At 47.3% G+C, this 119,400-nt stretch overlaps 2 long non-coding RNA genes across 2 annotated transcripts; one reads left to right on the forward strand and one right to left on the reverse strand.

The window, feature by feature from the left end:
• The first annotated feature begins 6,964 nt into the window (after positions 1-6,964).
• On the forward strand, positions 6,965-43,067 carry LOC108177212 (uncharacterized). The gene is made up of 5 exons (XR_001794016.3): positions 6,965-7,145; positions 7,886-7,961; positions 9,048-9,136; positions 36,212-36,488; positions 40,713-43,067. It is a non-coding gene; the product is annotated as an uncharacterized lncRNA (long non-coding RNA).
• Positions 43,068-54,223: 11,156 nt separating this feature from the next.
• On the reverse strand, positions 54,224-73,591 carry LOC138845852 (uncharacterized). The gene is made up of 2 exons (XR_011383070.1): positions 67,671-73,591; positions 54,224-63,834 (listed from the first exon to the last, which is right to left on the reverse strand). It is a non-coding gene; the product is annotated as an uncharacterized lncRNA (long non-coding RNA).
• Between the last annotated feature and the right edge of the window lie 45,809 nt (positions 73,592-119,400).

Genomic DNA, 119,400 nt, shown 5'->3' on the forward strand with positions numbered 1-119,400 from the left:
CACCCCCACCCCCGGGGAACCTGCAGCACCTGAGGACGTACAGGTAGCCAGGACAGACCAAGAGAAATGAGCGCTAGAGCTCAAAGTCCATCTGGTACCTGGATCCTGTCCTTTGGAAGTTTGTTCTTTGGCTCTGTAAATATTCAGATTTTGGGGCCGGTGCTGTGGCACAGTGGGTTAAGGCCCTGACCTCCAGTGTCGGCATCTCATATGGGCGCTGGTTCAAGACCTGGCTGCTCCACTTTCTATCCAGCTCTCTGCTATGGCCTGGGAAAGCAGTGGAAGTTGACCCAAGTCCTTGGGCCCCTGCACCCACCTGGGAGACCCGGAAGAGGCTCCTGGCTATTGCAGTCATGTGGGGAGTGGGCCAGCAATTGGAAGACTTCTCTCTCTCTCTGGCTCTACCTCTCTCTGTGACTGTCTTTCAAATAAATGAAATAAATCTTAAAAGAAAAAATTCAGACTTCAAGGCTATATTACCGGGACTACGGAAGCACCGGCACTCAAATGCAAAGGAAGCATTGGTGGGAAGTATCTACAGAACCTGCTTAAGTCTCTTCTGGAAGCCGGCGCCACTCCAAGACGTGCTCCAAATCTTGGGGACAGATGCGTGCATGGCTGGGAGGCGCTGTTCCCGGCAGACGAGAGTGGATGCAGCCAGCTTGCTCGCCGGGCGCCGCTTGCTAACCAAGAGCGTTTTGCTCGCAGACCCACAGGGCTCTGAGAAATCCCGCGCTGGGGGTCAAACAGCTGCGACCTTCTCAGCCTCTCAAAGCACTTCAAAGGCCTGGAGGAGCCATGTGTCATGGGAAGGCAAAAACCACACTCATGAATATTTTCAGCACATGGGGCTGTCGGAAGGGGGAGGCACGTGACTGAACTTAAAGATGCCGATCCCTAGAGCTTTCCACAGGGCTTGTTTTTATTTTGCTTTGTTTTTAAATTCCTATTTCCTTCAAAGAACAAATATATTCAAGACATAAGCCCTCCAATTGTAAACATCCTTTTCTACATTGGGGATTATTATGGAAGTTTTTCATTTGTTTATTGTCTCCAGAATTCCTAAATTCCTACAGAGCATGCTCTTAGCAAGAATTGCACTTGGCAGGATGTTCTGTGAAGATTCATGAAGATTCAGGCTGGCACCGTGGCTCACTAGGCTAATCCTCCGCCTTGCGGCGCCGGCACACTGGGTTCTAGTCCCAGTCGGGGTTCCGGATTCTGTCCCGGTTGCCCCTCTTCCAGGTCAGCTCTCTGCTGTGGCCAGGGAAGTGCAGTGGAGGATGGCCCAAGTGCTTGGGCCCTGCACCCCATGGGAGACCAGGAGAAGCACCTGGCTCCTGCATGCGGATCAGCGCAGTGCGCTGGCCGCAGCGCGCCGGCTGCGGCGGCCATTGAGGAGGCACATACGGCAAAGGAAGACCTTTCTCTCTGTCTCTCTCTCTCACTGTCCACTCTGCCTGTCAAAAAAAAAAAAAAAAAAAGATTCATGAAGATTCAGAGATGCGGGCCACCAAATCACATAAGAAACTAGAGGCAGAAGGGGGTTAGTGCTGTGGTATAATGGGCTAAGCCTCTGCCTGCGGCGCCAGCATCCCATATGTGCAACAGTTCGTGTCCTGGCTGCTCCTCTTCAGATCCAGCTCTCTGCTATGGCCTGGGAAAGCAATAGAAAATGGGACTTGGGCCACTGCACCTGTTTGGGAGTCCTGGCTCCTGGCTTCAGATTGGCGCAGTTCCAGCTGTTGTGGCCATTTGGTGAGTGACCAATGGATGGAAGACCTTTCTCTCTGTCTCTCCCTCTCTCTGTAACTACCTCTGAAATCAATCATTTTTTTTTAAGAAACCAGAGGCAGTTTTCAATGATTATGAAAGTCCTCTTTATATTTCTTACCTACGGTAGTCAATTGATCTAACCTCTGATCCTTCGCTTTCTTTTTCAAAAGTAATGAGAATCACTTAACTAAGGTGAGACTGATTGCAAACAACCACATCTGATGTATCTGAGGGGTCTTTAAAAGATTCGCAAGTATTTGGAGAAAACTATGCATAGATTTCCAAATTCTTTTATCACCTCCCTCCCACATAATCCACCCTAACTTGTTGGAACGTGTACACACAAGATCCAGTCTGACACTCTAGGAAGGATAAGACATCATGTGAAGAGAACCCTTTCAAAGCAACTTGAGTCCTGCTAAAATTGAACTAACAACAAATATGAACTCATGGTGAAGCTTGGGTGGAAGAGTGGTGACACCACTGATGATACTTTACCAGAAGTGTTTGGGGACAATGCCCCCAAAGAAATCAGCAGTTTACAAATGGACAATGTGTTTTAAGAAGAAACAAGAAATTATTGGTGTCAGACCACCCTCATCAATTTTGGGAGGAAAAAAATTAATTTTGTTCCTGCCCTCCTTGGAGACGACTGTGGGTTCACAGCAGAAATCACAGCCAACAATGTCAATATCGCACCTGCTCGGCTGCACAGTTCCGACTGAAAAACCTAAGTGGAGAAAACTTACTGCTCAGTGGTTACCAGAACCGCCGCACCCAGGTCAGCCCTTGGTGCAAACGTGCAACAAGTAGCATCAAGTCTCCGAAGCATTTCTTCAGGACCTGGGACAAGAGCTGAAACTCGGGTTTGTCAAAGCAAGTCAAAGCAATGGCTAGCAAGGGGCAGACATGATCCCACTCTGCCAAAGCAGAGGAGCCAAGGTCACGGCAACCGTTTTCTGGGCTGTTCAAAGGCATTTTGCTTGGTGACTTTCTGGAAGGTCAAAGAGTGATCACACCTGCTTAGTATGAAAGTGTCTTGAGAAAGCAAGTCTAGGTACTATCAGAAAAAAATGCCCATGAAAGCTTTGCCAGAGAGTCATTCTCCACCATGACAGGGCTCCTGCCCACGCCTCGCTTCAGACAAGGGCAATTTTGTGACGGGAAACCCTTAGGCATCCACCTTCCAGTAACGATTTAGCTCCTTCTGCCTTCTTTGGGTTTTCTCATCTTAAAAAGTCATTTTCTCAGCCATTTTCTCTTCCATTTATGAAGTAAAAAGACTTGCATTGACATGGTTCCATTTCCAGAACCCTCCACGGTGTAGGGATGGACTAAACAGCCACTATCACTGCTTACAGAAGCTATCTTCGACTTGATGGCGTTTATATGGGGAAATATGATTTATGTTTTTATCTTTTAATTCCATTTCCTGTGAACTTTTTGAAGTCCCTCTGTATTGAATGCTTGGTGTGATAAGTGCTTCGCATGCGTTATCTCATTGAATTCTCAAAATAACCTTGTCAGAAAAACTCAATTGTCATTTAGGGAAAACAAACTGTTTTGAACACACTTTTGTGACCAGGTGTGTGGGTTGTTATTTTTTTTTTCTCACATATCTAATTCTCAAGCAGACACCAAATGAGGGTCTCACAACTCAGTTCAATTCTGACACCGTGCCCCGGGAGGAAGCATTAGATCCCATGAGTGAAGGGCCCCCCACTTTAGACGTCAGTCAAAAGTCCCAGGTTGTCACCTGCACTTCTAGGTGATCAGCTATAAGTTGGAGCTCCCACAAGTCCCTCTTCGGGATGGGCCATTTGCAAGGATATCTCACAGAATGCAGGCACTTCCTCATTCACAATTTCCAGCTTATTATGTCATCAGGGACATGACAGAGGGTGCAGAGGAACCGCCCAGTGAGGAGGCACACACGGCAAGGTGCATAAGGGGGTGGGTGTAGGAGCGCCTATCCCTGTGGAACTGGCTGCACCCCTCCCAGCATGCCCATGTGTCCCCCAACATGGACGCTTTCCCCAGGGATTTTCTGGTAGGCTCTCACCTTCCGCAGAGGATGGGGGCTGGGACCACACGTCCCAAGCTTCTAATCGTGGCTTTGTCTTTCTGCTGACCAGGCCCCTTCTAGTTACCTCCTTAGAGCAAAGACACTCCTATCACTCAAGAAATTCCAACAAATTTAGAGGATGTGTTAGGAACTGTGGTCAAACACCAAATATTAGAACAAAGAATCCACGTAGCCCCCTTATTTCTCAAGAAATTAGAAGTGTGTAGGCTCTCCATGCCAGTAACAGGTTGCAGAGACCACATTTTTTTTTTTTTTTTTTTAGTATCTCATAGATATCTCTAAGATACAGCATGTTTAGTGATTGGTAGAGTTTGGATTCAAACCACTGACCAACCAATTGCCAAGCCACTGGCCACGAATCACCGCTGCTATGCTGTCCAAACCTGCCTCCCAGGTCTACAGCACAACAGAGCCTGGGCACAGCAGTGGGTGGCAAGTGCCTAACTTTCTATGGTGCATAAGTTGGACCTGTGTGACGTTGTGATGTTAGCAGGAAATATAATCAGAAATCCATTAGGATAGGAATGTGTATTTAGTCACTGTCTCCATTTCCTGAGACAGAGCTCCTAACAGCCCTGGACTCTCAGAAGGCGCCAGCATCTTTTTGTGGACTATGGGGGCGTTTGATGGGTGGGGTAGTCGCCAGGGCTGTGATGAGGTGACTGGAGCTTCCAGCCTCACCCCCACGACCTTAGAGCAAAGGTCACAGCCCGTGACTGGTGACCGGCGTCTGAAGTGCGTGGGTGGGGGGCAGTCGGGGGACTCAGCCCTTCACCTGTGGAGCCCAGAGAGGGTCAGAACGGGAAGTGTACTGTCCCAGCCAGTGTGTGCTTGGTGCAGCGGCCGGAAGTGACCTGTGAATGTGGCTGTGGAGAGCGCGGCTTTGTGTGTCTCACAGTCACTAGGCTGTGGTACCTCCCCTGCCCCGGCCTCGCTCCTGCCACTTGGGGCACCATTCCTTGCACTTGGCGCCTTGCCAAGCTGCCCACGTCTGCACCGTCTGCCACCCCGGCCCGGGCCCGCCCTCTAGGGGCCGGTAAGGGAACTGGAAAAGCGCCGCTGGGCGCCGGGCACCGTCCCTTGGGTTCCCTTGCACTGGGGATTCTGTGTCCCTGCCCGCCTGAGATGACCGTCTCACCCTGGAGTTCCACCCGCTGGAGCTGCCCGAGGCCGCTCTGCTGGAGAAAATCCCTCTCTGACCGCGGGTCGCCAATCCTGCCAGTGGAAACTGTGCTGAGCTGCGCGGTCGGGATGCAGTGACGTCCAAGTTCCCTGTTTCACTCTTTACTGTACTTATGTAAATAGACCCTCCGTGGACTCTCAACGGCTTCTTAATGCCAGAAACTTAGTCATCGCGGTGCTTAATGGCCCGCTCTGTGAAATGCCCTCCAGGGCAAAGCCGCCCTGCAGCTGTGCCATCCGCCCTAGGTTTCCTGTCTGCCTTCCCAATTTTGCAATTGCCTGGGGCTTATCTCCCACTTCTGTCTGTGCACAGGCAGGCTCTCTACTCTTCACACTTTTCTCTTCCTTACTGTCGGGTGGGCCTTTGCCATGTCCAGCACCCCTCCGCTGAGACTAAAATTTACCCAAGGACAAAAGGAAACATTTCTTTCAAGTTGTGAATATGACGTTCTCTTTCTAAAAAAGAGTTTTTAACCAACAGAGGAAAATCTCTGGGCTTCCACCTAGTAACCTGCATCCTGCTGAACATGCCATTGTCACATAAAATATACAACCCCTAGAGCACTCATGCTTGTACCTGTGCCTTAGAATCACATGGGAGCCTTGTGACAACACCGTGCTGGGCCCCGCCCTCGCGGCTCTGCTGTTCCAGGTCTGGGGGCAGCCAGAGAACTGGCATGGCCACCAGCTGCAGGGGTCGAGGAGGGAAAGTGGGGGGAGGTCTGGGGGGGAGGAGCTGATGCTGCCACTCAAGCCAAGAGCCACATGCTGAGAGCCAGTGACGTCCTAGCAGAGCTCAGCAGAGCCCTGAGGATCAGTTCTGCCTGATTTCATGCTCTGACGGTTGCAATTTGCCAAATCCCACTCAGGCTGGCCCGAGTGCAGAAAAGCACTTATTGGAAACAGCTGGGACGTCTCCGAAGTTCCAAGACTGAAGAGCACAGTGGCTGGAGGGAGGGATCCCCCCCACCCCCACCCCCTCTTCTCTCTCTCTTCCTTGTTCTCACATCCAGGCTGTAGGCTACTCTGTTCAAATAACCAAAGGGAGCCCTGCCAATGACCTGATCGCCCTCAGGGCCTTGTCATCCCTGAAGCAATCAGCCTGGGCCGGGGTGCAGCAGAGTCTGTGGGCCTCACCATGGCGCCATAGGGAGCACCACGAAGGGTGCAGTTCTCAGAGATGGGAGACGGAGGTGTGACACAGACTTCAGACGGCCTCAGCTGGGTCATCTGGGCTCTCGTGTTCCCAAAGAGCGAGATGACTGTGACTTGGGGGACTCTAGAGACTTGCCAAGGAGCACACATCTCCTGGTGATGGAGCCACAGCTGGGAAGAGGCGAGGATAAGTCTGTTTCTTGGCCTGCGTGCCCTGGAGCTGCTGGTACCAGCTCCGGGGGTGACTGTTAGGTAGTCAGCCATTTTTCAAGCAAGTCAACCTTGGGAACTAGAAATCGGCCATAGATGGAATGTTGGCTACTATCACAGACCAGGACCTTGTTGTTTTTCCTTCTCCCTTTCTCCCTCCCTCCTTCCTCCCCCCCATCTGTTTATAGAAAGAGCCAGTTGACAGGTGCACTACCGCCCAATTCCGTGTGGGGAGAATTTGCCCTGCAGGCGCCCCAACCTTGGGGTGCCCTGCCATTAGCTGATTGTCCTAGGGCTGCTAGCTGGACCCCATTTGCATGTCCAGTCTCTCAGGCCTCTGTCCCACACGGGGACACTTTCTCTCTGACACCTGTCCACCAGTAAGTCCATTGTCCTCATGCCCATCTTGTTCCAGATTCAAAGCTGGCTCCTTTGTATTTGTTTAAAAAAAGCAGAACTCCAGTCTTAAAAGAATCAGACAGGCCTGAGCAAGTATACGCCAGGAGGAAGAGAAGTGCCTTTAAGAGACTCAATTGAAAACAAATTAATCAGGCAGCGAATAAACACATTTCTCCCAGGGATGTTGACTCGCTTTGTAGTTATTTAAAGAAAGCAAATTGTTCGTGGGCAAATTGTCCAAGACAGCTTTTTCCAGGCCCCGGGTGTGTGGCTTGGCTGCCTGCAAGCTCATTCCCATCAGCAGACAATGGCTGGAGAGGATGGGAGCTCCGTGACTGTAAGTGATTCCCCAGGCCCCTGGCCTCCGCCACCTGCCGCCGAGCCCGCTGACGCACCTCCACTGTCATGCTGGCGGCACTCCACGTGGCCTCCTGTCCCACATTACTTAAGAAGCCCCCGCTACGTGTGCTTCACTGACCGCAGGCAGCGCTAGGAGCTGGGGACGGGTAGGGGTTGAGCCAAAGAATTTCCACTCCGTAGTGCTCCCCAGGGCCAGAGACCTAGAATAGCTCAAAGCAAAGCTCCAGTCTTTCAGAGGGATGTGGGGAGCGACTGCTCTGTCTCCAGCATGATTTCCTGGACGCCTGTGGCGTCATGAATCACTTGGCGCCCTTGACCCATGGCAGACCCGGCTGTACCGATGCTCTTATTTGCACTACTGAGAAATACGGAGCTGCTATGGACGAAGGAAGCGCTGGCCCTTACGTCTACACAGGGGAAAGTCTTTTAGGAATTTTGATCTTGTGTTTTTCTTCTTCCTCCTCGTCCCCTTTCCCTTCCGCACCCTCACTGCCGTGTCATGCACACTCACTGTTCTTCTGCCAAGCACTTCCACCGACATACTGAGCTAGGTGCTTGGAGAAACAAAAGGTGCACGGAGTTAGAAAGAACAGGGCACAAGGAGCCAGCTACCTCCCTCTCCGAGATCAACCTGCCTCACCTTATTCGTTGGTTTTTCAACCACATGTGTGGTGGGTGTTAGCGATGGTGAGTGTAACAGGCTCCTCCTCCCCCCAGTTCCCTGAAAGGAGTCAATGGAAGCAGTAATGATGTCCCCACTCTGAAGTGATCCATGCAATGTGCCAGGATGGCGGTGAGTTTCATGGGGTTGCCAAGTGCTCTTGAGGGATGAGTATGTTCTATGAAGACTCTCTACTGCAGCCTGCAAGGGTAGCAGGGGACTAAGGGAGCTTGGTCTTGGTCCCTCTGACTCTGAGATCCTCGCAGGTGCAGGAACTGTGGAGAAAGACAACCAGCCCTGCCCCCTCCTATACAGTGGGGCAGACAGGCAGGAAGGCAGCAGGAAGTCATGGGGGAAAGTGAGGAATTCTCCCTGGGCCAGGCCCTAGCTCCTGGCCCTAGGTTAGATGCACAATTCTGTGCGTGAGCTCTGGCCCTCCTCTTCTGAGCCTGGAGTCAGCACCATTGTAGCCGCCCGCCTGATGGGACCATGATGACGCGCAGATGGGTGTGAAAACATGTGATGAGATGTCTAGCTCCCTAACTGACGTGATACCTCTTCGTCATACCCACCCGTCTTGCGGCCTCAGCTGGGGTCTCACTGGGTTTCCCCTGTACCTGTGCAGGTACCGGGGTGTCAGCTCCTTGGAGACAGGAAACAGGTTCCATTGCTGTTTTGTGTTACCACAACCCAGTATGGTACCTGTTATAAAGCTGCTTGGGACAGTTGCTGGGCCATAATCACTGGCGGACGGCTGAACGGAATGCAGGGATGACCCCCCCGAGAGCCACTTGCAGTGTCCCCCTCTGCCTCCGACACAGCGGCCCCTGTGACCAGAATGTGTCGGAAGCACAAACCCCATGCCCCGTCCTGGCAGAAGGCTTGTACTTCCTGCGACAGCGCTGGGCAGGAGAAAGTGCAGGCCTGGCGCTTTCTCCTCCCAAGAGGGCACTTCCTGTTTTTTTTTTTCTTTTGTAAAGTCCACAATGATCATGTAGTGGGTTGACCACAGACCTTAGGCTGGTGACCTGTAGGCAGTGCAGCTGGGATGGACAGACAGTTGTGATGGGCAGGGGTTGGGAGGCAACAAGACCCAACAGAGCCTCTGGGGGCAGACTCCGTTCTGGATCTGCTGTTGGGCTTCTGTGTCGTGCACACACCCACAGATCTGCAGGGTCCCATGAGGTGCTCAGTGGGAACTGTGCTCATCCTCACCAGTTACCTGAAGAACGAATCGAGAGGTGTGTGTCTGTGGAGGAGCTCCCTATCCTGTGCCTGAATCACTGACGTGACAGGTGCGCGCTCAGGTGAGTGGTGGAGCCAGGAGGGGGTGGGGCAGATTGCAGGATTACAGGACACTCAGCACTGGGAAGTGGGGTGAGAAACAGGAACTGGAAATAGGAGGAGAGAGAGGAGAGAAAGAGAGAGAGAGTCAGGCTGGCACTGCGGCTCAATAGGCTAATCCTCCACCTAGCGGCACCGGCACACCGGGTTCTAGTTCCGGTCGGGGCGCCAGATTCTGTCCCGGTTGCCCCTCTTCCAGGCCAGCTCTCTGCTGTGGCCTGGGAAGGCAGTGGAGGATGGCCCAAGTGCTTGGGCCCTGCACCCGCACGGGAGACCAGGACCAGGAGAAGCACCTGGCTCCTGCCTTCGGATCAGCGCGGTGCGCCGGCCGCAGGGCTGTGGTGGCCATTGGAGGGTGAACCAACGGCAAAAGGAAGACCTTTCTCTCTGTCTCTCTCTCTCACTATCCACTCTGCCTGTCAAAAAAAAAAAAAAAAAAAAAAAAAAGAGAGAGAGAGAGTCAGTAAGGAGAGTGAGGTGGGGACACTGGGCAGGTGATACATCATGAGGGAGAAGCCTGGGGTATGGATTTCCAGAGTGGGGGACACCCCTAAGGTGGTTTAGAAGGAGGTGACCCGGGACGAGGACGTGGCTCCCATGAAACAAGAAGGCTGAGGCCTGAGGTCTCACAGGGGAGGAGGAGAAAGACGGGGGGGTGATGGTGATGCAGGAGGGAAGTGGTGGTTTCTGTACGGAGAAGAAAGAACACCTGGAGGTGGCCACGGGCCGACAGGAGGCTATGGTGTCACCGACAAGAAGACCGTGTGGATCCACCGTGTGGCGTCCAGAAGATGAAACACAAACCAAGGCTCCTGCATCTCAGCAGCTGAGACACGGCCTCGTGGAGCGAGGACTTCCTGCCCAACTCCGTTCACTGCTCATCAGAAGAGTGGCCTGGGAGGAGCTGAGGAGTGCCCGGGAAAGGGCCAGCGGATGCATGGAGGGAGGGGACGAGCCCCGGGCTGGCATTAGGACAAACCTGTCTCTGCAAAGCTGGGGGGGCCGCAGAGCACCAGCACCTTGGACAGGGTGAGAGGACAGGGTGGAGAGCCGTGTGTGGAGTTGGACGGGAGCTATGGGGAGAGTCGAGGAGAGCGAAGGATCAGAAAGTGGTTGGCGGCTACACAGCTGCCCACACCTCCAGCATCACCCAGGAGTCTGTGTGCTTTCCTCTCCTTTCCTTTCCCTTTCCTTTTCTCCCTTCTCTTCTCTTCTCTCCCCACCCCTTTAATAATTATTTAACCTTGGGTAGGCCATAAGTTTCTTGGTCCAAATGTCATGATACTCAGAAGGATATAGTCCAAGTCCCCCTCCCACTTCTGTCCCTATTGATCCTGTGCCCACCTCTCCAACAGGCAGCCACAATGAGGTTCTCATGTGACATCCAAGCAATCGAGGCTGTGTGAGTGTAATCTGCACACGCAGGTGCACCTTCTCCCTTCCATCTGTGCAGGGGTGGCATATGGCCCGGGCAGTTGCTGTTGCACAACTCTAGGGGGCACTGTCTGCATAGAGTACACGAGATAGGGACCCCAGAGCTGTTCAGCAAGCAAGAAGCCAACAGTGTGCGCAGTTTGTGCATGGAACCGGATGCCCTACCTATCTTTCCACCGCAGTCCCTGAATATATCCTTCTTTTTAGAACACCACTATGCCAAGGCATGGATGTAACATCATTTATTAAAATGACCTACAAAGGACATTTTGGTTGTTCCCAAGTCTATGCTTTATAAATAATACTGAGCATTCATTTTGTACAATTTCAAGTACATAAAATCATTCCCTCAAAGTGTAGTTACTGGGACCAGGTATTTAGCCTAGCAGGTAAGATGTACATCAGAGTACGGAGGTTGGATTCTTGTCTCTGGCTCCCCAGCAGTGCACACCCTGGGAGGTAGCAGGTGATGGCTCATGGGGTTGGGTTCCTGCCACCCACGTGGGAGAGCTGGATTGTGTTCTTGGCTCCCAGCATTGGTCCTGGCCAAGTCTTGGCTGTTACAGGCATTTGAAGAGGGAATCAGTGGGTGGGAGCTCTGTCTTTGTCTCTCTACCTCTCAAATAAACAAATATTTTTAAAAAGTATAGTTACTAGTCAAAGGTTCTGCTAGCAGTAGACTGGTCCAGATAGTAAATATTTCAGTTTTGCAAGCTGTACGGTCTCTGTCTCAACTCTCAGCTTTGCCATAGCAGTGCGAAAGCAGCCATAGATAATGCATAAATGCATTCCCCTGGCTGTGTTGCAATAAAACTTTATTTATGGGAACTTGAATCTGAAATTCATGTCATTTTCATGTGTTCCAAAAATGTATTTTTCTCTTGATTGGTGTTTCAAGCATTTAAAAATACAAAAACAAAACCAAACCTCACTGTTACTTCATGGGTTGTACAGAAACAGCAGCCCATGAGCTGTAGTTTGCCAACCTCTGGTTTACACAATAGAACCATTAGTAAGTATGACCAAGCTGACCTTTGCTGAGGTTGTATCCCTTCATGCGTCCAACAGCAAAATGCAAGATTCTGTCATTCCCCTCAGCTTTGCCAACAGAGTAATTATTGGCTTTGGGGTTTTTGTTAAACAAATAGTGAAAGCAGTATCATAGAGCAGTTTTTGTTGTTGTTGTTGTTGTTGTTGTTGTGTGACAGGCAGAGTGGACAGTGAGAGAGAGACAGAGAGAAAGGTTTTCCTTTGCCGTTGGTTCACCCTCCAATGGCCGCTGAAGCTAGCGCACTGCGGCCGGCGCACCGCGCTGATCTGAAGCCAGGAGCCAGGTGCTTCTCCTGGTCTCCCATGGGGTGCATGGCCCAAGGACTTGGGCCATCCTCCACTGCACTCCTGGGCCACAGCAGAGAGCTGGACAGGAAGAGGAGCGACCGGGACAGATTCTGGCGCCCGGACCAAGACTAGAACCCCGGGGTGCTGGCGCCACAGGCGGAGGATTAGCCTAGTAAGCAGCGGTGCCCGCCAATAGAGCAGTTTTTTTTATGCATATTCTGTTTTTATTGATGACTTAGAAAAGCCTTAATTCAAATTGTAATTGATATAATTATTAAATTCCATAAAGCAGTTTTAATCTGCATTTCTATGAAAATGAATGGGTCTTCATATGTTAAAAAGCATTTTGTTCCCTTCTGCTAATCATCAGTTCAGATTCTTCAGAAAACTTCCTTTTAAATACCAAGTTTTTTTTTGTGTGTGTGTGTGTGTGTGTGTGTGTGGTAAATCCTTTACTTCTTTTTTTTTTTTTAAATTTATTTATTTATTTTATAGGAAGAGTTGCAAAGAGGCAGAGACAGAGAGAGAAAGAGGTCTTTCATCTGCTGGTTCACTCCCCAAATGGCTTCAATGGCTGCAGCTGGGCCGATCCGAAGCCAGGAGCCAGGAGCTTCTTCCAGGTCTCCCACGTGGGTGCAGGGGCCCAAAGAGTTGAGCCATTCTCTGCTGCTTTCCCAGGCCACAGCAGGGAGCTGGATTGGAAGTGGAGCAGCAGGGACTCCAGCCTGCAGGCCAGTGCTCTAATCTGCTGCACCACAGTGCCTGTCCCCTAATTGGCTTTTTATCAGCTATTCAAGAAGCGAAGAATGGATAGCATCTCATCTAAAGATGTAACTAAGGTGATCCGATGAGCTGAGTGAAGGATGTTGGTTTCACAGGCAGAGGTGGGCCAAAGAAAGCAGAAGCCATGAGCAAAAAATGGATGGGGGGCTGGCGCTGTGGCGTAGTGGGTAAAGCCACTGCCTGCAGTACTGGCATCCCATATGAGTACTGGTTTGAGACCCGGCGACACCACTTCCAATCCAGCTCTCTGCTATGGTCTGGGAAAGCAGTGGAAGATGGCCCAAGTCCTTGGGCCCCTGCACCTGTGTGGGAGACCTGGAAGAAGCTCCTGGCTCCTGGCTCCTGGGGCTTTGGATCAGTACAGCTCTGGTGGTTGTGGTCATCTGGGGAGTGAACCAGCAGATGAAAGACCTCTCTCTCTCTCTCTCTGCCTCTCCTTCTCTCTGTGTAACTGTGCCTTTCAAATAAATAAATAAACCTTTAAAAAAGTGGATGGGTGGTCTCAGAGTTACTGTGTTGACAGTGTTGGAGCAGAGGGGACTTCCTGACTGTGCTGGCTTGGCCAAGCTGGACCCTTCTCGCTCCTTGCTGTGGCTCTCCTGGCCCATTTCAAAGTGCAGTTTGATTAGCATGGCATCCAGCAGGAGGGGCTCCATTCTGTTGGACCCTAGGTCAGGAGTTCACATAATCAACAGGTTGGAGGGGGAAAGCAAAATTAATTTTGATAATACCTTACAAACTAAAAAAATGACTCACTGTTAACTTGAAATCCAAGTCATCCTGAATTTTTATTTGCTGAATCTAGCAACCCTGTTCTGGCTGTTGTAGAGACTTGCTGGGGGCTAGGGGGTGGGAGGAGAACCAGTTTAGGAGATAAGAGTGGTGATTCTAGAAACGGAGGCAAAGGGGAGATCAATGACCCATTTTGGAGGTAAAGAACTCACTGCAGGACCGCTATGAGACAGGGAGGAAGGAGAGGCCCGGGGTGGCGCCTGGTTGGATAACGGCAGAGTAAATGCAACCCTCTCTGCTTGTTTGTTCTACCAAGGCTGCAGACACGTGGATACTGAGTCAATACTAGTATGTGGAAATGCCCTGCAAAGTGGTTTATTTACTGACAGCCAAGAGCACACCAGCCAGACCTCCCTGAATCAAAGAGACCAGTATACTTTCAACCTACTCATTGATTGTCTTTGTTTCTTGAAAAGACCACTTTAAACACTTTAAGCCTAAGATGTTATTCAGTAATTAGAACAAACACTAATTATACTTCGGTTCCCTCTGGTGCCCGATTCCCATTATACTGCAGGGAGTAGATGACAGGGTGGAGAGAGTGAGTGACGAGTAGAGAGATGTTAACGGGAGCAAGAAAGAAAAAAGCAGGAGATTCATTGGGTTGGCTTCTAGGCTGCCAAATGCACCATTTTCTCACAGAACTGGCTAATTCTAAAGTATTTCAGGCACGAGTTCACAGGAATTGACAAGTGGTTTGCCAGTCTGCAGAGTGGGAGGAGAGGCAGCATTGACTGAGCTCCCCACGAGATGCCAAATACAACTTGTGGTGGAGGTGTTGTACATTCCCGTGTTACACAAGGTGCTGACCTGCCCAGGACAGATTCAGTGGTTAGAGCGGAACTTGAAAGCAGACCTGCCATCCACCTGAGTCTGGAGTGTGTGGGTTTTCCATTGTACCATCTTCCTTTACATGGTCTTAGAGTTTCAGTATCTCCATGCTCGGTAAATAGTTCTAAGGCCTTTCCTTGTTGGCTATTTCCCCTTCGGATTCTCCTTTTGCTGTGCCATGGACTGTAAGTAAGGCCATTAGTAGCAGAGAAGCAAATGTTGCACAACGGATTGCATGTGCTGCTTGGTAGTGGTGGCCAGTTCGTCGTTCTGATTGTCGGAGACAAGGCTTGGGCCAAACTGAAATGAGGAAGGGTGTGAGAAGAGGATGTGACCTTCATCTATATAACGAAAAGCAGAGTCTTCCTAAAGCAGAAAATTGTGGCTGGGGTTGGGAAGAATTCTGTGGTGGTCTGCTTTAATGATTGGATGTGCATTTTTTCCTCTGCAGAATCTGGGAGCTGGAAGCTTAGCGGGAGAGCACAGGTGGTTTTGTTGTGGTCCCAGTGAGGAGCCAGCACCCAAGGGGGAAAGCAGGAAAGACGGTGGCATGGAAGAGCCCAAGAGGACCCTGGCGGGTGACAGCCTCCTGCTTTCCTATCCCATGGTGCTGTTCGCTCTCCTGTCCTCATCGTTAGGAAGCTGGCTCACTGGTGCAGCAAGGCCATGTGAGTCGGGCCTTAAACAAAGGAAGAGCTGTGTCTGCTCTTGAAGCAAAGCCAGCAGAGACGCAGAAGGCTTCAGAAGCTGTTAGTAGGGAATAAGAAATCACTTTCCAGAATCTTCTGGAATATTCTGGAAGTGAAGGGATTTTCTGCTGTTGTACAGGATGAGGGCTTGAGTGATTTAATTTGGTTACGAAGGAAGACCGGAGGATGGGCCACGGAGGGTCAGGTTATAGTTTGGGAAAATTCCCATTTTTAGTATTGTGTGTCTCAGGCAGGAAATTAGACACAAGAAGAAACCCAAGAAGGTCCTGTGGATGGGTTTCTCCCACAGAAAAAAATCCCTGTATCCCTTGTTATGCAAATAGTATGCAAACTGGGACCCTTACACGTATTTGCCTAGGAAGTTTTGATGACCTTATTCTGGTTTCAGAGGAGCTGGGTCACTAAGAGGGAATGTTTGCCACCAGCCCAGAGCTATTGGAGTTCTTTCCGGGGAAACAGAAGGGTAAATTCCAGATCAAACAAATGCCCGGGTTTTAAATGCGTTCTTCAAATGCTGTAATGACTGCCACCCACAGAGCAAACCAAAAGAAAATTGTGAAACAGCCAGAATGTGATCCATAATCGAAATGAAGCACCAGTGAAAGCTATGCCCCTGTGTGGCCACAACAGTGTCCTCCTCTTGGCTCAACAGTGTGAAGTCAGGGCTTGAACTCTTCCCCGCAGATTTCTTTTTTAAAGATTTATTTATTTGAAAGAGTTACACAGAGAGAGGAGGAGAGGCAGAGAGAGAGAGAGACAGAGAGAGAGAAAGAGAGAGAGAGGTCTTTTACCCTCTGGTTCACTTCCCAATTGGCTGCAATGGTTGGAACTAAGCCGATCTGAAGGCAGGAGCCAGGAGCTTCCTCCTGGTCTCCCACATGGCTGCAGGGGCCCAGGGACTTGGGCCATCTTCTACTGCTTTCCCAGGCCACAGCAGAGAGCTGGATCGGAAGTGGAGCAGCCAGGGCTAGAACCGGCGCCCATATGGGATGCCGGCGCTTCAGGCCAGGGCGTTAACCCGCTGTGGCACAGTGCCAGCACCCCTGCAGATGGTATTTACAAGTGATGACTCTTCACCATCTCTCCAAGTCTGGCCTTCAATCCATAACTCGGGAGTGAGGCAGAGCGCCTGTCTGATGGTGGCACACATGAGACTGATAGCATCAAACACGGGACCGCTGTTTCCACAGCTGCATCTGTGGCACCTCCCCCGGGGCCCATCAGCAAGAACAGGCGGATGCCACCTTGTGGGCCCTGCAGAGGGAGTGAGAGAACCACTGTCTCTCCAAGGATGGTGGAAAACGTTGGCACATTCCGCCTTGCCTCGAATTTAAAATCTGCCCTGCACGTCAACTGACCTGATTAGGAAGTCGTCACTTCTCGTTCTCTCAACAGACTGAGAATTGTCTCCTAGCAACAGGGGTGTCTTACTAACTTGTAGTGGGACTGTCTCATAGAGGATTTGTTCTGTTGGCTGCAGTTCTGCCAGTAACCAGGAAATGGGCACAGGCAGGATCCACTTAGTCACTGGCCTTGCTATCAACGTATGCATCGAAGAGGTGTCAGTTCCAAGATCTGGGGTTCCTGAGTTAGCACTTCGGGGATTCTTCTTCTTCTCTTTTAATTTGAAAGGAATATATATAAAGAGAATCTTCTATCAGCTGGTCCACTCCCCAAGGGCCCACAGCTGGGGCTGGGCCAGGCTGAACCCAGAAATCTGGAACTCTGTCTGGGTCTCCTGTGTGGTTGGCAAGAACCCAAGAACTTGAGGCATCACCTGCTGCTTTCTGGAGTGCACATTGGCAGGAAACTGGATTAGAAGCAGAGAAGCAGAAAAACTGTGTGTGTGTGTGAGAGAGAGAGAGAGAAAGAGAGAGAGAGAGAGATCTTCTAAACACTGGTTCATTCCCCAAATGGCCACAACAGTGGGGGCTGGGCCAGGTCAAAGCCAGGAGCCAGGAACTCCACACAGGTCTCCCACATAGGTGGCAGGAGCTCAAGTACTTGGGCCATTTGCTGCTGCTTTCCCAGGTACATTGGCAGGGAGCTGGATTGGAAGTAGAGCGTGGGGACTGGAAGCATGCTCATAGTGGTGCAGGCACTGCAGGTGGTGGCTTAATCCACTGTGTCACAGCACCACCAGTCTTGAAAACTGAAAGACACAGTAGTACAGTGCGGGCTCCTGCAGGGGCCCCTGTTGGCTGTTACTTCACAGGAGGTGGTTTCTTGCTGATAGAAGTTCCAAAAGAGCACAGGGCATCACAGAGCAAGAGGAGTGCTCGTGGCTCTCTGTGTCTGGTCTCTAACCTTTGAAGGAAGCCCCCAGGATTCAGTCCTGGAGAACTCCTCCCCCACAATGACCTCCTCTCATCCCATCACTTCCCAAAGGACCCACCTCTGAACACCAGGGTTGGAATGAGTTTCCATCCCTGTAATATCTCGAAATAGGGATTAAATTGCAACACAAAGAGCCTTGGGGGACACTCAGACTGCATTCAAATCACAGCATTACTGTGTGCTATTTTCTTTGGATTAATTTGGATGTCCCTCTACCTTCTAGAGTTGAATATGTAGTCATGTTTATTTCTTTTCTCATGTTTTCTAAAGAGGCATTTTAGTGTGACTTTGGTTGCCTCCCTGTTTTAATATATAGCAGTCTCACTATCAGTTTATCTAAGTAAATCATTTTTAAAAAAGGATTATTTATTTATTTGAAAGTCAGAGTTACATAGAGAAGGAGAGGGAGAGAGAGAGAGAGAGAGAGAGAGAGAGAGAGAGAGAGAGAAGTCTTCCATCTGGTTCACTCCCCAACTGACTGTAATGGCTGGAGCTGCACCGATCTGAAGCCAGGAGCCAGGAGCTTCTTCCAGGTCTCCCTTGCAGGTGCAGGGGCCCAAGGCCTTAGGCCATCTTCCACTGCTATCCCAGGCTATAGCAGAGAGCTGAACAGGAAGTGGAGCAGCCGGGACTAGAACTGGTGCCCAATGGGATGCCGACCTCTCTAAGTAAATCTTAATTTCAGTTTTCTGTCCTTGTAATCCAAGAGTTCTTTTAAATTACAGTTTTAAATTTCCAAGTGCATACATAGTTTGAGAACTGTCATGGCTGAGTTGGAGTCTTCTTTCATTGAGTTTAGAGAATGTGGCTCATACGCTTTCTGTTTTTAAGAAATCTCTGAGTTCCTCTTTGTGTGAGAAGTGATGTTGCTCCCCCACGTGTGTCTGCACGGTGCTGATGAGATGAACTGCAGCCCACTGGGCTGAGGCTGTGCTGCAGTGCAGGGGCTGCTGCTGCAGACAATGCCTCTCCCATCTGGAAGAGGCCCGGGGAGTCAGGGAAACAGGTGTGCTGGCTCCATGCTGGGCACACACCTGCGTCTCATCTCGGGGTGGGCTGCTCAGCTGGAATCACAAGCTCACGCTTCCTGGTCACGTCTGTCAGCTGTGATCCTAGCAAATTCAAGGTCAGCACCAAAGATGAGCACTGGGCCTGAGAGATGCTGGGCAGTTTGAAAGGCAAATGAGAAACTGCTTTTGCTTGTTCTTCAGTTATGACCAACCAGTGGATTTTTTTTTCAGTGGATTCTTTTTAACTAGCAATCATATTCTCAGCCAACGATCCTGCTTTATAATCCAAATACACATGTGGCTGTTTAAAAGGAAATAAATTCGAAAATGCAGCTCCCTGGCTGCAACAGCTACCATGTTCTGTAGCCACATGTGGCCCTGGCTGCTGTACTGGACAATGCTAATATTAAACATTTCCACCACGGAAAAGTTTCCTATTAGGTAGCCCAGCTCTGGAAGTCAACACAGGTAGTAGGATGGACTTGTGAAATCTCAACTTGGCTAGGTTAGAGTCCCCAGGTACTCAGTCCTACACTTTCTGAGTGTTGCTGGGAAGGTATTTAGCAGGGGTGATTAAAGCCCTCAATCAGCTGGTTTTTGGTAACAGAGATTATCCCGGATAGTTTGGGTGGGCCTGATTTGGTCAGGTCGGGGAGGCCCTTACAAACAGAACTGCGGGGCCAGCAACACTGGCAACCATATCTTGGAGCACTGGTTTGAGTCCCAGCTGCTCCACTTCCTCCAGCTTCCTGCCAATGCGCCTGGGAGGCAGCGGAGGATGACTCAAATACTTAGGCCTCTGATCCCCATGTGGGAGACCCAGATGGAGTTCCGGGCTTCTGGCTTCAGTCTGGCCCAGCCATTCCGAACATTTGAGGATTGAACCAGTGGAAGGAAGATCCCTTCCTCTGTCTCTGTCACTCTGCCTTATTAAATGAATAATTTTTTTAAAGAACAGAACTGCAGTATTTCTGAGGAATACATTTTTAATATTTAAAAAAATTATTTTGCTTATGGAAAGGTGGAGAGAGATATATGTACAGAGATTTCCCATCTGTTGTTTTACACCCCAAATGTCCACAGTAGCTGACCTGGGCCAGATGGAAGGCAGGGGCTGGGAACTCAATCTGAGTCCCATATGTAGGTGGCAGGGACCCAAGTACTTTAGCCATCACCTGCTGCCTCCCAGGGTACACATTAGCAGGAAGCAGGAATTGGAGCAGAACTGGATTCAAACTCAGACACCCATATGATACAGCATGCGGGCATACCAAGCGGAATCTTAGCGGCTATGCCACCCCAGGAAAAGGAAATTCTACCTGGGGAAGTTTCAGTTTTTGCCTGAGGTCCCGGCCTGCCCTTCTTCGTGGCCTGGCCTGTGGATTCCAGCGTTCCCTCTATACCCACAAAAGCCAGCTCCTGTGATAAACCTCTCTGTGTGCAGATGAGCTGTCCAGCGGGTTACTCGTCTTGTCAACTGCTTCTCCGATTGAACCCTGGCTACGACACTCAGGAACTCTCACCAGCACAATCCTAAAACTACAGACAGACCTGCCCCGAATTCCTCTCCACCTGCTCTCCTGTCTCACAACCGGGAAAATAGCCTCCTCCTTGGCCAGGCAGTCTCCCCACAGCACTCTGGATCCATTTGCTCTCGCCTCCTCAGAGACCTTGCTCCATTAATCTGCTGTCATCTTTTCCTTTTCCACTGGATCCGTTCAATCACACGCTGGGGGAGTTGCCTGCAGGTGGTGATGTGAGCCCAGGGCAGAGACCAGAGGGGCAGGATGGGGAAGGGAGTGGAGCCCAGGGATGGGTGCGTATATGTGTGTATGCATTATGTGTGACTCTGTGTGTGTATGTATTATGTGTGGCTGTCTGTGCATGTATTATGTGTGACTCTGTGTGTGTGACTGTGTGTGTATGTATTATGTATGACTCTGTGTGTATATATTATGTGTGACTCTGTGTGTGTATTATGTGTGACTGTGTGTATTATGTGTGACTGTGTGTATATATTATGTGTGACTCTGTGTGTGTGACTGTGTGTGTATGGCTGTGTGTGTGTATGTATTATATATGACTGTGTATGTATTATGTGTGACTTTGTGTATGTGTGTGACTTTGTGTGTGTGACTACGTGTTACTGTGTATGCATTATGTGTGACTGTGTGTGTTATGTGTGACTCTGTGTGTATGTATTATGTGTGACTTTGTGTATGTGTGTGACTGTGTGTGTGACTGTGTATGTATTATGTTTGACTCTGTGTATATGTGACTGTGTGTGTATGTATTATGTATGACTCTGTGTGTATGTATTATGTGTGACTGTGTGTGTATATGTATGTTTGAGTGTGTGACTCTGTGTGTGTATATGTATTATGTGTGACTGTGTGTGTGACTCTGTGTGTGTGTATAATGTGTGATTGTGTGTATGTATTATGTGTGACTCTCTGTGTGTGACTCTGTGTGTGTGACTCTGTGTGTGTGTGACTGTGTATGTATTATGTGTGACTGTGTATGTATTTTGTGATTCTGTGTGTTGTGTGTGTGACTCTGTGTGTGTGTGTGTATTTCTTTACCACATTTACAGGCACCTAATGTTCCATCCCATGAACCTCCTGAGCAGACTTAGGAAATGTGTTTCAAAACCATCCACCTGCAGGGTGAGAGGGAAAAAGCGTGTACCTGTCGGATCACATTGCCCTCTGGCCAAGAGTCTTCCCTCTGATGTTAGCTCACCTGGATTCTGGGTTGCACAGTGTGGATACTGAAAAGATACTCAGGAGTTTCCAGCCACAAAGCAGAGAGGCCTCAGAGCAGGAAGAGGTGGAAGGCAGGGCCCAAACCAAGGCGTTGCTCCACCAAACCCACAGGGAGCTCAGCGTTTGGCAACGCAGTGGTGGAAGCAGGAGGATTTGAAGTACAAGAGGTGTCCAGTACAGTCCCCTGCACACACTGACCTCCCTCCCTCGTCCCCTCACAGCCACACTTGCTGGGAGATGAGTCCACATGTCACTTCCACTTCTCACTTCCTATCTGCAATTAATGTGACTGCTGGCTGTGTTCCCAATCCCCCAACTCCTTCATGGCCTAAAGTCTTCTTCTCAAGGTCACTAATGATCTCCCCATGCTGGCCACATCCGGTGTGGCATTCTCAGCTTTAATTTCCTGGGCATCTCAGCGCCATCCGGCAGCAGCTACTTCCTTCCCAAGACGCTCTGCTCACGACCTTCATGGCCCACACTGGCTGGGTTTTCTGTCGTCCTCTCTTCCTCCCACCATGCATTCTCTTGGTTAACTTGTGCTGTCCAGTAACTTTCAACATGCCTCTGGTCTTCACTGCCACACTGATTTATCCAACCTTGATTGCTCTTTGCATGCTACCTGTCCGGCCAATGGCACACGCTGGGCAGGATTCCTAACATGTCCAAAACAGAACTCCTGATCCTTCCCTGAAAACGTGCTCTTTCTCTAGGCCGTCCACTTGGGAAATGGCATCATCACGGGCCTAATGGTTCATGCCAGAATCCTGGGAGTCATCTTTGACTCTGCTACTTTTTTCACATCTGATACAACACCAAGTCCTGAATTGCCTTCCGGTAGACCAGCTTTCAAATCCATTCAACTTCTCATCATCTCTAATACCGTCCCCTTGGTCTGAGCCACTTCTCATCTGAACCGAAAAGCTTCCTAATGGTTCTTCCCACGCCCGTTCTCGTCCCTATTCTGACCTTTCTACTTAGAGCAAAGACATGTTCTTATAATATTCATCAAGTCTAGCGTGAAACTCTTCAACAGATATCCACCCTCTTTGGGTTAATTTCTGACAGTAGAAATGAGACAGGTGCTTTGCTCAGTGGTTAAGCTGCCTCTTGGGGTGCCTGCAACCCATGTCCAAGTGCTCGGGTTTGAGATTCAGATTTACTTAGGATTCCAGGTTCCCGTTAATGTGCACCTTGGGAATTTGGTCCCTGCCACCCACATGGGAGACCCAGATGAAGTTCCTGGCTCTTCTTGGCTTTGGTCTGGCCAAACCCTGGCTGTTGCAGGATTTGCAGAGTGGGCCAGAGGATGGAAGTCCCCCCCCCCAATTCTGTGTGTGTGTGCATGTGTGTGTGTGCATGCGCCTTTTAAACAAATACTAAGTAAATAAATAATTTTTTTTTTTGACAGGCAGAGTGGACAGTGAGAGAGAGAGACAGAGAGAAAGGTCTTCCTTTGCCGTTGGTTCACCCTCCAATGGCCGCCGCGGCCGGCGCGCTGCGGCCGGCGCACCGCGCTGATCCGATGGCAGGAGCCAGGAGCCAGGTGCTTTTCCTGGTCTCCCATGGGGTGCAGGGCCCAAGCACCTGGGCCATCCTCCACTGCACTCCCTGGCCACAGCAGAGAGCTGGCCTGGAAGAGGGGCAACCGGGACAGAATCCGGCGCCCCAACTGGGACTAGAACCCGGTGTGCCGGCGCCGCTAGGCGGAGGATTAGCCCAGTGAGCCGCGGCGCCGGCCAGTAAATAAATAATTTAAAAGCTATCAGGAACAAGACCTAGAGGGCCAGTAGTGGCTGGGCCTCTGCATGTCTCTCCACACTACCTTGTACCCCTCCAGCAGCCTCCTTCCTGTTTCTCACAGACACCGGCCCTCTTCCTCTTGGAGTCTGTCGTGCCTGCCATTTCTGCTGCCTTACAGGTGCTTCTCCCAGCTTCTCCTGGGAAACCCATTATTTAGGTCTCAGCTTGATTGCCACTTCTTCTAAGAGGCCCACCCTTAATCTAGTAATTTGTAATCTACCATAATCTAGCAATTTGTAATTTTCCTCAAGGAGTGTCACGGTGTATAACCAGATAAGCAGGTGTGTGATTATCTGTCGCTGTCTCCTCTTGCTCCATGGAGGGAAAGAAACCCCACTCTGTAGTTCTTTGCAGAGTTCTCTGAGCCTACCAAGGTGCCTGGAACTCAAAACCCAGGAAATGAGTGAGGGAAGAGAAGGAGGGAGGGAAGAAGGAAAGAATAAAGTCTCAGAGGGAGAGTACATCTTATTGTGAGTTTGAAACAGTGTCTTCCCCACTCAAGTGTCTGTGTACTGGGGGCAACTCTACGCTAAGACACCTGCCCCTGCTGCTATCCGGTTGGCTCCTTCCAACTCCTGCGTCTTCCAGTTTCCACCCCGCCCTCCAGCAATGGAGGCTCAGGTTGCCACCTCCTCTCCCTCCCCTTCTCTTACAGGACCCTGGATGTTTACGATGCTACTGTGAACAGCTCTCAGTTTGTTTTTCACAAGCTTGTGTTAGGGTGGGTCATACGCTGCCAAAGAGGATATCTTTCATCATGAATTAAGAACCTAAATGTGGTATTTCCTGCTATCCCCCCAAAATAATATTTCTAGGTCTTTAGCAAAAAAATACAAGCATAAATATATATCTATCCAATATGGTGGATGATGAGAAGCTGAATTAGGCACTGGGCCAACTATAGAAAGGGCACAGCTGAGTGGGCCCCTGCTCCTTGGAGAACCTGCTCTCCAAGAGAAATAAAGAGCTCACACCAACATTCACCCAATTGCTCAAGCCGGAAGTCTGGGAGTTATGGTTGATGCATATTTGACATCACTGTTTCATCATTTGGGGCAAATCCTAGTCGTTGCACATTTCTGTCTTGACGTTATTCTATTCCTGCAACTTCTGAGCTATGCTGACTGGCAGGTTCAAAATGAAAGTAAGCATAAAATGACCAGCCAGCGTTGACTTTCTGCCAGTTCCATGGAGACGTGGACGTTTCCCAAAAGCGTTGCCAGAGCCGGCTCCAGGGGCCTCCTGCTTGGCCCATATCCTCCCTCACTTCTTCCCGCGCCGACTGCATGCAGCCAGGAGGAGCCTTCTAAAACCCGAGTTCCACAGCTTAACCCCCCTCCGTGGTTTCTCAGCCCAACTCACACCGGCTCACAAGGGCCGGCCTTCCTGCCATCCCCTCAGCCCCCACCCTGCTCTTCCAGCTCTACCCTCCAGCTGCAACCCAAGCTCCCAGTTCCTCAAATTCCCAGGGCTCCCTCGGGCATCGGGCCCCACAGGCAGCCTGCCAGCCCCAGTCTGGGCCCTCTGATCTCAGAGCAAGCATCAGTTCCCCAGGGAGACTCCCTGGACTTCCCACTTCTCCTTTGGAGCGAGTAAAACCGTCGTTAGTCATGTGTCTCGCGCATATCATCCCATTCTACGAGGTGCTCCACGTCTTCACGTTTGGGGTTGATCATCCCGCTGGGTCAGAAGAGTCAAGGCCAGTGACTCACTGTGGCCGTGACCAGCCGCCCCACTCCCCGCCCCATCCCCCGTGTGCAGAAACCAACACAGAATTGGTACCCGGGAGATGTTTGAAATGGAGAAACAAGCGAGCAGTGAGGCATTGGAGATGTCTGAGTGTGTGTTCTAGCCGCTGCGATCACAGCCCAGTTCCGTTTGACAAAGCGCTGTGGAGTCTGAGTAATTATCCCCTGAGAATTCTGGTTTTCCTCATTGCTGGGTTCCTTTTTTGCTCACATCCTCGGGTTTGCGTGATTGCTGGGTCGATGTGTAGTGTAGGGTGAAGATGCTGGTGGGGGAGGGGGGGCACCGGTGACCACAGCCAGGCCAGGGGCTGTGGTCTCGGACTGAGTGCATTTCACCGAAGAGCGGTGGTGATTAGAGGGGACACGCAAACCGCAGCCATTCCTGTGGTTCGTCCTCAAAGAGCTGCTGTACAAACACCTAGAAAAGCACGACTGGGTTTGCACTCCCAGGCACAGCATCTAGGATGCTGCCTAGTGTTTGAGCACTGGGAACAGTGCAGTAGACGTGGGCAGAGCAAGACGGTCACCTCTGTGCAATGCAGCCCTGTTCCTCTCTGTCCACGGTGACAGCATCTAGGGTTAGATGCGATTTGGCCACGTTCTCTCTGCCATCAGGAAGAGGGAAGAAAGCGATTCGGAACCACTGGGATTGCGCAGAAGCAGTGGCAGCAAGGGGTGGGGGGGTGGTGTCCCCAGAGCCATTCTGGCCATGCTTATTCAAACCTTTTGATCCTGCCAGCTGTCTCCAAGGCCTTCGGGAAAATTCCCCCTTCTTTTCTGCAGTCAGAGCTGCCTTCTGTTATTAGCAACGCAAAGAGCCCCATGCTTACAAATACAGAGAGGATAGCTCTGGGCAGGTGCGAGCTGAAACTAGCTAGGAAGGTGAGGAGGCCAGTTTGCTAATTACAGGAAGAGGGAGAGGGGAAGAGTGAGAGCGAAAAAAAGAAGCGGGGAGAAAATGTCAGCAAGAGAAGAGGCAGGGGCCAGGCGAGAGCAGAAGCCACAGTGTGAAGAGGCAGAGAGAGCAGAGCACGCAGGCCAGGGCGGGCGGGGGTGGGGGGGGGGGGCACCTGCAGAGGAGAAGGGGAAAAACAGAGGGAGAGAAAAGGGGTTGAGAGATAGGAGGATAAGGGCAAGAGGGGGGTTCTGGGGTTCTGGGGTTCAGACAGCCTGGGTCTGACGTCACAGAAAGGCCCAGACTAGGAGGCTCAGGGAGCGCACAGGAACCGGCGACTGAGCGTGCACAGCCTCCATCCACAAATGGAGGCCCCCAGCCCGCAGCTGTTCGGCGGAGCCCACAGCTGCCCGGGAGGACTGGGCTGTCTTTTTCTCACGGGGTTTGGGATCTTTTTTCCCTACTTTGGCTTAATGTAGCTTAGGATGGCACCTGCTGCGAGCTATGAAATGGACAAGAGCAGCAGCAAAACACATGGGGTGGGGCTGGGGAATCACGTTCGTGAGCACAGACGAGGGCCAATTTGTTAGAAACAGCAGAAGCGTCTCAAAAATCCGGGGGCTACACAAAGTGCCCAAAAACGGGTGGAGACACTCACTCTCAGAGTGGACGTCTGGGCGGTGATTTCCTCACTGGAAGAAATGGCCTGGATTCACAGCAAGAGGTGGCTTTGGTCACGTTTCAAATAGAGACTTCATGGGCCACTTTTGACTTTCCAAGTGAGATAAAGCATGTATGTATGGCACTGTTAAGCAGAGAAAACATGTGTCTTACTTTTGATCTCTTAGGTATCAGAGTACATCAAAAAGTTCATGGAAAATAGGATTAAAAGACAAGTGAAGTTGGCGCAAAGAATTTCTACAGGCATCCATCGCTTGTTGCTTAACACACATTTTCCCAGAACTTTGTGAAGACCCCCCCCCAACACACACACACAACCCTGTATCTTAGAAGTCCACAGGCTGTGCCTGAGGAAACAACTCCTTCCTAGATGAGCGTCTTTTCACGTGGATGTGCAGACAGTGGGCTCTTGCATCCCTCCCAGGCTCCTCAGCCCTCCGCCTTGGTTTCCTTTGCCTCATGTGTTTCCAGGGGAGGGGGTTTGTTTCTTTCACCAGGGAGACTGCTTCACTTTAGCTCTAAGGCTAAAGGCTTTGTGAGGGCAACAGGTGTGTTCTTTTAAGCCACGTGTTCCCAGGTTCTAGCAAAAGGCCCGAGATGTAGCAGGTGTTCTGTAACTGCTTATTAGAAACCGGATGAAGCTGGTGGTCTTCTAACCTTAATATGCTGATTCTGAAAGGACCAGTGGGCGCGTCTTTAATGTGACCTAGGGACAGTCATGACTGTGGGGTCCTCCCTGCTGTGGCCACTCTTCCCCTTCTTCCTGCTCCCCCCACTCAGGGTCCCAGTCCTGTCACTGCTGTCTGGGAAGAGCTTCTCACATCTGTCCCCTCTGCTCCCCTCCCAGGGTCACTATCCCAGGGAACAGCATCGCAGGGACACCGTAGCACCTGTTCCCTTGCTTTCTGGGCTTCTGTTTGTTAGCCCCCCTCCACATGGAATTTCCCTGCCCAAATCCAGCCTGGATTTCCACTGGAAAAGGCCCCAGCCCCTCCCACAGCTGGTTAGAGCCACTGACTGAAATGGTGGTTCCCTCCTGTATGTGTCCTGGCATCAGTGTGGGCTTTGCAGATTTTCCTAATCATTAAGCCATATGTAGGTGGACTGAGAAAAGCCCATCTCATCTACCAACTAAGGGCAGCCTGGCATTCAAGTCTGTCCCTTGGTAGACAGCCGACTCCCAGCCAGCCAGGTGCCCACAAAGAGGTGACACAGCCATCGCCCAGGTGTTACTCTCTGGGGTGCACTTGTCCCCAGCCCATGCTGCCATCTAGCAGATGTGAAAACAACTGGGCCAGGAGTAAAGGTGGGAGGTGTGTCCTGACTTTAGTGAGTTGTTTCCTGAGAAGAGAGAGCTCTCCCCCACCAACCAACCAACCAATCAACCAACACTGTGTGCGTGGATGATGGAGAAAAATGCCATGGTGAGAGTAGGTGCTGGGAAAAGCCTTTGTTCATTGAGCACAATGAGATCCACGCCAAGTAGAGTGTGAAGAAGAGGCCTCCTTGGCTTCTGGGATGGGGTTGGGTGCTGGGGATGCTGACAGCAGCATTATAGAAGGGAGGATGGGGAAGGCAGTGAACGCTCAGCCACGTGGCCTGCAGGCAGAATCACCGGGACTGGTTTTGCCTTATCTGAGGTGAGAAGAAAGAACAAAGTGCATGCAACCCTGAGCACCACAGCAAGAAAATCCAGGGTCTGGTCAACGCAGCGTAGAAAAAAGGAATGGAGGGCATCCTTCTGGAGATGCGGAAGAAAAGCAAGCCTCCAAAGGCAAAACACAGATGAGAAGATCAGGAAACTCTTATGAAATATTACATTGTTGCTGTGGATTTGTTCTGAGAAGAGGAGTGTGGAAAGAGGCGTGGAGTCACCGCACAGACCCCAGGAGTTGGGTGAAAGCAGGCCAGAGGTGAGCAGCCCACAGACTCGTTTATTGCAGTTGGTATAGCAGCTTATATAGCCAAGGCAGCCAATCCGGTCAAGGGGCAGTTTATGCCCTAACCAATCACTGTCTGTTGCCAGGCAGTATCCGAAACCATCCAATCACAGCCTGTTACCAGGCAGGCTCCGTTGCCAGGTAGGTTTCCAAGCCATTCCTGAGTAGCTGATGCTTGCTAGCCGGTGGCCATTTTGGCATCGTCTTCTCATTCCACCACATTACATGACTTGCCCCCTGTCATGAAAATGGGGAAAGCTCTAGGAAGAGGGCAGCTGGCATGAAGAGACTACAGGATATGAGAGGAGACAACAATAAAGGATTTCAAAAAAAAACAGAAAAGGAATCTAAAAATGTAAGAGCAAAATTTTAATCCACATTCTTGGCCAAAAAAAGAGACAAGAACAGGACTATAGGAAATTGAGAGTATCCATGGCAAACTTCAAAATTTTTCACATAAAACAGAAAGAGTGTGCTGATGCCCAAGCCTCACACCCAGAAATTCTGACTTAACTGACCCAGAATAGGGCCTTAGTGATTTACTGGTGTTGTTGTTCACTTTGTTTTTAATTCTGACACCCAGTCCATGTCTCAGACCTCTTGAATCAAAATTGCTGGAGGTGGGATGAGACGTCTGTATTGTTTAAAGTTCCCTGAGTGTCAAATGTGAGGTCAGCGAGAACCACACTCACTGCTCTAGAGTTTTGGGGGCAAACTTGTAACTTGCAGATTTCAAGGTTATTGTTCAGTCATGAAAGACACCAGGGGACATGGTTAGGCAGTCAAGTACTTAGCAAATACCAACATATCTTCTAGAAGAATTAATTGAAGATACCCTTCAACCAAGTAAAACACGAAGCCAAACAAAGAACTAAAAACTAGCACACATATGGTATAAACAGTGTGGTGCTGGCTTAAAATGCAAACACTGTTCTTGAAAAAGGATACCGATGTATAATAAAAAAACATAATCTAATAAAACATCTCTCTGCATTATATTAGCAGTGACTGAATAGGGAAGATTGTCCTAATCTGTTCTCTCTTGCTGTAACTCAACACATAAAGCTGGGGACTTCCTACAAAAGAGAGGCTTATTTATCCCCTAGTTCTGGAGATTCAGAGGCATGGCATCACTGCCTGCTCTTTTGATGAGGATCCTCCGGGTACGTCACACCATGGCGGATGGCTTCCTGGTTGGAGTGAGTGCAGGAGGGACAGATGACACGGGAAGACAGGGAGCAAGAGAGGGTGAGCTGAGTCCCCTGAACTCGGTTTATAACAACTTGCTTTCTTGGTGCTAATCTAGTTCCATGAAAGCCAGAATTCCTGAGATACCTTTCATCTGCTTCCAGGTTGTGTCTCTAGGCTCCATCTCTTGAACGTCACACACCTCTCAGCATCAGCACACTGGGGATACACTCAAACCATATCCAAACCACAGCAAGTATAGAGTAAAAAACATGATACACACATACATGTTAGATTACATATATATACATATGCATATGAAAAAAGACAATATAAGCAAACTAAATGTGTTAATGTATTGATGAAACTTCATATTTAGAGTCTTACAGCTCTGATCAATTTTGTAGCCAATTTCCTGTTTATACCACTCAGAACAGCAGTTTAGTAAATGCGTTTCTTGGGGCCAGTGTTGTGACATAGTGGGTTAAGCTGCCACCTGCAACACTGCAATCCCATGTAAACAAAGGTTCAAGCTCTGGCTGCTCCACTTCTGATCCAGCTCCCTGCTAATGTGCCTGGGAAAGCAGCAGTGGATGATCCAAGTACTTGTGCCCCTGCCATCAGCATGGGAGATCTGGATGGAGTTCCAGCTCCTGGCTTCAGCCTGGCCCAGCTCCAGTCATTGCAGCCATTTGGGGAGTGAACCAGTAAGTGAAAGATCTCTCTCTCTCCCTCTCTCTAACTCAGACTTTCAAATAAATAAATAAATCTTTTAAAAATTGTGTTTATATGTGAAACATACAGTACAAATTTACTTAATTTTCCAAATCATTTTTTGTAGACACTGCCCACAAAAAGGCAGGATTTCTTTCCTGCCTTTGGATCATATGAGAATTTACAGCCAGGTACAAGGGGGTAGGGATAGGGTCTGGATACTTGTCAGTTTTGCCTGCCTCTAATGGTGGTTGTCACCACAATGGCATTTGGTGCTGTCAAAACTGCCGTTCATTCTGGCAGCTTTCTTTCCTACATCAACTTGGCTGGAGCCCCCAAGATTATGCTGCTTACTTGCTCAGGGGCTCCGCAACTGAGGGCCCACATCTGGACCACTCAGGTAATAGAAGTCCTTCCGGAATCCAAGTGCTGGAGGCAGTCCATGGGCCTTTGCAGTCTTTCAAGGCATAATCATGTTAACCCTTAAAATACAAGGATCAGGATAAAATCCTGAATAAAACGTAGTGAGTAAGTCTTGGCAGACTAGAATACTGGAATTCCCACTGTGGCAATTAGGGAGAGCCAGATAAATCACAAAAGTCACATGTCTATGGCTCGCAGAAAATTGAGGAAGCAACGCAGGCTGCGTGAATGACCAGTTGTTTTCTTCCCTGGGGACATTTTACAATTCTGGGCACGGTCTAAGAATTAGACTTGGCTCGTGAAGAAGGACTTTGCTTGGGGAAAAAGAAACCAGAGAGGGTTTTTGCAGGCTCGTGGGGGAGAGAAACTAGAAACTTGAGAAATACTAAGCATGCCGGTTTTCCCCGTGGGACCACTCTGTGTCCATGGACTATTGCAGACAAGATGGGACAGTCAGATGAAGGCTTCCAAAGGCATAAGAGAATCTTTCCTAGTTTCATGATGCTAAGTAGAAAACTTCTAATGAGAGAAAGAAATCCTGCCACTCTAACACATGGGTTTTGAAGTTGCAGTGGAGGCAAGACTGGTGAAGCTAAAGAACCAGGTTCGAAACCTCCCAAGTTCAGCACTAAATTCCCCATGGTCTTTCAGAACTGAGAGGACACAGCTCCTGCAAGCTTGAATCAAAATCCCAGAAGAGCTGTGTTTGAGGAACAGAGAAAAACTAGAAGTGGACCGAGCCTGACCGAAGCTGCCACTTGAGAGCTCAGAGATGAAACTCCTCACTGTTGTCTGCCTCTCCAAAGAGGAGTGTGGAAGCCCTCCCTCGTGGAAGGCACCACATGGAGCCCCTGCAGTGCCTTCATATACAATGTCTGGCATACAAGAGGAAGAGAAGTCAAACAGGTGGGCATGCGAAGGAGCAGGAAGATGTGGCTGATACCCATAGGAGAGAGAAAAGATGCATAGCAGTAGGCCCACGGTTAAGGCAGACATGGAAGCTAGCAGACAAGGTCTTTAAAGGCAGCAGTTAAAAATATCACACGAATTAGAAGAAAAGAGGAGAAAAGTAGATGAAAAGTTAGAGAAGAGCAAAGAGACTTGAAATCTATGTTGGAAACAATCAAGTGAACATTCTCTGACAAACACTGATATCTGAGGTTAAGAACACATCAGGGCCAGCGCCGCGGCTCAACAGGCTAATCCTCCACCTAGCGGCGCCGGCACACCGGGTTCTAGTCCCGGTCGGGACACCGGATTCTGTCCCGGTTGCCCCTCTTCCAGTCCAGCTCTCTGCTGTGGCCAGGGAGTGCAGTGGAGGATGGCCCAAGTCCTTGGGCCCTGCACCCCATGGGAGACCAGGAGAAGCACCTGGCTCCTGGCTTTGGATCAGTGCGATGCGCCGGCTTCAGCGCACCGGCCGCGGCGGCCATTGGAGGGTGAACCAACAGCAAAGGAAGACCTTTCTCTCTGTCTCTCTCTCTGTCACTGTCCACTCTGCTTGTCAAAACACACACACACACACACACACACACACAGCAGATACGTTAAACAGCAGACTGGACTGAGAAGGTGATTAGGCTCTAGGACAGGACAACAGAAAAATGCACAAATCCAAGCACAGATGGAAAAAACATCTGAAACCACAACTGAGTACGAGAGCTATATGGCACAACATTGAAATGTCTACCGTATTTGACAGGAATCCCGGAAGAGGAAGATAAAGGAGTTGGAACAGAAATAATACTTCAAGAAATAATTTTTCTCAGATTCAAGAAGTACAGAAAATCCTATGTTGGATAAATAAAAAGAGACAGTACTTAGACCTGTTTCTTTCAAATTTCTAATAATCAAGGATTAAGAAAAAAACATTAAAAGTCTTGAAAGCATTCAGAGGAAAGACGTCATTAACTTCAGAGGAGCAGCAATACAACTAGTGACTGACTTTTCAACATCAGCTACAGAAGCCAGGAGATAATAGAGTTACACGGACTCAAAAATGCAGACCTGGAATTCTGTGCTTACTTAAGATATCATCAAAGACGTGGGAAAAATAATGACATCTTCAGGAAAATAAGAACTTTTCACCAATACATTCATTACCAAAACAATTAGAAGAAAAATTTAAAACCAAAAGAAAATGACCATAATAAGGCATGAAAGTGAGAAAAGGAATGAAGAGTAAAGGAAATTAACTGTGTGCGTAAGTACAAAATACTACTCCTCATTTCATGTAACAATATTAATCATGTCTTGTGGGAACTGCACATAAATGAAATATGAGGCAACAATAACAAAAGAGGTGGACTATGTCAGTCAAGAATGCATATTACAATCTCCAGGGAAATCCTGAACAAATAATACAATAATGTATAACTAACCACTGAGTCACTAAAGAAGTCTACAATGGGAGAATAAATGAACAAAGAACAGAGTAATAAATTCTGAAATATAGTAAGATGGCGAACTTAACCCCAACCTATATTGGTGATTCCATTTAATATAAATGAGCCCAACAATGAAACAATGCTCAAGATTATTAGACTAAATAAGTTTTTAAAATCTATTATGTTATTAGCAATTATCACTCTACAGGTTGGCAGAAGAAATGAGAATGAAGGAATGGTAAAAGATGTGTCACAGACACTAACCAAGAAAGAGTCGATATCATCATATTAATGGTAGGCATTACCAGAATACAGTCCATGTTGGTCTTACAGGAAGTCTTAAATTCTCTTCAGGGAATTAAAATCATATGGAAAATTCTGTGACTACAGCTGAATTAAAGCATAAATCAATCAGAAACTGATCATTAGAAAATTCCTCAACTATTTGAAATGATGAAACATGATTCTAAATAATTAAGGGTCAAAAAAATAAATAAAATCAGAAAATATTGTGAACTGAATGATAATGAAAGGGTTTATTAAACAATGATGCCTAAAAGGAAACTCACAGCTCTACCAAACACAAATGGAGGAGAGAAAAGAAACACTGAAAAACAACAAACCCAAGTCAGAAAAAATTAAATCCAAAGGAAATATAAGGGAGAAAGCTTGTTTTTAATTGTAACTTCATTTATTTTCATTTTATTTGAAAGGCGGAGAAAGAGAGGGAGAGGGAAAGGGTGAGAGAGGAGAGGGAAAGGGAAAGGGAAAGGGAAAGATTTTTATTCATTGGTTCACTCTCTAAACGCCCACAACAGCCAAGGCTGGGCTAGGCCTAAGCCAGGAGCCAAGAACTCCATTCAGGTCTGCAATGTGGAGCCATCATCTGCTGCCTTCCAGAGTGTGTCACAAAATCTACCCCAAGCGAGTAAATATTAATCAGTAAAATGAAAATATAAGAAGCATACAAGAGGGAAAATAAAACCAAAAAAGTTGGTTCCTTGAAAATGTTATCAATGAGCCCATCATAGAACTGATCAAGAAAAAGAGAAGGAAAACACACATTACCAACATCTGGAATGAAATGGGGGCCAGCACTACTGACACTTAATAGAGAAGAGGTTGTGATGAAGGACACTATGTCATTTTAGTTTTGAAAACTTCGATGAAATGGGTAAGATCTTAAAGTAAGTTACTAAAGTGGACACAAGAATAAATAGAAAATTCCAATAGAACAATCCATTGAAAGAAATTGAGTCTATATATTAATTGTTGCACATCTATGAAATTAAGTAACGGTGCTGGCATCCCATGTTGGTGCCAGTTCCACTTCCAATCTAGCTGTCTGCTATGGCTTGGGAAAGCAGCAGAAGATGCCTCCCCTCTCTCTGTGTAACTTTGACTTTCTCTCTCTCTCTCTTTTTTTTTTTTTTTTTTTTTTTTTACAGGCAGAGTGGACAGTGAGAGAGAGAGAGACAGAGAGAAAGGTCTTCCTTTTCCATTGGTTCACCACCCCCCAATGGCCACTGCGTCTAGCGCACTGTGCCGATCTGAAGCCAGGAGCCAGGTGCTTTTCCTGGTCTCCCATGCGGGTGCAGGGCCCAAGCACTTGGGCCATCTTCCACTGCACTCCCTGGCCACAGCAGAGAGCTGGACTGGAAGAGGGGCAACTGGGACAGAATCCAGCGCCTCGAATGGGACTAGAACCCGGTGTGCCTGTGCCGCGGGTGGAGGATTAGCCTATTGAGCAGCGGTGCCGGCCCATAACTCTGACTTTCAAATAAATAAATAAATCTTGAAAAAAAAGAAATTGAGTAATTCTATATCCACCAAAGACACTGAAAGAAATTAAAAATCTTTTTACTAAGGCTTCAACAATGAATCTTTACAAATATTTAAGGAGTAAGTCACATCAGTCTTATACAGACTCTTCTACCCCACAGTACTGTATTTTTTTTTTTTTATCCTTGGCTACGTAAATCAGGAATTAAGTTTAGAGGATAGAGGGAGGTAGACGATGATCTTAGGGCTATCTCCAAAGTCACTACAACCTGCTGGTGAATTTGCTCTCTTGGTCAGAAATACCATGTTTTAAAAACTGTTTAGCCCCCTGGGTGCCAGGACAATTTTTCTCATAGGAAACTTAATTCCAGTTTTTCTCACTGTGGCTGAGAGAAAGGGATGAAGAGAGGAAACCTCGTTGTTCATTGTAAACCTACAGGGGAAGAGAAAAGGGAGCAAGCGAGCTTTCCATTAACTTCATCAGCTCCGGGGTGACAGGAGGTGCTTAGGCTGGTGCCTGGGGTGTAGCAGTCACTCAGGGCTGCTCTGGCTGCATCCTCACTCCTGTGTTCCAGCACATTCAGGGACAGCTTGTGCTGACACCTGTCTCATGGCCCTTGGCTTCTCCTCTTTCTTCCTGACAATCGCCCTGCAGTTTCCCTACGGAGGGACCAACCCCCTGGCAGCCACAGCCTGTACGCTGAGGCTCTGCGAGTGGACTTCAGCCGAAGAAAGGGCTCCGGGGGCCAGGGAAGTGCAGGGATGCTATAGCGATTAATTCCCCCATCAGTGTGACTGGACCATGGGACACCCATGGCCAAACGAGATTCTGTGTGTTTTGATGACAATAGTTTTGGATGTGAGGAACATTTAAACTGGTAGAGTGAGTAACACGGGCTGTCCTCCCCAAAGTGGGTGGGCCCCATTCCTCAGCGGAATGCCTGCCTAGAATCAGAAGGCTGACCCTCCCCCAGTAACATCTTCCTGTCTGCCTTCCTGCGAGCTGGAATCTCAACTCTGCCTAGATCCTTCAGACTGGAACAACACCATCCGTTCTCTGGGGTCTCCAGATTGTGCTCCCCCTGCAAATCTCAGCAGCTGTCAGCCTCCATCAGCATGCGAGCCAACTCCTTCCGCAAATGCCTGTGCATCTTATAGATGAGGATTCCAGCGGCAGAGCTGAAAGTGGAGCCAGCTCAGAGGACAGAGAACAGGGAAGGGTCCTAAGGAGCTGGGCCAAGCCCTCAGTTAGGCCACACCTGAAGCTCCTTTCAACTTTGCAATATGTACCAGCCAACACATTTCCTTTTTGCTTATGATAATCAGGGCTGGATTTTCCATCGCTTCCAAAAGAATGTTTTCCTTAATGAGCACACAAATGTATACACAAACCCCTGTCTTTTTCCTTTTTATTTTTGTTGTGTCTAATCAAAATCTGCTGTACTCAATAGCAAGAACTTTCATCTTATTCTTTTAGGCCGATGCTGGCCAGCGCTACAGGCATGGAAAGGTACAGTACAGAACTGACATCTGCACCACCCAGTGGAGTCCACGAATTGGATAAAATCTTCTACAAAGAGAGAATGTTGACTGAGATGAGAAGCCAAAGACGGGGTCTGCTGAGGGAGGAAGAGCTGGCAGAAGGGAGTGGTCATTGGCGTAGAAGGAGTCCAGATGGAGGTGTAACGCAGAAACCTGGAGAAGAACACATAGCAGGAAGGCGGAACAGGCCAACCAGGTGGCTGAGAAACTCTGTAAGTGGGTAGACGGCTGTTGATGCTAAGTGTCCATCCAGTGGAGTGGTGGAAATGAAACTCCCCTGGAAAGAGCTGAAGAGGGAATGAGATAAATAAACATAGACCAAGAAGTTAGATGACTTAGATTTCTTTCCAGGAATTTTTCAATGAAGGGAAACAGGACAGTAACTGAAGGGGACATTAGGCCGGCGCCGCGGCTCACTAGGCTAATCCTCCACCTTGCGGCGCCGGCACACCTGGTTCTAGTCCCGGTCGGGGCGCCAGATTCTGTCCCGGTTGCCCCTCTTCCAGGCCAGCCCTCTGCTGTGGCCAGGGAGTGCAGTGGAGGATGGCCCAGGTGCTTGGGCCCTGCACCCCATGGGAGACCAGGAAAAGCACCTGGCTCCTGGCTCCTGCCATCGGATCAGCGCGGTGCGCCGGCCGCAGCGCGCTGGCTGTGGCGGCCATTGGAGGGTGAACCAACGGCAAAGGAAGACCTTTCTCTCTGTCTCTCTCTCTCACTGTCCACTCTGCCTGTCAAAAAAAAAAAAAAAGGTGGGGGGGACATTGGATTGTATTTGGCAGGGGGTGAGGGGTGGGGTGGGGGGTGGTGGTTAGGTGACATTAAGTCATCTTTAGACACTGATGAGAAAGATCCAGGAGAGGGGCACAGGACAATGATCAATGCATGAGGAGACGACTGCAGGATTGACATCCACTGTAGTTTGGGGAATAATCTGGGTGTTCCCCAAGAGCCCATGTGTTAAAGTCTTGATACCCAAAGTTTATGTTAATGGATTAAGGATCAAACTTAGTTGAGTTGTGGTGTTTGAAGGTGAGGCCTTGGAAAGTAACAAGACTGGATTAGGTCACTAGGGTCGAGGCCCATGAGCAAATCCTTGTGACCATATAGAGAAAAAACACTTAGCTATGAGGATGTGCAGGCTCTCTGACCCTCTCTGCTTTCTGGTTCACCACATGACCATCCCTCTGCAGGTGACCCACAACTGCCATCTTCTACCAGATGTCAGACTAATGAGACTGGCAGATCTTGTCCTGTGAATCTCCAAAACTGTGAGCCAGAATCATATTCTTTCCTAAGTAGCGTCTTCCAGATATTTTAGTCAAGTGATGAAAAAGCTGACTAATACCACATCCTTGAGAGGTGAGAGGGGACTGGATCCAAAACATGCACATATCTCTCTGCAAGACAGGCGATTTGCATGAGCGTTCAGTACAGAACTGACTCAGCAGCTCAGCTGAAGCTTGCAAAAGTAAAGACAGAAAGCAGCAGTGTTCTTTCCCATCACAGACCATGAAACCAGTCCTCTCGACGTGCACCTTGCTGCTCCTGCACAAAATCTCCAGGACTTTGTGTGGGCTTTTGTTCAGTTCCTCTCAGATGACAATAACAAAATCCACTGGTCGTGTTTGGCGCTCTGTATGTTATGAAAACCCCAAGACTGACTTAATTTTTCATTTCTCGTCTCTCCCAGCCTACTCCATAGGCAGGGATTGCCCGTGAGGGAGGTGGAAGGAGAAGTGATTTTCCTTTCTTGCTGCTTCACCTCACCCACCAGCTACTCTGACTGGTCCTGTCTCGGCCCTTCTGTGCTCGAGGCCTGGTAGTGAGGAAAGCCGTGGGGCAGGAAGGCCTTGTCTGATTGACGGGTTGACATTTGGCATGGACACCCTTCCCAGGCACAGAATTTCAATGCCAGTTCTGTCGCTTCTGAAGCATTTTTATAGATCCTTGCACGATCTCCTGTGGGTGAGAAGCTCTCGAAGCGCAGCTGGATGCATGCCTCATGACTGCTCACAGTCCACACCCATCTGAGGGGTCAGCCTCCCCCAAGACAGTCCCCTCGGACAGAGTCCATCCTCGGATGACCCAGTCTGCTCCTTTCTACGGGATCCTTATCTGACTGGGGGGACACACAACTCACGACCAACGAAACTCTCTACTCCATGGCTCGTGGGCAGCCAGCTAAAGACTTTTCCTTTCCAGATGTTGTATGCGTTTCTTCATACTCCAGGGGACGCACAATAACGTCTCTGAGAGAGTGGCAGACAGTCCCCTCCCCCACCCACCGCCAGGCTCTCCAAACACAGTCTCAGCGTTGGCATCACTGAGCCCCTCTGAGTCTCCATTGCCTGGAGGCGGCAATGGACTAATGCCAAGACAGGTACCGCTGTCTCTAAGCCTGATCTGCATGGATGACCCCACACCTCTCTTTCAGATCCTGGAATATTTTGCCCCCAGACTTTGGGCCTTTGCCAGAACTCTGTGAGCAAAAGAATCCCACTGAAGTGTCCTGTTACAAGCAGAGATGCTCCTTAACTTAGGATCGAGCTGTATTTACCAAATACACCCTCCCTCCATAAGCTGAAAATGCATTGAATACCTCTAACCCCCTGCATATCACGGTGCTGTGACCCCACCCGCCAGGCAGTCTCAGCTGTCTGTCTCAAGGCCCAGGGCATGACTGCAAGCTGCTACTGCCCAGTATCACCACAGAAGATCAGACTGTGCAGCACCAGCCCAGGAAAACAGCAAACTTCAGAACACGGTTTCTTCTGAGTGCTTAGCATTCTCTCGCCATTGTCCGGTGGTTAAGTTGGGGAAGTCTGAACATGAAGTGCATGCCTAAGAGTCAGTGCAGCCTTGGTGACCACACTTGGCCTGAAGCTGCATCTGAGAAATACAAGTTGTTCCTTCCAGCACCACACACACCCTTTCTTCCTATCTGGTCCTCTGCCTAACATTGCAGAGCAGGTGCAGGAGGAAGCAGGGAGCCCACACACTCACTGCACAGGAGCACCTGGCCAAAGGCATGGATGGTGCATGCAATATCTTTGCTGTGGACCCCAGCTTGGGGTCAATCTTGTCCCCGAGGGGCACCTTTTTATTTATTTGCAGAAGACCTGGAAAGAAACTACAAAATCTGGGGAGTAATCAACAGTCCAAACAATTCTAGTGACTCAGGCCAAGGAGAGAGCAATACAGAGGGAGTCTGACTTTTCATTTTATTCAGGAGTAGGATGTGACCTCCTAGAGAAAACCCCAGACCACACAGCCTGGGAGTGGAGAGACAGGACGGGCAAAGTACACAGCAAAACAAGAAGGAATGAGCAGAATTTGAACTGAGTTAAAAAGTCAATGGGATGAGTTAACTTAATTCAAATGGAGAAGATAACCTATCTCCAATGATTTTCTCACATTTCGAAATATTATTTGGCCTTTCTTTGCAAACATTCAAGTACATTACAGAAATGCTTATGCGCTCCTTCACACTGACCGGATTTCTGGCCCATGGGTTTAGCAAACACCCTTTCCTGGCCTGGAATGTTTGCCCCTTTGAGGTCTAGTCAAAAGGTCTGGCTCAGGAGATGGCTAAGGGATGCCATTTGCCTACGGCTGTGTGGATGGCAGGAGTCACAGTCGTGTGTATCTCCTTTATATTAATACTCAGGAATGACCTATTAATACTCGGGAATGATCTTCCTAAGGGAACTTCTGATGGTGTTGTGATGGTAAACTCCTGGGGTTGCTTTTCTGCTTGAAGCGTACCTGAACTTGGGGGAGAGAGAGAGAGCGAAACAGCCAGGGGTGGGGGTGGAAGAGATTGATGATGGTATTTAATCTTTCCCAAAATGTCCGGGTTGCCTGTTGGCTTCTCTCTGACATAACACAAAATGAATCACTATCTCAAATAAACAGAGAATGTTTGACAATTCCAAAAAAACACTGCAGTGGGCCACCGTCTGAGTTAGAGGGCAAAAGGAGTTCTGAAGGTAGGCACACTCTTCCCCAAGCTCTCGTGGCATGTGGCGTCCACTGTGGCTCCCTTTGGGAAGTTATCCAGTGGTGACACTGACCAAACTGCCACATGGCAATGCCACTGTCCTGGAATGACTAAGCTTCCTGAGGCCCTCTCCTGGCAGTGGGGCAGGGAGGGGGGCTGCCTTGATTCCAACAACATGCGGGGGGTCGTGTTTTCAACTCGAGTTTCATGCTATCCTATGGCCACATGGGATCCTGACCACAGAGGACAGGGCTGGACAGCTCACCAACCACCCACTTCCATGGTGTAGAACCACAGCACCCTGCAGGAGGTGGGGAGACCCTGCTGCTCCCCACCCTGGCCTTGCAGACTCTGCCAGCCCAATACTTGTGGGTGGGCTGCATTCCTTGCCTGGCGTGAGATCTCTGCCACACCTTTGTCACACTGTCATCTACAGGTAGAACTGCTGGACAGAAGGAACGTGTTTTATGACCTCTCCAGGCGCCATCCGATCTGGCTCCAAAAACACTGTGATGACTGACACTCCCAGAAGTAAGATTTTCTGTGCCTCCCATTCTTACCAACACAAGACATTCATGTTGTCTGACGGGTTAATTTTTTCAAATCTGATATACAAAACAGTGTATCTCTGTGTATGTATATATATCCATATAGATAATTTTTCATTTTAAATATTAATGTTACTAATGTTTCTTCTCATTGGATTTTTCTTCTATTATTAAAAATGCAAACCTTTGATCTGCTGTATAAGTTGCGAATTTCCCTTGTCTTTCACTTTTCCTTTAACTTTATTCAGATCCTAGCTTATCATGTCAGATATTTTAAACTTTCATGTGGTCAGATCTATTGCTCTTTTCTTTAAGGACTTCTTGGTTTTATGCTATGCTTAGAAAGACCTTTTCTAGCTAACAAGGACAAACATTTCTTATCTTTCTGGGCTTTTGTTGTCATCTTTTAGTAAATCATTCATCTACCCAACAGGCGAGGCTGAAAACCGGGATCTACATTTTTCTTTCCCGTTATCTCCCACATGCCTTCTCCAATCTGAATGGCTGGCTGGCTGGCTGACTGAATGAAACGCAGTGTTAGCAATCAGTCAAATGGGCTCTGATTTTTGTGCAGCTGCTCCAGATTCAGGACAAGCAGAAGGCACTGAACTCCTACCCTGCGGAGGGAGATTATAACTTTCTCCTTTTTGTGTCATGTCTTCGCCGAGTCACAATAATGGTGACTTAGCACAACTGCCTAACTGGAGGACTCCTTTCCGTGAGACCAGCTGATGCACCCTGAGTGTGGGCTCGCGTCCTGTCACCCTTTTCTTAAGAAGCTGCTCTCTCCCTATTTTGGATTCCAGAACAATGATGAGCAATCTCCCCTGGAAGAACTAAGTGGCATTCCATTCATTCCAGCCCTTTCTGTGAGAGTCTATCCGGTGTGGGTGTATTTGTGTGGGCGGGGGTGGTGAGTGTCAAAAATGAAGACAAATCACATAAAAATTATGCCTGCTTAAAAACGGACATATTTAAATTCCTGTGAAGATTCCCGGCACTGCTTTAGAAAAGCTGAAAAATTACACAGCCATTCTGTCTACATGCCCTGAATACTCTATCACTTAGAGCTCTCTTGCATTTGCACGTACCAAAATACTCAAGGGTCGCTTCTGATAACACTTGAGAATCATCCAGACTCCAAGGAGAACACCGAAGTGATTTGTGACAAGGAAAAAGAGGCACGCGAACTAAAAATATAGTCAATAGTAATTTATCAACTGCAAATAAGTCAATGTCAATACTCAGTTTGGGAAAAACAACCCTGGTAGGAATTTCCCTTCTCTCCCCCAATATACAAATAGCCAGCCTGTGTGTATGGACATCACTGCTTACAGTAAGTGGAAGAGCTTATGTTTCACTCTTAAAAAATAGGTGAGAGACTCTATCAAAGGAAGTAGGTCCCACATCAAGTAGTCCCTTTTTCTTATTAGGAGGGGGATGTACATTTAATGCTTTATTATATAGACATTAATTATTTGTGGGGTTATAAAAACAATAGCTGTATCACTGAACTTCATTGCCATTGATCTAGAGTTAGAACTCAGAACTCTAAAACTCTAATTCATTTGAAAAATGTCAAAGTATCACATCGTTTTTATCTTTGAGAGAATATGATTATATCCTCCACTGTAATGAAAAATTAAAGTACCTGTATTATCTTACCAAAGGAAAAAAACGCTTATCTCAAAATGCATATTGATAAATGTCCCTACTCCCACAGATTTTATTAAATCTTTCACCTGTGACTACATATTTTCTTGGGCTTTTACCTTTATTTCATCCAAATAATTAAATTCATAGTGAGTTTTGTCCTCAGAATTTGTTGAAAAGAAAAAGACAGGAAGACGGTTCTGTTTTTAATGGTCATAGGGGAGGAGAGAGTTAAAGTTTAAAAACAGAAAAGCGGTTCTAGTAAAACCAGCCAAAGCAATAAATTCTGAAAGGCATCCTGTTGCTATCACAGGGAGATTGTGATGTTGAAGGAAAAGGGTTAGGCTCTAATTTTAAAAATCAGCTGGACTTGTCACCAACTAAAAATAGAGTCCAAGCCAAATACTAAAAACCTTCATTCTACAGTTGTTGTTATCCAGTCCAAACATGAGCTGTGATACGCAGAGAGGCACCCTTCCCTAGCTGACTTGTTCCACTTCAGCTACGTGTGCATAAAAGGGGTCTTCAGAAGGTTCATGGGAAATTCAGATCACAAAAAACCTAGGCATGGGTCTCAAACTATTTTTACGGTAAAGTAAACTCAGCCTACTTGTTGCATCTGAATAGGGTCTAGTTTGGGACTCTAAGGAGGAGATGGCAACAGTGTGAAAACAGTCCCTGTCAAAGCAAAGTGCGTTCGGCTGAACAGGAAGCAGGAACACACAGTACATTTACGGGGAAGCCTGGGTGGATGAATGGTAAAACCATTGCTTCTTTACCAAGAGTTTATCAGGACAGCGCCCTAAAGAAGCCAGTAGTAGTTTACAAATGGATAGTTTATTTTAAGAAGGGATAAGACAAGGTTGACAATTAAGCCCACAGTGGAAGACCTGCCACATACATTTGCTAGTAAAAAATTAATCTTGTTTGTGCCCTAATTGAAGAGGACCAGCAATTAGCAACAGGAACAAGAGCCAATGCCGTAGACATTGCGAATGTCCAGCTTTCACAATTCTGACCAAATAATTAAGATGGAGTGAACGGTCTATTCATTGTGTGCTAGCACTCTCATGCCAGATCAGCTTCAGCCGGAAGTGGAGCCAAAATTTCAATGGAAATTTTCAATGGATGAGATAAAGACGCCGAAGCATTTCTTCCAAGAATTAGAACAAGAGATCAAACGTGGCTTAACCAGTCTGAAGTTAAAGACAAAGCACAATCTAAGCAATGGTTACCAAAGGGTGGAAGTGGCCCAGGCAGAGCACAGAGAGACCTGGAGCAAAGGTCAAAGGTCATGGCACAGTTCTTTGGGGCATTCAAGGCACTTTGTTGACTTTCTGGGTGGCCAAAAAAATCTTTTTTTTTTTTTTTTTTTGACAGGCAGAGTGGACAGTGAGAGAGAGAGACAGAGAGAAAGGTCTTCCTTTTCCATTTGTTCACCCTCCAGTGGCCGCCGCGGCCGGCGCCCCGCGCTGATCCGATGGCAGGAGCCAGGTGCTTCTCCTGGTCTCCCATGGGGTGCAGGGCCCAAGTACTTGGGCCATCCTCCACTGCACTCCCTGGCCACAGCAGAGGGCTGGCCTGGAAGAGGGGCAACTGGGACAGAATCTGGCGCCCCGACCGGGACCAGAACCCGGTGTGCCGGCGCCGCAAGGCGGAGGATTAGCCTAGTGAGCCATGGTGCCGGCCCCAAAGACTCTTCACATCTGCTTATTAGGAGAGTGTCCTGAAAAGTCAGCCAGTGCTCTCACACAGGGTTTCAAGGTGGAGACCAGCTCCAGTGCATGGCTTGGTGCTGACTCCAGTCTCTTAATTTTTTGACACTTTTTCCTAACCATCCAATAGCAAAAATAACAAAAACAAAACAAAGCAAAAGGTAAACAACCAGATTTGTTTACTTACAACTGTTTTAGAAACATACACTGCTTGATTTCAAAATGTGCCTCGGGTGCATTTCTGGGGTTGGGAGAGAGAAGCTCAGTGGGTTTCCATCCTGTTTGCTGGTGACAGGACCTTCTGTGGTCTCCCAAGGACAGCGTGGGGACTGCAGGGCTGTTCCGGGAAGTTATTTAAGTAGCAAAGACCACCAGTGGTATCCAGGGCTCGGGCAGGACCCAGGCCCATCAGAGGGAGATGGAGGGCAGCTGTCTGGGGCTGTGGCTTCCAGGATTCTCCCAGGCTCCCAGCTGCTCCTCTGTGCAGGTGCACAGGATCCACAGTCTAGCCTCCTATTGTCCCTTGGTGGTTCTTCCTGAGTTCCCTTGTTGGCCTTGTAGAAAGTGTTGGAACCTGCTAACAACTGCGAACTGGATCCACTGGCATATGAAGTGGGGTCTACTGTACCCACTGGCTTTTGAAAAATAATGACTGGGGCCAGCATTGTGGCAAGTGGGCTAAGCCACTACCTGCGATGCCAGCAGCCCATGTGGGTGCCAGTTCAAATCTACTTCTGATCTAGCTCCCTGGTAATGCACCTGGGAAAGCAGAAAGCAGCAGAAGATGGACAAGTGCCATCTTGAGCCCCTGTACAATGTGGGAGACCCAAAAGAAGCTCCAAGCTTTGGCCTGGCCTACTCTAGGACATTGTAGCCATTCGGGGAGTGAACTAATGGATGGCAGATTTGTCTCTCTTTCACTAAGTTTTTTTTTTTTTTAAAGAAAAACAATCACTTATAAAATGTCTCAAACATACAGAAAATACAAGGAATAGTACAACAGGCATATATGTATCTGATATCTAGATTTAATCATTGTCAGTATTTTACTATGTGTTTGTGTGTGGCAAGCAGAGAGAGATAAGAATTTTTAAATAATTGCAGATGTCACTATAGTTCAGGCCTAAATATCTCAGTATAGACCTCTAAAAATTTTTTTAGTACTTCTCTTATATATCCACAATATCATTCTTACTCCCAACTACATTAACTGGAAACACCCAGTATCATCTCACACCCATTCATATTCAAATTTCCACAACTACCCCAAAATGTAGGCCAGGTACCATAGGCCAGACTCCACTTGGTTGTTCAGCCTGGTGAGTCTCGTCTAATCTTTCTGCAACATTCTCCAAGTCCTGGTCTCTCTTTTTAAAACCTTGACTTTGCGCGGTGTGCTGGCCGCAGCGCACCGGCCACGGCGGTCATTGGAGGGTGAACCAACGGCAAAGGAAGACCTTTCTCTCTGTCTCTCTCTCTCACTGTCCACTCTGTCAAAAAAAAAAAAAAAAAAAAAAACCACAAACAAACAAAAAACCACCTTGACTTTGACTTACTGAAACACATCACGTCTGTTCTGAAAAGCAGCCCACAGTCTGAATGTGTCTGCTTCCTTGGGGTCCACACAATGTTTTTTTAAATTTTTTTGGTTAATTACCAACATTTGTAATTCAGGCAACTGGTGTACGTTGTGTGTGTGTGTGTGTGTGTGTGTCTAAAATTCTTTGTGTATTAGAGGAGGGTGTTATGTCATGGCAGGTAAAGTTGCCACCTGTGATGCCAGTATCCCATATAGGTATGTAGGTATGGGTACTGGTTCTGATCCAGCTCCCTGCTAATGGCCTGGGAAAAGCAGCAGCAGATGACCCAAGTGTCGGGACCCCTGCACCCATGTGGGAGACCTAGATGAAGCTCCTGACTTCTGGCTTCAGCCTGGCCCAGTGCTGGCTGTTGGGGCCAACTGGGGAGTGAAGCAGCACATGGAAGATCTCTCTCTCTTTCTCATCCTCTCTCTCTATAATTCTGACTTTCAAAATAAATTAGTCAATCTTTAAAAAAAACTATGGACTTCTGGCTTTTGAAAAACAGCAAAAGACCTGCCACTGCAGCCTGCATTTGTGGGCACCCAGGACTGACCTGGGTGTCGGATGCCAGTCCTCACTGTCTTCCAGTGAATCTTGTCCCTCTGTGTGGTGTCCAAGGGGAACTGAGTTCATGGCCATTGGTCAAGGTCCTCCAGAGAGCTCAATCACTAGGTTAGTGATGCAGAAATTCCTTTTTAAGGAATTGGATCATATGATTGTGGGGACTGGAAAGTTCAAAGTCCAGAGAGCAGGTTGGAAAACTGGCAACCCAGGCAGGATGTTGGTGTTACAGTTTCTCAGAATTCCTTCTTCTCGGGGAAACCTCAGCGTTTTCTCTCAATATCTTGGTAGAGGCCACCCACTCTAAGGTGGGTGATCTCCCTTGCTGACTGCAGATGTGCAGTGCCTCTTCAAAACACCTCCACAGCCACATCTGGACCAGGCTTTGGCCCGACATGGGCACCACAGCCAGCCAAAGTGGCCCACAAGACTGGCCATCACCATAGCTTTATCGTGGAACCCAGCAGAAGAAGAGGTATTGCCACTTCTTAGCTTTCTTCTCCCAGACACTTTCTCCTTCTTCACATCGATTCTCCATTGTTGCCTAGTAAATTAGCTCAGGCTTCGTGTCTTAAAACACAAACTCATTGTCTCCCATTTCTGTAGCTCAGAAGCCTGGACACACGAGGCTGGGCCCTCTGCTCAGGTCTCACCTGGCTGACGTCAAGGCTCCAGATGCAACTGCATTCCCTTTGAGGGCTTGGATTCTGCTGGCAGAATTCACTTCCTTACAGTCGTGGGTGTGGGGTCTGCCCACTGGGAGCCACTCTCAGCTCTTAGAGGTCACCCTCATTCCTTACCACGTGGCCCCTTCCATTCACAGATGAGCAACAACTCACCCAGGTCAAGTCTCTGCTTCAGGTCTCTGCCTTCCCTGGCTGCCCCAGGGCCAGAAAAAACCTCTCTGATTGGAAAGGGTGAACACGATGGGGTGGGGCTAGCAGCGCTTCCCTCTTCTTCCAAGTGGTAGTGACACAGGACCCAGCCTGGTCACAGGGATAAAACTCACCACATTCATCCTCCTGCTTATTCACTGTGCAGGGCATGGGCACGAGTGTGGGTGCAGAATCTTAAGGATCTGCCTTCCAGTTCTGCCAGCTACACAGTGTTGTGAGCTGTTTGCAAAAGCTATCATCCTCTATATTTGGGGAAAGAGTAGAATTACAGTGAGATGATCAAAAGTCAAAGTTAGCAAAAGGCATATAAGGTGGTAGCTAGTAACTGGGCCGCACCTTTCCATACCGGAGCCAGGAGAACTTTGAAGCAGAGCTTCTCTAAGTCACGTGTTCTCCGCAGCAGGGGTGGGGGCGTCTGGCCCACTGGCTGTATAAGGCCGGCAAAATCATTTGTTCTGGCCCCGCCAGAGCAGCCACAGGTGGGACTCAAAGTTCGATAAACCATAGCAGGCTCACTTGGAAGCTGATCATTTTGTACAGCCCGCAGATGACGTAAATATGACAAATATCCAAATGGCCCTCGGCAGGAAAAAGTTTCCCCGCCCCTGTGACGTAAAGGGCGAAGGGGTTCTCCCTCTCCTCCACTCCACAAACCGTGCCTTCAAACCGAGAGTTTACTCATCTTTCCTCATTCTGAGCTTTCTGGGTAGCTTCTTGTAAAATGAGCCTTGGCTGTGCCCGGCCAAGCAGGCGTGACAGGCCTATGAAAGTGGAACCGGAGCTCAGACGAAGTGCTGCTCACTCTCTTGGTATCGCGCTCTTAGATGATCACAACATGGGCAGTGGGGGAGAAGTTCCAAGCAGAGGCCCACGGCTGTGTGCATTGGTCTTGAAGGGGCAGAGTGGCAATCCAAGGTTCTTAACACTCGATTCTTGTGTAGACAGGGAACGGGGTGGAAGGTGGAAAGTGTACGACATTCCAGATGAACAGAAATGGGCCGTGGGCCACAACATGTGTGCGTGCAGTCACACGTGCAGTTAGCCTTTGCCAACTCCTTCCTGTGGTTCTTCCAGGTTTTTTTTTTTTTTTTTTTTGCCAGGCAGAGTGGACAGTGAGAGAGAGAGAGACAGAGGGAAAGGTCTTCCTTTGCCGTTGGTTCACCCTCCAATGGCCGCTGCGGCCAGCGCACTGCGGCCAGCACACCACGCTGATCCGATGGCAGGAGCCAGGTACTTATCCTGGTCTCCCATGGGGTGCAGGGCCCAAGCACTTGGGCCATCCTCCACTGCACTCCCTGGCCACAGCAGAGAGCTGGCCTGGAAGAGGGGCAACCAGGACAGAATCCGGCGCCCCAACCGGGACCAGAACCCGGTGTGCCAGCGCCGCAAGGCGGAGGATTAGCCTAGTGAGCCGTGGCGCCGGCCTTCCAGGTCGTTTTACACATAGAAGCCATGCATCCCACTGCAGAAAGGGAAGCAGCAAGGAAGCTCCTTTATGAAATCCCCATCACATAGATGAAGGGTCTTCCTAACGTACAAGGAAAATGCACATCATGGGGCCAGTTTTATGGTACAATGGGTTAAGCAACCACTTGTGACACTGGCATCCCATATCCAAGTGCTGGTCCGAGTCCTGGCTGCTCCACTTCCAGTCCAGCTCCTGCTAATGCATCTGGGAAAGCAGGGCGTGATAGCCCAAGTACTCGGACTTCTGCATCCATGTGGGAGACCTAGATGGAGTTGTGGCCCTCTAGCTTCAGCCTGAACCAGCCCCAGCTGTTGTGGGCATTTGGAGAATGAACCAGGGGGTGAAGAATTCTCTCTCTGTCTCTCTCTTTCTTTTTCTCTCGCCCTCTCTCTCTTCTGTCTCTGTCACTCTACTTTTCAAATAACTTTTTATTAAAAAAAAATCGATTCATGGATTCCAAATTGTCTTGCACCAAAATAAATTTATCTCTTCATTCCATCTTCCCCTGAACTCACTGATTTCTGTACTGATCTAAAGTGATACTTTGACAGCAGGGATTCCGTTTTAGAGCACCCGGGACTCCATCTTGAGAAAGCATCCCCCACTGTGAAACTCTGGGCTGAAACTAGGATCTAAAACTCAGATGATGACAGTACAGAGCATCCCACTTGGCAGAGCACAGAAACTCCCTAGCATGATCGCTCAAGCTTAAAATAAGCAGGTTGCACCTGAATTAATGTTAAGGTTGTAATTTGTCTAATGTCAAGATTGTAATTGATATTAACTTTGCATAGGCCTTGGGTCAGATTGATCCTAGTAACCATGAATCCGCCCACCCCGATCCTAGTATCCACATATTCCCCCTCCCCTCCATGAAAATCCCTAAAATCCCCCCGGCCCCACACACCTGTCTGTGCCTTTATAAACCCTCTTGCCTTGAGCCTCGGGGGTCGAGAGTTCTTTAGTGCCCACTCTCCACCACCGGCAATGAAGGACCATCAAATGTTATCAATGTGTGGTGCTCCTCTGTTTGCACTTGCTCAGGTACAACAGATCATACAGCTGCCAGTTCCTGCCTCAGCACATTGTCCCAAAAACCTTTTCAAGATAGATTAAAAAACAAACAAACAAAAAAAGGGCACAGAGGTGTTTTAATTCCCTGATTTTTCTCCTCTGGAAAAGGAACATTGAGAACACATTTTTCTATGGATCCAGAGAGGAATCGGAGAGTTTTTTTTTTTTTTTTTTTTTTTTTTTTTTTTTTTTTTTTTAAAAGCCATCCCTGAATGTGGCTTCTAGACTTATTTCAGCCCCTTTGCAAGACGCTGCACCTGACCGTGGGCCCAGAGCTCTCCTGAAATGAACCGCTGGAAGTCCCCCCACCCAGGGAGAACTTTTCCTCAGTGAAACAACACCTCCCTTCAGGCACGTGTGATTAGAAGAACTAACCGGGAACTGAAATAGTTTCAAGAATCTCAATGTTTAATTTAGGCATTTCTTTCCCCCAAGGAAATCTAAACAGAAACCCTGCCCGACACCTCCGCTTGTCAAGAGAGCTGGCGGAGGGATCTGCCGCCCAGCCTCCGGCGGGGTGGAGGACTAGTCCTTCTCGAGGGGTTTGTACTTGAAGGAGTTTTCCCTTCAAACCCAGCTTTTTGAGCAGTCTCCTGTTTTGTGCAGCTAGGACATTTACTGTATGTATCCGATGACGGACAGCAGCAGGCGTGGGGGCAAAGGAGTAATGAAGTGACTGCCTTGCGCCTTACGACCTAAGGAGAAAGACAGCCAGGACGTGATGGGTGAGAAGGTGGGGAGCCCGGCCAAGGCGGAGGCTGGGAGGAGCCCCTGAGGGCACTTGGTCACCCGTCATGCCCATCCCAGAAAACCCTGCCTGGGGACCTGGAGTCTGTGGGCTTTACGGAGGCCAGAGCTTGGAGCGCATGGAACCAATTTCCTTGCTCCATCCTTAAATGAAAGCCAGACTTTCATCGCCCAGGATTTATTTTAACGGAAGGTAAGAATAAGGACTTTATAAACACAAGAGTTCGTGACAACATAAATTGTAGTTCCCAGAACTTTTCTCATGTGTTCCAGTGTTGTCATTGCCTCTGTTTACCACACTCACAAGGGGTTCCCTTAGAGACATCTGGAAGAAGAGCTATTGAAATCAACACCTCCTACAAAATAATGACTTCTCAGCTCTTGGCTCTTCCACCCAACGGTTCCTTACTCACTGTACTCTCGCTTGACTGAGGCAAGAGCTGTTGTCTCCTCTGACTGAGCTTTTTCATTTTGCATGACTGTTCACTTTCTTTTCTTCCCCGCCCCCGGCCATGACAGATCCGTTTCCAGCAGCATCTCTTCCATGAGCTCAAGCAATCTTTGCCTGAAAGATGAAAGCGCTCAGGGTTTTCAGAGTTTGTTGTCTGGGTAGGTACCACAGTAGAGTCTCTCTATTTTGAGCTGGAAAATCCACTTTTGCAGGGGGCTGATGTATGTGGTAGAGAATGTTTCGCCTCCCTCCCCCAGTTGTGACAACCGAGACCATCTCCAACCACTGTTGAATATCCCCTCCGGAGCAAACCGAGACCCACTAGGCTAGGAGAATTGCAAGAAAGAAGCAAAGGAGGAGCTTCCCGTGGGGAGCTGAGCTTACAAAGAGAGGGGCAGTGAAGATGCCCACGTTCCACCTCGGAGTGCCTGGGTCCAGCTCCCAGCTCCAGCTCCAGCTCCTGAAGCCCACTTCTCGCTAATGCTCACTCTGGGAGGAAGGGGTGATGACCCAAGTCACTGGGTTCCTGCCATCTATGTGAGAGACTTGGGTTGAGTTCTCTGCTCCCAAGTTTCAATCCTGGCCCAGCCCTGGCTGTTGTGGGCGTGTGGGAAGTAAACCAGAGGATGAGAGATCTCTGTCATCTCTCTCTAGCCAATATTTAAAATCTTGGGAAGATAGCGAGTTAGATTTAGAAGCATCCTTAGACAAGGTCTTGAGGAACTCTTCCTTTTTCCAACAGTGAGTAAACTGAGGAAGGTATAAAAACATTAAGTGACTTGCTCAATCAACTGTACAACATAAACATTCCAGAAAAATGGGGTGGGGGGGTGAGCAGGTAATCACCTAGCTTGTGTCTGTAGGGACTCCAGATGTTATGGACGCCTGAGGAAGGGAGAGGATAATAGTCATGAACAGTGGCAGGGGGAGGCAGGCCTGAGCCTTGAAGGATGAGACCGACAGGGAGAACGGGGCAGTGCTGTCGGGCCCGGCTCTGCTGCAACCCAGCCTAGGCAAAGGCTTACAAGTGGGAGGAGAGGGTAACACGGCACAGACTAAGAATGGCAAAGGAAAAGGTGGGAGAGGCTGAGTCCAAATTCCAGGGGCTTCCTGGATTAAGTCCTGGACCTGATTCAGAGCCGTCCAAAAACTGATCTCTGGCATCCTCTTGGAAAAAAACGGTCAAAAACACTGATTGGGCCTTGAGAGACCTGGGTTCCAGTGCAGCAACTCACTCACAGCTACGCAACTTGGACAAGCCCCTTTATTTCCCTGGGTCTCAGTTCCTGCATTTTTAAATGTGGGGGTAGAGACAGATGATCTCTGAGGTCCTTTCCAGCTCCCACATTGTATGATTCAGTGAACACTCGCCCCTAAAATCCCCCCGGCCCCACACACCTGTTGTCGCTTGCACTGCTGGCCAAAGGACTGTTTGCTGCTTGCCCTGATGCATCTTAGCAGGTTCCCTGGGGGCATATGAAGTCAGGGGGTGGGGTGGTGGTGAAGTGACAGAGCTACAACTCCTGGCCCAACCACAGGACATCAAATCCACATGTGCACAGCCTGATAGCAAGCAAATGTTCCTAATTAGCTGCCGTAATTTCTGTTACAGAATGAGGCCTACCATCCCAGGCCCTGGCTTCCACTATACTACCACAGAGCTTACTGGGTTCAGAAAAATACCCATGCAACAGTTGAAGGCCAAGCGAACAGAGACAGGTCATCTAATGTGATGCTGTCATATCACTTAGTGAGTTCCAACAGAACCAATAAAGAAGGCGAGGACAGTTTGGCGTGGGTGAGAGCAATCAAAAAGAAAAGGAAATACATTGAGGACTTCAGCTCAATGGAAGACAATACGGTAAAAATGGAAGCATAGCTGAAAAAAAGATATTTGCAATGTCTACAACCAGTGAGGGATTACAACAGGAAGATACACAGAATTCCTGCAAATCCATAAGAAAGAGAAAGTAGGCCCAAGAGGAATATCCAAAACAGAGAAGGCCTGGCAAGAAGCTAACAAGCGTACCGTGAGATATTCAAAGTAGGAGATAATTGGGGAAATGGAAAATTCGAGGGATGCAGATGTTGCTTTGTAGCTGCAAGGTGGTTAGAAAATGAGGAAGCTTGGCGATGCCGGCTGTTGAGAGAGAGGCAGGAGCAGCTGTGCACTGTTGCTGGGAAGGCAGAGTGGAGTGGTGTGGAAAGGTGGCTGCGGATGCTTTCTTGGTCAAGGTGCACCCATGTCGAGGACCTGCCCTGCGTCTGTTTCTCAGAGCTGCCTTCACCGCATCACAGACCCAACCCCTAAATGCAGACACTAAAGTCCTTCCAAGGCTGGGGCTCCCAGGAAACCAGCTCATGAGCAGGCTTCCCCCCTCTAGGGGAGAAGCCTACTTTGTCTCCTCCAGATGTGAGTTGGGGTGGGGGAGGCTGCAGAGGTTCCTGGGATTGGCTGCATCCATCCCGTCTGGACCACGGCCCTTACCTGCCCATCTCTTTTTCTGCGCCCGCCCCCTTCTTTCTGTTGTCAAAACAGCAGTCTTTGCAGTCAGAGCCTGCCCTGATCTAGCACAATCTCGTCTTGCCTTGACTACCTTTTCAAAGACCCCACTCCCCAAGGTCACAGCCACAGGTTCCAGGTACGCAGGGGACACTTTCCAGCCCTGAATTCTATATTTGGTACCCTGAATACTTGTCCTTCCCGCAGGCAAAATAAATTCAGCCAATCCCAACATCCCCAGAGGTTTTATTCATTTATTTCTCTAACTTGTATTTTGTATAAGGTGACTAAAGCACTAATGATAACATTAACACTCATTGCACATTGATTACATGCCAGACACTGTTCTCAGCACTTGACAAACTACTTCACTCAGCAACTCCACATGAAATAAGGGGAGCTCTCTCTCCCACTAATTTTCCCCACCATTTTCAAAATGAAGAGTAGGGGGTACAGAGAGGTTAAATAACTTGCCCAAAGCCACACAGCTAGAAATGGCAGGGCCAGGGTGGATGCCCAGGCAGTCCAGCTCCAGGGCCCACAGCCAGGATACCACACTGCCTCCTGTCGCTGCACTCTCTCCTCGTGCGACACGAGCCACTGGCTAACTTCCTCTCCATGCCTTGAGACCACCAAACCCTCTCCTGCTTTAGTCCCTTTATTTCGGTTCCCCCCGCCTAAAATACCATCAGTTGGAGGAATAAAATGAATGAGTGAGTGAATGCATTGCTGAATAACACCAAATTCATAATTTCCAAACAGCTCCTCTTCTGCTCCTTTATTTCCCAATCACTCAACTCAGCCTGGATTCCGCTTTCTGCCTCTGCCCAGACGTGATTAGCACCATATTCAGTAGACTCTGTCGTGCGAAGTCTCTCTCTGAGACTCATTGCTTTCTTTGTTTACTCTGGCTCCCACTCATAAAACAGGGTGTCGTATGAAACATTCTCCTAACTGAACTTAAGCCAGCACTCCTTCCACTGAGCCTTTTATTCCACAAACCAAACTGTATCCAGCTTTATTAAAGATCCTCTTCATAAACAATCATGGTATTTCAGACAATCACTCCGCGAAATACAACCACTTTCACAGTGCCTTCTTCAATGGGCTACAACACCAGAGAGCCACTGGAAGGCCCAAGGAAGCTTTCGCTGGATGCTCCAAACAACGAAAGGTCAGAGGGAGGGTGGACGAGTCACATCTGGAATGGTGTTGAGCAGCTTTTTGAAAGCTGACTTTGATATTCAGGAAGCGCAACAAAAACAGGCAGAATTATCAATCAGTCGGAAGATCCACACTCTAGAAAAGGCACCACTGCTGTTTAGATGGACACCACCTCCATGACGTCACGAGGAAGGGGGTTCAGGTCCCAACAGGTTTCTGGGTGTAACAGAGTTAAGTCTAGGGGAAAAGGAAGAGGACAGAAAATAGAATTTAGTTTTTCCAGGGCCACAAGGTTTTGTGCCCTGGTGGCTGGGTGTCAGGAGCAGGGAATTCCTCCTCCTGGGAGCCAAGAGGAAGTCTCAGAACTAGTGGGGGAAGTGTTTCCACCAAATCAATTCAGCTTTGGAGACCTTCTGTTAATGACCTGTGTCTCTGCCCCCCCAAAAATACTGCAGTGTTCTGTGTGCTAACAGCATACCTTAAAAAAAGAGTAAAACAAAATTCTGCTTTCAAAAACTTTGATAAAAAGTAGTTTTCAGGAGTGAGCATTATGGTATACTGGGTAAAACTACTGCCTGTGGTGCCAGCATCCCCTATGGGCACTAGTTTGTGTCCTGGCTGCTCCACTTCTAATCCAGCTGTCTGCTGATGGCCTGGGAAAAGCAGTGGAAGATGACTCAAGTGTTTGGGTCCCTGCTGCCCACGTAGGAGGTGGGATGAAGCCTCTGACTTTGGCTTGGTCCAGCCCGGGCCATTTTAGCTATCTGAGGAGTGAGCCAGTAGATGACAGATCTCTCTTTGTCTCTCCCTCTCTTGCTCTCTCTTTCAAATAAATAAATCTTTAGAAAAATAGTATTTTAAACTGTCTGGTCACCAGAAGTGCAACGTTATCAAAACTGCACACATTTCTCTTGGGGTCTGCGGCACCTGCAACTGTCTCTGCTTGGTCTGTGTTAGTGTCTCCAGTTTCTGCAGGTCCATTCCCACCCTTGCCAGCATCAGCTCTTTCCCTTTTCCCTTTGGGCACCTCTCTCTCTTTTTGGCAGGAGCCTTGTTTAGGCTTGGGTTCTGCCTTTGGAGGAGCAGGTTCAGCAGACAACCTGGCAGATTCTTCTTTGTGGTCTTTCACCACAGGCTGATCTCCTTCAGAATCCCCTTCGTTCTTTTTCTTGGCCGCAGTGGTGGCGGTAGCACTGGCCAGGACCTAGGCACTGGGTACAGGGATGCAGTGGGGTGCAGCTTTGGCCAATCCAAGAGTCATTCTCGCCTCTTATTCTTCATGCTGTTTGGGATCCGGGGCATTGTAAAGGTGTTTTAAATCCTATTTATTCTTTCATTAATCATCTCTATTAATTTGGACCTCATGGTGGACACTGTGCCAGGTGCCTTGGAGACAATGGTGGGTAAGATAGACACAGTACCTGATCTTTTGATGTTTGCTGTCAGCCTATATATTTACCTACTATTGACAGATTGATTACCTTTCTGTACAAGTTGCCACCTCTGTAAAAACTTTCTGTAGCCTCCTTACTGTCCAAAGAAAACCATCGAAAGTTACTAGCCTCAAATGTCCACACCTTCAAATTCATCTCCCATAGTTCACCCACAGAACCCCTCTAGGCCAGCTATTTTGTCTACTTGTAAATGCACCGTACAATTCCTTATTTGGGCTCCTTAGCTTATGCCATTCCTTCTACTTGACATAGCTTCCCCCTAACTTATTTAGGTGTCACATTTTTTCTCTCCAGCTTTACTGAAGTATAATTGACAAGTAAAAATGGTGTATGTTTAAGGTATACAATGTGTTTTGATGCTTGTACACATGGGGAGGTGATTTCCATGATGAAGCTAATCTATATATATAGCCATCACTGCACATAGCTGTCTGCTTATTTTGTTTGTTGGTTGGTGGGTTGGTGATGAGCACTCTCAAGTCCTACCCTTAGCAAGTTTCAAGCATACAACAGATGACTGTTAACTATTGTCACCATGCTGTACATTAGATCTATAGAGCATATTCATCTTATAACTGAAAGTTTATACCCTTTGACCAAAATCCCCCATTTCTCCACTCATAACCCCTCTACCCCCTGGCAAACACCTTTCTATTCTCAGTTTCGATGAATTTGACTTGTTTAGATTCTACGTATAAGTGAGATCATTGTCTTTTTGTGTCTGGCTAATTTCACTTAGTACAGTGTCTGCTGGATTCATCCATGTTGTTTCAAATGACAAGATTTCCTCTTTTTTAAGGTTGAATAATAGTCAATGGCAGATAGCACATTTTTTTAAGCCATTCATTCATCAAAGGACTCCTAGGTTGTTTCCATATCTTGGTTATGGTGAATAATGCTGCAGTAAACGTAAGAACGCATTTGTCTCTTTGAGATACTGATTTCATATCCTTTAAATCTATACCCAGAAGTGAGATTGATGGATCATACAGTAATTATAGTTCTAATGTTCTGAGGAATTTCCATAATGTTTTTTTATAATGGCTGTCCCAATTTATAACCCCACCAAAAGCCTACAAAGATTCTCTTTTCTTCAAATTATCACCAATATTTATCTTTTAAAAATTTTTATGTATTTATTCTTCATTTTATTTGAAAGGCAGACAGAAACATGGAGACAGACCATGGTTCCAACCACTGGTTCACTCCCCAAATGCCTGCAATAGCTAGGGCTAGGTCAGGTCAAAGCCAGAAACTTGGAACTTAATCTGGGTCTCCCACATGGGTGGCAGGGACACAGTACTTGAACTATTACGTGTTGCCTTCCAGGGTATGCATTAGCAGGAAGCTGGATCAGAAGCTGAGGAACCAGGACTCAAAGCAGATGCTTGGAAATGTGATGCAGGTGTCCCAAGTGGTGTCTTAACCACGGCACCAAGTGCTCTCCCCCCAGATTTATCTTTTAATTTTTGAAAATAGCCATTCTGAAAGGTGTGAAGTGATATCTCATTGTGGTTTTGATTTGCATTTTTTCTGATGACTAGTGATGTTGAACACTTTTTCATTTATCCATTGGCCAATATGCAAGTTGGTTTTAGAGAAATGTCTATTCAGGTCTCTTGCCCATTTTTAAATCAGGTTATTTGGATTTTTTTTTCTTTTTTGGCATTGAGTTGTATGAGTACCTTATATACAAGGTTCTTTTAAAAGTTAATGGGAAATTTGTATTATGAAAAACTATGCATGGATTTCAAAAACTTTTTGAGCCAAAGTAAGCTTATAATTTCATTTCATGTTTCCATGAACTTCTTGAGGTCACCTCACATTTTGGATATTAGTCTGCTATCACACATTTAGTTTGCAAATATTTCTCACATTCCATAGGTTATCTTCATTTTGTTGATTGTTTCCTTTGTTGTGCAGAAACTTTTTTCTTTTCTTAGAGTGTCCTGATCTGGCTTTCATGTCAGTGTAATGCTGGCTTCATAAAATGTTTAGAGATGTTCTCTCTAAATTTTTTTTGGAAGAGTCTGAGAAATATTGGTACTAGTTGTTTAAATGTTTGATAGAATTCACCCATGAAGCCACCTCTCCCAGGGCTTTTCCTTATTGGGAGATTTTTGTTACTGATTCAGTCTTAGCACTTGCTATTGGTCTGTTTAGATTTTCTATTTCTTCCATGACTTAGTATTGGTCAGTTGTATATTTCTAAGACTTTTTCCATTTCTTCAAGGTTATCCACTTTGTTAATAGATAATTGTTCATGATAGCCTTTTATGATCTTTCATATGTAAGTGGGATCAGCTATAATGGCCATCTTTCATTTCTGATTTTATGTAAGTTTTCCCCCTTTTTCTTAGTCAACTAAAGGCTTGCCAATTTGGCTTATCTTTTAAGACAAGACACCCAAGGTTTTTTAAAAATGTTTTTTAATTTTTTTCTAGCTTCTATTTTATTTATTTCTGCTGTGATCTTTATTTCTTTCCTGTGCTAACCCTTATATGGGAATAGTTTGCTCTCCTTTTTCTAGTTCCTTGTGGTATAAAATTAGCTTATTCATTGAGACCTTTTCTTCCTCTTAATGCAGGCATTCACTGTTATAAACTTCTTTCTTAGAACTGCTGCATCCCATATGCTTAGGTATGTTGTGGTTCCATTTTGATTTGTCTCAAGTTTTTTTTTTTATGTTTTTGCTTATTTTATTCACTGGAAATGCAAAGAGACAGAGGAAGAGAGGATGAGAGGTAGAGAGACAGGGAGAGATTTGTCATCTGCTGGTTCACTCCCCAATGGCCATAACACCTGGGGCTGAGTTAGGTCAAAGCAAAGTGCCAAGAACTCAGTTGAGGTCTCCCACATGGGTGTCAGGGACTCAAGTACTTGAGCCATTGCCTGCTGCTTCCCAGGGTGTGCATCAGAAGGAAGCTTGAACTGATAATACAGTCTGGGATTCCAACACAGATCCTGTGATAGGAGAAGCAGATATCCCAAACAGTTTCTTAACCATTGTGCCAAATGCTTGTTACATCAAGAGTCCCTGCACCACTTGGTTTTTATCTTTGACCCATTGGTTATTCAGGAGTGTGTTGTTTAATTTCCACATACTTGTGAGTTTTCCAGGTGTCCTACTATTTATCTTTGTTGAATACCAATATGTTTGGAAAAATTAACTTGATATGACTTAAATCTTCAATTTTTAGACTTGTTTCCTGATCTGCATATGAAAAATTCCAGCGAATGCTGTGTGTTCGAGATCATGTATTCTGGAGCTAGCACTGTGGCACATTGAGCTAAGCTACTGCCAGTAACACCAGGATCCCATGTTATTGTGCCAGTTTGAGTCCCAGGTACTCTGCTCCCAATCCAGATCCCTGCCAATGCATCTGGGAAGGCAGTAGAGGATGGCCCAAGAACGTGGGCCCCTGCCAGCCATGTGGGAGACCCAGATAGAGCTCTGGGTTTGGCTCCTGGCTTTGGCCTGGACCAGCCTTAGCTATTGAGGCTATCTGGGGAGTGAACCAGCAGATAAAAGATCCTTCTCTCTCCCTATCACTCTGCTTTCCGAATAAAATAAATCTAAAAAATAAACAATATGTATACTGCTAATGTCAGATTTAAGGTTCTGTGTGTGATTTTTAGGTTTGCTTGGTTTAGAGTATTATTCAATACACTGTTTCCTGATTTTCTTTTTGAATGATCTACCATTGTTGAGAATGCACTATTAAAGTCCCCTAATATTATTGTTATTGTTATTATTAATATTGATGGACTGAGAACCTCTCAATTTAAAGTTTAACAGTTCCTTCATCAAGTTATCTTTCCACTTGCATTTTACTATAAATGGTAAAGAGAAAGCAGACTCCACTCTCAACACCTTGCTTGGAAACGACCAGCTGAATATCCAAGCTCATGGCTTACAGGGTCCACTTTCCATGCGACACAGAAAACACAGGTCAGTCAAGTGTTCTTCCAGTATGTAATAAGTGTTGCCCTTCCTTCAGTTTCCAAAACCATCTTCTTCATATTCTCCAGGACCACAGCAACTGTCTCTACCACGTCCCTCACTTCCTTTTGAGACTTCACCAGAATCTGGACTTCTTCCGGTCTCTGCTCATTTCCCAATCCCACAACCACTCTCACGGTGTAGGTATTTAGGACACCTTGCTTTTGGCTACCAAAATATGCAGGTATTTCCTAGGGCTACCTTAACAAAGTACCACAAAATCAATGGCTTCAAGCAGAAATGTATTCTGTCATAATTCTGCAGGCCAGAAATCTGAAATCAAGGTTTCACTCTGTCTGAAGGCTTTCTGGGGGAATCTTTCCTTATTTCTCCCAGTTTGTGGTGACTCCAGGGGTTTCTCGGCCGTGACAGTCACCCCAACTTCTGCCTCTGCCTCTCCTCTCAGAAGGACACCCATCACCCTCACACAGTTGGGCAGGGCCATTTCAGAGTGCCAGCCCTTATGCTGTGCGTCTGAAGAACGAGAGAGTGAATACGGATTCTCTGTATCCTCTCCTCTCTTACCTCAGCAAAACAGAGAGTCACATGGATGGGGTGCAAGTGGTACTGATCGCTGAGTCGTGGCTACAGGTGATTTTAATGTGCAGCTAGAGATGGAAAGAAGAACTGCTTCCAAGCTATAGAAATAAGTCACTGGAAACTTCCCTTTCTTCTCCTCCCGCCCTCTTTCCTGGAAATGAAGAGAGGGCATAAGAGCAACCTCAGCAGGTCTGCCTCATGCCCGCCCAGACTCAGACCATCCGCTCCCGCTGGATCGCTGCCCAAGAGCGGCAGCTGACTAAGTAGCTGTCTCACTGTTCCCAGGGACCGCTGGAAAAGGAAGGTCTGCTGGGGCAAGCGGCAGGAAGCAGGGTGAGTAGATCAGGCTGCAGGAACAGCAGGACATTTTGCAGTGCCTGCTGAGTCATTCCATTGGCATTTCCCATTCTTCCTCCTGTGCCATGAAGAGAATCAAACCTAGAATACCAGAGCTGTGAGAGGTCTAGGTCACAGCCTCATCAATGAAGCTGTTAATAGCAACGGTGGTAATGGGGGGCTGGGGGAGTTCTGCAGGGCAACCAAGGGGCCAACCGAGGTCACAGGCATTGTCCACTCCTCATACTATCCCCTACTTACTTACCTCCTCCAGACTTTCAGAAGACAAGCTCACAAATGTGCCTAAGAGATGGGTGAGTAATAGAGAATGATCTTCAGCACTCTAGGTAACAGCCAGTAAGGGGTCAAGTCCAGAATTAACTTTGACTTCTTTAGAACAACACATGTATCACAATCCCAGAAGTGAGAAACAGGCTGGCCTTCAATGTCGTGTAGGATGACAACTGGTGGAAAGCACTGCACCCAATCCAAAAACTGTGTCCTTAAAGCCATCTTCTCAGTAACAGGATGCATTCCTGGTCATCCTTCCACCTTCTCCTTAATGGCTCCTTCTCCGCTGCCTGCACATTTCCTCCTCCTTGCACCTGCCTCACACTTCCCTTAAGGGTCCCTGAGGCTTCTCTGTGGTGCTAGAGGGCTCCTCAGGACAGCTAGAAACATGATCCAGCCCTACCTGCTCATGTTACAGGACTGGAAACTGAGGTACGAAGTGGTGGGGGCGGGGTGGGATCTGCGCAGCCTCACAGGCTCATTAGTAGCAGCATGAAGGGTAGAGCTCTGGCCATTAGACCTTGTGCTGCATTCACAGCTTAGTTCACTCGACCACTGTCTCAGACACAGATGGAAACATGCCAAAGGATGCCCTCCCTTTTCAGTCTTTGAAATGCTTGCTTCTCCAAGTGTGGCCTAAAGACATCAACCCAGACATCATCTAAAAGCTCACTGGAAATTCAGATGGTCACTGAGTGAATGGCTCTGTATTTTAACAAGATCCACACCATACAATTTGGGACACATTTTTCTAAATAACCATTTAGATCTATCATGCATCCATGCAAGTATTTAGCATACACTCTGTGAAGTAGGGTAGTAGGCACTGAGAAGCTTAAATGATCAGAAAAAAACATATATAAATAGAATCTATTTTGGTCATTTAAGAAAATTTAGAACTATGGCAAATTAAGGTATTTAGTTGTATACCACTGACACATGGGAACATATTGCCCTGGCTTACATCTCAAAATAATTTTAAGTTTAAATATTATGATAAAAATTGATATCTAATCACCCCCTCATCCTGCTGTCAATACCAAGTACACATGTCCACTTCCAGTGTTCCCAAGGCACCCCTCATGGCTACCCAGAACCTTTGCTTGAATCAAAATTGTGATGCAAGACTGACATGGTTTCCAAGCCAAGGCCCTGAGCACTGATTTCACTCTTGTTCTTGTAAAACTCCTGGCACAAAGTGACTTCATTACACTAGTCATCGTTCACCCTTCCCAATTTTCTTGATCTTCTTGATACTGTTAAAAAAATAATTTCTGGAGTGGATTTAAGCAAACCTAAAGCACATCTGATGTCTGCCAACTTTCCTTCTCCTTTCTCTCATTAACACTGAGTTTCACATCAAAAGCTTTGGCCTTTCCTTGTTTCTTGGCAACAGAGCTTTCAGAGGAAGTGCAAGAGCGAGGGCTCAAGGGCCCGCACAAAGACTGTGGCAGAATAAAGGCAGAGAGGATGGGCGCACTCGCAGGGAAATGCCAATGTGAGGACGTTGGGGGCCCTTCACTCTGAGGGAGGGAGTCTCTGAAGCCCTGAGTGTCACAGCTCCTCTCTCCTGGGTGCCAGTGCTAACAACATGTGCCACATTCTGCCTGATGATTGCAATTGACTGGTGGTTAAGATCAAGGCTGAGCCCAGAGGAGCACAAGTCTTGGAGTCAACAGGAGGATTGTTGGGGGAAAAGGAAACACATGTACAAAACGGCAGTGCTGATACAAGCCAGGGTGAGACAGACTTCACCAAATGAGGAACAAAGACGAGACAGGCAACAGAAGCTCAGAGAGGCCCGGATTAGGGGCATGGAGAGAGATCTCCTTCTCTCTCTGCAGATGGGTCTTTTTCTTATTCATTCTCATGGTGGCCAGAAGATGGCCACTCCAGGGCTCTGAAGTTTATGTCTTACAAATGTGACTCTAGAGAACAGCTGTCTCTAATCGGCACATCTCAAACTTCCTAAAGAGAAGACGGTTGGTCCACTTTGGAGCAAATGTCTAGCCCTATAGCCATCAGCCACGGCCAGGTCTGCCACCAACACCTGTCAGGAGTTCACGGTGGACTACGTGAAGGTGAGACAGGATAGGAATAGAACTCGATAAATCAAGTCCCTCCGGCCTGATGCACATCCATCTCCAGCTCCAAGCCAATCAGGAGCAAGGAGTGTCCAGACCCCAGCCACAAAATTCCCCCATTGGCCCACTAGGGATGCCCCGGACCCGCACGCATGCCCAGAAGAGTGTACCGCCATTTTGATCTTGTCTCCTGCAACAGTATCAACAGTGCCTGTGCAGAACATCGAGTCCAATGCAAACGTAAGTGTCGTGTGCTGAGCTGGCCGAGCTAGAGTTCCAGGTCACATGCAGGTCAGGATGCCATGTGGGCACTTGCCGTTGGGGGCATTGCCACACTGCTCCTACCTTATAACATCCCCTGTCAGCTGCTGTCAGGCAGTTGGTCAGCGGAACGTCTGTCCTCCTAGTACTCGAGCGTGTACCTGGGGAAACTTTGGGTTGCACATCCGGTTCTTGTCAGTTTCCAATTGCAAGTGAGTCAAAGAACCTGGGGTTGGGAACAGAGAAAGGGGATCAGTGCCTCAAACGGCGAATGCGTTGGCTTGTGAGCTGGCCAGGTACACCAGAAGGTGTTCACCTGTGAAGTACAACTCAACCAGCAACTATCCTGAGTCCAGGAGTGCCTGCCAGAGCCAGCCGCCGTACCTGTAACGCATGGTGAGTGCTGTTCCCAGGCCCGGCAGCAACTTGCCCCAGGCATTCAAGGGGAACAGTCACCCAGGGCTAACATACTGGAGTCCTTTCAATCAAACTCACATTCTTTTAAGCCTCCAGTCGGGTGGCTGTTCTGCATCTGGCCATTTCCTGTTGATCTAGTGCCTCCTCTGGAAACTCACTCATCTGGCCATCTCCACCAGGGCTCCTGCTCTTCAGGGGAGGCACCTGGCGTGAAGTACAGGTCCATGCAACCGGGTCAGGTGCAAGAAGCTGTCTCACCTCTGCTCAGTCTTCTATTTCCCTATTAGGGCCCCTGGGGGTTTTCTTTCTAAAAGGTGAATGTATGTGAGATAATTCAAGAGTAAGGACTGAACACTTAAATACAAGTTTCACTGTGGCTCTAGGCTACTGACAACTGGAGTGAGGGTGGGACTCGTTCTGGGCCAAGTCTGATGTTTTGATAAAGACATGCTACAATAAAACTGATTTATGGAAATCATATGCTGATGATAGACAATAAATTATATTGGCGATTCATCCCTTTACACCCTGTGCTTTAACAGCCTTGTCAATCAGCAAGACTGTGGCAGTTCTAATAGTGTGCTTTTGGCTGCAGTCAGTAGGAAAACTGACATAGCTCAAGAGCATGTTTAGAGGCTGGCGCTGTGGCGTAGCAGGTAAAGCCATTGCCTGCAGTGCCAGCATCCCATATGGGCACCGGTTCAAGTCCTAGCTGCTCCACTTCTGACCCAGATTTCTGCTATGACCTGGGAAAGCAGTAGAAGATGGGCCCTTGCACCTGCGTGGGAGACCTGGAAGAAGCTCCTGGCTCCTGGTTTCTGATCGGCACGGCTCCAACCATTGCATCCAATTGAAGAGTGAACCAGCGGGTGGAAGACCTCTCTCTCTCTCTCTCTCCCTCTCTCTCTCTCTCTCTCCTTCTCTCCTTCTCTCTCTCTGTGTAACTCTGACTTTCAAATAAATAAATAGTCTTTTTTTTAAAGAGCGTATATAATATGGTTCTTTTACATGGTTTTGTTTTATAAGGACAGCCCTTTTATCACATAAAAAAGTGGCATGGTGTGCATCCTAAGATGCAGGGGGTCAAAGATGAACCCTTTGTCTTTCCTCCTTCCCCTTCTGCCATCCTCTGTGATCCTGACCCACCAGCTGGCTCCCCTGGGAACCCTAAGATGGTGTGGTAGCCCTGGGAGCAAGCAGAGAGGGCAACCGCAGGACAATCCCTGAGGAGAACTTGTTGTTACCATCGGGGGAAGTATTTCCCATCAGTCTCTGGCAAACTTCCCCTGACCTCACTGGCCAGATATGTGTGTGTGTCTTGGGCCCCATGACTGAACCAACCACTGGCAAGAGAGACCCGAGCTCCGTGTTGGGTTTGGGTCAACTGGAATGCACCCTGGGGCCAAGGAGCAGTGAGTCGTTCGGAGGGCCTGTCTGGTGCGCCAGCGCCAGAGTTGTGTGAGCAGGGATGACAGGCGGCCGCCGTGATGTCTATCGCGGTTTCCCCTTCTCAGAAGGCGTTGCCAGCGAAGAGAAGAAGATGCCTGTTTGCTCAGAGACAGAGCCAGGATGGAAGGGCACTTTCCCTCAGCTGGCTGTGCTGCTCTGCTGTGTGGGACACCCGGCTGTGCTGAACTGAGGAGCAAGACTTAAAGCAAGAACGGCAACAATGATAAGAAGCCATTGCTGAGCACTGAGCATCAGCTCATGTAAGCCAGGGCCTGGGTAAGGCCTTTCCACAGGGGATGCGGTGCAGGTGAGGAGAACAAGGCACAGAGTTGAAGGAGGAGCCCATTCCAAGGACTCTGCCCATGCAAGCTGGCCCCGAGAGTGAGTGTGCCTCCTTCAGTTGCACACCCTGGGCTCTAGCTTGCCTGATTCACGAGACACAGAAATAAAGCACTGGCTCTGCAGTGCTGGGAGTGTGGGGAGCTGAGCGTACTCCGCTAAACAGAGCTGCCTCACCCAAGCTCTCGTGCCCCTCATTGGGCATGACTGTTCCTGCAGGAAGATGAGAGCCTGGCACTGCTGCATCGTCTCAGGTGAACTCAGAAGGGCCGTCTCATTTCGAGAGCAGCCTGTGGGATTGGCCAAGGGCTTTCTTCTCACCTCACTGCAGTTCCTCTTCCCCTGCAGCAGTGTATTTCCCTCATCACAAGAGCACACCTCAGTCACACTCCAGGAAGCAAATCTCCATCTTGGAGCCTGTTTCTCAGGGAAAAGGTTGCACAGTGGTTGGTGCAGGAATGATAAGGCCCAGTGGTGAGACAAAGCACAGTAGACCCTGCCGTGCAATGGCAGCACTGGTGTTAAAACTTGCACTGGGGTGGACAGTGGTGGGAAACGGTGAAAGGAAAGCACTAGCAAGTGCAGTACAGATAGGTGGACAAGAATGATAAAGAATGATAAAGACTATGGGATTGGATGGCTCTGTGGGCAGAGGTACATTGAGAAAGATGATGAAGGGCCATGAGTCCCCACTCATTGGAGCTAAATGTATGACTTGGACATAACAGTATCTATTTGTACATGTATTTAGTACCCATACATGCAGACAAATGTTATGTGACAATCAAAAACAAAAGCTAAATGTGAATGCCAGAAGTCTGGCTTGGAAGCATGTAGAAAAGGTCTCTGGTGCTGCAGCTAGGAGGCAGAGAGGCAGAGTGCCAGACCCAGGACTTCCTTGCAAGGATAACAGAGAACTCCAGGGGAACCTGGATTCTCAACCCAGAAGCTGCTGTCTGATCATGAAGGGGTGAGACTCTGAGACTTGGGTTGGGGATATCTAAGTTGATGCACTAAAAATTCCCTAATACTCAGATTTGCCTGGGCCTGAAGAACTGGTTCACTCATTTCAGTTAAAGGCTGGCACTCATCCCTTAACTGAAGACAGGTAAGCCTTCTTGTTGCAAAACAACACTGACTGCCTTGTGCTAGACAGCCTCAAAGTTGGCCCTGAGGGTTTCTCCCTCCAGATGCCCCCACCCTGTGCCATCCCCTTCTCTTCTGATTGGGGTTGGCTTTTGTAACCAATAGGATGCTGTAGAAATGAGAGTGTGACTTTGGAAGGTGTCTCATAAAAGGCATTGTGGCTTGCCTTTAATTCTTTTTGGGTCCTCTGTTCGGGCTGGGGAAGTTGCCTCCTCAGCTGTGAGGAGACCCCTGTGGTGAGGAACTGAGGCTTCCTGCCAGCCATCATATTGTGAGCCATCTTGGAAGGGGCTCCTCCATCCCCAGTCAAACCTTCAAATGCCGGCGGCCCCAGACAAAGTCTTGACGACAACCTCGTGGCAGACTTTGAAGCAGAAATTGGGAGACAGTAAAATTTGGTGTTTTAAGCTGCTAGATGTTGGGGGTGATTTGTTACACAGCAAGAGATAAATAATGCACTCTGTCAGGACCCCTTCCTGCATCCCATCTAGATGATCAGATCAAGAACTAGAGTTCAGGCCGGCGCCGCGGCTCACTAGGCTAATCCTCCACCTTGCAGCGCCAGCACACCGGGTTCTAGTCCCAGTCGGGGCACCGGACTCTTTCCCGGTTGCCCTCTTCCAGGCCAGCTCTCTGCTGTGGCCAGGGAGTGCAGTGGAGGATGGCCCAAGTGCGTGGGCCCTGCACCCCATGGGAGACCAGGATAAGTACCTGATTCCTGCCATTGGATCAGCGCGGTGCGCCAGCCACGGCGGCCATTGGAGGGTGAACCAACGGCAATGGAAGACCTTTCTCTCTGTCTCTCTCTCTCACTGTCCACTCTGCCTGTCAAAAAAAAAAAAAAAAAAAGAAAAGAACTAGAGTTCAGTCATAATAAAACACAATTGAGGAAGTTCTAGGTTTTCTAAGAAAAGAAACTTGAGGACTTAGGTAGCATATGGCAACAAGAAGCACAGGATACTATGTCTGTGGCAAAGGGGTTTTAACGCCCCAAAAGACACTGCTGGGACATATCTGAAATGGCCCTTGGAAGTCTAGAGGAAGCAAAGCAGTAAAAATGCCAAAACTGCCATAATAACAGTGCTGGAAGCTTCAGAAGACGCAGGGAGTTAGTTGTGCTGGAGCAGATAACACTCAACGCAACGAGAAAATGCAGCAGATGAGCCTGTTCCATGAGAGAGGCTGCAAGACCCTCTGTGGAGCAAAGTGGTAAGGCAGGCCCTGGTGAGAAGCACAGTGTCTCTGAGGCCTCGGTGGTGACATCTTCTGCAGGGCCAGGCTCATGACCCAGGTGCTCTCACAGAGCTGGGCTCACTGACAGTAATTGGGATGGTGGGATCCTGAAGAGAAGCCAGGTGGTCACCTTAACCCCCAGATGTCAGCTGGTCACCACGGTCATAAGCCATGGGGGATGGTTGATAGGATATGGGCTCTGTAGGGCAAGCCAGGAAGGGTAATGTTCAACCTACACAAACCAAAGAAATGAAGGGTAGATGAGCAAGAGGCTAGAGGCAGCACCATGGGAAACCATTCTCCTGAGCACAATTTCGGGATCAGAACTCTGACCTAGAATCCATCGACTGAAAGACAAGTTTTCAATGAGGGAGGACTCTGCACACCATAGTGAGTACACAAGGTGGCTTCAAGAGGCTGGTAGGAAAATGAATTAGAACATAACGTATATTTTCCACAAACACTTTAATGACCCCTTTCATATGCATATAGCACTGATTGCCTGATCCTCCTCTGTAGGAATCTAGGGTTATTTATTCAGGTAATTAGATACCTGAAAGTGGAAATCCTAAACATTTTGAGCATAATTGGACATAAAACACAAGATGACAATGAAACCCAGGGGTCTAAAACAATACCTTTCTCCCTGCCCTTTTCCCCATCAGAGTGGCAGCTCATGGAGGTCAGTTAATGAATGGAATCCTGGCTCAGGTCTGGCTCACAGCGCCTCCACCAGCTCCCTGGACCTACCTAGTAGTCACTTTCCAGCTCAAGTTCATAAGGAGAGACACACTTGGTTGTTGGCAGAGCTCTCACGGAGCGTGGTGGGATTGCTTAATGGCAGCCTCTGAAACAACTCTTGCCCACCTTAACCATAGATTCAATCACAAACAGGATCATGTTTGGAGAGTCAGGGCAGACCTAAGGATGCGGGAGGGGTGGCCCCATCACATTGTCACTTATTAAACCATGTGGCACAAACTTGGTGGATGCTGGAAGATGACTGAGGCTATAAATGATTAGCCCCACTGGCCACCACTCTGCCAAATGCGAGTTCTTGGCCAGAGGAGATGTTCGCCACAGTTATATGGTTCACAGGCATGCATTGAACACATTCCTTACAAAGCCTACTGGAAAGGAAGATCAGAAGCGGCTCCCTTTCCACTGAAACAGACAAAACAGACACAGTGCACTGGTCAGTCTTTGCTCCTTCAAGATACGCCCAGGGAGTCCTGCAGAGTATTGTGTCAGTTCACTGAAGCACCGACGATGCTATGCTGCTTGGATCCAGGGAGCAAGAAGTGGGAACCGTGTTGGAGGCCTTGGTAAGTCACACGCCCTTCAGACAAGGGGAGTTAACCCTGCAAGGATTCGGGGGCTCATATCGTTGTTGGTGGCCTGATTCCACTGGGGAACATACTACGATAATAGGTGACTGCCACCCAGTTGACTTCACCCTCTTCTTATGGAGAGAACACCCCACCAACGGTCAGCATCCTGGCACGAGTGACTGACCTTGATCTTGGGCTGTTCACAGGTTGGGTAAAGGGAAGACTGTCTGGCACCCAAGAGATCCACTTGTTTTCTTCTTAATGGAAAATGGATAAGCACAGTGGTCACAGTCTAGTTTTGCACCTGGCAAGGAAACCACCTGGACCAGACAAGGGGGGAGGGGAAGCTGGTACAGATAGTGAAGGAGGAAGCAAAGGCAGCCTTGAGAACAGCTGGTGCACTGAGGGTTCCAGTTCATCCTATCCCCCTGCCTTCTGTTTGTTTCTCTAGGAAAGGAAGCCCACCGGAATCTGGAGGACCAGCTCCCTGAACTTACCCTAGGAAGCACGTGGACCATGGGGTGTGAAGAGTGGACTACTGTGTGTGTGTGTGCCATGCACCCCTCCACAGCTCAAGCCCTGATTCCCTCACCCCTGAGGATACTGGTGGTGGACAGCTGTCAGCTGAATCCCTCTCCGGCCATCCCACTCTGCTGAAGAGTTTCTTTGTCCAAGATCTCGAAGGCAATCTGAGGATAGCGTACATCCAAAGACTGACCAGCAAGGGGGTAATTCTGGAGAGCTATGGAGCTGCGCAGCCACCTGTGGGATTAGTGAGGTCTTCCTTCCAATTTACAGTTCACTATCTGCCTGTGCCTAACAATGCTACCCTCATTTTCCAAGCAACATTAATCCCAAGAAGACTCCCTAATAACCTCCCTGCTTACAAATCTCTACCTCATAATCTGTGTCCCAAGGAACCCAACCTGCAATGCATGCATTATCTCATTTGGTCTTTACCCAGTGTCATCGGTGTCACTAATACCCCTGTTTCACAGAGGCAGCTCAGGCAGTTTGTGATCCTTGAGCTAGTGTGGGGAGCAACTGGGAGCAACTCGGACTAGACTAAGTTACTGGAATTAAGACTTATTCTATGCATCTGCTCTCCCACAATATGGCGCCGAGAAGGGAGAAACAGCTTCTACACAGCTGCCTCCAGTTCAACCAATAAACTGCAGGACCTGCTCCTGATTGGAGGAGAGCAGCGTACTCGGCGTGTGGGCAGCCGAGTTGGGATTGGCGGAAGAGGACTATAAAGGAGGAGAGAGACAACATGCACCAGGAACATCTGAGGGAACATCTGAGCAGCCCCCGAGAGAGCCGGCCGGCGGTGTGCCGCTCCCCTGCGGAAGTGGGGAATGTGGCAGGGGGAACCGCCCTTCCACGGAGGTGGAAGGGTCGGTAGCCAACCCGGGAAGAACCAGCAGCAAACCCGGGGAGGGCCGAGCAGACAAAAGAACAGTGCAGGGTCCTGTGTCGTTCCTCCACGAAGACGGGGAGCGACAAGCTAGGATTAGTCAAATCTCTCTGGCTGAGACTCTGAGTTCAGGCGATCAAACACAAACTTGCAGAACATTCTTTTCCCTTGCATATTCCCTGGGACACACCTGGAGGGCTCAGAGGAAGAAAGGAGAGAGTTTTGTGACCCGGTTGCTTTCTGCAGTCCCTCTAAGTTCCCTAAGCTCTGTAAATCTTTCTCCCTTATGGCTGTAGGTTCCCAGGGTTGCCTCCCAATCAAGTTTGGTGCTGCTTTGCCAGTGATCCTGTGCAGATGAGTCTGCCTGACATGAGCAGCTGCCATCTCCTAGCCCTGTGCGTCTCAGATCTCAAGGTAACTGGGGAGACCCAAATGCACAGGGATCTAGGTCTTACGGAGCCAGTGGTTGAATGAGTCACTTATGGCTAGCAAGTTACATAACTGTAGCAATCACCAGGTGTGTGTCAGGGCTTTCCTCTCCTCTCATGCCTAGGCTGCCTGCCCCTCCCTTGAGTAAGCATAGGTCACCAAGAACTCCAGAAAATTCCAAGACGCCAGTGCTGGATATGGGACACGCTTGATGGCAATGTGGCTGCAGGTGTCTCTACTACAACAGAAGGACAGATTGCCATCAAGTGCTGTAGGTAACCTGGAAGCCCTCCGTCTTCTGCAATAGCTTTATTCTCAGAGCAAGCTCATCCACAGAGTCTGGATGGCTACCAGCTTCGGCTTGTACACTGTTTACCAGTCACCAGGAAGGGTGCTGGAGCACGTCCCATTTTGCATAAGAACTTCTCGTGCAGAGCTTCTATCTATATCTCACTTGGCAACCCCCTTTTCTACCCACTGAGGCTCCATTGCAGAATGCTTCCTTTGAGGGGCACTTAAAGCCCCACCACTGTGGACTTCCTGAGGTGGTGGAAAGAAAATTGCAGGTGCCACTGTTCCCCAGCCCTCTACCAGCTCCCAGCATCTCCTAGACATATCTCCCATTACTTTTTTTTTTTTTGACAGGCAGAGTGGACAGTGAGAGAGAGAGACAGAGAGAAAGGTCTTCCTTTTGCTGTTGGTTCATCCTCCAATGGCTGGCGTGGCCAGCGTGCTGTGGCCGACGCACCGCGCTGATCCAATGGCAGGAGCCAGGTGCTTCTCCTGGTCTCCCATGGGGTGCAGGACCCAAGCACTTGGGCCATCCTCCACTGCACTCCCTGGCCACAGCAGAGAGCTGGCCTGGAAGAGGGGCAACCGGGACAGAATCCGGTGCCCAGACCGGGACTAGAACCAGATGTGCTGGTGCTGCAAGGCAGAGGATTAGCCTATTGAGCCACGGCGCCGGCCTTTTTTTTTTTTTTTTTTTTGACAGGCAGAGTGGACAGTGAGAGAGAAAGACAGAGAGAAAGGCCCCATTACTTTCCACCATGGTCCTGCCATCAGGGAAGAAGGTCTGTCTCCTTCCCTGACCCATGTCAAGCCCAGTCCTGCCCTACTTCCCCTCCCATGTCATTTCCCATCCTCCTGCCCACAGCAGGAACTGCTTCGACTCTTTGATAACCCACACACACGGAATCGTCCCCTAAGACACCATCCCAGAAGACCCTCGTTCCGCTATGGTCATTCATGACCCCCAGTCAGCATGCCCTCAAACAGACGTGGATGGGCATGGCCAGCTTCTGCTGGAACCTGATGCAGTTCCAGAGTGAGAAAGAGTTCAGACTCTGCTCTTTACTGGGATGCCATCCTGGGAAGTCCTTTGATGTTTGCAAGATTCGCTGTCCTCACTTGCTTAACGAGGAGAAACTACCCAAAGCCTACCCAAAGCGCCTGTGCAGAGAACCGCAGAGGCATAGGAGTGAAGAGTGAGTTAAACTTGAGGCGCTGAGTGGATGTCAGTTATCATTAGTGTGTGGTTCCTCCTCAGCGAACTCTGGGAGGCCACATCTTTTACTTCCTTTCTCGCTGGGTCACATACAGTGCCAGGAACACCATAGACTGATATCAAACGCAGGGTTGAGAATGAATAATCGTGAACCTCTTGTCCATTAAGGAAACACTCTATTAACTCCATATTAACTCTATTGTAGACATTACTCCACAGAATGAACCTAGAAACTTCTCCATAAGGAAATATCCTGGAAAGGCATGGAAATTCATTGAGCATCCAGCCTTGCAAACCTGTGCTGAGAGAGAGAGAGAGAGAGAGAGAGAGAGAGAGAGAGAGGCAGAATCAAAAGACACCCACCCCTGTCTCTCCCACAGGGCCAGAAGACAAGTCGCCATTTTGAACTCTCTCTAGCTCTCCCTCCGAAGACTGCTACCTTCAGACAGTCAGGTTTTCTATTTAAAGCCCTCTTAAAGGAATCATCTTAATCCCATGGTACAATCAGTTCCTCTTCCATATCTGATGCAACCCTAGTGCTTTACATTGCTTTCTAGCTGTGTCAGATTTCCCTAGAAGACAGAAATGAAAGTGATGACTAAGAAGACTGTACTTAAAATTCAAATGTCTGACCCATACATTGATTCCCCCACCTACCCCCTCCCATTCCTGTTCCCCGGCCCTCCCAAGGGGGAAATTGCCATTTTAAGCAGTGTGTAAAACTCTCAGCTTGCACCATTCTATGTAGACTTATAGTCTTTGCACATAAATTTAGTTCATTTAGTTGGAAGTATATGAAGCAGAACCTACTCAGAAAATTCACTTTTTTCTGTCTCCCTGACCACTTCCTATAACTACAAAAAGAGCTACATGCTAGGAGTAGATGAAGTACATCCATGCCCCTCCAGCACATAGAGACAACTAGGTATTTACTCCTCTCCTCTCCACCAGCCATTCTCTATATCCTCATCTTGCTTCCAAGTCACATTGTTCAAAGCCCCATGTCTGGAATGAAGACAGTTACTGGCAGAGAGAAGGACAGCAAGCAGAGGGGATGGCAATACAAAGGATCCATTCTTCTGGCTGCCTCTGTGTACTCTGATGCTTCTCCGAGGGCGACAGGATGGGACTTCTCAGTGGGGTATTTTGTTGGTTAGTGACCCAAGCTTGAGTAACACAAGCAGTACTTGGCTGAGCATCTGAGATAATTACGTGGCTATGGCACCACGTCGGCACAGGACACTTTCCAGACATGCCCATTCAGAGATCACAATCACCTAGACTTGCACAAGACATTTTAGCCCCGCTCTCAACCCAAAGGGAAACTCTCCATGGATCTCCTTCCATCATTATTTCCTGAGTCTGCCAAGCTGGCTGGAGCTCAATTATTAGACAAGCCCAAATGGTCATGGAAAGACCTTTGGCAAGGACAGACGGCACCTCCCAGGTGGCTCAGAGCATCTTGTAGGAGCTCTACGCTCTCCCAGCCCACCTACTGAAAGCAAGCCCTGGAACCACCAGGCTGAGCCTACACCTATGGGGTTCACCGTCTCATATGGACTGCTTCGCAGCCCATTTTATTGTATTCTATTTACAAACAAAACTTCCGGGGAGGAGTTGTGCTGCAGCAGGTTGAACTGCCGCTGGGACACCGACATTCCGTATCAGTGTCAGTTCACATTCCAGCTCCTCTTCTCGTGATCCAGCTTCCTGCTAAGGCACCTGGGAAGGCAGCAGTGATGGCTCAAGTAGTGGGGTCCCTGTCACCCATGTGGAAGACCTGGATGGAGTTCCAGGCTCCTGGCTTCGGCCTGACCCAGTCCCGCTGTTGTGGACATTGGGGAGTGAACTAGTGGATGGAAGATCTCACTGTGTTTATCATTCTCTGTCTCTCTACTTTTCAAATAAAATAATAAAATCCTGAAAAGTAAAACTTTAAGTTCTTTTACTTTAAACCATTTTAGGGGCCAGTGCTGTGGTGTAGAGGGTAAAGCCGCCCACCTGCAGTGCTGGCATCCCATACAGATGCCTGTTTGAATCCTGGCTGCTTCAGTTCTGATCCAGCTCTCTGCTATGGCCTGGGAAAGCAGTAGAAGATGGCCCAAGTCCTTGGGCCCCTGCACCCGCGTGGGAGACACAGAAGAAGCTCTTGACTCCTGGCTTTGGATTGACACAGCTCAGGCCACTGCAGCCAATTGGGGAGTGAAATAGCTGATAGAAGACCTCTCTCTTTCTTTCTCTCTCTCTCTCTCTCTCTCTGCCTCTCCTCCTCTCTCTGTGTAACTCTGACTTTCAAATAAATAAATACATCTTAAAACACACACACACACACACAAACCATCTTAACAGATGTGTAAAACTGCACATATATATGGGTTTTACTTGACATTTTAATACATGTATACATTGTGCAATGTGCAATCAGGGTAAGTATTTCTATCTCCTCAAACGTTTAACATTTCTTTTTTATGGTGAAAACATTCAAAATCTTATCTTCTAGTTTTTGCTGATCATTTTTATCAAGTCAGATACATAGGAGCAGGAGCTGAGGGTAGACAGGGTTGAGGGAAAGAGCTGCCTGACAGCCTTAACTGTTGAGCAGGAATTCCCAGGAAAAGGGGAAAAAAGAGGCCAGCCCTGGCAATGGAAGCAGCACAGAGTCAGCAAATGCTTTCCTCCTGAGCAGGTGGGGGTTTGTGTGTGTGTGTGTCAAGAGGAAGAGAGACAGGCAGAAAAGGGAGGGAGAGAGAGAAAGAGGGAGGGAGAGAGAGGGAGGGAGGGAGGGGGGAGAGAGAGGGAGGGAGGGAGGGGGGAAGAAAGGGAGGGAGGCAGGGAGGGAGGGAGGGAAGGAGAGAGCGCGATTGAGAGGGGAGAGTTCCCACCTGCAGGTTCATTCCCCACATGCCTGGAATATCTGGGGTTGGGAACACACCCCAGGCCTCCCCTGTGGATGACAGGTCCCCAGCCACTTGAGCCATCACCGAGGTCTGCATTAGCAGGAAACTGGAGTCAGGAACCAGAGCCGGGAATCAAACTCAGGCACCCAGATGTGCGAAGCAGATGTCTTAACCTCTAGGCCAAATGCCTGCCTCTCCCACACATGTTTTCGTGGGCAGTGACCTTGCTGTGGCCTTGAGGCTGCCATTTTGTTCCTCTCTGGCCCTGGAGCCCTTTGGAGAGCTTGGCTCCCAGGCCCCTACATCCTGGAAGGGCTGCTTCTAATGCATACTGCTCAGCCATCGGCCTCCAGGCACTGCCACCCCAAGGCCTCTCTCCATCACCACACCCCAGAATCCTGCAGGTGCCAACACCGCCCTCCTGCTGCTGTGGGGTGAGCTGGGGGTGTGGGGGGTGGGGGCCTTCTCCGCCTTCCCATGGCCTGCAGCGATGCAGGGGTCCTGCAAGCTCTTCTCCCTGAGGCACTGGTCATTCCCAGAGTCCCTCTCCCACCTTCTGACTCCTGGCCAGTTGCCTGAGACACTGCTGAGCCTGAGCTGGGGTCCCTGCTCCATTGTTCCGGCTGCCTGACGGCCAGAAGAGAAAGTTCATCTCCCAGACAGCCTCTTCGCACAGGAAGCTGGTCGCAGCAGGTGCTGCTGGAGAGGGAGCAGAGCAGGAGGAGGCTGGGGGAGGGGGGTGCAGGAAGACGGATGCCTCTGCATACGCTTTGTGGGTGATGAATCTTCACTATGCACACAATCTCATATCCAAGGAGCATTTTGTAGAAAGTCACTTTAGGAAGAAAAGTCAGGGTTTTTTTCTGTTTTGAACCCCAAGAGTTTTCAGAATATTTTTTACAACGCCATGCAAAAGCCTTTCCTTGGTATTCCAAAGTCTTACTTGGAACTACTCCTACAGGTAAAGTCAGCTTGGTGGGGTGGTTAAGGAGACAGATCTCAGGCATGAAGGCTGCTATTTATTAACCTCTTTGTGCCTTGGTTTCCACATCTGTACAATGGGAATAATGAGAGTGCCCCTCTCACAGCCTTGCTGTGGGATAAAATGGGTTAACAGACACAAAACCCTTGGTGTCTGCCACGTACAAAAGGCTGCAGAATTGCCAATGGTCCTTGTCCTTGCCGATGGCAGCATGTCTCTGCCCCTGCTCAGCTGCAGCCCGAGGTGAGAAGAAAAACTTCAGGTAGGGTGCCGGCACCATGGCTCGCTTGGTTAAACCTCCACCTGCGGTGCCAGCATCCCATATGGGCGCCGCGTTCTAGTCCCGGTTGCTCCTCTTCCAGGCCAGCTCTCTGCTGTGGCCCGGGAAGGCAGCAGAGGATGGCCCAAGTGCTTGGGCCCTGCACCCGCATGGGAGACCAGGAGGAAGTACCCGGCTCCTGGCTTCGGATCGGCGCAGCACCAGCCATAGTGGCCATTTGGGGAGTGAATCAACGGGAGGAAGACCTTTCTCTCTGTCTCTCTCACTGTCTATAACTCTACCTATTAAATAAATAAAAATAAATTTAAAAAAAGCTTCAGTTAGACAGAGCCTGCCTCTGAGAAGGACAGCTCGTGGGTTAAGCATGAAAATGAGATCTGACGTTGGTCAGAGGATACAGCATGTCAGTTAAAAGGTGAGGAAGTGCTAGGGTTCTCATGGCAAGGGGACCCCAGTGAGCCAGGTTGAATCACATACCAATCTGCTGAGATCACAAATGTCCTCTTGCTGCTGTCCCCTCTCCCCTGACCCCACACAAAAGGTATCTGGCTGCCAAGATCGAAGCTCTAACCAAATTGACTGTGGCAATGACTTCACAACAGATGCTGTGAAAAGCAGAGCAAATCATCACATTCTACCACTGGAAGATATGTAAGTTGTACTTGTCAATTATGCCTCAGTAAAGCTGGGAAAAAATGAGATTTGAGCACTCTCAAAACCTCCATCTCTGCCTGCTGGGGTTCACGGGAAGACGCCTTCAACTCAGGCTTCTGCTCCTCCCAGCCTCACTTGCTGAGGGGCTCCTGGGCATACTCGCGGGGACCTGAGCCTTCATTTCTGTGCAGGAGCGTCTTGGGCCCGAGTGAGCCAAGTGTTACATGAAAGCGTCTGGCACCTGCTAAAATCCTGCAAGCTGGAGGTGCAGCTATTTTGAAAATGCACAGTCAATGGCCTGTTAAATGGAACAGCGGAGCGAAACGGAGCAAATGACAGCCGTCCAGATGTCTCCATAGTGATATGACAAGCATTTGCTTTCGGCAAAACTCAGCAGCAGTAAAACAGTTGGTGAAGGGAGCTGACACCCCCTCCTCCACTACTGTCCCAGGGGAGAGAAGCCCTGAGCCTGAGGAGTTCCCCTCCTCTTCCAGGCTTTTCCTTTGGGATCCACGATCTGGATCCTCCCCTCCCCCCCCAAATCCAAGGCACTAAAACATGCTCCGGCTTCCTGTGGCTCCATCCGCAGCTGCTTTTAATCAGCTCGCTGTTTCCTGCCTCTGTCCCTTCTGGTTTGTGCCATGAACGTCCACCCCCAGATCCAAGCTGAAACCCACCTCGCTTGCAGCTCCCTGGAATCTTCTCCCCCTGCCTGCTACTTAGTACATTCTTATTTAGTGATGAGACGACAGAGAGAAGGCACGGACGAGCAGATTGTCTTGTTAAGTCATTTGGCTCACATTGACTGCCCGTGGTGGTCCATGAAGAACCTAGTGCACCTGCTAGCTAGAGGTGAGGTGAGGCAGGGGAGGCTTCCCCTGAGGAAGTGAACCGTGGCTGAGATATGAAGGAACAGTAGGAGGGGAGTGGTCAGGAGAGAAATCTCAAGACCCTGCTGTAGGAAAGAAGGAAGAAAAGGATAGATAATGAAATGGACAGACCGACCAATGAATAGAAGGTCAGCCCAGCCTCACTCCCGGTTACTGACACCTGGGTTTCCCTCTTGATTAGTACATCCCTGTAGCCAGACTCACTTGGTTATGACTGACCCGACTATAAAGCAGTCCTGGACACTTAACACTGTGATTAGAATTTTGCAGCACTTGCATGGACACTTCCTCACTCACTGTCCCGACCCAGTGCTGGGAAACCTCGGACTTTTCCTATTTCAGAGGAACCGCTCCTTTCAGCTCACAGATTCGCCCCCAATTTTTCTAAGTAACAGCTTCCATCTCGGCCCTCCCCATTATCCATGAAATGGAAACACTTCCTAGATGGGCTATAGTGATTTAGCTTGTTTCCAATAAAAACCCAGTTACTATAGTAGAGGACTTCACTATATGTCTCTTAAAGTAAAAAATCCTGGAGGGAGATAAATTTACTGAATAGAAGAAAAATTTTTGCCATTCCTGAGAAGGGGAGAGGGAGGGGGGGGAAAAGCCCCCTGAAAAATCTCACTCCTGACTAATTCTGTTTTTGGAAGGCCCTGGGGGGTTTCAGCGCTCTGCCAGTGGTGGATCAGATGTCCTTCCCCTGACAGAGCCTCCTGGAGGACTCGCCCGCAACTAAGGTCTTGAAAAGTGAGTGGAAATTCAGGGTGGGGGGTGGGGCCCAGAGCACAAAGCTCTGAGTTGCACAGCTACCTGCTCCCAGCTTCCGCAGGTTGCTGGCATCCTGAGAGCCCGTGAATCCAGCAGGCCCCTGGTCTGAGAGCTTGGTGATCTGATGGTAGTGGTGGACTTGTGACTGTGCTAAAAGCATCTGCCCTTCCCCACCCCCGACTGTGTCCATTACTGTTAAATTCGTTGACACCTGGCCTTAGACAGTGGCCCTTGCCAGGTCAGATGGCAGAACCACTCTCAGGAGCTGCCTAGAGTTCTACCCAATCATGGCACGGTCAACATTTAGAAAACTTCTGGTTGGTTAAAGATAGCATCTGTTGGGTCGGCGCTGTGGCGTAGAGGGTAAAGCTGCCGCCTGCAGTGCCAGCATCCCATATGGGCGCTGTTTTGAGTCCTGGCTACTCCACTTCCAATCCAGCTCTCTGCTATGGCCTGGGAAAACAGTAGAGGATGGCCCAAGTCTTTGGGCCCCTGCACCTGCTTGGGAGAACTAGAAGAAGCTTCTGGCTCCTGGCTATGAATTGGCACAGCTCCCACCATTGCAGTCAATTGGAGAATGAAACAGCAGATTGAAGACCACTCTCTCTCTCTCTGCCTCTCCTTCTTTCTCTGTGTAACTCTGACTTTCAAATAAATAAATAAATGTTAAAAAAAAAAAAAAAGGTGGTATCTGTGTGATGCTGGTATTCGCGGACAGAGGAGTGGAAGTGAGCAGCAAGGAAATGGGACAGGCTGTGGTTTTTAAATTCCACTGTGGTTGGAAAGACTTTCTATATTCACAACTTTGTCTTTTCTAATACCAGGCTAAAGGCAGTCGATTAAAAATAATTTCTTCTCATGATGGTGCATTGTGAGGGGACTTCAAACCCCCCATGAAAAAGAAGGAATTAAAAGGTAAAAATTAATATATATGTGTGTATATGTATAAAATAAACTTTATTTCCCAATGTAAGCTCCATCAGGCTCAACATAACTTCTGTAAGCCATGATATCAAGCAATTGGCCCACCCCTAAACCACAGAGGGTCGTGGGAAGTTAACCTCTCAGGGCAGGTCTTTTTACATTATTAGCTGGGGAAAAAAATGGCCATTCCTTAAAGACTTTCTTAAGAATAGGAAATAAAAAGAAGTCAAAAGGAGCCAGATCAGGCCTAGAAGGTGAGTGCCCAGTGACTCCCAATGACAGCTGGGTGAGCAGGAGCACCATCATGGTGGCAAAGGACTCTACACGAAGCTTCCCCTGGTGTTTTTCTGCCAAAGCTGTGGCTCACTTTCTGAGAACACCCTAATAAGAAGTGGATGTCATCAGCCTTTGGCTCTCCAGAAAGTCAACAAGCAAAGTGACTTGAGCATCTGAAAAACAACCATCATGTGACTTTTGCTCTTGACTTGTCCACTTCAGCTTTGAATGGGCTGTGTTCACCCCTTGGTGGTCCATGCTTTGTGATTTATCTTCAGGGCTGTCCTGGTAAAGCCATGTCTATTCTCTGCTTCTAACTTTTATTTAAAAATTTTTAAATATATATATATTAATTTATGTGAAAGGTGGAGTTACAGAGAGAAAGGAAGGGAGAGAGAGAGATCTTCCACCTGTTGATTCACTACCTAAATGGCTGCAACAGCTGGGGCTGGGCCATGCAGAAACTAAGAGCCTAGGACTCCATCCAGTTCTCCAGTGTGGATGGCAGGGGCCCAAGTACTGGGCCACCTTCTGCTGCTTTCCCTGGCACATCAGCAGGGAGCAGGATCAGAAGTGGAGGAGCCAGGACTTGAACTGGCATCCATATGTGATGCCAGCCCTGCAAGCAGAGGCTTAACCCACCACACCACACCACACCCCTGGTCCCTCCTGTTCCAATTCTTGGATAAATGCTTCAAGTTCTTGATCCCACTTGAAAATGTCTGTTGAAAGCTGTGCTCTTGTCTGCAGCTGCTCTGAGTACAATCATAGCTTTGGCAACCATTGAGCTCCACTTTAACTTTCCTATCAGAATTGTGTGAGCTGAACCAATGGAGATGTTTGCTGTTATTTCAGCTGTTAATTGTTTATCCTCTTCAATTACAGCACAAACAGGGTTAAATTTTTTCCAAAATTGAAATGAAGGGGGACAGCCTGCCAGTGCGGCTTCAGCTTCATCTTCACCTTGTCCCTTTTTCACATGAGCTATCCTTTTGTAAACTGATGCTTACATTGTACCCATAAATTCACAAAGCATCAGTTATTCATCCATTCTTCACTCAAATTCCACCATAAATTAGGTGATTGTTCTTCCTCCAACTTTAGCAGAATGCATGTTGCTCTGAAAAGGAGTCTTTCCAAATTGATGCTTTGTCGTTCTCAGCGTCTCAAACTAGATTGTGTTTGGATATGTTGTAACATACTTAGTATGAGTTTATTTGGTGCAAAACAATTTTTAAAGCCATGTGTAGGCCGGTGTTGTGGCATGGTGAGTAAAACTGCCACCTGTAGCGCCAGCATCCCATGTGGGTGCCAGTTTGAGTCCTGGCTGCTCCACTTCTGATCCAGCTCTCTGCTATGGCCTGGGAAAGAAGTAAGAGATGGCCCAAGCCCTTGGGCCCCTGTACCCATGTGGGAGACCTGGAGGAAGCTCCTGGCTCCTGGCTTCAGATCAGCGCAGCTCTGGCTGTTGCAGCCAATTGGGCATGAACCAGCAGATGGAAGACCTCTCTCTCTCTCTGCCTCTCCTTCTCTCTCTGTGTAACTCTGACTTTCAAATAAATAAAATAAATCTTAAAAAAAAAAAAAAGCCATGTGTAGTTTTTTTTTCCACAATATGTGCTTTCCATGCACGTTTGGAACATCTCTCAGATATGATTCTCTCTGCCTTTGTGTATGATGACATTTTCCATGATTAATATTTGCAAAAGGAAAAATAAGTGAGCGCCGTGTTCTGCATGCTACAGGGTCCTTGCTGTTTTATCTCCCTCTTTTCGGCTCCACTGAAGACTTCTATATGCAGGGAACTTCTAAGAACTGAACTTCTGGCTGTAAACCTTAAAAATCCCAACACATTTTGCTCAGTTGCTTAACAGTAAGGCCCGATGTTGTGCATCTTGTATCCCCCCAATACTCCAGTGAAGAAACTCAGTTCTCACCACGATGGAAATTACAGGTCATTTCTTCTGAGAAGGAAATTACATCGTGACAGGCATTCTGATGTTATCAACTCTCTTATTTTAAACGTAAAGTTTCTAAAGATATTAAAAATTGCAACAGTTGTTCCTGTACCTAGAAAACAGCAAATGATAATGCCAGAGTGGTTGAATTTTGGAGAACGATTGAGGATTTTGACATTTACCTTAATTCTTAATCACAACCAATAAAGATAAATAAAACCTTGATAATGCTAATGAATTCTTTAGATTTCATTGCCACAAAGCTTTGGAAATCTGTCAAACATTTTGAAAGCTAACAAAACTTTATTGCATGCTGATGGGTAACTTGGGAGTAAAGTTACACTGACTTCTTAGGAATTCTTATATATATGTAAAAAAAAAATGTTCCACCTACAGAATTATAGAGCAGTGTGGGTATTGTGCTCCCTGCTGAAGGGCACTCTCTGAGCAGGTGGGCTGGTATATGCCGACTCCTCCTTCACTCCTGCCCTGTGGATGGAGATGGTGCTTAGGGGCAGGACACAGGACAAAGAGCCTGACCCGGTACAGCCTTGACCAGAGGGCTCTCCCGTCCCATTCCACAGCTTGGTCCTGATGGGACTCCAGCTTCCTGGGCCCTTGGATGAGAACAGAAAGCAAATTCCTCTTGCCCCATTATTGCATCCATGGGTTGTTCAGAAGAAACTCTTTGAATCTTCTTGAAATATATGGGTCATTCTGGAACCCATGGGATGACAGGCCGTCTGACCTTGTGAAATCCCCCTTTATCACTTTAATGTGATATATAGCAAAGTTTTTGAAACTGCTTTATCCGCCTTTCAAAATAATGGTGCCACTCAAGACAAGGCAACAAAGGACTGTTTTCTGGGTGTTTCTTGTTTAGTGAAAAGGTAAGGAAACCTTGCAATATTGCTATCCATTAAGTTCCCGAATATCCAGACATTACAGCTTGGAAATCATTTGTTCTTCTAGCTTTTTGCTTTCCATTTAACAAAATCTGATGCCTACTCAAACATCATAGCAATGGTGTGAACTACCAGACTTACTGCGGGCCTACTGTCTCAGTTAGGGGATAATCTCCTGTTAGAGCAGTAATTGGGTGCAGACTGAGTGCAGCCGTCTAAGAAGAGCAAGCTGCACCACACGGACTCTCCAGGTACTGGGAACCTGCCAGACCAGACGCAGAGCACGGCATCAAGCCAGGGCATCAGCAGTTCCCCAGAGGTGCAGGAGCAGGGCCGGGGGCCCCACGCCCGCGAGCGTGTGCCTGTCAGTTCAGAGTGGGCGCCATTTTGGGCCCCACCACTCCTGAGTGGCTTCTGCTCCATCAGTCTCCTTTCTCTTGCCTACAGCTGTCTCGCAGAAGTCGGTATACGGACTCACATTCAGAATCCTGAGAGAGCCTCACCCAACTTCTGGGAAGCCGGCACCTAAATGCTCACTGTTATATTAAATGACAGAGTCAAAACCTGACGGTGTGTGGCCCAACGAGACGCAGGGAAGTGAGATTCCCCGTAAACAACTACACAGGTTCAGGCGGAGAACGAGATTTGCCAGAGGAGGTATGAATAAAAATAAGGGTGTGATTTCCAGTTTCACTTTAAGAATTAAAAAGATTTGGGTTTATTTCTCCCAAAACCATTAGAATACCATTATTGATTTTTTTTAATTTTAAGAAACAGATAATGCTAAGCCACTACCGGATCTACATATAGGACTCTAACCACGGGAGTGGACAGAGTAAATATCTGCAGAAAACAGTGTTAAGCGAAAGGGTTAAAGTGGATGAAGACACACATATGGGCACCCACATGCACCCACATGGATGTCACCGCTTGGAAGGCAGGTTTCTGTCTTCCAGGCCAGAGACTGGGCAGCTCCTCTCTGTGGAAATTGACTATCCCAAGAGAAATCTGCCCTCCCCACTACAAGAACTGACCTTGAAAGTCCTCTGAATAGGAAAAACAACAGCCTTGTTAGATGCCCTTGGCCTTCAAGCCCACCTGCACAAAATGTCTGATCTGCAATTCAATACAACTCCTGTAGGCAGCTAAGACATTTGAGAAAAATTACACTTTTCAAAGCAATAGTCCAAAACAAAGAAACCCAGAATAAACAGACAAATAAGGAGTAGAAAAATGTTGTGGCTATTAATTTCCTCCAAGGCGGAAGAGATATATATTCACACAATGAGACACTGCAGACAGCAGCATATATATTGTGAATTATTTCTTTGCCTTTACAATGGTGTAACCGCAATACACAGCCAGTAGACATCACACTTTGAATTTGGAATTTTTGTATTTCCCCTGGTTAGCCAACATGGGCTCTGCTACCCCCTTGACATTCTGGGCAGGGACAACTGCTATGGCTCCCAGTTAGCCGCACTGTGCAAAGTGGGGACGATTGGCACTGAACACTGCCATGTTGCTCGGCTAGAATGTTTGGTGAGTTAAGGGTATGAGATACATTGTTTACAACAAGATCTTCAGCTTACAATGATTTTACTGGGATTTACATCATGTTTCAAGGTATATCTGTATTTGTAAAAGGAGAACTCTTGGGAGTTCTAAATATGATAGGAGACATAGAAATTTCAATAGAAGCTTTACATAATAAAGTTGAGAAAATCTGCTGGGAAGTATGCATAAGAAAAAGATGAAGAGATTGAAAAGAGAAACAAGGTTTAAAATGGAAACAGGATTAATCCAGGAGAATCAATATCCACAGGGGGCAAATAAAGGACACAGGAGAACAAGAGAGAGCATGGATCCTGCTGTGCAATGCGGCTTGAATGCAGTTAGGGCTGACAGAACTTAACCCATCATAGGATATTGGGTTCTAAGCCAACAGTGGCAAAAACAGAAGACCAACAAGATTTACAGTGCATAATCCTCAAAAGATTCAGAAACTGGCAGTCCCAGATAGGACTGAAACTGAAGCTCAAGGTGAGAAAAAACAGCCTCAGAGGGGCTGGCTGAAGGCCATTTGAGAAGCCACTGGAGCCTCAGTCCCCTTGCTGCTCCACATCACTGGGCACTCTCCCTGTAGATGGGCAAGGTAATTATTTTTTTAAAGATTTATTTATTTACTTGAAAGTCAGAATTACACAGAGAGAGGACAGGCAGAGAGAGAGAGAGAGAGGTCTTCCATCTGTTGGTTCACTCCCCAGTTGGCACAACCGCCAGAGCTGTACCTATCTGAAGCCAGGAGCCAGGAGCCTCTTCCGGATCTCCCACATGGGTGCAGGGGCCCAAAGACTTGGGCCATCTTCCACTGCTTTCCCAGGCCATAGCAGAGAGCTGAGTTGGAAGTGGAGCAGCCGGGACTCGAACTGACATCCATATGGGATACCGGCACTGCAGGCAGCAGCTTTACCTGATATGCCACAGCATCAGCCCCTGGGCAAATTAATTCTTAAAAAAAAAAAAAAAAAAAAGTCTGTCTTGATTGGAGGCCAATTGGTGGAGTGGTTTGAGAACAGTGCCACATACCAGTGATTTGGTGACCATAAAGGGCTGAGATCCAAGCTCTCCCTCCCAAGCCCTGCCTCCCAAGTTAGCTACCAAAGCCCTGGCAGCATAGTTGCAACCTTGGGAGGAAATAAGAAATGCTTCTCTCTAGGGAATGCTATTAGTTCAAGAAAAAAGATCAGAAAAAACTGAATCAGAGAGTTTCTAAAATAAACAATTCTTCCAACCCATCCTACAATGAAGCGTAAAGTCAAGAAGCCCTATCTACAAGCTCAGAGCTTCCAATCAACATTTTAATACTTTACTCAGATCCAGAATAGACTTTCAAGTGTTACTAGATATCTAGGGAAAGCACAGGACAAGAAAACTCCAGGAGGAAGCAAAATACACACTGATTAAAACTAAAAAGGAATCATGAATATCTTCACAGGAACAAGAAACAATGGTGCACCTTTGAGACAAGTATAGGAAACTATAAAAAGGAATATTCTGGTTACAAAGAAAGATGTTAGAATTAATAAGCATGCTGGTAAATAAACAAAAACTCAAAAGAAGATCAGAAAATCAAATTGAGATATTAGAAGGGGACAGTAAAATGATGAAGGGAAAAATAGAAAAGAAAAATGAAGATATTAGAGAACCAATTCCAGAATTCCAATATCTGCTAACAAGAGTTTCAAAGAGAAAACAGAAAGCCATGGAAGAAGAAATCAATGATTTAAAAAAAAAAAAAACAACTTCTAGCAAATCTCCCAGAAATGAAAGACATGAGTTTCCAGGTCTCCTGGAAGGACCCTGAGAGTACAGAACAGTCGACAGACATAAACCATGCCAAGCACATCACTGGGAAATCTCAGAACACTGGGGAAAAGGCAAAGATCCTTTCCAACCTGACTACTTGAGGATGTTCTCCACCAAAGCAAAAGAGTAAACTGAAAAAGAGGAATCTGATTTGGGAGAAAAACATGGGAATTCCAGGGTAAATAGTGAAGGGAAGTCTTCAGGGATAGCTCGGCAACAACTTGGGGAGTTCAGCCTGGAAAAGAGAAAAGTGGCGAAGGGGGAAGTGATAGACAACCCTGCGTTTGTTAGAAGGTCTTTCCACTAGAATGTAGGTACAAAGAAAACTAAGTAAATGCTGGGGAGAGGGGAGCAATTTCTGGAAAAACAGGAGAGGAAAAACCAAAAGCAAAAAGCAAAAAAAAAAAAACAGCCAAACAAACAAACAAAAAATAACCCCACCATAGTCCACAATGCTCAACTGGGAACTGTATTTTTATAGGTATGTCATATAAATGTATAAGTTTATTTAATCAAAATTGTATTACCTTGGGATAGTGGGGCATGGAGCCAAAGAGGAAAATGGGTGTAAGAGAGTTGGATGCTCATCTATTACAACAGAAAATTGTGTCTGAAAATTGCAGTCCCAAACAGGGTAATATAGGCATATCATTTAGAAGTACTAGTGTATACACTAGAAGAAATGGCTGAAACTAAAGTGGTTGCCTCCACAAAGCAGCAATGGAAAAATGTGAGGAATTTGCTTTTAGCTTTATTAATTTATTTGAAAGTCAGAGTTAGAGAGAGAGAGAGAGAGAAAGAGAGAGAGAATAATCCCTTCCCTGATTCACTCCCCAGATGATCACTGGGCCATCCCAAAGCCAGGAGCCAGGAGCTTCTTCCAGGTCTCCTATGTGGGTACAGGGGCCCTAGCACTTGAGCCATCTTGCACTGCTTTTCCCAGGCACGTTAACCGGGAGCTGGATCAGAAGTGGAGCAGCTGGGACTCGAACTGCCACCCATTTGGGATGGTGGCCTCACAGGCAGTGGCTTTACCTACTGAGCCATAGTACCTGCCCCAGAATGTAAGATATTGATGCAGGGAGCCACTGAGTTTTGTTATACACTTTTAATACTATTTATCTCTTTAAATGATGTGCATGCATACCTTTGATAAAATAATTGATATTGGAAAATATGCTCTTTTCAAAATGAAAAATAAAAACAAAGAATTATAGTTCTTAACTCAGTGAGTCAACGTGGTGATGGAGTCTCAAATCCTTCAGATGAGGGTCTGGTAGAACCTGCCTCCTTCCCAGTACCTAGCATAGAATAGGCACTCAATAAATGTTTGTTTGATTAATTAAAACAAGCTGTCAAAAATATTATCAGGATGCGCATTGAGCCCAGCTGTTAAGATGCAAGTTCAGACATCCATTCCCCATTGGAGTCTGAACTGATTCCTAACTCCTGCTCCTGACTCCAGCTTCCTGCTAATGTGGACTCTGGGAGGCAGTGGTGATGGCTCAAACAGCTGACAGATCTGGATTGAGTTCCTGGCTCCCAGTTTTAGCCAAACCCAGTCCTTGTTGTTGCGGGCATTTGAAGAGTGAAGCAGTGGATAGGAGCTCGTGCTCTACCTGTTTCCATCTCTTTCTCTCTCTCTCCCAAATAACAGAAAAATTTTTTTTGGTTAATTGATTTCTTGAGCTACGTTTATAGAAAAGTCTAAGAAAAAAGGTTAGTGGCTAACATTCCCTAAATACCTGTGGCAGTCTCTGTTCTAAGTGCCGGCAGGCATCACTACCATTTAACCCTCACAGCAACCCCATGAGGAAGATAGTGCCATTGTCTTTAGTTTATAGATAAGCAACAGTGAACTTGTATGAGTATAACTCATTCCAAGCCACACAACTAGAAAGCATCAAAGCTGCATCTAAAGCCAGGCTGGCTGCCTCTGGAATCTCTGCTCTTAATTAGTTAACTCTGCAGCCCAGAAGGAGATGTCCTAGAGTCAGGCCACAGCTGGAATATTCTGTCCTGTTCTGACCACACACACACACACTTTAGGAGTGGAACATAATCACAGGAAGGCGACCAGGATATGAAGACACCAAAAATCATGAAAGTGGGTGGGAGAAATTGGACTCATTTTTCTTATTTTATTAAAATTTTTTAAGAAATATATTTTTATTTATATTGTAGTCAAAGGCTTCACAGTTCTACTAAATAGAGTTCTACAAATAAAAAGACTGCAGTGCAGCGGGAAAATGGCCAAGGGTTGGCTATAAACAATAATCAAATGAAATATGTTCAGCTTCACTCATCTAAAGTAAATTTTAAAATAGTAGGACTGGTTTGCAATGGTGACAGTCTAATCATTCTGGAAGAATAGAATTAGACTGTTCCTTTATGTTCCAAGTAGTAAACCAGAACCAACAGCAGAGATTCTTTGTGGGGCCAGCTCAATTTAGAAAGAACTTTTTCTATGGATCCATGGGACATCAGCTGCTTTGGAAATAATCTCAGTACCTAAAATTATGGGTTCATCAAACTCCAGGCTTGGGAAAAAAACTCTAATGGAATTTCAGCCAATCACCCTCAGTACACTGGGGTCACTTGGTAATGCCCTCCAAAAAAGATCTTTGTAAACCTTAAAGAGACATCAGGTGACACATTCTTCATTTTTTAACTACGTATTTATTTTATTTATTAGAGAGCAAGAGTGAGAGAGAGCAAGAGATTGAGCCCATGCACTTATCACTTCCCAAATGCTCATAACACCCAAGGAATTCAGCCCACGTCTCCCACCTGAGTGGCAGGGACCACATATTTGAACCGTCACTGCTGCCTCCCTGGGTATGCAGCAGCAGGACGCTGGAGTTCAGAGCAGAGCTGGGACTTCACTGCAGGCACTCCTATGAGTGTGTGTATTCCAAGTGGCACCTTACCCTCTGTACCCAATGCCTGCCTTTTTAAGAAATCAGTTACACAAGCACGTAGTAAAAGGAGTTCAATAGCTCTGTAAAATTCATTAAGAAAAACATGTCCTGGAAATTTTGTTAAGACAAAGGTTTCATCCTTCATTCCCCATGCATAATACACATACCCCCTTTTCTATCCTTCTATTAGTCCAAGGTAGTTTATGTAGTGATTTTCTTGGTTATATAAGTATTTAGTGCTCACATTATTATGACTACACAAACATGATTGAGAGCTGAATCATGAGGCAAACCACAATTACTTTTCCATTCCTATACTACACTGTGTTTTTTCTAGAATGAAGAAGCTTGTTTTTTGTCTTTGCTTAGTTTTCTTATTTTTTAATTTTTTTTTATTTTTTGACAGGCAGAGTGGACAGTGAGAGAGAGAGAGACAGAGAGAAAGGTCTTCCTTTGCTGTTGGTTCACCCTCCAATGGCCGGCGCGCCGCGGCCGGCACACCGTGCTGATCTGATGGCAGGAGCCAGGTACTTATCCTGGTCTCCCATGCGGGTGCAGGGCCCAAGCACTTCGGCCGTCCTCCGCTGCACTCCCGGGCCACAGCAGAGAGCTGGCCTGGAAGAGGGGCAACCAGGACAGAATCCGGAGCCCCGACCGGGACTAGAACCCGGTGTGCCGGCGCCGCAAGGCGGAGGATTAGCCTAGTGAGCCGTGGCGCTGGCCTGCTTAGTTTTCTATGTACTTAATCAGTAATCTAACCCTCAATTTCTGGCCAAATTTCTGAATTTCCTCCAGCAGCTCTGAGATTGCAATCATTTCCCTTCTTGGAAGAATCCTCTCTCCGGGCCTCCTGGGCCACCCTAACACAGATCAGTTGCCCTCCGCTCATGGTGCAGAGTCGCCATCTTGCACCTTCCCTTTGTCATCACCGCGAGGCACCTGCACCTCTCTCCTGTTCCCTGTACCGCCCGCCTTTTCTCCTCTTTGGTTTTCTCCATTGCTCCAGAGTCATTCATCCTGACGGTAGCTTCCTGAGAAAGGTCGTGTGGAGGTACACTGAATCTTCTCAAGACTAAATAGTGAGTCTTTTTATTACCTCACACTTGGTTGAAAACTGATTCCTAGCTCCTCGTGTTGCTGTTGAGAAATAAATCTAGAGTCCCTGTGATGGCTGGTTCTTTGCATGTGGTCTGTTTTGTGTTCCTTGAAGCTTTGAAGATCTCGCCTCTACTTGAGCATCCTGACGTTTCACAATGCTGCTGTCTTGCGTCGTGGTGGGCATTTGGTGAGCAATTTCGGTCAGGAACCTCGTGTTTTCCAGTTCTGGGAAATGTGCCTGGATGACTTTGTTTGATGACAAACCCTCTTCAGTTTTGTCTGTTCCCTCTTTTGAACACTCTTACTCACGCGCTGGAATTCTGGACTGGCCCTCTAACTCTTTCACCTTGCTTACTTTCCCCTGGCTGTTTACTGCCTCTTTGTTTTATATTCCAATCTTTTGAACATTATCTTCCAATCTTTCTATTGCAGTATTTATTTTTGATGTCATTAGTAATTTCTAAGAGGCTTTGGTTTTAGGAGTTATATCCTAGCAGCCTATTTTCTTTATGTTGTTTAAACTATTTTCTTCAGGGGTGAGCATTTAACTGAGGGGTTAAGATACCCACATCTGCCCCAGGTTGGAGTACCTGAGTTCACTACCCAGCTCTGCCTCCTGACTCCAGCTTCCTGCTAATGCACACCCCAGCAGGTCAAGGACCTCCTCAGGGTTTCCTTCATGGACTGGGTCAGACTGCCAGAGAACAAACAGAAGACTTCTGTCCTTCTGTTTGCAAGCTGCAACCCTTCCCGATGGAAGTCTACGCACCTAACCAAGGTGTTTTCAAAAATGCCTCTGCTGCTGCCCTCATCTGCGCTTGAGGGTGCAGCCCAAAGGGGAAAAGGCCTCCAGGCTTCTGGCGAGGTTGGGGCACGGGCAGTGATCCAGCAGCACTGAGTTGTTGGAGGGTCCAGGACACTCACTGTTTCTCCACTTCTCCACCAGTCACCCAGTTTCAGGCTCCTTCCCACCCCCTGCCTTTCACTCTGGTCTACAGGTACCTGGTGCTGTTGATTCCAAAGCCTGCAGGGTCCTGATATTGTGATTCAAAGAAGTCACAATTTTTCCTCCCACCAGCCCAATGTTCACCTGTCCTAGAGCCGGCTCGATCAGCACTTTTCAGTCCGCCTTCTACCTGTGTGCTCAGTTGGCCCTCTTTACCTCAATTCTCCCCCATTTTCCATTTTTGGGCAGTTCTGATAGTTAGCCCCTGCCCATTACATGCCCCCAGATGCCCCCTCCCACGGTTCCAAAGGGCCACTAGGGAGGTTTACTCTGACAGAAAAGTCACTGACTCTTAAAAGCAAATGGTCCCCAAAACGGCTGCACAGGTGGGAAGGCAGGGTATGCACTACCTCGAAGGGTCTTTTTAACCCTGAGAGGTGGAGAAGTGAATGATCCACTCCACAAGTGTTCTGGCTGCTCTTGGTCCAGCAGGTCTGAAGGAGCTGCAATGTTATTCTTTTTTTTTTTTAAAGATGTATTTATCTATTTAAAAGTCTGAGTTACACAGAGAGAAGGAAAGGCAGAGAGAGAGAGAGAGAGAGAGAGAGAGAGGTCTTCCATCGGTCGATTCAGTCCCCAATTGGCTGCAACGGCTGGAGCTGTACTGATCTGAAGCCAGGAGTTAGGAGCTTCCTCCGGGTCTCCCACGCAGGCACAGGGGCCCAAGGACTTGGGCCATCTTCTACTGCTTTCCCAGGCCATAGCAGAGCTGGATCGGAAGTGGAGTGGCCAGGTCTCGAACCAGTGCCCATATGGGATGTCGGTGCTTCAGACAGAGGCTTAACCCACTATGCCACAGCACAGGCCCCTGCAATGTTATTCTTGACCCACACTTCTGGGCTGTGTCTGGCCCCTCCAGTCTATGGCATTCACAGCAATTTATGGAAAATATGTTGTGCACAAAGCATTAGATTTGATGCCATGTGAACAAAAGAGAATTTTAAAGTATGTCCTCTGTCCCCAAAGATCTTCCAGTCTGGATGGCGTAGAAAAGAGGACCTCAGAAACAGGAAGAAACATCAGGTGGGGGTGGTTAAGGCTCAGCCCACCCCCACTGTGACCCACTTGCTCAGGCTTCTCTGGAGCTGACCCTGCGGCACTCCCCAGCTTTCCATCTTCCATGACAGCCCCTTAAATGCAAAAAGAGGGTCGGCATGTGGCCGGGCAGCTAAAATGCCAGTTAGTACACCTGTGTCCCACATCTGAGTGCCTGGTTCAAGTCCTGGTTCCAGATCCTGATGCTGGTGTCCTACAATATAGACTCCTGGGTGGCAGCACATGCTAGCTCAAGCAATTTGGTTTCTGCCACCACCCATGTGGGAGACCTGGATTGAGTTCTGACTCCCACCTTTGGCCTGGCCCAGCCCCAGCCATTGTGGGCATTTGGGGAGTAAACTAATATACGCGAGTGTGCTCTCTTTCTCTCTCCCTCTCGCAAATATATTTTTTTAAGGATACAGCATGTTCTGCCCACACACCATGGCAAAGAGAAAGGATTCTAGTGACTGATGGGACCCACCAGGTCCCAGTGCACTATCAGGAGTGGGTATCCCACTGAAGGTCGTTGTGACAATCCAGGATGCCCCCACACGTCATCAGATACTACCCCAGGTTGGGAACGATCACGGCCCTTTTGTCTAAAGTTAGCTGCTGCACAGTGGAGGAAGAACAGAACAGAATATGATAATGATAATATCCAGTACAGCGTTATCCTCCCCGTTTTAGAGGTGAGAAAACTGAGGCTGAGAAAATCTAATTTGCGCACAGAGATTCTGTGATTAGAGGCAAGTCACTGAATACCTCTGGAATCGGCGTTGACTTACTCTAGTATAGTCAGCTAAGTGCACCATCAGGAAGTCTGTGTGGCACCCACAGTGGTTCATTGGCAGTAGGTTGGCCTTTCACATAGGAGGGGTGAGTTAGATGCGAGCCCAGGCGTGGACTGTCTGAGCTCAGGATTAGGTCACCATCTCGCTGCTCATCTCTCTCCTCTGCTGCCCAACCTGGCCCTGTGTAGACAGATCTGCTGCAAGTGCCTGCCCAGCCACGTTCTGCTCACACGCAGGAGCCTCTTTGAAAAATCACATGTGACTTCCCCACCCTCGGAACAGGTTCCCTCCCTATCACCCTGGCCCCAGTTCCTGAAGCCCCAGCCCGACCGGGGGGCCATGGCCCCACTGATTAAGCAGAAAGAAGAGGTGGTTTCCTGGAGTCTTCCCCCACTGCACACTCACTGACGGCAAGTATTTCCCCAGCTGGAGCTGTTGGTTGCTTGTTCTTGGACCTTTCCCGCCAGGCATCCCTCTTCCCACAGACCGGGAGATCGACCCAGCCAGTGTTGAGTTCTTTATTCATTGATTTGGGAAGCAGGCAGATGAAGAGCATCTCCTCTGAGCAAAGCAAAGCAAAGCAAAGCAAGAGCCTCTGCCCTCTGAGAAGTTACAAGTGGGGAGGAGGCGGAGTCCCAGGCGACCTGCAGGCACTGCCTCCCCACAGTGCCATCCAAGGTGGCAGCCGGCTACAGACTGCACCTCTGCGTGGCTGTGGGACCCAGGAGCCTGTGCTCAAGGGGTCGGGGGCCAGGAGAGACTTCCCCAAGGAAGTAGAGCCAAGGTGGCTCCACTCTTCCCAGGGGAACAGAAGGAAGGGTTCATTTCAGGTCAAGTGCACGACAGCACAAAGGCACAGCGCAGGACACAGCTGAGGTTGTCTGACATCTCAGAATGGCTACACCCCAAAGTTCCAAGGGAAGGTGAGAGGCGTGGCGAGAACCCAGGATGGGAGGCAGAGGCTACCTGGCGAGGGCTCACACACCGGATTCAGAGGCTGAAATGGGAAAGCCACATTGCAGATTAAGTTTCTTTTATTTTTTAATTGACAAGGTAAAATTTTGTGTATATTTATTATAGATATCATGATGTTTTAAAATATGTGTATAGCATAGAATGACTAAATGGAGAAAATTAGCCTATGCATATCAGGTACTTGATGAGAACACTTAAAATCTACTGTCTTAGTGATTCTCAAGACTCCAGCATGTGGCTGTTGACTGCAGTCAGCGTGTTGAACAAGTACCCGAAATTCCATGTCCTTTGATCAACATCTCAATGCTCCCCTGATCTGCTGAAGCATTTTGAATCAGGGCATGACATGATTGGATGCAGGGTCAGAAAGATCACCTACCTCCCCCGGCCCCCAACACACTTCTGGCAGCAGGAGCAGGAGGGGCGGAGGGGAACGAGGCGGGAGGAGTCAAGGCAAGATTGGGCAGGCTCTGATAGTGTCTGCACCAGCACAGTGACCATGAACCTGGAGAGGCAGGAGCAGCTCAGGGAGAGTTGGATGAGGCAGAACTCACAGGTGAGGGTGAGGGGAGACCACGGGAGGGCCTGAGTGCAGTTTGGGACATGTTGTTTGGGAGAGCCAACAGGACATAGCCAGGGAGAGCCAGGAAGGGGGAACTAGGATCAAGGACTCAGCCCAAGGTTGCACTGAGATGAACATATGTGGGAGTCACACCCAGAGAGACTCAGTGCCTGGAGCCACAGCACGTGGTGATGAAATCCCCCAGGGAAAGTGTGTGGAGAGAGGATTACAGAGGGCCTGGGACGGACTTCTGGGAAGACATGAAGAAGCCATCTGGAGATGCAGAGACAGGGACAAATGATTAATATGGGTGTCTCCTCTCCTGGATCCGGACACTGTTTATTGTTTCATACAACATAGGGTGGATGAATTACACCAATGATACCATGTGCATTATTACATTGGAGAGCTCAAGGGCTGTGCATGGTCAAAATTATAGCAAACTGGCCAGCACCATAGCTCAATAGGATAATCCTCCACCTTGCAGCGCCAGCACCCTTGGTTCTAGTCCCGGTTGGGGCGCCGGATTCTGTCCCGGTTGCCCCTCTTCCAGGCCAGCTCTCTGCTATGGCCCGGGAGTGCAGTGGAGGATGGCCCAGGTGCTTGGGCCCTGCACCCCATGGGAGACCAGGAGAAGCACCTGGCTCCTGGCTTCGGATCAGTGCGATGCGCCGGCCGCAGCGTGCTGGCCGCGGCGGCCATTGGAGGGTGAACCAACGGCAAAAGGAAGACCTTTCTCTCTGTCTCTCTCTCACTGTCCACTCTGCCTGTCAAAAAATAAAAATAAAAAAAATTATAGCAAACTATGCTTCCTACTCTGCTCAGACCGAGATATAGCACGCATGCCCTCCAGCATCAGTGTCTTTGCTTGGTCACAGTTGCATGACTCTGGGAGTAAGGAAATAGGACAAGTTCCCTTTCTGGGGGCTACATACCTTAGGGAGTAGAGGGTGAGGATTTGAGCATCAGGACACAGAGCTATAATGTACACCCGTTCCTGTCTCAGCTGCTCCGCTTTCAGTCCAGCTCCCTGCTAATGCACCAGGGAAAGCAGCAGAGGAGGATGGCCCAAGTCCTTGGGCCCCTGCACCCATGTGGGAGACCCAGATGAAGCTCCTGGCTCCTGGCTCCAGCCTGGCCATTGGGCCATTTGGAGAATGAACCCGTGGGTGGAAGATTCTCTTTCTTTCTCCTTTCTCCTCTCTCTCTCTCTCTCTCTCTCTCTGCCCCACCCTCTGAATTTCAAGTAAATAAATAAATCTTAAAAAAAAAAGACACAAAGGTAGGCCAGGTGTTTAGCTGAGTGGTTAAGATGCCTGCATCCCCTGTCAGACCATCTGGGTTCATTTCCTCTCTCTGGCTCCTGCCTGCAGCTTCCTGCTTATGCACACCCTGGAAGACAGGGGCGATGGCTCAAGTGATTGAGTTCCAGGAACACACACGGGAGACCCAGACTGAGTTCCCCTCTACTGGGTTCAGCTTAGCCCAGTCCTAGCCATTGCAGGCATTGGGGAGTGAACCTACAAGTGGGAGTGCTTGCTCGGTTGCACTCTTTCACTGCCTTTCAAATAAATAAATTTTTAAAAATTAAGACATTGTGTTAAATGACATACGATGCCAAGGTGCTGAGGAAAGTCTCTAGAAACAGATGCCTCTGGGAAAGGGACAAAGATCTCAGGGATACGTGGGGAAGGGAGTCTTTTCTCCTTATTGTTACAGCACTGTGTGTGTGTGAGAGTGCGTGTGTGTGTGTGTGTAAGACTGTGTGTACATGTGTGTGAGTGCGTATCTGTGAGAGGGGATGTGTGTGAGTGTTGTGTGTGTATCTGTGAGAGTATGTGTATGTGTGACAGTGTGTATGTGTGTGAACAAATGTATGTGTGTAAGAGTATGTGTGTGTGTATGTGTGTGGATGTGTGCAAGTGTGTATGTAACAGTGTGTCTGTGTAAGAGTGTCTGTATGTGTGAGTGACAGCGTGTGTGAGTGTGTGTATGTTTGTATAGCAAATGGAACACATTTGAAACCCCAGCTTCCACCATCTGATGACCAGTAACATAATGTATTTAAAAATTGATTTCTATGAAACAGAGACTTCTGCATTTATAGGGGGCTCCATAATAGGCAAAATCTGATCTCTGCTGCTTACACGTCATGACAGTAGTTAGATACGGAGAGCAGTTAACTCACTAAAAAGGGACCAGTGTTCTGTGTAATGGAAATGTTTTATGTCTTAATCTGGGTGGCAGTTACATGGGTGCTACATTCAGAGAGCTCTTCAGGCTGTATATCTAAGTCCTTGGGCATCCTACTCTATGTTAATTCATTAAATACAGTATATATTCCTCCTCTTACATTCATACACACACGCACACACACACATTGATAGATCTGTGATTAATATCTATGTTGCCTAGGAAAGAAAATAAATTTATAATTTAAAAGAACAATCCTCTTGAATGCCAAGGAAATGAAAGGAACTGGAGAACCTGGTGCAAACCAAAAGCCAAGCTGAAGGAAAAGAAGAGTGATAGGGTAGGCTTGGGGGGAGATCAGAAGCCATGATGGGGGCAGAGTCAGAGCAGCATGAAGCAGCCCAGCTCCACCGGGAAGTGACTCATGAGTACTTTTTGATGACAGTGAAAGGGAAAATGAAGCAATTGGAATAGGGTATGGCACCCTTTGAGAAATGCAATTTTTAAGTAAAAATGCAAAGTTAAAGGTTAGCATTATATCACTAAGAGGGAAGGAAGAATTATTTATGCCTCTTTGCTTCAACAACCATCCAGCCCTAAGAAACTACACCAGAGTCTCCCCGATACTCCCGCTCTAGCCAGAACTTGCCGTCTCTCAAAACGCTTGGGGCACAATGAATGTGAAGTGAGTGAAAGGACGGAAGGAAAGAGAAAGATAGCAGGGAAGGATCTAAATTCAAAAGAAAGGATCAGGTTATAATTATTAAAAATACAGTTAAACCATGCCATAGTAAGACAACTGGGGTCCAAAATTTTTAATGCTATGAAGTACAGAACTGGTTCTGAAAGGTTATTGGAAATATATTGAAGTTTTTTAAAGTATTTGTATTTGTTGGATAAATAGGCAAGTGACTAATAAACGAGCTGACCAAGTGCAGGAGAAAGTTACTTCCTAGCCCCTCCTCCCAAAGTAAGTAATGTAATTATGCCATGTCCACACCCCAAGGAGTAGGGTTGAAACGCGGGTGGGAACCAACTGGCAATTGCATCTATTCCTTATGATGTCATGTTATCACGGGTGGAGTGGCCCAGTTTCCATTGTATCAAGTAGAGTGTGATCCAAAAGGCATCAGCAGCAGCAGCAGCCATTATCACTATCATCACACCCACTGCTCTGTGGAGAATGTTCCTCAAAGCTTCCAGGTGAACCAGGTGGAACTCAGAAGCAGTAGTCTAATTAACCGGTGATAACCTCAGATAACCTCCCATGGCTGTGACCATGTGGTTCCAGGGGTGCAGAAAGGCAGAGAGGAGGCTGTAACTCCAAGTGTGTGCTGGGAGAAATTCATCAAGGCCAACCATGGTCTTCTTCCCCTCCTCAACTCTCCATCTCGCTTCCTTTCACTTTCTCCCTGTTCATCAAATCAGGGCAGAGATCATTCCAAGAATGAAAGAGCTGGAGATGAATAAAACCATCTCCTGAGGGATTGTGAAAACAGAACTGTGTCATGGAGAAAAGCCATCTGTCCCATATGGGTGCCAGTTTGATACCCGGCTGCTCCTCTTTTGATACAGCTCTCTGCTATGGCCTGGGATAGCAGTCGAAGATGGCCCAAGTCCTTGGGCCCCTGCACTCATGTGGGAGACTTGGAAGAAGCTCCTGGCTCCTGGCTTCAGATCAGCTCAACTCTAGCTCTTAGGGACATTTGGGAAGTGAACCAGCAGATGGAAGATCTCTCCCTCCCTCTCCCTCTCCCTCTCCCTCTCCCTCTCCCTCTCCCTCTCCCTCTCCCTCTCCCTCTCCTCTCTCCCTCTCCCTATTCCTCTCCTTCCTCCTCCCCCTCCTCCTCCCCCTCCCCCTCCGCCTCCGCCTCCACCTCTGCCTCTCTGTAACTCAGTCTCAGTGGTCCCAGTCCTTCCACAGCTGGGGACTGTGCACAGATTGGCTTCACAGCCTCCTTTCCTGCTGGGTACATCATGCTTCCCAACACACATGAATTAGGATGCACTGTGTTTAGAAGGTTGCTTTTGCTTTTTGGTATTTTGTTTTAAAGATACTCTTTGAAGTAAATGAAAATACCATGAAGGTGAAATACTTCCTATGCCCATCTCTCCTTGGGGTTGGTTTCCAAAAACAATAATAAAAATCCTTTCCCATCTGCAACCTTAGAAATTGTGAAAATTGTTATTTAATGTTTAAAAACAGGGGACATATATGAGAGGATAAATTACATGCAACATGTATGTAAAGATCAGTTCTCTGATAGCAAAATTGTAGTTTAAAATAACACGTTAGGCCTAGAAATTAAAACCAAGAAACTCATCATTTTCTTATGTCCTAAATCTGCACCTGTTTCATGTCATTAGAGACTAAATGTGTCCTAATGTCAGAGCAAAGCATTTCTTCCTGCCTAAACTAAGATGTAGTGGTTTGTATATTATGTACTAAAATTTGATAATAAAAATGCTTAATGTGCTTTTTTTAAAGATTTATTTTTACTTATTTGAAAGAAAGAGTTACAGAGAAAGGTAGAAGCAGAGAGGTCTTCTATCTGCTGGTTCACTCCCCAAATGCTGAGCCAATCCGAAGTCGGGAGTCAGGAGCCTAGAACTAGAACCAGTACCCATTTGGAATGCCAGCACTGCAGGCCAGGGCTTTAGCCCGCTGTGCCACAGCACCAGCTCCACTTAGTGTCTTTTAAAAGCTCTCAAATTCATAGGCTTAAATCCTGTGGAGGGGCTGGTGTTGTGGCACAGCAGGTAAAATTGCCTCCTGCAACACTGGTATCCCGTAGGCGTACAGGTTCGAGTCCTGGCTGCTCTACTTCGAATCCAGCTCCCTGCTATGACCTGGGAAAACAGCGGAGGGGCCCCTGCACTCTTGTGGGAGATCCTGATGAAGCTTCTGGCTCTTGGCTTCAGCCTGGCGCAGCGCTGGAAGTTGTGGCTATCTGGAAAGTGAATCAGAGAATGGGAGATATATTTTCTCTGTCTCTCTGTTTCTCTCTCTCTCTCTAACTCTGACTTTTTTTTTTTTTTTTTGACAGGCAGAGTTAGGCAGTGAGAGAGAGACAGAGAGAAAGGTCTTCCTTCCGTTGGTTCATCCCCCAAATGGCCACTATGGCCGGCACGCTGCGCCAATCTAAAGCCAGGAACCAGGTGTTTCCTCCTGGTCTCCTGTGCGAGTGCAGGGCCCAAGCACTTGGGCCATCCTCCACTGCCTTCCTGGGCCACAGCAGAGAGCTGGACAGGAAGAGGGGCAACCGGGACAGAACCGGCACCCCACCCGGGACTAGAACCCCGGGGTGCCAGTGCCGCAAGCAGAGGATTAGCCTAGTGAGCCATGGCACTGGCCTCTAACTCTGACTTTCAAATAAATAAATAAATCTTTTCAAAAAAAAGATAGAAAATAAAGAATTCTAAATAAGCTTTTTGTAACTCCTTGGTTACTTTGGTGGAAATGAGGATCCCAGCAAAAGTTTACAAAATTCATGCCCCTAACATCACAGATGACATCAGCAAAATATTCATAAATCATGTACCTTTCCAACTCAGCTGAATACCAGCTTTCCCATCCTCAAGTTCAACAAGCTGAGGCAAGGTGAATAAGCTAGAAGAAGGACTGCACTGTGCTGTGGAACAGGTGGCAGGGAGTGCCTTGTTCTATCAGCTCTGGGCAGAACGTCCATATCCAAAGCAGTTGAAATGCCCTTTCTTACAGGATGATTTGTGGATCTCTCTTGCAAAACTACACAGCCCTGGCCCCGCCTGGTTCCCTAGGAATTGGGAGTTCTGGAAGGAGTGCGGCTGTTTGATGGACAGTAAAATTCCAGAGCTACTGTGCTAAGACCACATACATTTCTTCATATTCCTTTTGGATTTTACTCAATAATGTAATTCTAAACCTCCACTATTCCTATCAGTTTATAAGAAATCAGGAGCTCCAGTGTAACTGCAGTCACGCGGTGGCTGCAGGGCCAAGAATTAAGCAATTTATATATTCTGCCGAATTTTGGCTTCCTTGTCTGGACATAAGAGTGACAATAATTTCACAGGGTTTGGGGGAGAATTAGATCACACAATAAAGGCTGATGGAGTCATGCTGAGTGCACATGGCAAACAGTTCCAACCCGAATGACTGCAACTACACAGGAGTGATAAGGCCTTGAGGATTTGCCAAGTGCAAAATCTGCTCTTAGTTATGACTCCTGACGTGGGACACTCACCTCTAATCAGCAGCCAAACTCCCTGGAAACGCCAAAGGGAGACCAGCGCACTCAGAAGCACTGTTAAGTGTTTAACATGAGACATGTTTGAGCAGTGACATAAATGTAAGAATCACAAAACGGGCCATAAAATATTATTTGAATAACCTGATAAAGAGTAAAACTTATATCAAGAGGAGCCGGCACTGTGGCGTAGTGGGTAAAGCCACCACCTGCAGTGTGGCATCCCACATGGGCATCCCTGCACTCACGTAGGAGACCCAGAAGAAGTTCCTGGCTCCTGGCATTTCAGATCAGCCCAGCTCCAGCTACTGGGGCCATCTGGGGAGTGAACCAACCAGTGGCTGAAAAATCTCTCTCTCTGCATCTGCAAGTAGCATGCACTAGTATAAACAGGATAGTGTGGTAAGGTAAGCAGGTATAAAACTTCCACTACATGCAAATTTTAATAATAGACTTTATAGATAATGGGAAAATGCTCTATTCCCAAAACACAAAATAAATGAAGACTAATCTAAAAGGAAATACATAGGATCTATACTTTTTTTAACTGTTATGCATTTTTACCATTTTTTCAAAAATCAATCCTGGTGGGGGAAAAGACCACCAAACCTTTCCCAAAATATGTAAAATATTTGAGAAATAAATATGAATTATTAAATGAGAAAGTCAGCATTGTAGAGATGTCAATTCATTCTATAATAATTTGTACATTTAACAAAATTTTCAATTTTTAAAATATCTTCTCGAATTTAAAAAAATTAGTACAAAGATAATGAGATACAATGGTTGAGAAGATAATGAAAAAGAAAAAAAAGAGGCACCTTCACTGACAGCAAAATATATTGTGAAGATGCAATAATTTTTATTTTTCTTAAAGATTTTTATTCATTTATTTGACAGGTAGAGTTACAGACAGTGAGAGAGAGAGAGAGACAGAGAAAGAGACAAAGGTCTTCCTTCGTTGGTTCACTCCCCAAATGGCTGTTACAGCTGGAGCTGTGCCGATCCAAAGCCAGGAGCCAGGTGCTTCTTCCTGGTCTCCCATACGGGTGCAGGGGCCCAAGCACTTGGGCCATCCTCCTCTGCTTTCCCAGGCCACAGCAGAGAGCTGGACTGGAAGAGGAGCAACCAGGACTAGAACTGGTGCCCATATGGGATGCCGGGCACCACAGGCGGAGTATTAACCAAGTGCACCACGGTGCCAGCCCTGATACAATAATTTTTAAAAGATTTATTTACTTATTTTTTTGAGAGGCAGAGTTACAGACAGAGAGTCTTCCATCCACTGGTTCACTCACCAGATGGCCACAATGACCAGAGCTGGCCTGATCTGAAGCCAGGAGTTTTTTCTGGGTCTCCCACATGGGTGCAGGAGCCCAAGGACTTGGACCATCTTTCACTGCTTTCCCAGGCCACTAGCAGAAAGCTGGACTGGTAGTGGAGCAGCCAAGACTTGAACCAGTGCCCATATGGGATTCCGGCACAGCAGGCAGAGGCTTAGCTTTCTATGCCACAGTGCCAGCCCCAAGCTACAATAATTTAAACCATGTGACACTGGCATTAGGAAACACAGTGAGCTCAAGAAATGAAATAGGAAGTCCAGACACTGACCAGACATATTCACGTTATAATAAAGGTGGCATTTCAAATAATTAGAAAGATGAGAGCTAATTCAATAAATAGTATTGATATTTTTAAATAGTCTTGAAATTTTACTACTACTATCTTACCTCACCCCTCACACTATCTATCAAAATCTCTTAAACGTACATCAAATGATAAAATTTTTTAAGTCAAAAAGCAGTAGTGGGCATGGTGGTGCAGTGGGCTGAGCCACCTCTTGGGATACCCACATCCCATACTGGAGTGCTGATTTGAGTCCCCGGATCTCTGCTTCCTGCTAGTACATTCTGGGAGTCAGGGGATGATGGTTCAAATGCCACTGCCACCTACATGGGAGACCCAGGTGGAGTTCCAGGCTCTTGTGTCAATCTCTCCTGACCCTGGTTGTTTGGGCATTTAGCAAATGGAAGGTTCTTCTCTCTGCCTTTCAAAGTATTTATTTATTTATTAAAACAGAGGTCAATCACAGAAAAGTAAATCTGACAATGAAACATTTGTAAATATAATACTCGTTAATCGAAGATATGCCATATTAGAACTGAGACACAGTTTTATGCTTATTGAACCAGCAGTATTAACCGTTTCTATACGCTGATGATGGGAGAACAAACAAGGCAATGGGGCAGTATTTATTTATCAAAAGTATTTATTCAAAAGGCCTTATCCCTGTGACCCTACCAACTGTTACTTCTAGTACTTTCTTCTGAAAATGTCCAATGAGTGCAAAGGGGTCTGGAGTCATGTTTGGTATAGTATTACATCTGCTGGAATAACAAGACACAATCTACACCCACAAAACTGAGCTAACAAAAGCTATTACACTAATAACAATGTTGTTATTTTCATGTTCTTCACATGAAAAATATGGACAGATGAATATAGCATATTGTCAAATTTTTAAATGTATAGACTAGGAAACATGGCCTGATGGCTGTTTTATAACATGAATTTAAATCCCTAGAAAGATTAGATAGAGATGATAGATAGATAGATAGGATTCTTAAATACTAGGAGTGGTGACTTTGGGGTAGTAGAACTATGAATAGGTTTTCCCTTGTGCTTTTTGGTGTTTTCCAAGTTTTCCCTATTGAGCATGTTCTGTAAACAGGGGTACAACACTTATTCTTAAGAAAAAAGGGGGGAGCAAGAAGCAGGTTCCCAGCCAGGAGGAGGAGGGAAAAGGGAGAGCTGGGAGAACAGAACAAGGATGTGGATGTCAAGAGAGGGAGAAGCCAAGTGCTCTGGGCTGAGTGAGCAGCAAGGGTCTCATTGCAGATGTCTCTGATGGAAGAGCTCCTTAGCAATGCTGCTGGCAAAAATGCTACAACAAGATGTGAAAGAGCCGGAAGAGAGAGGTTAAGAATGTGATGCTTCGTTCAAGAACTTGGCCAGCCCCACCCAGCCTCACATAGCCCAAGAGAGAAGCATAAATGCAACAATGTGAAATGAGATCTGAGCCAGAAGGGAAAGAAAGCAATAGTGGTAGCCAACCTTGCACATGGGCTTGAGTTCCTGGTGCCTTAGACAAGGAGGCTCAGGAAGCTGATATCCTTACCCACGGCGCATGGTGACTAACGAACTGCACATAATGACACTGGCATCAACTGTGTAGTAAATGATAATCATGCTCCATGGGATCTGCTCCTTTAAGTTAAAATGATCTTTCCTGCTATCTTCAGAGGCTAGAAACAAAGTTCCCTCTGTGTGTCTAGATGAACCTTGAATTCACACCAGCATTCTGGTGACTGGATTATTAGACTGTCACAGAATGCAGTTGCAATGACAGTTTATTCGATTTTGAAGTGATTTTTGAAAGAAAGAAAGAAAAAAAAAAAAGCTTCTAGCCCAATGCTAGGACTCATACATTTTGTTGAATTTACACTGTAAGCCAAGGTGGTAGCTACTGGTGGCTGGAGCTAGAGGTTGCAAGTTGGAAATAAGAGAAGCAAAAGTGAAGTATTTCAGTGATGACACAATATCCCATGCTTCCAATGTCTACCACAGCTAGGAGGGAGTAACTGGGTGTTCAGTTGCAAATGTCAATGCCCAAAGAGAATAAAGTTGGTGTCATACAGAGAGGGAAGAAAAGGGTTTGGGAAAGATTCAAGGATGAAGAGGGGGGAAAAAATGCATCGGAGGGGAAGATTTTTTTGAGTTTAGGATAGAAATGATGCAAGATGCCTGGGGAAGGTTATTCCACACTCATAAGAGGCTAGAAGAGGAAATGAGTTCAGCCAAGTGAAGCAAGAACCTCTGACATCCAAGCGGTTTTCTGAAGACGGTCATGGAGCCCTCCCCCCACCAAGAGGGGGCCCAGGCCACAGTCTGGGGTGGCTGAGGGGAAGCTCCCTGGTGGTAGAGAGATGTACGCTGTGACATTACATGGGGATTTCTGGCCCTGTGTCTCTATGAACAGTGGAGAGAGCGCTGTTTTTAGGCTCTTACCCACAGCCCGTCTGTGTGGCCTTGCACCTCATAATCCCACCAGAGACCTCTCCACCCAGGAGATGTTTTTCTTCCTGATTTTCAATACAGATATTTTATTGCAAGGGGAAGAGCAGCTATTTAGATAAGTTATCCTGGCTGCTGTTCTCTCCCTGGACAGAATGAGAAGATGACTAGTAACACGTTGCACAGCCTCAGTAAACTGCACACAGGTGATTCTATTTACTAAAATGATTTGTATGGCAAACTGAAAACATGACCAACTTGCACATTCTCACCAGTGCCCCCTGCAGACACCTCTGGAATGGTCTGCCTGCAGTGGGACAAACATCTTTGACATCTACACCAGCTCTCAGAATTCATCAGGAGGTCAACTGTCATGCCATGGGAGCTGGGAGTCCAAGAGGCATAACTCGGGCATAACAAGCATGAGTTCCAAAAAAAAAGTCACCCGACCCTCCCATTGGTGGAGATATTTACCTTTACTTAGAGTTACTGATGGAGGCCGGTCTTGTGATCTACACTGCCTGGCTGGAGTATACACAACGCTAAATAATCCATAGCAAACAAGTACGACTGGTTCCACAAAGCTCTCAATGCTGACACCTGGCTCTCTCACCGCATTGGCCCTCCCACTGCAGTCTAAGTAAGGTTCACCTTGGGTGGTGGCATGCATGGGGAGGTCCATCACAGAGGCCACCCCCAGAGCATAGAATGCATTCCCTCATAGGGAAAGAGCAGAATAATGAGCTTGCCCTACACTATCCAGTCCTAGAAATCATTTAGAGAAAAATGGCACCCCAAAAGAGAACTGAGCAATAGACATGAATAGACAGTGAAAACTGGCCAATAAAACATATATATGATGTTCAACGTAACAAAAACACAGAAGGGTGAGGGCTCAAAAACTGACAATACTCGATGTTGATCAAAGTGTGGAGAAGCAGGTATTGTTCATGGGAGGATAAATCAGTGTAATTTTTCAGAAGACAGATTTGATAGGCCTTGCAAAGTGCACATACCCTTAGTCCCAGCAAGTCCACTTCTGGATATTTATCTTATAGATAAAATATGGCAAAGCTCTATGATCACAGAGATTTGTCAAAGTGATATTTGAAGCAGAAAAAAAAAAAAACTAGAACTAAAAGCACCAGAAAGAGGCACTAATTACAGCATTTACAGCAACTTCATAAACTGGAAGATTATGTACCTTCTTCAAACAAGCAAGTAAATCTATATAGACTAACATGGGAAACTGGCTTTACATATAATTTAATTAATCTGCATTTAACAATCACATATGCACTTATTTAAAAGATAAATGATGGTAAAAGGTGATACAGTGATTCTTTGTTCTACCCCTCACAGCCCCACCAGTTCCCTTTCCAGAAACACTCATAACTGTCTTAGCTGTTTCTTCTGGCATTCACACTTTGCCTTATGTCTAAATCAGTACGGTTGTTTCTTGGACACAGATGGTTATATTTACTTTTTAAAATATTTATTTATTTATTTGAAAGGCAGAGTTACAGAGAGAGAGAGAGAGAGAGAGAGAGAGAGAGAGAGAAGAATCAACAGAGAGAGCAGGAGAGAGAGATTCCATTCTCTGGCTTACTTGCCAAAAAGCCACAATGGCCAAGGCTGGGCCAGAGTGAAGTTAAGAGCCTAGAACCCCATCTGGGTCTCCCATGTGGATGGCAGGGATCCAAGCACTTGGGCCATCTTCCACTGCTTTCTGAGGTGCATTAGCAGGGAACTGGATCAGAAGTGCAGCAGCCAGGACTCCAACTCAAGTGGGATGCCAGTGCTGTAGACAGTGGCTTAATTCACCACACTGCATTGCCAGCCCCAGTCCTGATTATTGTTACAACTTTTTTGTCATATGCAAAATACAGAACTACAGTGCAAGCTACATACACAGTTTTAAATTTTCTGGTGGCCACATTTTTAAAAATTAAAAGCATGTTAAATGAGATGGTGCTGTCATTCCAATGTCCCTCCCAAACCCATGTTGAAATTTCACTGCCAAGGCAAGTGTGGAGAGGCAGGGCGTTTAGGAGCTGATGAGTTCATGGGGGCACCACCCTCATAAATAGATTAATGTTGTTATCACAGGGGTGTGTCCATTATAGAAGGGGATGTCTGGCCTTTTTTGTTTGCTTCCTTCCTTCCTTCCTACCTTCCTGTCTATCCATCCATCCATCCATCCATCTACCTATCAATTTATCTATCACCTTTCTATCTATCTATTGTGCTCTCTCTCTTGCCACATGATGATACAGTAAGGAGGCCCTCACCAGAAGCAGCACTTGGATCTTGGGCTTCCCAGTCCCCAGAACCATGAGCCAAATACAGTCCCATTGCTTGTCATTTACCCCTTCCTACTGCAGCAGCAGGAAATGGGCCAAGGCAGATGTACTGAGTCTTCAAAAATTCACTGTGAGTTTACAGCAATAGGATATCTGCTTGGACCAATCACATTCCAGTTCTCAACAGCCCTACCTGTGGCTTGTGATCCTCATGTTGTATAGTATGACCCTAATCAAAGAATTCTGCTATCTTTTGATTGATTATTGACCTATTCTTATTGCAAATGAAGGTCTAGCTCTTCTGACTGTGCCTTCACTACTATCACATCACAATGTACTACATGTTTTGGATTAAATAATCCATATTTGCATAGTATGCATATGTCCACACCTGTATCATTATAGTGTGCTGTGATGAGTCTTTTTCTTGTTATTTTTTATTTTGTTTTCACCTATTTGATACATTCTTTTGGTTAATTTGAGAATCTTGGTATCTGTAATAGCAAGTCTTACATACCATTTGATGGCCTTTCAATACTGGCCCATTGTGTATTTTACCAGTTCCCTGTGGTCTTCCATCATCCACTTGCACACCTTATATTCTCATTGTGGTCAAATGTACCTCTAGTTGTTTTCTTCAATTAAAGAAGACTTGTATAATGTCCTTACTATCCAAAGTGATACACAGACCCAACGTTCCCTACCAAAATCCCAATGGTATTTTTTTGCAGAACTAGAAAAAAACCAACCTGAAATGCCTATGGGACCTCAAGGGACTCCACATAACCAAAATAATTTTGAAAAAGAAGAACAAATTTGTAGGACCCACACTTCCTAATTTTAAAACATTAAAATACACAGTAATCAAAATTATATGATGGGGCCAGCATGGTGGTGCAGCAGTTTAAGCTGTCATCTGTAGCACCAACATCCCATATGGGCACCAGTTCTAGTCCCGGCTATTCCACTTCTGACCCTTCTTACTAATGTGCCTAGGAAAGCAACAGAAGATAGCCCAAGTGCTTGGGCCCCTGCACCCACATGAGAGACCTAGAAGCAGCTCCCAGCTCCTGCCTTCAATCTGGTCTAGCCCTAGCCATGTTGGCCATTTGGGGAGTGAACCAGTGGAAAGAAGACCGATTCTCTCTATCTCTCTCTCCTAATTCTGATTTTCAAATAGATAAATAAATAAATAAATATTTTTTAAAAATTATATGGCATGGGCATACCCAATCATAGACATAAAGGTCAGTAAGATAGAATAGAGAGCCCAGAAATAAACCCTTCATATATGGTCAAATGGTCTTTGACAAGATTGCCAAGATCATCTAACGGGGAAAAGGGTAGTCTTTTCAACAAATGATGCTGAGGAAACAGGCTGCCCACGTGTGAGAGAACAAAGTTGGACTTTTATCTTATACCACTGAAAAAAACTGATTCAAAACATATCAGCTACCTAAATTTAAGACTGGACACAATAGAACTTCTAGAAGAAAACTTGAGAAAAATCTTCATGACAATATATTCAGCAATAATTTCTTTGATATTACACCAAAAGCATGCACATCAAAAACAAAGATAAACAAATGAGACTACACCAAGCCTAACAACTTTGTGCATCAAGGGACACAATCAACAGAGAAAAAAGAAACCAACTAAATAGAAGAAAAGATCTGCACATCATGTTAATAAGAGGTTAATATCTAGAATGTATAAAGAATTCCCCCAACTCAGCAACAACAGCAAAAAATCAAATAACCCAACTAAAGAAATAGACAAAGGTCCTGAATGGAAATTCTCCAAATATGACATCCAAATGGCCACCAAACAAAGTTCTCAGTATCACTGATAAGCACAGGGAAGAAAATCAAAACCACAAGGAAACTATCACTTCATACCCACTAAGAAATTTAATAGAAAAATAAGACTTGTTTTAAAAATAAACCAGTTACAAGTGTTACAAAGGATTTGGAGAAATTGGAACCCTTGTGCACTGTTGGTAGGATTGTCAATGGTGTAACTTGAATAGGAAACAGTATGGTGGTTTCTCATAAAATAAAAAATAGGGCTACCGCATGATCCAGCAATCCCACTTCTGGGATATATACCCAAACAAGAATGGACAAACAAAAGGTAGTATATTCATACCATGAAATATTATTCAGGTTTAAGAAGGAAGGATGGCATGGAGTTTCAAAGGGTAAATTCGTAGAGTGGGACACCCTCATCCTATTTTGGAGTGCCAGTTTGAGTCCTGCTAATGCATCCTGGGAGGCAGTAGATGATGGCTCAGGTACTAGGGGGCCCTGCCACCCACATGGAAGACCCAGATGGAGTTTCTCGCTCCTGGCTTTGGCCTGTCCCATCCTGGTTGTTGCAGGCCTTTGGGGAGTGGACCAGAGGATGGAAGATTTTTGTCGCTCTGCCTTCCAATTAAATTAATTTTTTTAGAGGAACTCTTGCCACATGCTGCAACATGAATGACATTGAAGACATTAAGCCAACTAAAATAAGTCACAAAAGAAGGACAAATACTGTGTAACTCCATCTCCATGAGGTAGTGAAAGCAGTCAGATTCATAGAAACAGAAAGCAGAGTGGTGGTTACCAGCCTGGCAGAGGTGTGGTGAGGGAGAGGGAACGTGAAGTTGCCATTCAATGGGCATAAACTTTCAGTTTTGCAAGGCGTGAAAGGTCTAGAGACTTGTTTTCACAATGACGTGAATGCATTTGACACTACTGAATTGTACCATTTAACACAGGTAAGATGGTAAATTTTATGTTAGGTGTTTTTTACTGTGATTCAAAAAGGAAAAAGGGTGGTGTGATGGCAGAAGGCTTGGTGGAGACAGCTCTCAGCCCACGTCCTGAGTGGCACTGTCCCCATCTGCCTGGATGGCCCTCTACATCTGATGTGTAATGGTCCTGGGATCTCCCTTCACCACTTCCCAGGAGACTCCCTTCCCTCTCCACAGACACGTGTCTTCTCTTCCCTGCTTCTCACTTGGCTTCTCCACTCATCTCTTCCTGAAAAGGGAGTCTTCAAAAATCTTTTTTAGGGGCAGTGTTGTGGTGTAGCAGTTAAAGCTGCTGCCTGTGATGCCAGCATCACATATGGGCAACGGTTCAAGTCCCGGCTGCTCCACTTCCAATCCAGCTCTCTGCTAATGCACCTGAGAGAACAGCAGAAGATGGCCCAAATGCCTGGGCCCCTGAACCCAGGTGGGAGACCTGGGAGAAGCTCCTTGCTCCTGGCTCCTGGCTTTGGCCTGGTCCAGCCCTGGCCATGGCAGCCATTTGGGGAGTAAGCCAGCATATGGTAGATATCTTTCTCTGTCTCTCTCTATCTCTACCCCCTTCTCTCTGCCTTTAAATAAATAAATAAATATTTTTAAAAAATATTTTCTAGATTTGCCTGCATGATTGTCTTTTTTTTTTTTTTTTAACCTTCTCACTTGGATTGTCATAGAAATAAATGCCCCATATTTTTAAAAGTATTGTCTATTGTCTTGTGGCTTCTAGTGCTGCTGTCAGGACATTGCTGATTCTTTATGTGTGACCTGTTTTTTTCTCTCTGAGAGCTAGAAGAATCTTCCTTATTCCCTATGTTACAAAATTCCCCAAACAGGCTGGAGTCTTATTTTCTCATTCATTGCACAGGACAGTCTTTGGGCCCCCTTAGTACAAAGTCTCTGTCCTTCAGCTCTGAGAAATGTTCTCTCTGCCACGTTCTCCGTTCTCCTGTTCAGACACTTTTAATGTTGGGGCAGCGGCCCCTCTGGACTCCTCCTCTGATTGCCTTCTGTCCTCCTGCGTTCACCTCTTCTTTTGTTTTACCTTCTGAGAATTTCTTCATTCACCTTTTATTTTGAATTTTCCACTTTCTAACGTTCAGGGTTTTTTTGTTTGTTTGTCTCCAAACTTGATGTTTTGTAGCACCCCGTTCTTGTCTCGTGGAAGAGATGCTTGCCCTGAAGGGTGTGAATGTCAGGATTCTGTCTACCTGTGTTTCCTCCAGCTTAGTTTTCTGTGTATTCTGGACTTTCCTGTGTGGGACGATGTCCTCACGCAGCTGCTTGGCTGCTCCTGTTGAAAGGGGAGAGTTGATGGGAAGCTTCCACCCGAGGATGGGGCTCACTACTTCAGCCTTTGCTGTAGCAGGAACAACACTCTATGGAGGGCGTATCTTCATGGGAGCATCTGTTGCACTGTTCGGATTTCCCAGCCTGACTGCTGGGCTCAGGGAGCTAAGTAGGGAAACCGTCCAGGGTGCACCTGCTCATGAGTCCTCCCGCTCTCAGTGTAGAGTCAGTGTCTTCACCTGTGCTCACATTCCCTGTGTGGGAGCCTTGTTCCTCCATCTCTCACAGTTCCAGCCTGAGTTGGAGCAGGTGGATCTCAGTTTCCCCATGTCCAGCTGGGGGTTCAGCTTTTTTTGTGTCTTCTAATATCCGTTGCTACTCATTCATCTGCCTTTCTGCTCCCAAAATTGTAAGTACTTTTGCTTCTTCTCCTATTTGCCCCACCCTTACAAATGCTTTAAAAAACAACAACAACAACAACTTTCTGTAGCTTTCCTGAAATTTTTGGAACACAACAAAGTTGGGTGTTCAAGTTACCACATTAATTCAGAAATCCCATGTAAATCTATTTTTTAAAAAGAAAAAAATTTGAATACAGAATAAAATGTACCTCCATTTATGTGAAAAAAAGATGGGCTCATTTATAGACTAAGGATTAAAAAGTTTTTTTTTTAACTTCTTACTTTACACCCTTCTATACTGCCTGGTTTCTTTTCCAAAAGCCGTAAAGACCTAGTTATGAAAATAAAATCATGTGGCTGGCGCCATGGCACAGATTAAGCCACTGCCTGCAGCTCCAGTGTCTCAGTTGGAGCACCAGTTTGAGACCCAGCTGCTCTACTTCTAATCTAGCTCCCTGCTAATGCACCTGGGAGAAGCAGCAAAAGATGGCCCAAGTGCTTGGGCCCCTGCCACCCAACACTGGAGACCCAGAAGAAGGTCCTGGCTCCTGGCTTCAGCCTGGCCTAGTACAAGCCATTGTGGCCATTTGGGGAGTGAACCCTTGAATGGAAGATCTCTCTGTCTCTCCCTATCTATAATTCTGCCTTTCAAATAAATGAATAAATCTATTTTTAAAAAAAGAAAACATATTTAAGAAAGAGAGCGTGCACAAGCCAAAACAAACACCCCTAGAGACCTTCCCCTGCTGTAACCTCTTAAGGACATGGTGGGAGTTGGGGGGAGGGAGGTGGCTTACACCAGCCACACAGGGGAAATAAATGCACCCAAGCCACATGATTGGCTCCAGGAGCCACGAAAATACTCCCTCCACTTAGGCCATTCGGCCCCTTGCACGCAAAACCAGCAGAAATCTTAACTCTTAGTGCAGGCTGTGTCTCCTGGGCTCCTGCTGAACCTCTGAGCAGCCTTGCTCCTGCATCTACCACATCCTCCCCTGCGCCCCGCCTCACCCCTCCTCTTTCCCTCTAGCTCAGACACACCGCAGCCAGGATGTCCCAGTTCACTGAACCCTTGAACATGTCTGTCTGGGTGACTCACGTGCCTTTTAACCAAAGCTACTCCCAGTCTGGTCCCTGTGGAGCCGCCTTTCTTTTAACAAACATCTAATTGTGGCAGACACCACCATGATGAATCCAAAGCGGCGAGGCTCAGTTTCTAACTCCACCAGTGACTGGCAGATTTCTCAGCCTGAATGGGCCTCAGCTTCCTCATTTACAAAACAGGGATGATAATGACGGCAGCTTTCCAGGCTGCTGGCAGGACGAGTACACAGATCCTTGTAAATGCCTGCCGAGCACCTGCGCAGTACCACAGACGGTTCTGGGTTGAACAGAAACAGATGTCATCAACATACACAGTGCTGCCCTCAGGGAGCCCAAGGCCCAGGAGCAAGACACAAAGTGATTTTCTAAAACAAACAACTCAACAGCAGGAGAAGGCAGATACATAACTACGCATTGTGATACAGGTGGAAGTGTAGTGAAGGTTACAGCAGGGGAGATGCTTGTCAGCCAGTTCTCACGACGCGGGCAAGAATTCAGGGTTTCTCAACAAAAGGTACCCTGGAAAGTTCCCACTTGGCCAACATTGGGAGTGCTTTATTGATTCTTCTATTAGGATTGCATTTTAAAAGAAATGTTCCCTTTTGTTTAAAACATTTTGTGTGCCAGCAATCAAGTTTCTCCAAACCTGCCATTCCATCTCATAATCTGAAAATGTCCCTTCTTCAAGGAAAGTGTTTATTTTTATTTATTTGAAAACCAGAAAGAGAGAGAGAGATTTCCATCCATTGGTTCACTTCCCAAATACCCACAACAGTCAGGGCTGGGCCAGGCCAAAGTCAGAAACCTGGAGTTCAGTTTGAGTCTACTACTGGGTGCCAGGGACCCAAGTACCTGGGCCATCATCTGCTGATTCCTGGAGTATGCCGTAGCAGGAAATAGAATCAGAGGTGGAGCCATGACTGAACTCAGGGACTCTGATATAGAATGTGCATACCCCAAGTAGCAGCTTAATCACTGTACCAAATGCCCATCCTCCCTTTTATAAAGGTATGACAGGCCATTGGATTATTTTAATCAATAGGTAGACAGATTCCAATGTACCCAAGCTTTGGAGAAAAAGAGAACTGTGCAAGTCTTTGCTCCCACACACTGAAGCACAAGTGCCCATTTGGTCTCTACAGTAATGAAAGAATGACTGGCATTTACTGAGTACTAAGGGCATAGGCATTACATGTCTTACCTTGGATAGTCCCTAGTTTCACAATGCCAACTTTCTGGTTCTTGGGGACACTCCCAGCTGCCCCAGGGAAGATCTCAGAGCCTTTCCCGCTCCATCTATGCCTCAGGCCAGTTGTTTATTTGGCCTGCTCAACACATACCTGGGAAGTACCCTCTGCACCTGGGAACCCAACCATCTACCAATCTTAAGTATATCTGGGCATAGGATACCACTTGGAGCAACTTCCAGTTATGATTTATAATAGTATGAAATTTATGAGCTGATCAATTCACATATCTCAAGAGCACTTGAATACTAGGATTCTTGTGGGTAATGAAATTCAGTGTATTATGAATGACTGCAGATTATCACCTTATTTTCCTGAGTAAATAATAAATACAGGGGGCCAGCACTGTGGCGTAGCAGGTAAAGCCGCTACCTGCAGTGTGGCATCCCATATGGGTGCCGATTCAAGTCCTTGCTGCTCCACTTCTGATCCAGCTCTCTGCTGTGGCCTGGGAAAGCAGCAGAAAATGTCCCAAGTCCTTGGGCCCCTGTACCCACGTGGGAAGACCCAGAGGAAGCTCTTGGCTCTTGGCTTCAGATCATCACAGCTCTGGCCGGTGCAGCCCATCAGGGAGTGAACCAGCAGACTCTCTCTCTCTCTCCCTCTCCCTCTCTCTTTTTTTTTTTTCTCTCTCTCTCTCTGCCTCTCCTTCTCTTTCTGTACAACTCAGACTTTCAAATAAATAAATAAATCTTAAAAAAATAATAAATACAGAGTCAAGCCTTGATGCAAACCATGACACAGTCTATGGCCTCCAATGTGATTCTGTCCTTGGTCATCAGGATCAAAGGGGTTTCCCCCAGCAGTTCTGTAAAAGAGAGAAAGGAAGGGCACTTTACGGAGCACTTCCCCTCCCTGCAGTCACGAGGCCCCTGCTGTTTCCTATCTGACACTCCTAGACTAGGAGGTATTGCTGAAGATGGCCAAGAAAGAATGGAGACGCTACCTTGTGATGAAGAGAACATAGGAGGGATTGTAACAAGGCTCATGGAAATGGATTTAAAAGATTAAAATATAACATATAAACTTTGTTTCTCAACACAAGCTTCCTCAAGGTGAGGATACTGGTTAAGTGGTGATACCAGCCATTTAGTCCAGGTTCTGGGTATGTAACCGCTGTCAATGCAGGCTTTTTTTTTTTTTTAACCTAATTAACTATGGGTAAGACTTTTGTTAAGATTAGGAAGCAACAAGAAGTCAGGAGGGGCCAAAACAGGACTGTCATGTAGATGCCCAGTGAGTTCCCACTGGAGCCTTCCCTTGTTTGAGAACGAGCAGAGCACCATCATGGAGAGGAGCTCTCTCGGTGAAGCTTTCCAAAGTGTCCCTCGGCTCAAGACTGGACTTTCTCAAAAGCCTCTCCTCACTGGCGGAAGTGGTCCTCCTTTGGCCCTCCAGAAAGTCAAAAGGAAAAAAGCCCTGAGCATCTCAACAAGACATGTCACCATGACATCTGCTGCTGCCCGGCCAGCTTGTGGGTGCAGGAGAGCACCTCCCCCTCTTGGCGGCCAGGGCTTGATTGCTCTCAAGATCATAGCAGGATCATACTGGTACAGCCATGTTTCTTCTGTTTCGATTCTTGTAAGAAATGCTTCAGGATGTGCAGGAAGTTTCCATTGAAAGCTCTGCTCTCACCTGCAGCTGATCAGGGCACATCTCTGGCGTCCATTGAATAGAGAGTTCACTCCACTTGAATTTTTCCATCAGAATTGTGTAAGCTGAACCGATTCAATGATCTACGGTGCTGGCTGTTGTTCCTGCTGCTACCTGTCAGTCCCCTTCTATTCTAGCACGATCAAGATGAGTTTTTCCCTCACAAGCTTCTGAGAGTGGTCTGCCACCCTGGGCTTCATCTCCCACACTGTCTTGTCCCTTCCTAAAACAAGTTTTCCATTCATAAGCTGCTGGTTCCTCTGAGGCACCATCCCCATACTCTATCTTTTTGGCGAGTGATCAGTGACTTCACCATTCGTCTGTTCACCCTTTGCCATCAGTTCCATGTTTGTTCTTGCTTTCATTTTAGGAGAGTTCATGTCGCACTGATGGAGGTCATTTTCAAACTGATGTCTCATTCTCAGAGCCTGCTCAGACACGTTACAAGTTAGAGTTTATGTTGGTGCCAAATATTTTTGAAATCCAAGAAGGGTTTTTTTCATAATATGTGTTTTCCTTGAATTTTGTTTATACCTCTGGTAAAAGATAACATGCGTACTAACACATGCTGAGATAACTGTAAATGTACCAAGATGGGCCTTGGGTGACTAGGATAGATTAGAATAGATTTAAGGAAGAGTTGAACGGGGGCTTCATTCATTCACTCAGCAAATTGTTAATGAGAATCTATTATGTGCTGGGCACTGCACTGTACTTTGGGGGGAAAACAGTGAGGAAAATCAGTTTTGTTATCTGTTCATGTGGAACATGCAATAGTATGGGAAAGATGAAAAGTAATCAAGTAGCTATAGAAATGAGTGTATTAATCAGACTCTGAGAAACATACCCATGGCAGGGGAAGGAGGCAGGCACAGTTCTAGGAGGGACAAGAACGCAAACTGAAAGCACTTAGGAAAGGTTTTTGCAAAAGTGAATATTGAGCTAAGAGCTGAGGGGTGACGAAATGCTGACTGGGCAGAGGAAGCAGAGAGAAAGAGTGTTCTAGGCACATGAGTATCATGTGCAAAGGCCCTGTGGCAGGGTGGAGCTTGTATGTTTGGGAAACTGGCAGAAGAAGCAGAGTAAGAGCACTTACAAGAAGAACAAGAGCTCTCCAGATGCTGGAGGCCAGTCACACTGTACTTCCAGCCTAATTGCCATAGGGCACCAGTGAGGTGTTTCAAAACTAGGGGTGGGAGAGAGAGAGAGAGAGAGAGAGAGAGAGAGAGAGAGAGAGAGAGAGAGAGAGATTGATTTCCACTGTAAACACTCAAGCTGAGACCTGGAGGAAAGTTAGGGTCCTGATGGGAGATGATAGAAAGTTGGACCAGGGTGGTGGCACTGGAGACAGGGAGTAGCAGGTAAATCTGAAAGTTACTATGGCAAAACTGTCAAGCATTCCAGAAGATTGCTTATAGGGTGAGGGAGAAGAAGGCGCCTCTGTGACTCCTAGGGTTTTTCAGGAGAGAGCTGGGAGGAAGGAGCGGCAAGTGAGCGGCTCTCCTCAGAGGTGACCGGGCGCACCTGCGCAGGTGCTGCCTTTCTGGAGAACACTTGAGCGGTTGGGTGGTAGATGACCTGCAAGATCCCTGCCCTCCCCAGCCAGCCTCTGACGGACAGAATGCCGCAGTGTCCCTAAATTGGGAAACTCGGGATGAGTTTTGGACTTTACCACTGGTTAGCTGTGGGCAAATCGCTTCCTCTCTCCCACCTTCCTCCCGTATCAGAGCCTCCTGAAACGCATGTTAGCACGCACCGGACCTGTCTCCACCAGACAATGGGAAAGCATGAATTTTAGTGTTGCCTAGGGTCTTGTAGGTGTGAGGGCTCGAATCCAGGGCTAGCTGGCTCTGAATCTGTACACTGAGAGTGACAGAGAAGTTCTGCGAAGCGTTTGCACAGCATGGCCAACGACCTGTCATGCCGCAGCAACGTCAGTGTGGGGAGGAGCTCCCGCCGCGCCTCCATCTCCCTGCTGGACAGGACTGAAGCTGGGTTTCATTATTTCAACATTTCCTCTGTTGGCCCAGGGCAGGCACCACCACATCCTCAACCAGAGATGCACACAGGGGTCTGACATTTTACAGAATAAAATCCTAAAAGCCAGCTTAAAATTTCCCTTTGAAACCCACTGGAAAAACAAAATGTACCTCAACTGTACCCCGATGTTATTTTTTAAACCCAAATACCAGCTACATTTTTTAAAATTTGGGGATGTTGACTCCATAGAAACCAAATAAGGTACAACTGAACTTTTTGAAAGATGAGATTGACATATCAGCCTGTCATCTGACTTACAAGATGCTTTCCCCGAAGCCATGTGAAGCAAAAGGAACTTCTTCAAAGCATGAAACATGTACAAAGAGGGTATTTTGCTAGAACTGGTTTCAGAAATCATCCACAGAACTTGGCCCCCAAGTCACCCTGGACTGAGGGGGCTCTGAGAGGGCTGAAGGCCTCCGCCGGTTCCTGGGGCTTCTCCTGCACCTGCTGTGCCTCTGGACCACATCAGCAATGAAGCCCGGCAGCTCCTTTGCTGTTCCCGGCATGCTGGTATGTACCAGGCATCCAGTACAGCAGGTCCGTGGTATTCACTGCACACCACACTATTGAATCGCAGTATCCCCTTCATCTTCACAAATGGGGAAACTGAGATCACACAGACCGTAAAAGGTGGAGCTAGAACTCCCTCCCAATCTATACAATTCCCAACACCCCTGAGACCATTGCCCACGCTGCACTGGGACTCCCCATGTGACTCATCTCTTGCCCTTCTACCTTTCAAATGGATTCCCGTGTTCTGGTCATTGCTGGCATAGTCATGAAAATGGCTACACAAGGAGACGCTGACACTTTGTATCATCTTGAGACACATAAAGTGCCTACACCTTTCACCTTTTTAGCCAGTTTTTTTTGTTTGTTTGTTTGTTTTTTGTTTTTTG

The sequence above is a fragment of the Oryctolagus cuniculus genome, chromosome 16, assembly GCF_964237555.1.
Source record: "Oryctolagus cuniculus chromosome 16, mOryCun1.1, whole genome shotgun sequence".
In the NCBI taxonomy this organism is placed as follows: domain Eukaryota; kingdom Metazoa; phylum Chordata; class Mammalia; order Lagomorpha; family Leporidae; genus Oryctolagus; species Oryctolagus cuniculus.